Genomic DNA, 117,973 nt, shown 5'->3' on the forward strand with positions numbered 1-117,973 from the left:
GGTAGAGTTTTGGAACAACACACTGTAAACATCTCCGCCACTGCTTACTCCACCCGAATTTATCACGCCTCTCCTAAACTATTCCCTTTTTAGTGATTTTGTGTAGACGATAGGATCGTCTAGGTCATTGCTAAAATCTTAGGCACATAGTTAACTTTCGAACTTGAACGGAAAGTCCAATTTTCTCGGGATATAGAGAGATTTAAATTGTTGAAAGTATTTTATGAGGGTTTTCCCTAACGGATATTTGCATTTATTTTCTAATTTCTTCAAAAATGACAAATATGATTTTCAAAGTTTTTAGGTATAGCACCGCGTTTAACTACCATGATATTTTAGTACTAGATTTTCGTAACTTTTTCCAATGGTAGCCATACAAACTAAGTCTTTGGGAGGATTAATTTTTGGGAGATTGGGCTCTGGAGAATATAACATTCTTTAGAAATTTACCCAAGAAAAATGTGACTATTGACCTCCCCCCGGAAATTCAAAATCATCCCCAAACAGAGCAAATTTATCCCTTCCGGACGAGGCAAATCTTTTAGACTTTCCACTTCCCCTGGACGTACGAATGTACGAACATCTTCTGGCAGAGCCTATCGATGGTTAACCCTTCGTCTATGGGGCTACCTGGTTACCCACTCAACCAAATAGGGGTAATAAAGATTTTGATATTGTTAGATTTAATTTTAATTGTTATATAAATTTGTAAACAAGATGATAAGATTATGTTTTGTAAACTCGAATGATGATTTATAATTTGTAAAAAAGAGATAATTATTTTTGTAAGAAGCACTCACATAGAAAATACCATTTAAAGTAAGGCTTGTATATACGATTAAATCTGTCCCTTGGTTGTATCAATATAGCTTATCGGAGTTTTTGATTTTTCTAAAACAGCGATGCATTGTGGGATTGTTTCGGGGGGTATTACAATAGAATTCCTTCGAGGAATTCCTACGAGATTTCTATTGCAATACCCCCAAAACAATACCACAATGCATCGCTTTTTTAGAAAAATCAGAAACTCCGATAAGATCAATTGTTCAATGCCACTGCAATATATACAATACCTTTCGAGAGAACCATCAATTGGACACACTTTAAGAAAAAAAAAATCGAATCTTTTGGAGGAATAATTTGAGTGTGAGTTGAAATATATTTTCTACAAAAAGTATCTAATCTACCAAAGAATGAAAAAAGAAAAATATAAATTTAAATTAAAATTGAAACAAAATTCATACACCAAAATAAAGCAACCAAGAAAAGTTATAACAAATTCCAAAAATCTTTTACAAAACCCTTTTTGATTATTCGATTTTGCGCATCAATCAAAATGGACCCTGTAAAAAAATTTTAGGCATTAAAAAATAAATCCTATTTTGTGATTTATCAAAAATATACAAATAAATTAATTCGACAAAAAAATTAAGCTCTAGAATGACATTTAAATGCAAGAAGAAGGAGAGCTTAGAAGATTTATGGTATATGTAAAAACCAACTTCAAGTGGACAGCTACCCTTAAAGGGGCATAAAAGTAGTAAAATGTAAACATTGCGCAAACCACGTGTCATTAAAGAGAACAATTAAAAACACATGTTCAAAACAAACTTGTTAAACAATTCAAAATTAGCCATATTTGGTTTGATTTTTTATTTTAACATGTGACATTTGTTTTGATTTTGTATCCCGCTGCATACGGTTTGTTTACAAATTGCGTCGGTACTTTTAAATGTCCCTTTAAAGGAGGGAAAATTATTAATTTAGTGGTTTTAGGACCCTTTCAGAGATGTGAAAAAAGTTACCCTCATCGCACATTATCAGTACCCACCAAGGATGTGCCTAAAAACACCTCGCGAGGCTGAAGAAATCCATTATAAATATTGCTCAGAATTAGGTCATTAAAATTGTGAAACTTATCAATTTTAAACTTCAATTTTTAGTCACAGAATACCGACGTTTTGCATAAAATTTACATTTCGCACCTTTAGAAACGAACTCTTTCCGATCTCATGCCGGTTATCTCAGAAAAAATAGCGGAAAGATTCCGGAAAAGTGACAAAAATCCTAATGCGGAAATGAGAATCTTATACAAGCGACGGTATCGGAGAAAGGAATCCTAAGTACCTGAAAATCGGAATAAACAAATAAATAATAGGATGCATAAAATATGATTCAGTGAAAAAATAGATCTACATAATTTAAGATTTAATTTATTAAAGTTCAAGAAAAATATAAAACTGTCTCTCTATAGTGAACTGAAGAGCTTTAATTTATAAAGTCTGTTCAGATTGCCTATAATGTGGACATTGCTCTTAATATTTATTGTGTCCGGAAATAGAGCGACAAAAATTTACAGGGTGTCCAAAAAAAACATCAAAACTGTCTTTGAGTCAACATATTTTGTGTGCTTTGTATTGAGGCGTAGCATCAACAAGAAAAAAAGAGAGAAATGCAAAATGTATACTTTTGTATCCATCTTGATGTTATACCTTTCTCCAGACACCCTGTAGTTTAAAGAAAAATCCTCAAAACTTGTTACCTCAATCGAGTTTAGAATATTCAATTCAAAAGCAATCAAAATGAGTTTTTTTAAAAAGGTCATAAAAATCAATATAAATTATGAGGATCTCTATTTATGAAGCTTCTGCGCGGCTTTTTTTCGGACACACTGTAGTGCAGTTTTCTGGCTTAGTATATGATAATGCCAGTGTGTTTTGCAATCAAGTAGATCTGGTGGTGGGTAACAGAAATTATTGAAGCCTCAAGGTCAAATTCTTCGGTTTTCAATCAGATTAACGCCTAGCATCTCCGCAGATCTGATAGATTTTACGATCTCCTATACACTCTCACATTCCAATCTTCTCACCATTCCATGTGTGTTTCATTGCTACCCAGCGGGTACACAACGGCTTTTGGACGTCTAATGTACGCTTCTAGGACGTCCAAAGGTCTTCCATTAAATGTCCAAAAGACGTTGCGTGCACATAGGGTATCCAATCTAGGCCACGTGCATCCATGATATAGGTTTTGTTATAAGGGATGGGTTGAATCAAAGTCGACAAACACTTCCGCTTAGCTTAGCTTAGTTTTGCTAGGCAAAATCTTTAAGGGTTGGCGCTTTTAATATTCAACCTTTGTCACCGAAATTGAATTTAAAAATGCAAGTTTACGGTCTTGTGTACCATCTTTTTTTCAATGAAATTTTAACGAGGTCAATGATTCCCATTTCATAAAACTTGCTTGACAAAAAATTGCTAAGCAGATGCAGTTTTGAAGGCCGATTTTCATCCTTATAACAAACTAATAAATCTGAGAGATGCTTGCAGCTTATATCTGCAAACAAATAACCTCTGAGAGATGCTTGCAGTCTTTATCTAATCATATTTCATCTGCAAACGAATAACCTTTCTTAACCTGTTCAACCATAAACATCGTGCGAGATGTGTTCTTTGCCACCAGTCAGATTCTCATGTGTAACGTAGTTTTGGTTCCCAGACATTTGAAGATTGTCGTGTGTGATGTGCTATTTACTTCCGTTCATTTCTAGATCATAACGCCGGTCAAATTTCAACATAACGAAATCACGGGCTAGTTCATCGTTACTTCTCTGTGAGAGGATTCGTAGTATGGTCCAACCGAGATCGTTTAGAAAGAGAGAACGTCCTAGCACGCACGTCGAAAATGATCCGGTACTGTTTATATCGCGTAACGGAAGTACAGCAACGCCGATTAATTGATTACGACGTCCGAAACAAAAATCTTTGGCGGAAATTTGAAGCTCGTAACACGATAAATCTTCTTCGTTCCCAAGTTGACTAGAAATAAAGAAAAAATAGATTTGATTTTAATTTTTTGTTTTTGTAAGGTTTTTTTTCATAAAACTTTTATAAAGATATGTGAGATTTCAGATTTAAAACAGCAGGCCTTAGATATTTTATAAAGATATAAGAATAACGCTCACACTAGAAATTATTCTTATAAAAAGCATATATTTTTATAAACTAAATTCACTCTTATTTTTATAAGAACAATTTAAGAACAAAGTTGATTCTTAAAAGTGGTAAACTTCAAGTGAAATATAAGTGGGAAAGGAAAAGTGCCAAAAAAACAAAACAAACAGCCTAGCCTCAGCAAAAATTTACTGGTTCTTATAAAAAAGAGTATATTTTGTAAGACATGAGAAAAATTTAAAGTCTATTTCAAATTAGCTGGCAGTGTTTTTTCAAACCTCAATAACTTTTAAGTAGCGATTTTGATTTCGTTGAAAAGACAAACAGAAGTGGAATATTGTCATAAAGAATAAACTCAAAAAAGATCGGAAAATAAGGATTGAAAATGAAGAAGAAAAGTATGTAAAACATTGAAAATTTAGAATGACCTCAATAAAGTTTTTGGACAGGCAAGAGAAGAAATAACATTAGTACATGACTGAATTGATCAAAATGATTCTCTAATTACGTCATTCAAAAAGTCCTTCACTGAAAGATAATACTTCAAGTGACCACAAACCAACTCCCTTACCATTGCACACGTAAATGTTTAATTGGGCTCTTCCAGAAAAAAAAGTGTTCATATGGGGTGGAAGATATATTGTCTAGGGATATAAAAAAAATCCTGAAAAACTGCCATGTCCATTGGGTGAATTTGCAATGTCCAGGGGTAAATTTTAGTGTCCAGGAGGCCGATTCGATGCTTGTACAGGGATAAAACGCGTGTCTAGGGGGTGAAAAGTCAAAATGTCCAGGGGTAGATCATTGAAAATATAATATATCCTCCACCCCCCATGAATGTTTTTTTTCTGGAAGAGCCCATTGAAGGGCTTGGTGTTACTACACAGAAAAGGAAAATCTATTAAAGCTTTTTCTCTCTAATTCGATCTTATCAAGGAACCAAGAATAATAGAAAGATTCGGATTACAGAAAGTATTTTTACACGGATTTTCAGCTGAGGGACTTAAGGTTTAGTTCAAATTACAGATTGATTCGAATAATAGAAGGTCGAATTAGAGAGCATCAACTTTATGAATAAATGGGTAATCTTTTAACAATCCAAAGCCAAAATATGTTTACCGACATTAACGATTTCCCTCAAAAATTAAACATTTTTTAAGTCAAGGTAAAGATATAGGTCTTTATCCGTGAAAAGCAATAGTAAACTGAAAGATTATGGGATATCCTTTAGTTCATGGGACAGTTCTTTGTCATAAGTAGCACATAAACCGGAAATAAAACAAAGATTCCATTTTAAGCGAAAAATTAAGAGTCAAAATAACCAAAAATCTTTTGGTAAGTAAAATTTGTCAGCCGAAATTTATCTTCGGGTCAAAAATAACCGTCGTTAAAAATCGTCGGCTATAAAAATTTGTCGGTAAAAAAAGACGAAACATCGCTTTGGTGATGACATATTTTACCGACGGATTCTTTCCGAAAATTAATTTTAACCAACGAATTTAACAAATGATAAGGGTAAAAACAACTACGCATGAAATAGCACCAAACATGTAAACTATTTCTATAAATAAATATCACCGTAACGTCAGGCATCCTCTCAAATGATGCAAGACGAATTACTAAATGTTTTTATTTCGGCGGATTAACATTTTTAGGCCCACCTTCATGATGAAAATACCAAACCAGATACATATCAATCTTATGAATCATTGCTTTAAAGTGTACCCAAAAAATGGTTGAAATTTTTTAGCTATGATGTACTTTTAGTAATGTTTTTAACTATTTTCTTTCCTAAATATAACTTGCTCGGTCGCGTGGTTTCTATACAAACGCTGGATTGGAAGTAGCAGTTACCACCAGAATTTAAAAAATATAAAACTGGAAAACAAAGAAAGTGTTAGATTCAATCTGTAATCCGAAGTACAGTGCAAACTTTAAGGCTTCAAATTTTCTTGCTTGGGAAAATTTTGAAGATTTGCCTCTAGCCTTCGGCTTGAATCTCATTAGTTGACTCTTTCTCCAGAATAATTACACGGGCTAAAAACAAAGGGAAACAGCAACGCTAGAGAAATTACCATAATTTGTAATAAGCTGTGCTTTACTTCTGATGAATATTTTAAAATATTTCTTTTTAAAATAAATATTTCACACATTATATACATTATTCACTTAGTATAGGATGTAAGAAAAAAATTCCCTAAATTTCATTTTAAAATATTTACAATATATACATGTGGTTTATTGTTGCCGCTAAAAATTTGCGTGGAAATCACAAGATGCTACGTTACTGGCCAGCAAGGGGATTCGTGCTCATTATACTACCGGCTGTTTTGTAGAGTTATGCGAAGTTTCTGAATATGAGATTCAGTTATCGGCCAAAACTTAGTCGGCCCTAAGTGATTAAATTTTAGCTTGGTGACTAAAATTAGGGCCGACTAAAAATTTGGGCCGACTAAAATTTGCGCCGACTAAAAATTTAGAAATGGCCAAAACTTAGTTATTAGTCGGCCCTTAGTGACTAAATTTTGACGAGGTCGACTAAAGTTAAGGCCGACTAAGTTTTGGCCGATAAGGTAACGCACCTATTATAGTGAAAAGTTAAAGTATTGAGAGACCAGCTCTATTATCAACATAAAATCTGGATGTTGGTTAAAAATAACACCGATGGTAAAGTTACTGTCTTTTCAATGTAGATAAGTTGTTGCCAACAGTTTTTCTGGACAAAGGTTTTTCTACTTTCTTTGGTAGAGGACCAATCAAAAGCAGAGGAAGTTTCAATGCAGTGAATAGATAGACTTTCAATTTTACCCACAAGACACTTTTCCTTATGACATATGTCAACCGTTTATCCTGCAATGCATAAAGAGTACGGTTGCATGAGTTCGACGCACGTTTCAAGTATATTAAGCTATTGGCGAGTTCTTTGATAGAGGACTATAGGAACATTAACTCTCACTAGAATTGGATCTTAAATCTTCACCTTTCCTTCATAACTCTGATGCACAAAACGAAGTGGTTTTCACGCCGAATCTATCCACCGTCGTTTCCGTATGGTCGTTGTAATACCACGGAATCCCGTTGTCCACGATCTGATGCCCGTCACATCCCGTCACCGTCATCCGACGCGCGAATTTCATTTGCCGTTTAATAAATGACGGCGTCTTCGAACGTAATTTACATGGTTCGTTTGCGTTAATTACGTCATCTTCGTCGTTGTCGGAGAATTCGTCAGACGACGGTCGACTGCGATCTATGATTTGTGAAAGACGTTTGACGACGTGATCGGAGAGTGTTTTACGGAGTTTGTTCACCATCGTTGCGTTTCTTCTTTTCTTCCTTTCCTCGTGTTTTGATGTTGCACTTGCTTCTGTAACTGTCTAAAAGAAAAATGAGAGAGAAATTTAGTTTCAATTTTTGTTAAGTCAATCTCCACCCAGTGAAGCTTTGTTTCGAATGGTCTTAAACATTCCAAATATGAAAAACAATTGAGATGTTCAATTGGTCTAAGAATATCAGCAGAGAGGGATATATTCTACTATATAAGGAACAAAAGAGAAAAGTTAAATCAAGTCATAAGTCAAGGAGCTCTTCAGAGTACCTACCTACGCAAGTCACAGAGTGGCTTAACATGAAATTATAGAGGAAAACTGAGTGATTTAGAGCACTTATTCACGGTTAGAAAGAGATATTCGATGTATCTCACATTTTTAAAAAAGGCAGGCCATATTTTAGAAAGGCAGGGCAGCGTCCGTTGGTGGCCAAAAAGGGCACTTTTTCTTGTGTTTTTCTGCTAAAAAGGAGATTTTAGGAGGGGCAGCGTCCGATGACCGGATGCTAAAAGGGCATGAAAAATGGCCTGAAAGGGGTAAGTTTTCACAAAGTCAATGTAGATAGTACTGGAAAACTTGAAAATGTAGAAGCAGCAAATTAGTAGAACAGAAAAATGAAGCGACTGCTTATTATGTATACTTATGTATACTGCTTATTACATAAGCAGTCGCTAGATAGTACTGGATAGAGTATACAAAATATTCCACAATCTACAATCTAAAGGACATTTCCTCGGCAAGTAGAAGGACCTTGGAGTAGAAGGGGGGAACTACGTAAAATAGTTTACTTACCAGTATATTAACTATATCTGTATCTTCTCTTGTATTGCTTTTAAAATTCGTTCAAATTTGTTCCCTCCTCTCAGCTACGTTTCTTGATTGGTCTTGTTCCAAGTGTCTTGCTGAAACTGTTTGATCAATTGCCAGAAAAAAGTTGCTCCAACATCTCTTATAAGCCACTTCTCAATGAATAGCTTAACTCCAATGTTTGTTTTGTGTGGTCAAAACGTCACCGATAAGTTAATCTCACTGAAGTGGCTCAAAACGCGTTTTCTGATTGGTTCAAAACGGAATAATATGATGTAATGGTGTTCTAATGAGCCAATCAGGAGGCTTCTCTCAAACAGGGTCAAAAGAATACGCGTCAAACACTTTTAATTGTACCCATACATAATATTATTAGATTTTTTTAAATCTAAAGAGGATTTTAATCCAAAATCAACAAATCACAAATTCCGAACACTAAACGTTGAACGGACGAAAATAAAAAATTTCTTTCCCTTTTTTCTTTCTACCCCTTGGCTTTTTATTTTTTCCGTGCCTGTTTTACATGAAAACATGTGATAATTTTTTACTTTGTTATTTGTTATTTTATATATGTAGCTGTTCACCCTCAGCAAAACACAAACTAATGAAAAACGAATCAAGCCTGGGTTCTAACCAGCTCCGTTAGTTTTTGAAATCATTTACATGTTTCTAACGGCCTGTCAGATTCAATTAGATTCATTCAAAAATATTTTTGCTTATGCAAACCTTTACAACCCTTCTGTCCGTTTTTTGTTCGTTTTTTTTTGCTCTTACGTATACAAACCATAAAAGATAACAGCAGATCGAAACGTAGAAATTGACGTGAAACATCGCAAAAATTCATTGCATAAAAAAACCTGGGGCGTGTTTTTCTTACTTTGTTTTGATCAATATAAACTGACTTTTTCTGTTAGACATTCATAATTTTTAGTCTTCCTCAAATAGCAATAACAAATTCTTTAACTAAAGGTTTCTTCACGTAGAGCGAACGCTATAACGGTTTGAAGCATTGAGCTGAAATTCTTGAAGGAGCTAAAGAGGAAACTTTTCGATGGGAAATGTAGTCATTAAAACGCGTGTGTGACCTGCCAAGGTTTCACACTACCGAGTTTATGTATCGGAGGATATCGAGGGCGACGGTAAGTGAAATCGACACAAAACAAAGTCGAGAATTGATGTACGGCTCTATATTGCCTTTGCTCACCTAAACAGGCGACGGTATCTTGGTGTTTTTACCGTCATCCAGCAAAGTGGACGGCGATTTCGGCCCCATGTCAGCTTTGCTTTATACCGTCACCCTCGATTTATCTCGAATACATAAACTCGCTACTATCGTCGGATGGAAAATAAAAATTAACGCCGGGTTTCGAAAAAATGTTCCACGTTGAAACAAAACAAAGAAAGCGCTAGATTCAATCTGTCATTCCCAAAAGCAGCGCAAATCTTAAAGCTTCACTTTTTCTTTGAGAAAGGTTGCAGATTCGTCTCTAGCACCATCGGGGCTTTAAATTCGCCCAAAAAAGAAATCACACCAAAATTAACCCTAGATTGTAATCGCCATAGCAACAGTATAGACAGAAAAACAACTGCGCGCGAGAAATACCATTAGCGATTAAAGGCATCTTAAGATTGTGGTATTTAGTCTTGTATGTTGCAATGAATTGCATACATTCATTCCTTAATGCGATTATTCAGGAGGCACTTTATTTCAGGATGGGAAAAGAAAAATGACAAGAGCTCATTACAGAGGCAGAGATGTGTTACGTCACCCGCTTTTAGGACTGAGTACCACCAGCTGTGAAAGCTACCAGCGCAACAACCAACTCATCCTTTGATGGTATTTATAGATGGAAGTTCAATCCGTTTTTGCATCGGAATTAGCTTTAGCTTTAAGTTTATGCATTTTCACTTTTGAGGACGGCGGAGTGACTGAATTGATTCGGAAAAACCCGCAGTTCGGACCCGCAAAATTGAGGACGGTATAAGTGCTGATTGACCGTGATCCTCGGTCAATCATAGCTCTAGTTCTAGACAAATCAGAAGTTAACCGTCTTCGTCGTAGAAAAACTCAAATATAAGTCACTTTTTTCCACGTCGGCCGTTAGAAATTTCCCCGTATTGAAGTGACTCGACTCTCTTGAGAATATTCAGTAAAGTTATGGCTCGAAACACTACATTTACATTAGTTCATCACGAAATTAGAACCGGAAAAACATATTTTCCGAAGGACAGAATTACCCCAGTCGATTACATTAGTTCATCACGAAATTAGAACCGGAAAAACATATTTTCCGAAGGGCAGAATTACCCCAGTCGACATTAAACGTTGTTTCCACGCTTATCTAACATTCACAACGTCCATAAAACGTTAGATTAACGTTGAAACAACGTTGTGTACCAGCTGGGAACACTGCACGACAAGGTATAAGGAACTATTTTAACTGGCCGGAAGCAAAGAGTTTCACATCATGAAAAGTGACATTTCCTGCGTTCAAAAACATGTCAAATTCAACATAAAGATATGAAAAGTTTTTGAAGGAAATATTTGAATGGGTTTGAGGACATAACGGTATGATAAAAATTGTCCTGTTTTCAGATCGTGAAGATATATTCCCTTGTGCAAAAGCACGCAATTTCTATGGTTTATTCAAAAAAACATTGTTAAGATCCCCACAAGAGATCACTTCAAAGGACAATAAATAAGAAAATCAATTCGAGAGACAAAGATGTGGCAATTTTTATTTGGTTGAATTTGAAGAAAGATGATTATAAAGAACAGAGTAAAAAGTCACGGTAAAGCTCTCGCTCCTTAGTAAAATACTTTGATCATCCTAAAGTTTCTTGAAGAAATATATGTTTTGTATCTCATCTTAGGAAATTGGACAAGAGGAAATCTACCATATTTCACAATATAGAAAAAACTTTATAATTGTGAAAATATTAGTCCCTTTTTAATGTTTCATTTTTATTTTATCTATAATCCCCCAATTTATATCTGAGACACTTCACATGATCCCCCTTTCCCCCACTCAACACTTTAATAGTGGGGTCCGGGGGACGGATTTTCATCTTGCAAAAATGTTTAGAATTCTTCTGTCTCGAGATATTTGTCGGGGCATTGTAGTGCTTCCTTTCCTTGAGGTCAGATCTATGATTTTCATCAGTGATGAATGTTAATAAGTGTTCCAATTTAAAAGAACACGTGCTCAAAACACTTTGTCATTTTGAAGAGAGTGCGAAGAGGCACATGGCGCGTAAAGAGTTAAAATTAATGAAAGTTACATATAGTATTCCATATATAAATATCGAAATTCAAGTAGGGGTAAAAGATTGTTCCAGTGGGGATGGTTTTGGAGTGCAGTTTTTAAACATTGATTTTCGGATGGGGATGAAATCAAAGTCAATTTCTCAGTGGGGCTGAAATTCCCGGGGACGAAGTTTTTGCCAAATTTTCAAGTGGGGCTGGGGTCCCAGCGGGTCTGTGACACAGGGTGTTTCAATGAATGGTGCCATACAAAAAAAATTGAAGAAATTCCTAATAAAGCTATCGAGATTGAATACCAGTAACTTTCAGATGACTATCTCTTGCCAACTGGCTCGCAAAGTTGTTTTTACGTACATTTAACGTTTGATGAAGGTTAGGCATGTCAGGTGGACGCTGTTATGGTGTTCTGTGCCAGCTTGGTATTCTTTTTGGAGGTAGCGAAGAGCTTGTCTTGATGTTTTTAAGCACCCACGTCAGATTTAAAGTATTAACGAATTTTTCACCTGTTTTTTTTCATTTCCATAGGGGTTCTGGCAAAACATTTAGAAACACAAAATTTACTCCACTTAACAAATCCTAACTCCATAGAAAGAATACAAAATAAAATTTTATAAGTTCGATGCGACCTAAATAAGTCTTAATACCGTTGAAGTATAGACAGTGATTAAACCTCTGGAACTCCTTTATAAAGGCGATAATTTTAATGTACAAAACAAACAGGTCTTGGATTAGGGAGATAATCTCACCAAAAAATGCAAGCATGAAGATTTGCGATAAACCAGAAATCTATAAGTATGGGATTTCTGTGGACATATCATTGAAATTAATCATCGTTTGATCATGAAATTGTGAATTGAAGAGATGTTAGTGTTTTTTGTTTGGTAACCATAGAGTTTGCTCCACTGATCTTTATAAATCCTAGACCAAGTTTTATCTGCCATCTTTGATCCTAATGATCCTAATGGTAGCACTACTCAATGTTGGTAAATCTATAATTCAATGAAACTTTCCGTGCGACACACAAATACCATGCTACATAGCAATGACACTCTACTTTCTAGAACGGAGAAGTGACTGAAATGATTAGGAACGACCCGCAGTTTTGAATCAAAAAACAAGAATTGTAAAATTGATAAATTACAGTCGTCACATATAATCAAAATAGAAAAAAACACAAAAAACAAATAGACTGGCAAATAAGAATCCAAAGGGAAGATCTTCTCTACAAATGAAAGGAGTTTTGTCAACCGAGCAACTTGTGTCAGTTAATCAGCCTTTTGTTATCTCAGGCTCACACTTACAATTCGGTTTATCACATAAGGGAGAAATTGAAGATTAAAACATTTTACGGCGACCTTTTTTGAGTCGTTGCCAGCATTTCAGTGAATTCGTCAAATCCAAATAAGGTTGCCAAAAAAACTTTTTGAGTAAATTTGTTTTTCAGATTTACTTTCTCTCTCAAAGTTAAGAGGATTTGATAGAGAAGGTGGACCTTCTGGTTTCAAAAGAATTTCAAAGGAATTTTTCCTTAATTTTTACTAACTGTAGTACATAATGCCAAAAAGTGAGCAACTCTTCGGTCCTCAGTTCTTACAAACAAAAAGGTTCCTCATTTACAGTATACACTCTTTTTTCATGAGAACCAGTAGATTTTGAATGAGGTTCGGCTGTTCTTACTAGTTATGTTTTTTACACTTTGAGCCTCAAGTTGTTCTTAAATCCTGTTCTTGGTGAAATTGAGATATTAGGCTTTTTACCCAATTTTACTACTTTGACCTAAATTACTTGAAAGTAATAATTTCAGGCGCATTATTCTTAAATTGTTCTTATCTCATTGTTCTTATAAAAAAAGAGTGTATGTATACTTTACAGTTTCCAAGAATTTCAGGATGTATTTTTGTTTAATTTTTTGAAAATTTGATGAAGAAGAGATTCTTAAAATATTTGAAGTAAAAGCTTCAAAAAAATTGTCTTACGAATTTTGGGTCCTCTTTCTGACTTCAACTAGTAGATAAGAGAAGTACATCTCTATGAATTTCCCATAATCACTATCTGACGGTTGCAAGCACCATATAATAGAACTCTTTGTATTTTTAGTAATGCTTTACATGATTTTTAGCACTGATAATTGTTTTTTAAATCAAATTTCTTGGTTAAATTGAGCGAAAGATGTCTCAAATCAATCTTGGTATTTCAATTTATAATCAAGTTTTTGGGTCCCGTTAGGAAAACATGTTTTGATATTACTTTGTCAACAACATATCTAAATATAAAATCGGCCACTTGAGTAGAAAGTAAACCATTTTTCAAGGGGATTGGCTGACATCCAAAACAACTTGAATCTCACTTTAGAAGTGTTTGAAATCACTCTTTTGCTGAGTTCGTTTTATAAGAAAATCCAAAATTTTTGAAGCCTTCGGATGCTCTTAACTTTTTTCAGATTCAAGCCGAAAAATGTTCCTAACATGTTCTTATTTTCACCATTTTGTGGGTATTTTGTGCGTTTTCATCCAAGAAATCGGATGTTTTAGACGTTTTAGAGTCCCCAAAACATTAAAATGTTCTTAACTTGCTCTTAACATTTTGGCCATCGAAGCCTTATGTTCTTGGTTTGTTCTTATAAAAAAAGGAGTAGCACAAACAGAAAGGAGACAGATTTTTCGTATTTCCAAAAAGCACTTCAAAAACTTTTAACCTTTCCTTTGAAACTTTTAATCTATGAAGTTGTTCAGTGGAAAATGCCATTTTGTAGAGGGCCTCAGAGGGTGGATTTTCAATTTCTTTCTTAAAAAAACCCTCAAATATAAAAAAATGAAGGCATGATTAAAAAGTTAGTCCGTGCTCGAAATACTCATAACTATCGCCATACGTCCTAGTCTGAAGATCCATGCTATGATTTCTTCATTTATATAATGATGGCGAAATGAATAGCATGGTTTGGGTTGAGAGTTTGAATCTCTGTCTTAGCTTCAAACGACGGTTAAAACAGAGCCAATCAAATTCTTTTATTCTTTCACTGGTCACACTTTATTAAAAAATGTTGTTTTAATTTTAGTAAGCGAGGACAGTACTAAATTCGAATTTCCCACTTTAAATTTTTTGAGACAGAAATCTGCCTCACAGCCCAAACCCGTACTTTGTACATTAGTTCAAAGAAATACAGGACGGACCTCCTGTCTACATACGTCGAGTAAAAAAACTGGATTGAGATTCGGAGATTGATGAAGGGAAATGGAAAATGGAAAAATACTTACAAATGCATAGTTTCGTTATATTTTGGATTGAGGTTATTATTTTTGGATTTGGTGGAATGTTTTCTTCTCTTGTCACTGAGGTGTGGTCCAAGGATGTCTACCTCCACGAACGGTCTGAACATGCCTGAAATCAAAGATAAAGGGTGGTTACATTCTTATAAGAACAATTTAAGAACAAAGTTGAGCCTCGAATTGTTGAATTTTAAAGCAATTAAAAGAAGCCAAGGGACTGAAATTTTAGACTGGAGTTGCTCACATTCCGTGTAGTACAGTATTATATACGATGATATTAATTTATCCCTAATATTATTTTTGCTTATTTCTATTATTTTGTGAAGCATGCTAGACTATAAAATTTGTATAAAAAGCTTAAATTAGGCGAGACCAATTTAATTTGTTGTTCTACGGGCGCGACCGACCCAGTTTTTGCTGCAAACGAAAAAATAATAATATTGAATTTCCTGTGCCACACATTTCCAATAATAAGTATTCATTGAAAAAATTCACACTTAAAAAAAAAAAAGAATCCTGAAATCTATGCACGAAAGATTTTATTACAAACTCCATCAAATATGAATGATGAACTTTTGATTAAGATTATTTGAAAATATTACTTTGAAGTCTTCCTTCTTATTTTCATTTAACCGACCGACCACTCATATTTTGCTAACGATCTGCCCGTAGAAGAGGGCGCAATAACCTGAATTTAAAGAACAATCACGTTCATTTTTACATTCAAAAGTGAAAATGAAAGTAGAATTATTACTCTCATACTAAATTATTATTAACGGGAAACAAAAAAGGAATGATTCAGAGCATATAAAATATAAAAATATAACAAGAAGAAAGATGCTAGAAGAAAGATGCTAGAAGCTTAATCTACTCTAATCGAATTTATCTTCACGAGATTTAAAATCAGAAAAATGTTTTGGATTCCACGGGTCAGCGCTTTTTAGGTTTTGCGCGGATTTATTTTCACGAAAGTGCATGAGATTAGCCGTAAATGACGCTCAAAATGTAAATTTCGGCCATAAATAGAACAGTCAGAGCAATTTTTTACACAAACTACGATTTTTGAAAATTTAGCGTGGATTTATTTCCGCCTCAAACCAATTTTGGTAGACACGAATTTTATAAATCAAGGTAGATTCTTCCTTTGGAAAAGAGGTGATAAAAAATCTTACAAAACAGTTTGAAGTTTGAAGTTTGAATAAATGTTTTAAAAACAAATATCAACCCACTACATGCGAAAATGTCCAAAATACCATATTTGATGTTATATGAATGTTCTCTGAAGGTGGAGTGTTTTGTAAGATTTTTTATCACCTCTTTTCTAAAGGAAGAATCTACCTTATGGTTGATGGTGGGGACCTTCAGAGAACATTCATATAACATCAAATATGGTATTTTTTCGCATGTAGTGGGTTGATATTTGTTTTTTAAACATTTATTCAAACTTCAAATATCTGCCAACAATTTAGGATTCTAGGAAGAGTTTACATATGCTTGAATCCTGGGTAAACTTCTGTGTAGTAATTTTCAACACGCACCAAGTTGCAATGGGAAAATGATCAAGCGATGTAGTTGAAGTGTTTTAAGCTTTTTTCACATGCACGTAAAAAAAGTGACGAAATTGTTCCCCATCGAAAAAATAATTCCACAACATCAACCAACTTAGCTTTTACCTCGATTTTTTAAACCTCCTACAGTACTTTGGTACTTTTCCAGACATATTTTCTTTATAGGAAGTTAGCCTGACTTCTTTTTGTAAAGAGTGGATTTAACTATTGATAAAACATGTTGTACATTGCTACAGATTCAAAATGATTTGAGTAGAACTAGCTACTCAGAAGCAGCCACCGACCTAAAATTTGCAAATTGTTCTGATTTGCCAGCTGGAAGGATTTCCCCAAAATTAAGAACAGTTCCTCGTTTTCCAGGGAAAAATTTTTTACTTTAGATCTGTTATATTTTTCCAGCTAGGAGGTAAAAAAACTTTCGGAACAGGTACGAAATTACCAGGCGACTGATTTTATGCGAATTAAAACTGTTCTTATCTACCAGGGGTGACAAAATCTAATAAGAATATAGATCGCTATTGAAGGACTTTTAAGAACAGAAACTTGATTTCCAGCTAACAGTTTGAATATCTGTGCAAACAGATCAACAATTTCCAGATGTTTTGTAGAACAGATGGAGAATTTTCAGCTGCCACTCCAGGCAACCACATTCAGAAGGAAAAGAACATATCTCAAAGACTTTTTGACTTTTTTGAAATTCCCTCAGAACAGGAAATTCTTAGACACCTTATTCTTTGGATATCAAACTATTTGTTTCATAAAAACAGATTATACTTTTCAAGCTGGTCCCAATCTTCAGTAGAACAGATTATACTTTTCCAACTGGTCCCAATCTTCAGTAAAACAGATCACTTTTTTCCATCAGACCTTTTTTCTTTAGTTCGCTAAGAACATACCGCCGTATCCAGCTGGAACGTGCCTTTAGAACAGATATTTTGAAGTCCCCTTCGGTGGAGGCTTTCGGATACTCAATAGACTAGACTCTGACAGAGCTTTGCTTTTTGATAATGTTTTTTTGATGACACTGAGTACAGTTTTTAGGTTGAAGGGAGACCTTCGAACAAAAATATACCTCTACGACAGAACACTAAATTCTAGATCAAAATTTATGGAAATTTTTATTGTTAATGTTTGGTGCAAATAATTTTCATTTTTACCAAGAATATGTCATTCACCGATTTAAAATCTGTCAAAAGAAAATTAACTAATATTTCCGAGCGTGCAGAGAAAAATGAAAAACATCACCGAGAAAAAGGAAGTAAGTTCAAATTATTTGTTTAAATTATTTGTTAAAATTATTTGTTTTATGTCAAGAGGTGCACAGGCGAAAACTACGCGAAATTCACGAAACCCCCTGATTCAATCTGCGTTAAACCAAGCTTTCAACCCCCTTGACAAGAGATTTTCAAAAAGACTGAGCACTAAGATCATTATCCCTTCAAAATCTTTGACCATAAAAGGATAAATTTACTTTCCATTAAACAAATTAGTGGAATTACGTACACTCTTGTTTGGAGCAATGAGGCAAACGAAACTCGATAAGTCAAGTAATTCATGAACCTACAACATGTATAAGAAGACCACTAAAATTTCAACAAAACACCAAACACTGGTTCAAAGCTGGCGAAGGACAGTAAAATGGCACTAACAGGAAGTCAAATCTTCATATTCATCTGCATACAATGGTTTGCGTATACATCAGCCACTGGCAATGAAACAGTAGATGTCTTGGTTGACCGATCAATCTCCAATCTCCAGAAAATCAAACTAAAGATGAAGTTACTTTCTCTGGTCAAAAAGATGTATGGCGATTGCTTGCCATGTAGATCGATCCCTAATAGCAAAAGCTGTGATTGCACAGCCATCAAACCAATGAAAGATTGTCTGGAGTTTTTGCAGAACGGCTACACCAAGAATGGAATCTACAAAGTAACACAGAAAGAAAACGTCTACTGCGATCAAACCACTCAAAATGGTGGCTGGACGATATTCTTAAGGAGACAAGATGGATCCACAGACTTCAAACAGAACTGGCTGGACTACAAATATGGTTTTGGTAAACTGACCAGTGAATTTTGGCTTGGAAATGAAATAGTCCATGATTTGACCAAACCATCAGTGGCTCCAAAGAAGTCAGAGCTGTTGATCAACATGCGAATGAAAGGACAAACCAAATTAGTTTTCGCCAAATATGATAATTTTGAAATTGGAGACGAGGTGAGCAAATACACATTGAAGATCAGCGGTGTATCAGGCAATGCATCTCATTTAACTGGACCCAATTCTTTTCTTGATTACCATAACAACATGAAGTTTTCAACGTATGATCAGGATAATGACAACTATGGATATAGTTGTTCGAATCGACACGGGAGAGTTGGTTGGTGGTTCAATAGCTGTTATTACACGCTTTTGACTGGTAATTACAAATTCACAAAGGGCTTTCATCCCGGTGAAATCTATTGGTATTATCCCAATGAAGTCGAACCCGAGTTTGTCCAAATGATGATGCGCCGTAAGCTCTAATCATTAAAAAGTAAGTTCATTTTATAGATTACGATATGATTTCAAAATCTTTTTAATAAAAACTTCAACCGCAGGCGTCAACGTTCGGATTTTTGACATCGCGACACGTACTCTTAGGTTCCAAATAAAAGGGGGGGGGGGTGGGTTCGAATAAACAGGGGGGTTCGAAAATTTTCTAGATTTTAATAAACGGGGGGGGGACCTAATTGCCGGGGGGGTTGGAAATTGTACTTCTGAAACCCAAAAGTAAGGTAAAAATAGGCTAAAATCAGGCTATTTAGAGCAAAATATAAAGGAGCCTTCTCTTTGACAGCTGAAAATATTCTTAGAGATTAATAAACGGGGGGTCCTAATAAGGTCCGGGGGGGTTGGAAAATTTTCGAAAAATTAACAAGCGGGGGGGGGGGCCCGTTTATTTGGAACCTAAGAGTAACAAAATTCTTCTTATGATTTTTTTCCTCTGATGGTTCATTTTCAAGCGACTTCAAAAATTTACCGTGGACGTTGGAAAATTGTGGCCATTTGTTATCAGGTTATTTAAAAATTTGTTTTGCTAAAAAAGTTTTATGGGCTATTTTTTGATTGGGTCAATTGTAAAATTCTCTCAATGGGATCCTCTATCCCTAAATCCACTTAATTTTGATACCATCATCGGACGTCCAGAAAATCTTACAGTTTCAATACATACATAACATGTAAAATTACTCTTTTTTCAGAGCAACCTCAAAACCGTGGACACGAAAAAATGAAAACATTAATTCAAACGATGAGAACCAATACAATCATATTTAGTCTAATTTTCTAAGAAATTGTATGTTTCAAATTCTGAAAAAACTTGAATGTTCTTAAAATATTCTTAAATTTATAGCTTAGATATCGTATGTTCTTATTATATAATCATATTGTTATTTTTTTTCGTTCTTTCAGTTAAATTTATCTTGTATAGACGTCTGAAGATTTTGAAACCTTCGGACCGTGGGCTTTAAGTCTAAAAAATGTTCGTAATATGCTCCTATTTTTAGTCTAATCTTCTAAAACAAATTGGATGTTTTAGAGTATGAAAAAACTTAAATTAAGGTGGACAAATCTTTTAGCCGTTTTAGCAAAACTATGGGGATGAATGGGTTTTTGAGTTATCTTGAGTAACGCTTGAAGGATAATGTTGACCAAACACATCAAGATTTTATTTTTTGAATCAGTTAGCCTCTAACAACCATTTTCACAAAATTTCAATTTTTATTTTAGTGTGGGATGGATTTTTGATTTATCTCGAGCTTGAACTAAAAACAAATGTGAAATTTATCTTAAAAATATAGATAATACAATACCACACGTATTCTACTCAAAATAATTATCATGGTGTCAGCCCCCCCCCCAGAAATCTGAAGGGCACTTAGGCCAGGTTAGTAGAGGGGGGCTAATGCCTTGCAATTCTTTGGGGTTACCTATTCATTAAGGGTACCTAGCTGTCTTGATGGAGGCTCTGGGGGCTGGTTATATTTTACAAATTGAATATTTCAAAATATTTCAAATTATTGATTTTTTTTTACCCCAGCACCTAGTTTCCCATCCAATTTCTCTTTCGTTTCCCATCACGCCATCTTTTGCTATATTTTTCTAATGTGGTTGTTTTGATTTACAGCCGCCATCTTTATAGCATAACAACAAAGCTTATTAGCAGGCGTTCATGCGTGAGCGCTTTCCACGCTATCATAGAGTAGCTAAAACGTCAGGACATAAATTTTTTGGCTGAATGGGGGTACCTAACTCAAAGCAATTTCTCAAGGGGACCTAAATTGCTAGGGGCACCATGCTCAATAGGGGCACCTGAAAAGTGGGCTGAAACCATGATTATAGTGTGTCCATCCGACACTGAGATAAAAATTGAATTTTTTTCAAAATGGTTGCTGGAGGCTAACTGATTCAAAAATTAAATCTGTTTTTACCAAAATTTTGAACTGTTTGGTCAGCATTATCCTTCTGTCTTTTACACTTTAAAAAATGATTATGGTTTTGATTGAGAAAGTCTCGGAGAAAGTAGTCTAGTTTCGAAATTTTATCTGCTATCTGAAATAAATTTCAACTCAACCTAGAGGACGTGGAATAATCCATATTTGCTATCTTTTAGCTACCTTCAAAAGTCTGTCTAAATGACTATGATATCTAAAAAAAATTAACTGAAGTCTGCCCTCAAGGTCGGGTTGATTTTCGATGATATATGGATGTTTGATTATAATATTTCTAGAATCTATCATTCTTTTATAGATTAGTGGTTGTCATTATAAAATATAACTATCGGCATCATTGATGCTACCGGTTTTCAAGTGAGTTATCAAAATATTATATTCAAGTTTCTTGTTAAATGTATCTCTTTACAAAAATGTCTAACTAAATTTTGAACATTGCCATTTATGTTGACGATAAGTTGGCCCAAAGCTAATACCACGATATTTTCTCGGATATTTCTCTCTTAGACCCGTTATTTCAGCAATGGATATTAGATAATGGTATTCGAAAGTGTGGTTACAGAATTCGAGGAGAAGTGTCAAAAAAGTCTTTCCATAAAATAGTTGGAATATTTATTAAGCCAGAAGATTTATTAATAGAAAAAAGTTTTACAGTTTTCTTCATCTCATCTATGGTAAAAGTATTAGTTGGAATGTTTAGTTCTTCAAAGACTTGATGAAGTGACCTGTTGGTACATTTCCGAGCAAGTCTGTAAAATGTTTTAGCCAGTTTGCCCTCCTTTTCTCTGCAGAACCTCCCTTTAGTTGAATGGAAGGGTAGTGCCTTTATGTCTAGATATATCATTAATGACTTTTCAATAGTTGTTTTGGAGAACGCTACGGTCTTTTGAATAACTAATTACTCCAACACAAACATTTTTAACGATAACGTCATCATATTGTTTTCTCATTTACAACACAGCAGTTACCTAGGAGGGACAAGCTGGAGTTTTTACAAGCTCTTATTTGATTTGGTTGGTCGTTAAGATCTAATAAAAGAATCTTATAACTTTTTCTAAAGAACGCGTCATCTCTATCACTTTAAATGACCAATTAGTGAAGTATCTTGTAAAAACTCCAGCTCATCCCACCTAGGAACAAGATAATTATCTAGTTTGTATTGGCTGAGGGAGAGTGCGGAATCTATTACGTGATTTTTTGGCGGGCTAGAGCCAAATCTCAAGGCTAACTCTGTCCCGTAAAATTTGACCTGTACGTCGTATTTTGGGGAGTGGATCTATCGCATGAAATTCTCCAATCTCACGTAATAGATATCGATTAGGATATAAGCGTGATCCACGGGAAATTTACCTTACGGAGATTGGGCTGAATCGTTTAGGATAAAAAATCACCCGAAAAAAATGTAAACAGAAAAGAGACTTTGGTAATTTTTTTTTGATTTCTGACGAGTTTGAGCTGAGAAAACTAACAGAAGAAATTTTTTGAATCTCATCTGTGGGAACTATGATGCATACAAACAAAGTGAAAGGATTCATTGCACAAAAGAAGGTCATAAAACAATCTTTGCTGACTTTTTTTATCAAACCAAAACAAACAGAAGTTTCTTTCTGGTTCTTTTATTTTTCTTCTCTTTTTTATCTTGCTTTTTATGTGCTCTTAAAGTCCAAATATATCCAAAGTAACCATTACAATGAACAGCATGTAACCATATTTCTTTTTCATGTTTTTCAGTGTATCTTTGGTGCCACCATCAAGTGCGAAGAAGCCAAAGTTATAATATCACCCACCCAAAGCAACAAACACGAAAAAGACTACTCTGCCAAGCTCAAATAAATTTACCCTTCCACCCGAAGCATAACAGAAGAAATCTTTATTTATTTTTCCAATTTCAGCTGCTACAACTAAGCAACGAGATTCAATTTCTGCTCTTCATCATCAACTACTCTTTTCTTTTTTTTCATAAGAACAGTTTTATAAGAACGATGAGGCTCAAAAATGCCAAAAAATAAGAACAATTTAAGAACAGTGGAGAGGCTGAAAGTATTGTAAAAAGTAGTAGTTATAGCAAAAAGAATCACTGGTTTCTAAAATCCTCTAAATAGTAAAGTAAATAGCCAAAACTTGTTTTTTACCTTAAAAAAAATTAGAACAAAAATAAGAACAATTCAAGGCTCGAAGTGCCAAAAAAATAAGAACAGCCGAGCCTCAGCAAAAATTTACTGGTTCTTATAAAGTGTATATATTGTACGTACAAATCTATCAGCCTGCTACTGTAAGAACCTGATGTCACACAACCGCTGAACTTCAAACCGTTCCCAAAAATTATATAAAGCTCTATCTTCTGGACAACTGCTACTGCTTTAAGTTCTCAATCCTTTACTGAAAAATTTTCATTGACTGGTCATCCTTCAACTTCTTCGACATTATAAAATCAAAATGTTAAAAACATTCAAAGAGGTCCCACCAGACCCTTGAGAATTTTACAGTTTTACTACCTTTGTCTTTTTTATCTTTAAACGATCTTTTAATAATTATCCATCACATGTTTTAATCACTTTTTAATGAATCAGAATTTTTTTCTTGTACATAAATTTCTTTTCAACACTGTTTTTAGTCACATCTGATGATTGTACGTAAGTGCATGAAACTTAGTTATGTTTTTAACATTTTGATTTTTGGAAAATACATATTTATGAAGCACTACAACTGTATTGTGCACTCTTTGGATGTTTGCTACGCATTATTCATTGATACATTATAACGTTATAACGTTCCAGAAAGTTCGGTTTGATTCCAAAGAGACATCTCCCTTCCTAAAAAGGTGATATCGGTACCTTGGAATGCAAAGAAGCAGAAGAAGGACACCTGCCAGATATGAAACTCGAGACCGGGTTTGCACACTTTTTTATAAGAGTGTTTTTATTGGTAATGGTGAAGCATTCATACAGAAATTCAGCTAAATGACATACTGTACACTATGCCCATACAGATTATTTTTTTGTTTATAAATAAAGCAGTAATTTTTGATTGGTACCTATGTAAACTAGGAATGAAATTATATATTTTTATTGCAATGTTTAAGTCATGATATTATATTAATTCATTGAAATGATAAGTCATAGACATATTTTTTGTTAAAATGTTGAATAATAAATATGTAATAGTAAAAGTAATAGATACTCTGACTATGTTTGTCTTGATTCAGCTTGATCAGGCTTGATTTGATTTTTGTGAAAAACATTTGTCTTGGGAAAAAACTAAGTAGATTAAAATTGAAAGTAAGGGGAATTTATAGATCAAAGAGGTCCCCCAGCGGACCCTCAATTCACGCAATCACGCAAATTTTTTTCGAAATTCACGCATTCACGCAAATTTTCCTCGAGTTTCACGCAATAACCCGATTTTTCAGAAATCGGAAAATTTTTTCGGAAAAATCGGGGAAACATTGGAAAATCGGGAAAACTGCACATAATCGGTGGAAAAAAGGGAAAATTCACGTATTCACGCACAAAATAGCCCAGATTCACGCATTCACGCAATACAAACGTACATTTTCACGTTCACACAAGTTTTTTCATTTCACGCATTCACGCATTTTTTTTTCAATTTTCACGCATTCACGCAACCGAAAATGCCCATTCACGCAATCACGCAAACCGCTGGGGGGGGGGGCGGCGTAGAACAACAAATTTAATTGGTCTCGCCTTATAGCACAAAATATTGATGCTACTTACTTGAAGCTTGCCATTGTAAATTTCTTGCTTCCACGACTAAAAATTAAAAATATAGAGAAAACCATTTTATTATGCATTCATTTAACTCAAAGTTAACTGACACTGTTAAAAGCTAGCAGGCATCATTATCCAAAAAGATGACAGTGTTTCCCTCTTAGACCTCTTAATGAACGGTACACGTTTTTTATAAGAACAAATTATATAAGAGCATAAGGCTTGAAGCCGAAAAAATAAGAACAAGTTAAGAGCATTTTAAGGCTTTGCAGACTCTAAGACACCCGATGTCTTAGAAAAATGGAAAACACTATCAAAATGGTGAAAATAAGAACAAGTTAAGAACATTTTTAGGCTTAAAACTCAAAAAGTTAAGAACATCCGAAAGGCTTCAAAAATGTTTGATGTTCTTATAAAAAAACGTGTACTGTTAAAAGCTAGCAGGCATCGTTATTTAAATAGATGGCAGCGTTCAACTCTTAATATATTCTTAATGAACGGATAAAAGACCTATTTTTTTTAACCGCAAAAGAGATTGCGTAACACTGAATGTAATATGATTACACCGAGATAATATCAAATCATATTATTACATGACATTCATTCTCATCATGACATGAATTATGGTTTTCAGATAGACACAAGCTTCCGTGGCGCAATTGGTTAGCGCGTTCGGCTGTTAACCGAAAGGTTGGTGGTTCAAGCCCACCCGGGAGCGGTTAATTTAGATTTTTTTTTTCCTTTAAACATCTAAAATATACACAGTTTAACCTTGGTTCAAAGCTTGTCATATTGCAAGATTTAGTAGGCCCGATTTGAAACAAATTCCATCAAAATCGTGCAAATTTGGAAAAAAGCACCAAATTTGGACCAAACATGCCTAATACCCTATGGATTGATATTAGAAGGGCGGCCCAGAAAAATTTTAAGGGTAGCCCTTATTTTTTATATTTTCATCAATCCATAGGGTATTAGGCATGTCTAGTCCAAAGTTGCACGATAATTACACCAATCAGGCCTAATTACTACATTTTTATCTTGCTTTGACCGTAGGATGCTTAAAGCGCAAGCTTAATACAGATGATCACTTCAATGCAAAGTCTTCTTTGAATATTTTTCGATCGTCGTTCTTTGTCTCATTTACCACACCCCTGTGTTACAGAACCACTGGAAAATTTGACAAAAATTTCGTCCCCGGTGGGAAAAATACCCTAGAAATCCAGCCCCACTGAGAAACTGACTTTGATTTCATCCCCATTATTCGAAATTCACTGTTTTGAAATTGCACTCCAAAACCATCCCCACTGGATTTTTTAACCTTGGAACGATAGAACTTTTATCCCCATTGAGATTCAATCGAAATTTTTATCCCCGTTGTAGGAAAAAGTTTCAACGGGGCTGTGAGACAGGGGTGTCTTACCTTTAACGGTAACTTTGTGTTCGCCAGAAGCAGCGTAGGTAAACAAGTCAATTTGAATATCAACTTCTCCAACATTGTCGTCACCAACTCCAGTGAAAGAACCTGGTGAAAGAGAATGTTTTGAGAGTGTTAAAAAAAGATTTGGGGAGTGAATCTTAATCATTTTTACAAAAACACCCATTACTTTTGACTTTGACAAAAGAAGTCGGTTCGGCATTTGTCGCTGTGCTAATAATACCAAGAAACTTTCTTGATAATACATAGAACTTTAAATATCATCACAAAACATAACAAATTTATTCGAGTTAAGGAAATTTTAGGTTATGGAGTAAGGTTTGAAAGGGACGAGAAAACTTGTTCGAATCAAGGAGATATTCGAGTTATATGGATTCGAATCAAAGAAACTCTACTGTGTTTACAACTCATCTTCTATGATCAAACTAATATAAAGCTGTATTATCTGTTTCTATTGATTACTCTTATATAGGTATTCGCTTACAAAAAGCTTCAAAAAACCTTAAAATGTTCACTTACTTTGTTGAGTCTGTGTTTTGACGAAAAGTTTGATGAGAGAGTCTGTAGTTTGTGAATACAACGATAGAGCGTCTACCAGTGATTTCAAGTCAGGACTTTTATCCAAGAACGATTTCTTTAAGCCGTCACCGTTCGCATGGAAAAAGTTCTGAAAGTGAAAAGAAAACAAAAATGCACGTTTCTTTTTTAAGAAACTAGTTTTATCAAGCAGCCTCAATGTTTCTAAAGAAATCGGCCTTTTGAGCCTTAAATGTTTCTTACATGTTTCTAAACTTTTTGACATAGTCAGCCTCATGGAAGGCTGGATTGGAAGGTTCTTAAAAAAAAACGAATAAAAAATGTTATTTTCTCATTCTCAGCCTCAGGATGTTTCTTAGATGTTTCTTCGTTTTTAGGCATTCTGAGCCTCACGTTTCTTAAAAGTGTGTTTCTTAAAAAAGAAAAAACGTGTACAGTAACATAGAAAAGCAAGATGGATAGTTTTCTGGAATTGTTCGATTTGCATATATTATTCCTAAAATTGAAAACATAAAAAGGTAGAACGGGCGCGTCCGTCTCCAAACATTATCCTTGTTTGAACATTTTCTTTGCGCAAAGTAAGGTAGCATCATATAGACTACCTTATCGGCCCTTTTTACGCCAAAAAAAACAAAAATAACGCCAATAAGGGCCGGCGTAAAAAGGTACATAGACACCATTTTCGACCGGAAAAATATTTCCACAAGACGGCAATAAAACGTAGGTTCTTTAATCCAAACTTTCTACCTTGACCAGTTTGAATACGACGAAAATTTAGAAGAAAATGTGCATTTATCCGATAAAAACCCTAAATGACAACAAACACCAATCGATATTAGACATGTAACAACGTTTTACCTTGACTGTATCGAGAACAATTTCTAGTACTCCACACTGTCTTGGATTCAAGTTGTGTGTATCGCTTGGACTGCCGAAATCCTGAAAGATGAGTACAATTTGAAATAAGAGTTGAGTTGATGACGAAGAAATACACCGTAAGGGAATTTTTACTGGAAAGAACTAATTCTTGAAATATTAAATTTTGCAACAAACTTATTTTGAAGAGGCAAAAAATTATAGGATTTTGGCGAGAATTAATTTTGGCAAATGACAAGGTAAATTGGTCCTTCTTTTGCCAAAAAATGAGAGTTTTAGACAAAAACTAAGGGAAACTCAAGAACATCAAAAACCTTAATTTTGGAGAATTTATGGAGAGGTAGAATATATCTAGAGAATATCCTAACGTGGCAGCGCATACATTGTACAGTACTCGAGAATTACTAGAATAAATAAGATAATAATTTTACAGAAGCACTCACAACGGGCAGAGGGGGAAGGACAACAACTTTTTCCAAACTGTTCAAAACCATCTTCCATAGTTCCTATAAACAGAGAAAATTACATGAAGTTATTTAGTTTATTTATACTTTCAATCAGAATATGGCATGTCTTTTTGGGTCTTTTGGACGATCCATTTTCTAGTTTTCGATTTCTTTGCCGGTGTCGTCATTTTCCGACAAGAGAGATCTCGACCTATTTGCCAGAGGTTTTTCTAAAAGACTTTATTGAAAGTTCGATTTTAAACTAGATTTCATTAAATAGCACAGTTGAATAATTAAAATATATTTCAAAGAATGTTTTGATATTTTTCAGAAAATAAAGCTAAAATGTGATTGTAAACTCTGTGATCGCTCATGTCGGCCTCATGTCGGCATATGCCGACATCTGGCAAATAGATCGAAGCTTCATTTTCTCCGTGGCAAATAGGTCACACCCTTAAAAATACGAACGACAGTTAAAGGGTTGATGAATTCTGATGGATTGTCTCGATAAAGATAATAATAATAAAATATATCCAATAATCATTCGTGTATTAGATTACACTTCGATAGACACAGGTGTAAACTAAAGCTTAGGAAACACCTTCATTTTCAGGAGCGATGGCGGAGTGGTCAGAGGCGTCAGCATCTGAAACCAGGGGTTCCCAGTTCGAGTCCTCACTCCTTCCAATGTCCCTTTCAGCTTATAGATAGCCTAGCAGACTGGCGGTAGACCCCGTGAAAATAATCGAAAGGCTGTCTGAAAGTCCTAGATTAACTGGGGTATCCACGTAAAACATCGACTCTATCGACTCCACTTAAAGCGCCAATAATCTCTTAAAAGCACTGGAAAACGATCATGAAAAAGCATTACCTTCAACAGTCTTTTCAAGACTGGTTTCTCACAATATTTCGCATAAGTTGGAAAACTGAAAAGCAAAAATAATAATAAAAAAGTTGAGCTAGGATAAATTACAACCACTCCTTCAGACAACTCGTACCTCCTCTCAAATGATGTATCTTCAGAAGTGTAAGCAAAGAGTCTCCGATTTCTCGAGAAAGCGAGCACTGTTAGGGTACTAGTCATTGAGTTTAAAGTCGGAAGGGCTAGAGTAGATTCTCTAACCTTTCACAGGCAAGAAAAAATGAAGCTACTTATTTCCCATCCAGAACGCGCCTAGAACGCGCCGCAATCAAGACGAAGAATTGTATTTAGCGGTTCCTTTGTTTTTGAGGACGTTATTTTTTTGAAATATTATAGCGATAGATTTTACTTTCAATCCGGCTTTTGTGTAAAAACCACGCGCGGGCGTTCTGGATGGGAATAATAAATAAGTGGTTTCATTTCCCATCCTGGAGTCTTGAGTCTAGCTTCGGGCTCGGAAGTCAATGGTACTAGTATAATCAAAGATCTGTCCAAATGCAACAAATTAGAAAAGATTCTTCAAATTGGCAGAATTTTGTATTTTTTGTACCTCGCCGAGACGGGAAATCCATCTGAAACGGAAGAACTTTTTACACTGATTTACTTCAAGATATGCACCTCCACAACGACTTCAGGAAACTATGTAACTTTTATGGGGTATTCTACCATATGCACCACTTGCAGTATCTATCAGTTGTATTAAAGTGACGTAACGTCCATATTGCAGAGGATCATATCTTGAACAGTGATAAGAAGTAAAAGGGACTGAGTACTAACTTGTCTTCCATGAACATGAAAAGAGAATCCATGACGTCACTAGCCTCTTTTTCCATCTGCTGTCGTTCTTGCATAGACACTGCGTTGGCTCCTTTCACTCTGAGGAAGAGGAAAAAACTCCATAATGAGAGAAGGTACTGTGCAACTTTGAAAGCAAGGAAAACACGAAAAAAAATCATAGTAGAATTGATTATTGTCTGATTTGTTTTTGTTTTGATGGTACAGTTTGAGTCTTTATAATTGGAATCTTCACAGGGAACACAAATTTGTTCAGGAAATTTGAGAGTTATGGAGAGTAAGGCTTTATAAGGCATTGTTACCTGAAGGGATGAGAAAATTTGATCGAGTTAAGGGGACATTCGAGTTTTAGAGGTTCGAGTTAAAGAGACTTTAATGTAGCATCAAATAGGTTAAGAGGCGAGATCAATGGATTAACATTTTTTAAAACCACCACGAGTTTTTTTTGGTAATTTATCCTCGAATGTGCTGAAGCAAAAAAACTTATATGAACAGAGGAGGGGTGAATGGGCTATTCCATTGTTATCTCCATACAGAGGGGTGAGCGAACATTTCAAGGGGGGGGGGTAATCCGAGAAGTATTTCCAGGGGGTCTAATTTTTACAGGGGGTTAAAAGTTATTCTAAATTCTTAATTCGTCCACCCTAACTTTAATAACCCCCCCTATTTTCCAGGGGGGGGGGGGTTATTTACACATTTCTAAGAATCTTTTCTTGACTTGAAAAGGTTCGTCCGTCCCTTGTATGGAAATTCAATGGAACATCCCAACAACTTACTTGTACAGTTGAACGTTCAAAAGCTTACAACATTCTTTGATCTTGTCAGATACGCTATAAAGAAAGAAAAGAAGTGAATTTTTTAACAAATTGCAAACACAGACACTTCGAAAACGACCTTTTCCACTAAATGAAAATCTCTCTCGATTGTGGTATACAGCAATTACGGCAAAAAATACTACCACCATTGTAGACTGGAGTCGTTTATAATGCGTGTAATACTAATATACCAATACTAATAATAATAATACGGGATTTAGTTTGTATAAACGACTGGAAGAATCCGGTGTTCCAGCCTTATAGATACAGGGGCTAGCTACGCAGAAACTTGCGTAGCGAGAAAACAATTTATCAAGCAACAACAAACTCTCAAAACGAAATCAACTCAAATGAAAAACTTTCAATACACAAATCCACACACATGTTTTTCTCAAGAATTATTTTGAGCGGGAAAAAAATTATATTTGCAAATATAGACACTTTTCTTTTGTTTGGAGTTAGTGCACAAAGGTTTCTAGACGACTAAAATTGTTCTCTTTATTACTTTTTGCTTTATTTCTACTATGTATGAATTAGTCGTCTAGCTTGCTAGACTACCACAATTGAGGGAATTCCTTGGCCGTAATGGAAATGGCAATAGCGAGTTTATGTATTCGAGATAAATCGAGGGGGACGGTATAAAGCAAAGTTGACATGTCTCCAAAATCACAGTCCACTTTGCTCGAAGACGGTAAAAACATCAAAATACCGTCGTCTGTAGGTGAGCAAAGGCGATATAGAGCCGTACATCAACTATCGACTTTGTTTTTGTATCATTTCACTTACCGTCGCCCTCGATATCCTCCGATACATAAACTCGGTATTCTTATACAAACCGACAGTAACGTGGGAATGGAAGAAAGTTTTTTTTTGTTTGTTTAAAAAATGCTGTGTAAGCAAATGGCTAATGGTTTACTTTCCTTAACTAGCCATAATACAGTCAGTGAAATCCCTCAATTGCGGTATAAAATTACTACATCATTTGAGGGAATTCCTTGACTTTAATAGTTTGATTATTAGGAATAAACTCACCTTGTGGCGTGGAAGACACTCAAATCATCCAAGCATTGTGATAAATTCTGTTGAAGGTTTTTAAACGTCTCCAATGTACTTTCATCCATCTGAAAAAAATAGACATAGTAAAAAAATAAACATAAAACACTATGTACCATTATTCAAGATAGAACGCATCGAAAACTCTTTTTTTATTTAAGAACAATCTTATAAGATAAAAAAGCCAGAAAATAATTAAAGAACAACCCTCAGCCTGGAATGACTGTATTTTCGGCAAATTAAAGGTCAATATGGTAAAATAGGGTATCAAGTCAGAAATAACCCAAATTTCCCCTGTAAAGATTAAAGTCTGCGAAAAAGGAGCGCAGTAATTTACTTTTGGCCATAACTTTCCAACCAGCTGTCGTATGATAAAAAGTTTGATATCGTTGGAAAGATATTTAAATGCGCCTATATTTTTCAATAATCTTTTTCTTCAAAGTTCTCACAGGAAAGGCTCGAGTCTTTTTGGCGATCTCGCCTTCCTGAAGAAAAGCCGAATCTTTCTCAATACAGTATAAGGTAGAACACAAAATATTCGAGACAAAAAACAAGCCATAATGAATGATTCAATAAAATTTCTTTCTTTTGGAAAAATTTTCAATACTGTACTTAAATCTAAAGATACTAAAATTTTCGTAAAAAGTGTACCCACTATTAAGAAGTGGTATTTAAAAAAAAATCAAAGACAAATGAAAATGCTAGTTTTAGTACTAAAATGTAGTAAGATTTCTCAGGCCTTCCTTTTTATACAACCATTTTGGTATTTTAGTACCAAATGACACCAAAAAATCCCCTGTCTCAAAGCCCCAAGGGAGCCTCTTTCCAGAGTGGGAATGAAGATTTCTATCGAAATGCCAATGGGGATAGAAGTTCTTTTGTTCTTAGGTTCTCAAATCCACTGGGAATGGTTTTGGAGTGCAATTCTTTTCTTTTTTAAATTTTAAATGGGGATGAAATAAAAGTCAATTTTCGAGTGAAGCTGGGGTTCCAGTAGGTCTTTGACAAAGGGGTGTCCAAAAGGATTTTTGAGTTTTTCTTGTGAACAAACACATCACTAAAAAGCCCGGCACAGAAAGTCACGATAACGTCAATCCACTATTAAAGAAGTGTAATTTAAAAAAAATCTAAGAAAAATGAAAATGCTAGTTTTAGTAATAAAATGTAGTAAGAACTCTCATGCCTTCCTTTTTAAACAACCATTTTGGTATTTTAGTACCAAATGACACCAAAAACACCCCTGTCTCACAGCCCCGAGCGAGCCTCTTTCCAGAGTGGGAATGAAGATTTCTATTGAAATGCCAATGGGGATAGAAGTTTTTTTGTCCTCAGGTTCTCAAATCTAGTGGGTATGGTTTTGGAGTACAATTGTTTTCTTTTTTAAATTTTAAATGGGGATGAAATGAAAGTCAATTTTCCAGTGAAACTGGGGTTCCAGTGGGTCTTTGACAAAGGGTGTCCAAAAGGATTTTCGTGTTTTTCTTGTCTACAAGCACGTCACTAAATAGCTTCATGACAGCTGACACAGAATGTCATGATAACGTCCATCTAACATCCCTAACGTTCATTAAACGTTAAATGTACGTTAAAACAACGTTGTGTGCCAGCTGGGTACTGACCCCATCTGATTCATAATATTCATGACGTAATGTTTTCTAAGGGAATACCCTGGTTTAGCCAGTAGTGGCACTTTTAAACTAGACAAAAGTTGTATAAAATTTGCCACTACTGGCAGAAAGCGGGGTCTTTCCGTAGAAAATATTACGTCATGATTATCATGAATTAAATCCTGTTCGCAAAAATGACCTTACAAATGATAAAAGAATCAAAGCCTAATCTTTCTGATTAAAATGTTTTGTGGCGTCGAGTATTCTTCGTTACAATCTTTGGTATATTTGATTCATTTCAAAATTCCAAAAACAATTGCAGATCGTTTATCACCAAAATAAAAATCTTTTGAAACATTATCAACACGCCAATATTCACAAGAAGGGCCCTGATCCATTCGTACAAACTTTAAACGTTTCCTAAAATCCTTTGTATGAAGAAGAAAGAAAGTTGCAGTTGCCCATACAATTTTCAAATCTTCAACAAGAAAATCCCCCAATTCTTCTTTGTAATTGTTTTTTTTTCTGTTCACGAAACACAGATATTTATAGTCCTTATTGATTTCCTTTCTCATGAACAAATATTTATCCTTCTTGAACACTTTTTTATTTCCCATCATTGCGGAAATCGCTTTGTACCAGTCACCATAAGAAGGGTACAAAAGTGAAGATTTATTTCCTTCATGAAAATATTCTGCTACCCAAACCAAACAGATCGATCGTCGTCATATTTTCCTCAACTTTATCCGTAGCTTGGTTTTGGTTTGGAATGCCTTTTCAAATTTTCATTTTTGTCGCTTAAATGTTGGACAGTTGCTTCTTTCTCCGTTCTTTTCCCATTTCGTTCATTTTTCCCTCCATTTTGTTACTTGCTCCGTTTGTACCTTTTCAACTCAACTTATTTTGCAGCTCGTCGTTCTGTTTTTGGAGTTGTTGATCAGCTTGAACTTGACTTAATCGAGATTCACGAGAATTCTTTAATTTGAACATCTCAAATTGATGAGATAAAGTTTGATTTTCTTTTTCTAACTGCATGATTTTCAACGTTTTCTCGTTCTCAGATTCCAGTTGTTGAATCTTAAATTCCATTTTGAGTTTCTCAATCTCTTTTTGATGTTCATTTTTGAGTTTTGTAATTTCGCTGATCAGCAACTCTGTGCACATTCCTCCCACTAGCACTGTGAGCCATATTCCTTTCGTCAGAATACGCAGAATCCATTCTTCAATTTATAATTTAACTATTCAATTAATCTAAGAAGAAATCACAAAATATGAAGAATATCTTAGCTTTCCGCTGTGATTTTTCACTTTTTCACTTTTTCACTTTGAAATATAGTAGCACAGTTATTTATATAAATCGAGGCGAATTATTCCAGAGAGTCTGGCGTCTATGGAGTTTCCCAACAAAAATTCATTTAATTCGAGGGATTATCCAGGCGCTTAAAAATTTCAAAGTAATAACAACTGATCATAAATTTAGTTATGAACATTTGCAGAGCAGAGAGTGGAAAGGCCAAAAATACAGTAACAAAGAGGTGCGATCATGCTTTGGGGCGACGGAAGAAATTTTGTTTTTCATCCCCTAATATGCCTTAAAGTGCCTTAAGAACAACCCTCAGCCTTGAATGGCTGAATTTTGCATAAATTAAAGGTCAAAACGGTAAAATAGGGTATCAAGTAAGAAATAACCGAAAATTCGCCCTATATATATCTGTGTCAAAAAGGTGTGCAGTAATTTTTTTTTTGACAATAACTTTTCAATCAGCTGTCGTATAATATAACAAATATAAATATAATAAAGATTTGGTATCGTTGGAAAGATATTTAAGCGCTTTATTTTCCACTAAATTTTTTCTTCGAAATTCTCACTGGAAAGGCCCGAGTCTTTTTGGCGATCTTTGTCAGATCTTTCTCAATACAGTATAAAAGGTAGGTCACAAAATGTTTGAGAAAAGAAACAAGTCATAATGAATGATTTAAAATAATTTCTTTCTTTTGGAAAATTTTTTCCATACTGTACTTAAATCTAAAGATACTAAAATTTTCGTATAAAGTGCATCCACTATTCATCTAACGTTAGGGGTTCATTAAACGTTAAATGTACGTTAAAGCAAAGTTGTGTGTCAGCTGGTTACTGACCCCATCTGATTCATGATATTCATGACGTAATGTTTTCTACGGAAATACCCCGGTTTTAGCCAGTAGTGGCACTTTTAAACTAGAAAAAAGTTGTATAAAAGTTGCCACTACTGGCAAAAACCGGGGTCTTTCCGTAGAAAACATTACGTCATGAATATCATGAATTAAATCCTTCTCTCAAAAATTAACTCAGAAATGATAAAACAATCAAAGCCTATCTTTGGTATATTTGATTTACTTTAAAATCCCAAAAACAATTGCGGATTGTTTATCACCGAAATAAAAATCTTTTGAAACATTATCAAAACGCCAATATTTAAAAGAAGCGTGCTGAAACTTTCGTCCAAACTTTAAATGCTTCCCAAAATCCTTTGTATGGAGAAGAAAGAAAGTTGCATTTTCCCATGCAGTTTTCAAATCTTCAACCAGAAAATCAATCAAATCTTCTTCGTAACTGTTGTCTTTTCTGTTCACGAAATCCAGATATTTATGGTACTCATTGAATTCATTTCTCATGAACAAATATTTATCCGTCTTGAACAATTGCTTATTTCCCATCATCGCGGAAATCGCTTTGTACCAGTCACCATAAGAAGGGTACAAAAGTGAAGATTTACTTCCTTCGTGAAAATATTCTGCTCCCCAAACCAAACTATCGATCGTCGTCATATTTTCTCCAACTTTATCCGCAGCTTGGTTTTGGTTTGGAATGACCCTTTTCAAATTTTCAATTTCTCTGTTCAAATGTTGGACAGTTGCTTCTTTCTCTGTCATTTCTTTCTCCAGCTCGTTCAACTTTATCTCCGTTTTTAACGTTTTAATTTTGTGTTCATTTTCCAAATCTTTCATTTTCATTTTGCATTCATTTTCTTTTGCATCAGTTTCCATTTCTTGTTCTTTCTTATAAAGAACCATTTCGTGCTCTTTGGCTACTAATTGTTTCTCCTTTTCAACTAACTTATTTTGCAGTTCGTCTTTCTGTTTTTGGAGTTGTTGATCAGCTTGAATTTGACTTGATTGAGATTCACGAGAATTCTTTAACTTGAACATCTCAAATTGATGAGACAAAGTTTGAATTTCTTTTTCTAGCTGCATGATTTTCAACGTTTTCTCATTTTCAGATTCCAGTTGTTGAATCTTAAATTCCATTTTGAGTTTCTCAATCTCTTTTTGATGTTCATCTTTAAGTTTGGTAATTTGCTGATCGTCAGCAACTTTGTGCACATTCCTCCCACTAGCACTGTGAGCCATATTCTTTTCGTCGGAATAAACAAAATCCATTCTTCAATTTATAATTTAACTATTCAATTAATCTAAAAAAAAAATCACAAAATATGAAGAAGATCTTAGCTTTTCGCTGTGATTTTTCACTTTTTCACTTTAAAATGTATAGCTTAGTTATTTATATAATTCAAGGCAAATTTTTCCAGAGAGTCTGGCGTCTATGGAGTTTCCCAACGAAAATTCGTTTGATTCGAGGGATTATCCAGGCGCTTAATAATTTCAAAGTAATAACAACTGATTATAAATTTAGTTATGAATATTCGCAGAGCAGAGAGTGGAAAAGCCAAAAGTATAGTGACAAAGAGGTGCGATCAATGTTTAGGGTGACAAAAAACTTTCATTTTGACCCCCTTAATTTGCCTTAAAGTGCCCTTAAGAACAACCCTCAGCCTGGAATCGCTGAATTTTCGGCAAATTAAAGGTCAACACTGTAAATTAGGGTATTAAGTCAGAAATTTCTCAAATTCCCTCCTTAAAAATTGAAGTCTGTGTCAAAAAGGTCTGCAGAAATTTATTATTCACCATAACTTTCCAACCAGTTTTCGTATAAAAGTTTTGTATCCTTGGAAAGATATTTAAATGAGCTTACATTTCGCACTAATTTTTTTCTTCAAAATTCATACAGGAAAGGCCAAAGTCTTTTTGACGATCTCGCATTCCTGAAGAAAAGTCAGATCTTTCTAAATACAGTATAAAAACTAGGACACGAAATATTTGAAACAAGAAACAAGCCATAATGAATGATTCAAAAAAATTTCTTTCCTTTGGAAAAATCTTTCCATACTGTACTCAAATCTAAGGATATTAAAAATTTCGTATAAAGTGCACCCACTATTAAGAAGTGCTATTTAAAAAAAATTAAAGAAAAATAAAATTGCTAGTTTCAGTACTAAAATGTAGTAAGATTTCTCAGGCCCTCCTTTTTAAACAACCATTTTGGTATTTTAGTACCAAATGACACCAAAAACACCCCTGTCCCACAGCCCCGAGGGAGCCTCTTTCCAGAGTGGGAATGAAGATTTCTATTGACTTGCCAATGGGGATAGAAGTTTTATTGTTCTCAGGTTCTCAAATCCAGTGGGTATGGTTTTGGAGTACAATTGTTTTCTTTTTGGTCAGCCCCGGTGACCCTTCAAATCCCTTTCACGATTTTTTTCCCGGAGGTCGTCGTCAAGACTTTCAAGTTTGAATCCGATTTCGGATTATTTTCGGAAAACAAGTTATCGGGAAAACTTTGGCGCGAAAAATATTTTTTCTTGGAAGAGAAAAGAAACTCATAACTTCATTAAAAGATTTGCGCATCATAATAATAAAAGAACACTATAATTAAAAAGAAGAAAGTGAAAAACGATTTTTTTGTTTATTCAATAAATTGAAAGAAGCTATTGTATTGTAAATAAATAGAGGGTGTAAAAGAAAGTTTTTTATGATTGGTTTTGAGGGTTTCTTGTCTGGAGAGTTTTTGTATGAAAGAAAGGAACGTCAAAGTGTGGCGTAACATAAACTTAGAATCGTCATAACTTTTGATTGCGTTATCGAAACTGGACGGAATTTCCTAAGCAGCTTCCTCAATAGAAAATTCCCCTATTCATTCACATTATACTAGGTTCAACACGCCATTTAAATCAATCTGAATCAATTGACTATGAGATTACTAGACAGCTAACCGTGCCCCGGGGGAGGCACTTAGGCAAAATTGGGTACCCCCGTGCCACTTATCAGGGTTTCTTTTTTAGGCTCTGAAGATATCTGACAGGTTCCCAAATTTACTAATTTTCAAGATGTGTATCTGATAGGGTCGATTTGTTATTATTTTGGACAATTTTTAGGATGGAAAACACAAAATCTTTCAAATTTTCGACTACTTTTATTTTCAGGGCGAAAATGGGAAAAATTTTGAATTTTTCGTTTTGACAAGTGCCCCCCCCCCAAGGGCGGCCTTGACTGGAGAAAAAAAAATCAACATAAAAATGCCAAAAGTGAACAAAACTGACGAAAGCCGCAGTGAACATATTATAAAGCGGTCACCTCGGATACTTTCTCAGAGAATAAAGAGCAGGTTTAAGAAATTCTAACGAAAAGATTTATGTGAAATTCCAAGGATGAAATAATCCGATCACATCTCTGTCTGCTTTGGACAAATTCAACTTTGTGTTAAACTTTTTTTTTGTCTGAAGTTCAACCAAAATGAGCTTTTTAACCTCTTTGGCTTTAACTTCGAATTAGGTTTCTTGATTGTACTTCCTTCTAATCGTTTTAAGCGAGACCCGGAAAACCCGAGTTATTTTTCCCGAGTTATTTTTCCGAGTTACGGAAAACCCGAGTTATGACGTCATTTTCAGAAAATTATGACGTCACATTCAAATTTATAACTCGGTTTTTTTTCCTTCCATTAAATATTCGAGTTATTTCATGAATTTTAACTCGGTTTTTTTTCCTTCCGTTAAATTTTCGAGTTATTTCAAGATTTTTAACTCGGTTTTTTTTTCTTCTTTTAAGATTTCGAGTTGTTTTTCCTCCTTTAAATTTTCGAGTTGATTTTCCTTTCTTTAAATTTTCGAGTTATTTCCTTAGAGATTTTAAACTTTAGAATTAAACTTTAAACTTTAAACTTTAAACTTTAGAATTAAAAACTTGTCCCCAGTACCTTAGCTGTAACAAAATACTTTTAAGAGGCTTTGGGGTCTGTTATCTAAGTTCCAATCGAATCTAATTAACCTTTGAAAGAACGGTTTCCTGTTTTCGATTTTAATATACGTAAAAAATGAAAAAGATTGGAAAGAGAAAAAAAAAACTTTTGAAACGTGTCAGTGCAAAAGAACGTTTAGACAAAATTTCATTATTTTTTTCACTTGCGTTTTTATTCATCCAATTAACCAACTAAATTAAAAACGTAAAAATCACGAAAACAGACACCCCCAGAGATATTATTGTTTGGAATTGGATTTTTCACCCCCTTGTTGTTTTATGTTGTTAAAGAAACTTTGAAATAAAAAGTGAGGAATTGAAAGTGGTCCACCATACAATAGAAATGCATCAATTCGCTAAAGTGCTAAAATTTCTCCGAATTATTTAAAATTTGAAAATAACTCGAAGATTTAAAGGAAGAAAAATAACTCGACATTTTAAAAGAAGGAAAAAAAAACGAGTTAAAAATTTTGAAATAACTCGAAAAATTAATGGAAGAAAAAAAAACCGAGTTAAAATCTGGAAATAACTCGAAAATTTAAAGGAAGAAAAAAAAACCGAGTTAAATTTCTTGAAATAACTCGAAAATTTAACGGAAGGAAAAACAACCGAGTTAAAATTCATGAAATAACTCGAAAATTTAATGGAAGGAAGAAAAACCGAGTTATAAATTTGAGTGTGACGTCATAATTTTCTGAAAATGACGTCATAACTCGGGTTTTCCGTAACTCGGAAAAATAACTCGGGAAAAATAACTCGGGTTTTCCGGGCCTCGTTTTAAGCTTATTGGGCTGACCTTCCAGCGCAGCTGGTTTATTTAAATTTTAAATGGGGATGAAATGAAAGTCAATTTTCCAGTGAAACTGGGGTTCCAGTGGGTCTTTGACAAAGGGTGTCCAAAAGGATTTTCGTGTTTTTCTTGTCTACAAGCACGTCACTAAATAGCTTCATGACAGCTGACACAGAACGTCATGATAACGTCCATCTAACATCCCTAACGTTCATTAAACGTTAAATGTACGTTAAAACAACGTTGTGTGCCAGCTGGGTACTGACCCCATCTGATTCATAATATTCATGACGTAATGTTTTCTACGGGAATACCCTGGTTTAAGCCAGTAGTGGCACTTTTAAACTAGACAAAAGTTGTATAAAATTTGCCACTACACGCTTTTTTTTTTATAAGAATACACTTTATAAGAATGTCCATGATGAAAATGGCCAAAAAATTAAGAATATGCTAAGAATATCACCATCATGGAATTTTGCTATTCAAGCAAAGAATGTCATTTTTAGAGCATTCTAAATTATAGATTGCCAATTACCCCCAAGTAATAAGAATGCTGTAAGAATATTTTAGGATGATTTTCCCAAAAAAGTTAAGAATATCCATGATGAAATGGATTTACACCATTCTTATAAAAAAAAAGCGTGTAATGGCAGAAACCAGGGTCTTTTCGTAGAAGATATTACGTCATGAATATCATGAATTAAATTCTTCTCTCAAAAATGAACTTACAAATGATAAAACAATCAAAGCCTACAATCTTTCTGATTAAAATGTTTTGTGGCAATGAGTTTTCTTCGTTACAATCTTTGGTATATTTGATTCATTTCAAAATTCCAAAAACAATTGCGGATCGTTTATCACCGATATGAAAATCTTTTGAAACATTAACAACACGACAATATTCAATACAAGCGTTCTGACTCTTTTGTCCAAACTTTAAATGCTTCCCAAAATCCTTTGTATGGAGAAGAAAGAAAGTTGCAGTTTCCCATGCAATTTTCAAATCTTCAACCAGAAAATCATCGGATTCTTCTTTGTATACGTAACTGTTGTCTTTTCTGTTCACGAAATCCAGATATTCATAGTCCTTATTGAATTCCTTTCTCATGAACAAATATTTATCCTTCTTGAACACTTCTTTATTCCCCATCATCGCGGAAATCACTTTGTACCAGTCACCATAAGAAGGGTACAAAAGTGAAGATTTATTTCCTTCGTGAAAATATTCTGCTCCCCAAACCAAACGTTCGATCGTCGTCATATTTTCCTCAACTTTATCCGCAGCTTGGTTTTGCTTTTGAATGACCCTTTTCAAATTTTCAATTTCTCTGTTTAAATGTTGGACAGTTGCTTCTTTCTCTATCCTTTCTTTCTCCATCTCGCTCAATTTTGTCTCCGTTTGTAACATTTTGATTTTGTGTTCATTTTCCAAATCTTTCATTTTCATTTTCCATTCATTTTTCAAATCTTTCATTTTCATTTTCCATTCATTTTCTTTTGCATCAGTTTCCTTTTCTTGTTCTTTCTTGTACAGAACCATTTCGTGCTCTTTGGCTAGTAATTGTTTCTCCTTTTCAACTAACTCATTTTGGAGTTGTTGATCGGCTTGAACTTGACTTGATTGAGATTCACGAGAATTCTTTAATTTGAACATCTCAAATTGATGAGATAAAGTTTGATTTTCTTTTTCTAGCTGCATGATTTTCAACGTTTTCTCATTTTCAGATTCCAGTTGTTGAATCTTAAATTCCATTTTGAGTTTCTCAATCTCTTTTTGATGTTCTTTTTTCAGTTTCACAATCTCTCCACTATCCATTTCCACCCTTGGGTTTCTACCGACAGCACTGTGTGAAATTTCTTTTATCTTCAGGATTCATTTTCTCTTAAACAGCATCAACAAACATACAGAGACTCAGACATAAACAAGGACGAATAAAAACTCAATGCTTCAAAAACGCAAGTAGTTGAGTTTATTTAAATCATCTCATATCGCCCGAACTGTTTTTAAATAACATCAAATTATCCTCCCCTCTCTGTCTTTCTATTGATTTAGTTTCATATGACATTCTTGCTCAAACAAAAAAAATTTTAGATGCCATGGCAACTTCAGTTGGATATAAAAACTTGCGGCTCATATTTCTTAATCTCGAAGATTAATTACAATCGATCATTCATTCTTTGCATACCACGCTCTGGCGAATAAGCTCATTTATATTCATCCCAAATCTGGATGAAAAAGATCTAAGCGGTGCCTGGGCAGATTTTCTTACGGAGCCATGTCCTTAAGAGTGAATACGTTCCATGAGTGGAGTTATAAGAATCTGCTCGGAGAATGAGATTATATTGTTATAATACACGCTTTTTTTATAAGAATATACATGATTACGTCACGTTCCCAATCACGCGCCATGTGAATTTTTCCAAGAAATTCTACTTTTTATATATGAATCAATTGATTGAAAACGGTCAAACATTGAGCCAGATATCAACATTTTTTAGTAAAATCCCCAAAAGAGGCAGTGCGTACATCGATCAAAAACATGGAACCCAATTACACGTTTTTTTATAAGAATATCTATAATTTTTTTGAAACCTTTGGATGTTCTTAATTTTTTTAGGTTTAAAGCCTTAAAAAAATTCTTAACACGTTCTTATTTTCACCATTTTGTGAGTATTCTTATCCATATTTTCTTAGAAATCGGGTGTTTTAAAGTCTGCAAAGCTTTAAAACGTTCTTAACTACTTTTTCTTAATATTTTGGCCATGTTCTTATAAAAAACATGTGTCTCAGAGACTTTCAAAAATACTTTTTCCTGTTAATTCAGGGCTAAAGGCGTACATTTTTTGCATTTTCGCAATCATTTTTCTCAATCTCGGCCAAGCTAAATCTTTAATCGGAGTTTTTTGAAAAGTGGTACCCTAATGGCGGCACTACTCAATAGCGGTGTAAATGCATCGAGAGCGCTAGGTCCACTTTTCCTAGAATACTTTTGATGATGCAGCGCCGTTTAGACGTTAATTTTTAACACTGCAATGGCTTCTCTGTGGGTACCAATTCGAAAAAAAATGTCGATCAAAGATGGCGGATATAGCTTTGTCCAGGGATATATAAAGGTCAGTGCTTATCATGAATCCTCCGATTTTGACGCTGATCTTGAATAAGTTGAATGAACATAAAACCTTACCTTCTCAGGCCCGATATTTTCGTAAATCTTTTGCAGTTGAACTCGAACTTGTTGAATATTGTTCATCAGAATACAAGCCTGAAAAAAAGATGAAAAAATTCAACAAACCTTAATATTGAAATAATATTTCAGGCTTTTACCCTATAGCCATTTACGTACACGTTTTTTACGTGAACATCTAAAATGTGTTAAGCCTTCGGATGTTCTCGAGTCATAACTTTTGGATCTTTAGGCCTAAAAATGTTCTTAAAATGCTCTCATTCTCACCATTTGGTGAGTATTTTTGTGCGATTTCCAAAGAAATTGGGTGTTTTAGAGTCCGCGAAGCCTTAAAATGTTCTTAACTTGTTCTTAATATTTTGGCCATCGAAGCCTTATTATGTTATATCTTATTATCTTATTTGTTCTTATAAAAAACGTGTATTACACGAGACAAGAGCAAGTGAAGAATCGACAAGTAAAGGTGAAAATAAAACAACCTTAGCGATGTTGTTATTAGCAGTAAGATTCGTAAGAAAGAAAGTTACGAGTGGTCAAAAACTCATGACTCGCGCAACTTTATAAATATTCAAGTTTCGTAAATTATTCTTTAATGAAAAAATTCAAGGTGAAAGAAACTAAATTTATAAAAAACAAGTTAAAAAAAGAACAAATAGTCTATGGCAAATAAGAAATTCTCGTGAATCTTTTGTTTACTACATTACTTTAGCAGAGCCTTACCTGAAACTGCGAAAGTTTGTTCCAGTGATAAACTCTGCTTTTAAAGTAGAAGATTTTTGACCTTCCACATAAGTCAAGCCCCTGACGTAAGTAAATCTTTCATTAGGGCATCCATTTAACAGTCGCAAAGCGTAATGGGTAATCAGGACCACTGCGCGCTAATGTGACGACTTACTTACTATTGGTCCAAAGTTTTGAAAAATTTTGAAGATTTTTGCGTCTAGTCATGGTCTAGCCAACCGGAAGTCGTTACTAGATAGCAATCAGTCCTGATTACCCATGATACATTTCGACTGTGAAATTGCTTATTGAGATCAACAGTTAGAAAATAACATGAATCAGTTCTTAGTTCTACTTACCACGAGACCACATTGAGAGATTTTGTCGAAGATCTGCATGATTAGTTCACAATAACGTAACAAAACTTTCACCAATGTCTGTAAATGAAAAGAGAAAAAAAGTGCTGAAGTAATGTAATATAGTCTAGCTCATTGATTTCAAAGCCCCGAAGGGGCTAGATCCGAAACTCCTGGATGAGAAATGAAGCCACTTACTTCCCATCCTGAACACGTGACCCGCGTGTTTTCAAACTAAATTTCTAAATTCCTAAATTATCTCTAGCCCCTTCGGGGCTTCAAACTCAATGGTCTAGCTATGGTATCAATTGTAGTAGAGCGAAGTCTCTAAATTTCACATATATGCACGAGGAATAAAAAATGCATTCGAGTTGATCGAGTTATGGAGACTTAACTCAACTCAACTAGTTCAAGTATGGAAAAATTGGTCGTCTATATACATTTGACTCTTACAATTAACAATTGAAACTTTTAGCATGCTAGTATACTCTAACAGATTCGTGCTTCTAACTACCAGCGGTTTTGCAGAAGTTTGCGATTCAAATTTTTCATATACTGTACACCTGCAACCTGAACAATTTCCACGTTTGAAAAAAAATCCAAAGATAAAACCTTATTTCTTATCTTGGCGTAAACAAAATAGAGTTTGTATCAAGTCTGCACTACCAGACAACCGGGGGGGGGGGGGGGGGGGGGGGGGGGGGGGGGGGGGGGGGGGGGGGGGGGGGGGGGGGGGGGGGGGGGGGGGGGGTGGGGGGGGGGGGGGGGGGGGGGGGGGGGGGGTGCATTGCATCTTTTTTCTTTTCTTTAAATTTTCAACTCTCTTAGAGCAAAAATATCATAACTTTCGGGAAAAAATTTTCAATTTTCCTGGATTTACTGAAATTTCCACCCTTACACTTATCAAAAGTCGACCTTTACAGTGCATTTTTGCACTCGGTATCAATTTGCCTGACTGCCCCCTCCCCTTCTCCGGAGCTACTCTGTACCAGAGAGTATCGCGTTTATCGTCTTGTAGTACACTCTGTGGCATGGTTTGTTTGATAAAGATATTCCCGAACGGGGACCTCTGCGATGAAGTATGATTTATAAATAGCGACACTTCTCCCAACGTCTCACCTCTCTCGCAAACACTCCATCGCATCGGTGGGTTTGAAAAATCTCAAATCAGAAAAGACAATGCCAACAGACCACCTCTACGGTAATGAATTTTGAAATTAGCAGTAGATATCGGGTCTGTGTACAGACTATCCGAGACCAGGCATAATGGTGGAATGTAAATCAGAAACACGATGGAAATAGTTTTCTTCTTACCTGTGAGAAACGATCGAGGAATTTTCTTTCAATGGCTTGATCGGGTACTTCTAACTTCTTGATGATGTTTAAACTCTAAAGGAGAAGGTGAAATACGTTTTTAACGAAAAGTTGCGATAGAATTAGACGATTTTGCATTCATTTCAAAGTTGTTCAGTCTCTTAGTGCAGCTCTTACGGTGGAACCTTCAGGCTAAGCGACCCACAGAATGTTTTTCAGGCTTTCAAAAGTGCATTGTAAAGGTAGGCGGAAGAAAAAGGTGAACTGCGGGGGTAAAGGAAGTTGCAAAAAACGAAATTTTTGGAAATCTAAGAAGAATAAGAATATTGTAAAATTGCACTTGTAGGGGTGAATTTTTCTTTTTGTTTTCGTCAGATTTTCACTTAATTGTACAATTAGGATACAATTTCTGCCACTCCTAATGAATTTCACCTAAATTTTTGTCTATTGCAAGGGTATTAAATATATGTATATGAAATATTAAAAGTCTGCGAGATTATTATTCGTAGGCTTCGTTAGGTGTTAACTCTCGCTAATTCGAACCCGAACGAGAAGTACAACCTATTTAAATTACAGAGAGATTCGAATAATAGAAGATCGAATCAGGGAGAGTCCACTGTAGAAGTATTGGAGAAATATCTCACCTCAGTCAAGGAGCAGAAAATATCGACGACAGACGAAGAGAAACGAGATTCGTCTGAGCTCTTCTCAAACTAAAAAAGGACAAGAGCAAGATCATTGTCAACCTCGTTCCCTGTGTATTATCAGCTTTTTGATGCTAGAAAAGCCTGAAATACACGGGGACGAGGTTGGATCATTGTATGAAATTCTTGGTTACATTTTTAATCTGGGAGGGGGGTTCAACCGCATTTATTTGGTTCGAGAAAAAAAAAAGGATTCGAAGACTTTTATGAGAGCGGGCTAAGAATAAGGCGTGGCAAGAGTTTTTGAGACCATATAACGGACGTTATAGGCAAAACTACTAACCCACGAAAAAAGATAACAAATCGACAATTTTTCATGAACACTAAGATCTACTTTTAGAAAACAAGTTCCACTTATCAAAAAGTTAAAAACATACAACCAAAAACATACCCCTTCTTTCTTGTCTTTGTCAATGGCGTTGTACATGAATTCCATGGATTGTTCATCATTCATTTCTAACCATAACATGATGAACGGCTCAAACCAACTATAAAAAAATAACAAGTGTAATCCAGTGTTGCAACTATAGTTGATTCTCTCTAATTCGATCAAGAATTTTCTTCGAATTAGAGAAAGATTCGAATTACAGAAGGTATTGTATACTAATTTCCAGCTACGGGAAACAATATTTTTGTTCGAATTATCGATCGATTCGAAAAAAGTTCGAATTAGAGTTAGTTGACTATAGCTCTTGTGAGTAAATATTTGAATTAGTGGGTGACCAAAAAATTTCTTAATTTGACCAAAAAACTTCTTAATGAGAATACACAAATCTCAACTAGCCGTCTACAGGCTAACTGGTGAGCTTCTAATATGGGGAAAAATGCCAAAAAATCATTTACAGAAACAAAACAAAAAAATTCCTGGAGAAACAGCTCCTGACTTTATTATCGTATTGGCAACTGATAAGGGAGCGTCTCCAAATGTTGTTTCAATTTTTTCGTTTCAAATTGTTTCATGAAACGATTTAAAACGAAGTTCAAACGAAGTTCAAACGAAGCTCAAACGAAATGCATAATTAGTTCTAATTTAGAGATAATTATCTAATATTATCTCTGAGTTTTTTTCTATTTCGTTACATTTCGTTTAGAGAAACTTCTCACTTAAAAATTTGTGAAACGGATAGGATAGGGAGTTCTCGTTTAATTTCACATATGCAGGCTTTTTTAGGAATATATCTTAATGACTGAACTTTATTTTCAACAGAATGTTTTGGTTGAAGATCAATCCAAATTGAAGTCTGCTTTCGTATTTTATCATGTAGACTTTTTCAGAAATATGTTTTTCTTACTGTTCGGGGCTAACAGGGATATAATTAGTGCAACAATTTTAACAGGTCTTAAAGGTGTTACCGACTCAATTTGTAATTAATTACCAACTCAGTTGTAATTAATTACGGTATTCCCATATGAATTATATTGAAGTAATTTGCAAAGTGTTTCGGGTTGTTATGTCGGAAAGTACCTTCGCAGCCTTATACCATAATTTTTATTTTTTATCAGAACCAGGTTTAAAAGAATTCTTAAATCGAGGGCAAAAAATATTAGAAAACTTGTCAAGCTTGAAAGCAAGAAACTTCAGAAACTGAATCCCTTTAAACATCGAAAAAATATTACGCATTTTGAGGAAGTAAGAACTATCTATTGTTGTAGTAACAAAATGAGACTATTGCTAAAAATTCTAAAAAGTTTTGGATGACATGAAATCCAGAAAAAAAATTTATTTCGTTTCACCATTCGTTTCAAAATAGTATCTTTTTTCAGTTCAATTATCTTCTTTTCTTAAGTAATTAAAGTTAATCAGACATCATTATCTGAATATATTCGAAACGAAGTCGAAACGAAGTCGAAACGAAAGCTAAACGAAACATAAACGAAACTTTCGTTTCATTTTCGTTTAAAAACGAAACAATATTTGGAGACGCTCCCTAAGTAAGTTAGGCCCTATTTTCTCAGCTGTTTATCCAAAGAAAAGGGTGCAACGCCCTTTCGGATATATATATATTCTTGACCCATTTCTTTACTTGCAAATCACCAAGCATATTGAGGCACCTTTAGTATGACCTGGTTGAGGGTCGGGCCCACAACCTTGCATGCCGTAGCTGGGTACTCTATCTTGATGTTACGGTCACTGTCATGTGACTATACATGGTGTATAAATCAACTCGAAAACTTACTAGATGTATTCAGGGATTTTATTTTTGTATTCTGGAACGTCTTCAACATGCTGACTGAACAGGCCTTTCACCTGAATGAAAAATTAACAGTTCACTTAAATAAACACTTATATTATGACACATTGAATAACTATTGGTAAAGCCGTGAGATATTTTTATACTAAAAATAATCAGATTTAGGTCGTTTAGCAATAGTAGAACAAGGGGATATAGTACTCGAGAAATGTCCTTTAAAATACCAAGAAAACCGCATAATCCAAGAAGTTCGAAAAAGTTTGCATAACTACAGAAAAAAACAAGAGAATTCCATAAAAAACCTAAAAACCTCTTATACCAAATTATTCCACTCACATTTCGAGTTTGTAAATTTTTAAAATACACTATCATAGCTTCCCGGTAGAAATTTTGTTGTTCTCAGCTCAGAAAGTCCAATGGGATGGTAGTCTGAATCGCAGACCTCTATAAATGTACTTCCTATAAGAAACTTTTTTCGCTAGAGGATGAGCAGAAGCCTAATGGAATGGTTTTGGAGTGGATTTTCTCATTGAATTTCCAATAAATAGAATAGAACCAAACCTTGATTATTCAGACTCACCTTGAAGTAGAGATTCATATAATCCGTTCGCTTCCACGTGTTCGTTTTTTCTTCTTCAGATGAAAACAATTTTTCGTGCTCCGAAAGAAACTCTTGTAACGCCTCACCAAACATCGTCCACATCCTAAACGCGCTCAATTCACCAACATTTAAGTCTGATGGGAACCTTTAAAGAAAGATGATTTGAATATACAAATTCTCGTTTTATTAAGCATGAAAAAAGCAAAACAGATCTGCTGATAAAGTCCATGAAGGACACAAAGGAAAAGCTCTTTAGATAATGTCAATTTCGGCAAACGATAGCATCAATATGGTATGATATCAGGGGTGGTCACACCAAATTTCACGGAAACTGATAAAGCTAGGAATCAAAGCAACCTGTGAGGGTTTTTTCAATACAATCAAAGCAAAAAAGATCTGGAAAGAAAACTTGCTCATCATTACTCTCAGTTATGCCTAAAGACAACTTTTGTTATTCACTACGTACAGTTGATGCTCTTGTTCTACTACTCGATACGCTCAATTATTTAACAATATTGAAAGTCACCGTCAACTGTCAACAAGAAACTCTCATAGACGAGTCTCTATTAATGGTCTGAAATATACAACTGACGCTCTCTAATTCGATGTTCTACTATTCGATACGCTCAATTATTTGATAAATTCGAAAGTCACCGTCCAACAAGAAACTCTCATAGACGAGTCTCTATTAATCGATACTCTCTATTAATATGGTCTGAAATATACAACTGACGCTCTCTAATTCGATGTTCTACTATTCGATACGCTCAATTATTTGATAATATTGAAAATAACCGTCAACAAGAAACTCTCATAAAGGATGCTGTACTATTTGATACCCTCCCTTATTCGATGAAAATCAAATTCCCCTTGAAATTATCAAATTAGAGAGCGTCAGCTATACATAAATTACCCTTCAACACCCCTTGATTGATTAGTTTGGGCACAAGAACATAAATTAACATAATTAAAATGCTAAGCAAATTTAACCTAAGGCTTGGGATGCAATTAAAGCAAAAAGGTCCGGAAAGAAAATTTATTTTTCACTTTTCTCAGGTGCAAGAAACAACTTTCATCATCTTTTAAATTGTCCCGCCGTTTATTAGTTAAGGTACGTCATCACGGGGTATAAATGGGCTTTCCAGAAAAAAAAATTCATCCCCACTGTTGAGGATATTGATTTTTCGAAGTACCGAACCCCCTGGATATCCTACTTTAATAGTAAAGACCCCCTGGATATCCACTCTTAAAAATATGCTTAACCCCACTGAATATCCTCTCTTCTAAAGATGCTTACCCCTGGATATCGTATTTTTTACTTGAAAAGACACTTTACCCCCTGGATATCCGCTCCCTTGAAGATATTTAGCCACCTGGATATCCACTTTTGAACAGAAGTCGATATCCGATATCCTAAACAAGGGGGGGATGGCACGGACTATTTTTTGAAAAGCCCAATCAAAGAAGATGATCTTACTGGTTCAAATGGTGAGTGTAGACATCTCCGTCTTCTTCGATCACGCATACAACCAACTCCATCAATTTCACCCAAAAATCTAAATCTTGAGATACAGAAGAAGTCCCTGTGGCGTCATCATTCTTCTCTTGGTCATTGCCAAGCACAGTGCAGTTGTTGTACAAAAAGTTGAAGTTGGCTTCGATGCAATTCTAAAAAAGATAAAGATCGAATATCTTTACTTAACCCTTTCCGTGCCGATACCTTATTTTAGCACCTCGATCTTTTTGCCGAGGCTTTCAAAAAGATGAAAATTCTATTGCCGAGAAAATTTATAATCAAAAATAGATTTCCACAGGTTTCCTATTTTTTTTCCGAAAAATATTGGCACTACGGGGCCGTGGGATCAGCATTTTGCGCCAAAATGGTTGGAATTGGTTGGAATTCGGCATATTTGTTCCTTGGGTCAATAGATAAGACTCTTGTATGGAAAATTTTTAATTTTGGGGTTATGAGAAATTTAATGCATGTCGGGTATATCCGTCATGGGCAAATATAAATAAAATGTGCGTGTTGGATACATCAGACATGCGGCAAAGGAATTGAATTTTCGCATGTCGTATATATCCGACAAATGACACGGAAAGGTTAAATGTTTATCTGTAATCTGGATTTATACTCCAGTCAATTCGCTTTAAAATTGCTCATTCTTTTTTGCCACACTGTAGTCTAAAAGCAACCTGACATGATTTCTATATGATCCAACAAAAAGAATTTCACAGACCAACTTATGCTTTTTTTTTAAACATCGAAAAAAATATTGAATTTGTAAAGCTGGAGGATGAACTGAATAAGTTTTTCCCAGATCATTTCTGGACAAATTGAAAAAGTGTAAATCCATCCCAGAACTTAGATGACTTAAAAATAACAATGGAAATGGCACGGAAGTCGCTCATCGATAAAGATGAAAGGGTCTAATACTTCAAAACGTCGAAAACTTCTTCAGGTCTTGTCCTCCGACCCTATATTTTAAGAAATTGATCTTTATAATTACAGTAGACTCTTGCATATTCGAACTTCCAATATTCGAATCCTGCTATAGTTTTAATCTTTCTATAGTTCGAATCTATTCCCAGTCTCCATCAAGGAGAAACCCTCTTAATATACTTTCTATAGTTCGAATCTCTCTGCAATTTGAAAAAATTTTGAGTTCGAACTAGCGGGAGTCAAGTGTACCGATATTTTTCTGTAGACCTTCCTGTAGAACAATAAATTAAATTTGTCTCGCCAAAATCGACAATAATAAAAAAACAAAATTCAAAATCCCCAATAGATGAAGGATCCATATTCTTAGATGAGTTCGAGACAAAAAAGAATTACCTTGACACATTCTGTGACAACGTGAGCGGCGCGTGGCGGAGCACTGAATTCTTGAACCTGCCAGAGAAAACAATAAATAGATATATATTCAAAGCCAGGAATCCAATAACACAGGGGACGGAACAAATTAGCCTTCTTAAAAGTCTCAAAAGAGTTTGTCTAAATAAAATGATATCGTGAGTCTTGTTTAGACCTAGGCTGCTGACATCCACTAACGGATTCGTGCTCTTGGGGTTATACTACCATACTACCTAGGGTTTTGTAGAGGTCTTCGATTCAGACTAGTTTAGACCAAGATCTAAAATGACGGCTAATAGCTTTAAACCTGAGCTTTAGATCTTTTCACTTACCTTCATTCTAAAGAATGTAATACTGGTTAAAAGGTCAACAGTCGATTTGAGATCTGCCAGACGAACTTCATCCGACGCTGGAAACAGAGACTGAAAAAAAAGTTAAAGGTTTCGTTTTTAAATAAGAGGTCACTCTTCGTTTGCATATTCATCAATTTTAATTCACAAGTTTTTCCACATTGGATTGACACGGATGTGGAGCAAGATTAGTCAAAAAAGTTGAAAAGAAAAACATTTTTTTGCTTATATCAGCATAATATAACAATAGGCAGACACTGTCCTGATATGAAATATGTGTCTGATATGAAACGGGGACATTTATGTTAAATTAAACCTCCTTTAAGGTTTGCATCACTTTTGTTGTCATTTTAACAGAGCTGAACGATAAAGCAAATTGTTCCTTTTTTGGTGGGGGTAGGGAGAGTAGGGCTAGTTTCCCTAAAAGTCTAGTTCACTAACTTCCTATTATTTTAAGACCCCAAAAAACGGTAGGTTTTATTAAAGAAAAAGAGAAAGTTTCCTATGTTAACGTCCATTACAGAAGGGATTTAAAATGCCGCTTTTAGAAAGTTTCTAATCGCACCGGTATCTTCAGACGCTGAAAAAACCGGCCAAACGTTCTGAGAATAATTTGATATTGTCTTACTCTGTATGAACACAAATCGATTCTCAGTTGGTTATGAAGTTGGTTCAAAATCTTTTCGAACCGTGCTTTCTAAAAGAGAATCATAAAAATCATAAGTCAAAAATTAAGTAAGTGTGATCTGGTTACCCATTAAGGGGTTGTCATGTACACTAGCTCCAGCACCGCAACACGCAGGGAAAGGCCAATTTGGAGGGTGTTCGATGGTTTCACATTGATTGTAGACTTGGGAGTTACTATGTCAGAGATTCCAGTGTTGAAGGGGTCGGGCGTATGGCACAACAAGCTAGACACTAAGAGTATCGAATCTATCACAACAAGTCCGCAAAATAAGTAGTGAGTAGATAAGTTTGCAACCACAGTCGGAGGCGATCCGAATGCTCCTCTTTAAATGGCTATACACCCAGAGATAAATTTTAACCACACCCAGAATCCAACATATTCAATGGTCTAAAGACATAATTTATTTCTATAATTTATAGTAAGTAAGTAAGTCTGCGACCGCAATCGGAGGCGATCCAAAGGCTCCTCTTTCGATAGCTATCTACCCGAAGGTAGGGGAGGGCGCCACTCTTTCTCTCTGGAATGCTCCATTTACCCTTCATCCTTCTCTTAAAATGCTAAGCATTAAGCGGCGAGACACATCAAGTAACATTTTGGAGTGTTTAGTCTCGGCCAGGGAACACGAAAATATAAGGTCAGTATGAATGAATTTCTCTAATAAAATAAGCCTAGATCTGAGAAAACTGCTGATATAGGACGTAGACATAATTTTCTTTTCAGGCATAAAGATTCTTTGATCAAAACGCAATTGCATTTCAAAAATTGTAGTAATTCGGAGCGTAGATGTATGTTATATACATCAGGTTCATCTATGAGGGAAAAGCGACCGTAGCATGAAGGTAGAGCATCCAGCTACGGTGCTCGAGGTTGTGGGTTCAATCCCCAGCCGGGTCATACCAAAGATTCCCAATATAGTACTTGATGCCTCTCTGCTTGATGCTCAGCAACTAAAGAGACGGATCAAGGGTAAGTGGATAAATCCAGGGAAAGGAGTTGCACCCTCACCTACCTTCAGGTAGACAGCTATACGAAAAGGGAGCCTTCGGGTCGCCTTCGACTGCGTTCGCAAAATTACTTATTTACTTACTTATGAGGGAAAAACGAAACTTACGCCGAAGTTTGATGCAGAGAATCTTGTTTTAGCTGAAGAAGCACTGGTAGCTGTTGTATGAGCGTAAAAAGCATTGATGTTGGCTAACAAAGTACTCATAACAGCCGGTACGTGTGCTTCGTTGTAATGTGCTGCCAAACAAGAGAAGTGTCTATAAGAAAATAGAGAATTAAAATTTACGTTGAAAATGGAGAGCTTTTGACCAAGAAATGTGAAAGATAGGTCAGAGCGTGGGAGAGCGAAACAAAGGCGGTTTCAACGGCTATTCAAGAAAAAACGTCAAAAAAAAACTTTCCGATCGGGCAAGAAAGATTCCGTTTTCAAAAGAATGATAAAAAGAGTTTTCGAATTCCTACCTTTGAGAAATAAAATTTACGTTGCAAATGGAGCTTTTTACCAAGAAATGTGAAAGGAAGGTTAGAGCGTAATCGTAAAGAAAATTTGAAAAGCGGAAAAAGGCGACTTTATTAACGAACATTTATAGGAAAGGCAAGTAGGGCAAGAAAGATTCCGTTTTCAAGAGAATTATAAAAAGAAGAGAATTTCTCCATTTGAGACTTACGTCATAGCTTGGTAGATAGTCTCTACTCCATAACGAATCGCAAACTCGTTGACAATTTCAAGAGCTGGTTCATTGAAATATACTTTCCAAGCATCGTCCTGGAAAATAAGAAAACCCTAAGAAAACCAATCAAATATCAGACCCTGGGGTCCACTTCTGGTTGAAATTTGCTTTTTGATAATCTGAGTCCAGTGAAGAAGACTTGACGAGGTTGATGTTTGAAAGAAAAACACCCTTCACAAGTTTTATATTCTGTGTCCAAAAACGTACGATAGATAGAATGGTTTTTAAAAATTTTAGGTGAATATTACATTACGCGAGTTTATGTAATTTTGAACTTTTGAGGACGGTAAAGTGACTGAAGTGATTTGGAAAAAACCGCACCTCTGGCCCACAAAATCAAGGACGGTAAAAGTGCTTATTTACCGTCGTCCTCAGTTGGTCATGATCTAGTCAAATTAGAACCTTACCGTCTCCGTCGCAGAAAAATACACATAATAAACTCGGTAATATTATCTGGCGCTACCAATAAACATTAAGCCAATGATATACAGGGACAAAGGGACACAGGGACAAAGTTTTTTTTTGATTTTTTGAACTTACCCCGTATGTTTTTGGTATGACGACTTGATTCTCATTTTTCTCATACAAATGGTTGAAAAGAATCTAAAAATAAAAGAAAAATCAATTTTGATTAATTCCAAGGATCAAGAATTGTTTGAGATTTGAAAACACCCCCCCCCCCCAAACATAAAAATCAACCAAAAAGTTCAAAGTTTCACCAATAGAATGTGAAGGAATATGTAGTCTTCGTGACCTGGCTACCTTTGACCTTTTTGATTTTTAACAAAAGTACATACTTCATGTAGACAAGTATATTGTGTATGATAAGGGACCAATTTTTCTTCGCCCTCAATTTCGATACTGATATGCAGCCTTATTGCACCAGAAACTGCTGATTTGTCTGTTCGCTTCCCTGAAAGATATAAAATGACGATGAGGTAATGGAAGTCGGAAAATAAACTGATTCTCCTGTGACTTCTGTATATTATTTATCGTTTCGAGTTTAGCATATTTCTTAACAAGAGTAGCACGACGCTCTTTAAATTTCAGGGTTGTAGGTGGTAGAATATGGGGCTTATTGGAGGACATGATCTTTTACAAAATTTGAAATATTTATTTCCGAACAAGTCTGGGTTCGGGCAAAGAACCACTATAATTTTTTCACTTTGAGGCTTTTCATATGTTAAAATGGTGAAGGCTTTATCGACCGCCGGAGGCGGTTTCTTTCATAGTGGTACGCTAATCTCTTTTTGCCTTGGCTCATTACTTTGTCTGACATTTACTTTCGGTTTTTTAACTAGATTACCCAGGTTTTTCTCTTTTTTTTTCCTGAATGTCTTTTATTCGGAGTTGAATAATCGAGACATGAAAAATGTCTATATTGTAATCTGTTTTCAATGAATAATCTAAAATGTACTGGAGATGACATGAAGGCGTCAATAATGTGCACGCGCTCTTTCGCGAGCGTGATGCGTGATGGAAGGCGGTCGTTTCAGTGTGGTCTAGATCCACACTGTGACCTAGTGTTATAGCACCAGAAAGGATAGAACATCTAATCTTAATGTAGAAATTACATGAAATTCTAATGGGCACCACCCATTGGGTATTTAGAGGGTAGCACTTTAAATAGTGGGAAATGACAGGGGGTTTGCGAAATGGTACCATTATGGAATCATGTGCGTGTTACCATAGTAACAGGGAAGAATAGCCTTGTTATCGGCGCAGAGCTTACTTTTATCAAGAATATTAACCTATAACCCAAGACAACATGTAGAACAGAAAAAACTACGCTCATCGCGTTTGCTCCTTGGGTAAATCTTGTCTTAAACTATGGCATATTCTAAGTTTAATTTCGATCTAATAACCTTACCTAAATTATACCATACGTCCATTTCTCCACTGAGTGTTCGAACTTCAATGATTGTTTGACCTAAGAACTCATCAGGTTCACGCGTTACACGCTGGCGGACACGCGCTTTCAAATCATAATCTTCGTCCCACACGCGGACTTTAATACGATCGGATGAGTTATGACATTGGCTGATTGGAAGAAATTAAAAGAAAACTCAAGTTGTATAGTCAAGTCTTAAATGTTTTCTCCCCTGAGAGAACAGTGTGTAATTGGCCACTCTATTACTCGACTTGAATGATATCTCTTGGAATTTGGAGTTACCTTATCGGGGAAAACTTTGTCGGGGAAAAGTGACGAAATTTCGGCCAAGTGACAAAAATTTTCTCCGGCCTTAATGCGTTTACCAACTACCAGCAAGTGACGAATATCTTTTGAAAGTTTTCCCCGACGAAAATTTTCCCCGACGAAGTTTTCCCCGATAAGGTATGAAAATTCAATACTGGTAAACCATCCTCATATAACTAAAGGTGGATGGATTCTCAAGACTTTATTGTTGTGTAGTGACAGGGATACTTTGAAGAATGATATATTTTTGGGAGGGGGAATAAATGCTTGAATTGAAACACATCGGTAGAGTTTGACTAAGGCGAATTTGAGCGCCTGAGAACGCCGTGCGGCCCCGCAATCGTCCTTACGGGAACTTCTTGCACCGTACCAAAATAAAGGAGACTAAACCCGAAATTAGACGTGGATAGCCAAATAGTCTAGGTCATTTAGACAGCCTTTAGATTATTTTTACGGGGTCCATGGGCAGCCGGCTCCACTATCTAAGAAAACTTCTTACAAATTGAAAATCTCATTCCAGACAGGGTTTAAGTTCTTTTGTATGGTTTTGGTTCGCTTCTTGACTTTACCGACTTGCACTGTCACGTACGGATCACTCGTCCCTGCGAACAAACAAAAAAGAGGTTAAAAATCAAGCCTAAGTTTACATGGAACTTGATTGGTTCGCGGCCAAACGTTTTACACGCGGTCCCAAAATCTCTAGAACAATTTTTCTCGTTTTGTTGTGATGTTGACATTTAGGGTTCTTAGATGGACATTGTTTCTTTAAAGGGAAATCAAGAAGAATCTTAAATTCTAACATGGAAAAAAAGTCAGTTTTTTTTAAATAACTTTCAAACTACATTTTCAAATTTAATGTATGATAGCTCAAAATTCAAATTAGAGCATCCTCTATACGATTAAAAAAAACGAACAAAAAATTTAAATCCCGAAGCTCACAATATCTCGACAAACCTCTATAATTTTTATTGGTGAACCCGGTACAATAAACACATAAATAGAGGGTAAGATAATTCTTAATAATCATAATAATCTTATAATGAGATGAAAAAATGAAGAATTTGATGAAGGTCATTTCAACTTACCAGCTTTGTCTTTAGCAATCAGATTCTGTGCACTAAGTACTAAACAAGAAAAAGAAGAGAAAGGTGATTTCATTTTGGAAAAGATATTTGAGACAAAAGGGGTTTCCCTACGAAATTTTAAACACCACAAATGATTTTTAAGCGCGTTAAACTACAGTTGGAAACTAGCTCTGATTTTTATTATGAGACTTAGGACTTAAGACCTTAGGATCTCAGGCTTATAAGCTCAAAATTGATCCAATAGCACTTGGAATATAGCCTAGAGTCCCTGAAGTACTAAAATAGCAATACTCGCCCGAATTCTGAATTCTGAAAAACGTTAAAATACACTAAAATCCCAATATATTTCGACCAAGATTGTAGAAAGCTTTAGAGAGGTGCTGAACTAAAAAATACATCAAGCTATATCCGACATCTTTAATCGAAGTTTATATGAAAGTCGACCCTCAAATAAGAAATTACAGTGCTAAAACTTTGTCCAACGTTCAACGATGCTACACTGCAAGTACTCAAGGAATAATAGTACCCCCCGTACTAGGGTTGCGAGCTGACGGGGGGGGGGGAGTGCATCCGACTTTCGACCCTTACCGGGACTAAAAAGGAGAAGGAAATTTTTGTTAATTTTGCGACCGTTATTGGGACAAATTTGACCGATTTTGACCAAATTTCGATCTTTCCGGCGGTAAAAAGTGGCGCACTCCTCTAAACCAATCAGATTCGAGTAATTTTGCATGATTGACGTGCAAATGGTTGAAACTGCGATGTTTGCGTTAGGGTGCTAGAAAATGTACCTGTAATCGCGATTTTGGCGAACCACTTTGAGGAGCCGTCCAAAATATTTTGCTTGACGGCGTCTACATATTGCGCGTCTTTCGACTCCCCAATCTGAAACATGTCCCTGTCAATGATGAACAGAAGTAAAGGTATAAAATGTATGCAGTATAAAATTTATTCAAGAAAGTAAGTTTTTATGTTCTCAGAACCGTCGCCTGGGGGTAATTGATCACTTGTGCTGCAAATTAAAGATGAGAACGTTTAGTTTTTGAGCATTCTTAGCATTTATCAAGATGGATAAATAGAATCGATATTTTAAGTGGATATCCCAGCAATCTAGGACTTACAAACAGTTTTCAATTGTTATCGCAGGGTCCACGGCCAGCCTGTTAAGCTATCTATGAACTGAACGGAACAACGGAAAAGGCGGGATTCGAACCGAACCAAATGTTTAGTTACCTTAGGCAAAAGACTAGAATGCCACAAATTGAGGCCCTCATATCTTTACACAAGGTAACTTTACAAACAAAAACCATTGAGTATGGAGAAAATGCTTAAATCTTGATGAATAAAAATGAATTTGTAAATTATGACTACCTTATCATTTCAAAAATTTCGTATTTTTCGATACATCGCTGTTCCATCTTCTCCCTGATGTGTGATAATTTAGCTTTGGCGATGTGGTCTGCACCCTGCTTCGATGATTTCTCAACAGCACCTGCAGTAGAGAGAACAAAAAAGTTATATTACCATAGTGTCTTCCTCCCCTTTTTAAAGGGGGGATTCTGATTTTGCCCAATTTTTTAAGGTATAGGGGGAAATGAAAAATTTGAAATTTGATGGGGGGAATAATTCATTTTCAAGCAGTTTTAAGGCTATTATTTTCAAGCTTTCCAAAACTTAAAACTTGATTTAAAGCATTTTTATGTTAACCATATGGGGGAACCGCAAAATCGTCAAGTAACTGGTGGAAAGCAAAAAAAGAGGTGGGAACCAAAAAGTTTTATATTATGGTGGGGGTAAAAAGAGGGGGGATCGAGAAAAGTAATAACCCGGGAGGACACTATGATTGCGCCTATAGACCACAGTTAACAAATGCTAGCTGTATATCACAAATAAACAGCAACCACAACGGTGAAAACATCATCAACTCAATTCATCATTTAAGCATAGTGCTTTCTTACCCTTGGTAAACATTAGCTAATTCAACTCGATAAAAAGAGGAGATCATGTGTATAGACTGCTTGTAGACCACGAAAAAAATGTTATCCCAGAATTGATGTCAAGAACATTAACTTCCAAGCCCGAAGGGCTAGACTCGAGACACCTGGATGGGAAATGAAACCACTTATTTCCCATCCAGAACGCCCGCACGTGGTTTTATACACAAACGCCGGATTGAAACTAAAATCTATCGCTAGATTTCAAAAAATTTAGTCCTTAAAAACAAAGGAACCGCTAGATACAATCCGTCCTCATGATTACGGCGCGTTCTAGGTGCGTTTTGGATGGGAAATAAGTGGCTTCACTTTTTCTTGCCTAAGAAAGGTTAGAGATTCTACTCTAGCCCTTCGGGCTTTAAACTCAATACAACACTTGAAAAAGCGAATTGTTAAAAGTTTTTTTGAGATATGACTGCGCGAGAGACCAATTTAGTTTGTTTCAATATAAAACATCGTAAATAAATAAGGAAGAAAATGATCTTGCCTAAAACTTTTGCAATTTTCTCTTTCAATTTATTCATAATTGAAACCAGAGCTGGTCAAAAAAACAAACAAAGTAGACGGAGGTTGGTTATCAAATGAAAAACCAACTTCCACATCCAAAAAAATTTTCTTTTAAACCAGCAAAAAGAGAAATAACAACTTTGGCGATCAACCACTAATTTGAAGAATTCGATTTCAAAAAATAGAAAAGGATCAAATGGGGAGTTGCCTTGCTATCAAGCAATTTCTAAATAGGGTAAAATTTGGACTCCCACAGAGTGCTTTTAGTATTCTTCCTTTAGGAAAAATAGGGTAAGTGCAAATATTCTATTCGTTGAGAATACTTTAGCAGAGGAGTGTGATTCTATTAGTATTTTTAGCAGTAATAGACTGCGATTAAAATCAGTTTGTTTAATGGATGTTCTAAAAACGTTGTGAAGTGAAAGCTTTGGAAGTACCAAGATATTTTTGTAGGTTATGTGTGGGCTGGTGATTGAAATCCTGTGTTACTTTTTTGAAGACAGTTTTCCAAGTAAATGTATCGTCGTGAAATGTGTCTACATTAGCAATCTGCGTGAAAAGTAGCACAAGCTTGATGTATTATTAAGTCAAGAATGGAGTAAAACCTAAAGATATAAGACCATTTCGGACGGGCAGGTACCCAGCTGGCACACAACATTATTTCAACGTTCATCTAACGTTATATGGACGTTGTGAACGTTAGATAAACGTCGAAAAAACGTTGTGTGTAAACTGGGTATAATCAAAGTAATAACTTTGAAAACTGTTAATGATTTTCAAGTGCTCGGGATCCAAATGTTCAAAAATGTTCCTATTGGGCCAAGAATATAGGCTGGCAGCCACTAAACCCCTCCAAAATCGAAATATCCAATGAAATTAAGTGGAATTTTACTAAAATCGCGATTCTCGCCCGAGTTTTATATTCTAAAAACGTTAAACTGACCAAAATTTGTCAATATATCTTTAAGTTGATTGTTGGTGTTTTTAAAACATTATTATTTAGAATCCAGGATGCCAGAGTACTTCAAGCGACCGTAATGCAGTGGTAGAGCATCCAGCTACGGTTCGCAAGATTGTGAGTTCAACCCCCAGCCGGGCCATACCAAAGATTCCCAAAATGGTACTTGATGCCTCTCTGCTTGATGCAACAGCAATTAAGGGAAGGATCAAGGGTAAACGGAGCAATCCAGAGAAAAAGAGTGGCGCCCTCCCTTACCTTCGGGTAGATAGCTATCGAAAAAGGAGCCTTCAGGTCACCTCCGACTGCGGTTGCAGACTTACTACTTACTAAAGGTTCTTTTGGATTGAGAGAGTGTACTTTGGATGTGAGTTGAACTAAAGAGGGCCCTATGCTCATTAAAGGTTTTGTTTTCAAATAAGAGTGATCGTTTACTTACTCATCAATTTTAAAGCACAAGCTTTTTCGCATTGGATTGATACGGATGTGGAGCAAGATTATTCAGAAAGAGGGAAAAGTAAACATTATTTTGCTTATATAACAATAGGTAGACACTGTCCTGATTTGAAATATGTGTCTGATATGAAACGGGAACACTTATGTAAAAACAAAACCTTTAAAGAAGGGAGCCTATGGTTCAAAAAGGAATCTTACGTTGTAAACAATCTGCATTGAGAAGGTCTTTACATTTTTCGTGACATTTTACACCGCATTCTAAATAAAAGAAATAATTTTTATTCTAATGGAATAAGAGTACAAAACAATACAAAAAGAATTGTTGTAAAAAGCCAGATATTGGAAATAGCCTAAAATATGAAATCTCAAGTTAAGTATGATAGTGGAATATACGTTTTATTTTGTAAGAGCATTCAAAAAATTTGAAGCCTTCGGATGTTTTTTGACTTTTAAACCTCAAAATGTTTTTAGACTGTTTTTATTTTCACCGTTTTGCGAATATTTTTGTGCAATTTTCAAAGAAATTGGGTGACTATAAAGTCTTAGAATGTACCTAATATTTCAGGAAAATTGTCAATTGTCAATGTCCTGCGGTTTTGACCATAAGGGCGATGACAACCTTACCTTGGCATTTCAGTCCTTGACTCCACAAACCCCAAAGAATGTTACTGCACTCGTAACAATACACTGGGTGTTGAGCTGAAAATTTCTCGAAACTGTGTGGTGTTGTACCTAAATGTTAAAAAGTTTATAGTGAGCTGTTATCCCAACTGCCACACGACGTTGTTTCAACGTTCATCTAACGTTATATAGACGTTATGAACATTAGATAAACGTCGAAAAAACGTTGTGTGCCAGCTGAGATACTAATAGTTGGAAATATTTAAGGTATTAACGTCTGATGAACTTTTTACAGCATTACTTGTTTCGCGAAAAAGAGGATTCTTATTTTAGAGCTACCGTGAGACGATACAACGGTAACGCTTACATCTAATCTAATAAAACATGCCAACGAAAACTGTTCATTCAAAAATTACTTGTGTCTCATCTCACGGTAACAAGAATAGGGGGTAGCTCTCCTTTCAAGAACGCCAGGAACCCACTTCCACACTACACCCAAATATTAATCAAGATATTCACTGAAATGGAAAACATTACCGAGCGAAATTTCAGATCAAAGTGAAAACATATTTACGTACTTGAGATTGGATAAATAAGAGCAGCAAGCGTTTTCTTGTAAACGTGAACTTTCTGGAAAAAAAGAAGAGAGGGGAAATTTTTATAGTGAAATAACAGGTTGTTTTCAGGAAGAAGTGATATGATTAACTCCAAGACAGGGTATTTGTTTTTAGGCTCTAACAATCTCAGGTTAACCATATCTAGCCCGAAGGGGGAGGGCAAAACATTCTCCCTCGATAAACTTATTTTCCTGGAGGTTCAGGAACTTTAGATATAGCCTAACTCTTAGTTAGCTACACTTTCCAGTAAAATTTTCTTTCCTGTTTTTCAAAATTTGACGATGTCAGCATTTTTTCAAATGGACCCAAGCTTTTAAAGCAAAATTTTCTGACAAATCGTAAACTTAAAGTTCTTTGGAAGGACTAAGGATACGGCGTTCGAATTTTGGAAATGAATTAACATATGTAATAGATGAATCACAATTCCAAACAATTTGAAATTACATAATCAAGCTTTTAAAAAAATCTTAAAGGACGAGGTTGTTTATTTACGTACAAGGTCGTCATCGTTGACGGAGTTTCGAGCGAAGTTTGTTTTCTGTCGTTGTTGAATGTTCGTGATCGCTTGCTGAAAAGGAAGGATAAGATATGAAAAGAGGTACGAAAGGTATTTCATTCCTCAAGTTCATCATTTCACCGAAAAGGACATGCATAAATTATACAGATGACGTTATCCCAAGTCAAAAAGTCTCAAACAACTTCTTTCAAATAAAAAGTAAGCGTTTCTTTGTCTGATCACTGGAATTATTCAGGACTAACCATTACATTCACTACTATTGATACAGAAGCACCCAAAACCGGTGTTTGCCAATAGTTTTATTATTTAAATTCAAAATTAGTGGAAACACCCGGTTTTTTTGGGTGCTTCCGTATAAAATATTACGTCATGAGCATCACGAATTATGTCACGTGTGCTTAACTATAAGAATACAAAGATGAAAGTTGGCTTACACCGAAAATTGAATTCCGTCGAATTTTCGTCTCCGTCGAAGTGTCAATGTTAAAAAACTGATCCCTGAATAAGAAAAGAAATTAAATTTTGGTGCTGAAGACCGCAAGATGTTTACATTACATAGCGAGTTTATGTATTTACTCTTAGGTTCCAAATAAACGGTGGGGGGAGGGGGGACTCGAATAAACGGGGGGAGTTGGAAAATTTTCAAAATTTTAATAAACGGAGGTTCCTAGTCCTAATTGCCGGGGGAGTTGGAAATTGTAATTACGAAAACGGTGGGTCCTAATAAGGTCCGGGGGGCTGGAAAAATTTCGAAAAATTATCAAGCGGGGGGGGGGCTGTTTATTTGGAACATAAGAGTACCTTTCTGCAGACACTGGCGTGATTTGGAACTTTGATCCACAAAATCGAAGAAAGTAAAAGTGCTGATTTACCGTCGTCTTCAGCATCTAGGGTATCAAAAACTAAACATCTCAATCGCAGGAAACATACTAGTTATTGTTATTTAAAGAGTGAAGATGTTGATAAGTTATGCTTGAGTGACTCTGAGATTTTAGTTTCAAAATTATCGCTGTAGCCCCTGTAGCCATGTCCCAGTTTCTTTGATCTAAAACAGATCGATCTACAGTCTGTGAATAATGGCCAATAAAAAAACGTAATATTTCCGAGAAAACCTTGTTTAGCATTAGGTAATTAGTTATGAGGGAGTTTATCTAAAGAATCCTGCATTACTAGAAATAGACAAAAAGAACGACAAATTTCATAAAGAACGACATATTTTGCCGTCCACAACCCCGACCGAAAGTGACTGTATCACTACACCAGCAATTCAGTCCTCTTCGTTTATCACGGGAATTAACTGCACGTGGTTTAAAAGAACGACAAATGATGCATGCGTGTTACAATGCAGGATTCTTTAGAGGAATAGACTGTATTTACGGGATTTTTGTAATCAGTACGGCACTAAATTCCTCATTGACCGTAATCACTGTTTACGTAGGTCTATATATTCTCAAAATTTGCATGTAGCAACATTGGTCCATTGTAAAGATATGTGTGAAATTTGAACAGCATACCTCTATTTGTTCATGAGATATTAACGAATTCCGTAGATTAGTAATTTGCGGGAACAAAATTCCGTAAAATAAAAGGGGCGGAATTTTATTCCATAAATTACTATAGGCCGTAATTTAAATTGTTTAATGCATTCTACTCGATAACGCAAAATTTATTTCTAAATATTTACATCTATAAGAATGTCGTATCATTGAAATAGGATCATCGTATTCTCTAGAAATAGAGCATTTTCGATCAGGAAAATATCGTCACAACCCACAACAAATACAGTAGTGACCGTAGTGCAGTGGTAGAGCACTCGGCTACGGTTCGCAAGGTAGTGGGTTCAACCCCCAGCCGGGTCATACCAAAGATTCTCAAATTGGTACTTGGTGCCTCTCTGCTTGATGCTCAGCAATCAAGAGAAGGATCAAGGGTAAGTGGAGAAATCCAGGGAGAAAGAGTGGCGCCCTCTCCTGCCTTCGGGTAGATAGCTATCGAAAGAGAAACCTTCGGGTCGCCTTTGACTGTGGTCGCACACTTACTACTTACTTACTTACAAAAAAATGTTAATTAAATCACCTTGAAGATATGACTCTAGTTCTTTCTCTTGGTGCCATGACAAAATTTGTCGAACCCTCTACTTCCATGTTTCAAACATTAGGGACCTTTAGCATCTAGGACGGCAGATTTGAAAGAGTACGGCAGGATTGAAAAAAAAGAAGGCCCATAGGGATTGATATCTGGATCACATCTAGATTCTATTCTTTTCATATAAATTTCCTCATGAGAATAGTGAGTTTTAATAGGGTAATAAATAGATGTTTTCAAATCTCAAGATGACTTCAAAATTCTTTTTTTACGTCGTTTTTAGAACAAAGACGGTAAAGGAAGAGTACAATAGTTTTAAATGATATTAATCCCTCGAGAGTTATAACGTCATTTTTTACAAAAAACTTGACTGCATTTCAAATTTGTCCATGTGATATTAAATCTAGATAAAATCGGATAAAATTTGCCATTTGATTTTAAGATTTACTTCACGTCCTCATTCAAGTCGCCGTCCTAGATGCTAAAGGTCCCTATCATATACGAGTTAAACGCAGATCAGTTTAAGAAAAAAAAATCGACCTTTCCTTTATTTCACTTTCGACTTCCTTGTATACCACGATGCAAAAACAAAATATTTCTCATTACTATCTAGTCAGTTCGATGAATACGCAGAAGATATAGTTTCCTATCATCCAAAAAAAACATAGTAAATGAAAAGATTGCTTAGTTGAAGTTTCATTTTTGCATTTAAAAAAAAGCTTTTTTCAAAAACTGGATGGTGTGATCAAGTGTCCCATTCACAGATATCTTATAATATAAAAAAAAGTAGATAAAGCTACTCCGTCCCTATTTGAATCAAAATCATCCGCCATCTTTGATAAGTAGACCTTAGTTCGGTGCCGGCAATTTGATCGATCATCCCTATCTTTCACCTCGTCGCTTCAGGCCACTCAGTTTTTGTTTGCTTGGTTGAACAAATTTCCGGTACCTGTGACCTACTTTTAGTAAAGATGGCGCATTATTTTGCTTCACCTGCCGTTGCTTGGGAAATACAGAGTAGCTCTATCTAGTGTTTTATATAAAATATCTATGGGCCCATTAGTATATGGATAGTATATTGAACTTTTGGTAATCATTTTTTTTTACATTAAATTTCTCTCTCAAGAAAAGATCCCAAAATACGAAAATCTAAGTAAGCTCACACCTGTCAACCCTTGCATCATCAAGAGTTATATAAAAAGAGATTGAGTGCGAGTTAACTTGTTCGAATAAAAGAACTCAGAAATGCAAGTATAAAACATAATTGATGCACAGAGATATATTTCTTAGGGCGTAATTTGACACTGATTAACTTGGGCCCAATCCTCTCGCAGTGTTTCTCATGATATCGGCAGATTACTGTTGTTACTGATGACGTAATATTGGCCTCAAAGCAGTAATTAACGCAGAATGAAGAAAACAGGAGTTTTGCTTTGTTTTTGGTAAGCTGGCGAATGGAAAATTAACACCGGTGAATTGTATGGGAATAAATAAGACCCCTGCGGAAAGACATGGAACCAAAACAAGCTTGAGTAAATTTACAAAACTCTCACTAAGCTTACATCATTGCGGATTCAATATCCCGAGAAACAGACGTCGAATTCGCCGACGTCGGTTCAAAAGTCGTCGATTCTTCATTCCGATCATTTTGTCGTTCGTCGGAAATCCAATTGTTGATTCGATGTACATAATGACCCTGTTTGCGCCTGCGCAGTGGCGTTTTTGGTATTTCTTCGTCTGCGACGTCATAATTGTTGTTTTCAATTTTCAAAGAGTCTTGGTTAAGATGTTCTTCGTTTGAAGTAGGCGGAGAATCGAGGGCGTTGGGCGCTTCATGTGAGGGCGAAACATGAAAGCCGGAGAACAATTGTTTGAGCATGATAAAAGGGTTTTTGTTTCCAGATTTCTTATTTCAAATAGAATAAAACATCATATGGACAGACAAAATTCGACGCCATACATTCGAATTTCTAATTTATGCCCTTCACATTGACCCAAAAATTCGTTTTCGGCTTATTCATTTAATGCACATTATACGTTTTTTTCATAATTTTTTGATTATTTTCTGAACAAAAGTGTATGGGAAATAAAATCGTCATTCATTTATTGACCAGAGTATTCAGAGCTGTTTAGAGAGAGCATATGAAATGGCCTGTGCTAGACTTGAGTTATTTATAATCAGTAATATGGGTGTTATATGATATTGTTACGGGATAATATCGAGCTAGACCAGACCTGTGCAAGACTCTCATAGAGAGCACGAAAACTACCCTACTAAAAGTTATTTAAAAAAATCAACGGCAGACTTCTGGTTTCCTTTATCAAATTTTAAACCACAAAATAATGAGGGGGTTTATCTAAAGAATCCTGCATTACTAAAAATAGACAAAAAGAACGACAAATTTCATAAAAAACGACATATTTCACCGTCCACAACCCCGACCGAAAGTGACTGTACCACCCCTATCATCCCTTATCACGGGAATTAACTACATGTGGTTTAAAAGAACGACAAATTACGCATGCGTGTTACAACGCAGGATTCTTTAGAGGAACAGACTGAATGACTTCGCCATCGCTAGTCAGCAAACAGATTCGTCGGAGAAACCAATCAATTAATCAATTGATTAAAATCGAAGGTACAATTAGATCCGGGAGGTGGATACAAAATCGAGTTCATGTATTTGAGCTTTTGAGGACGGTAGAGTGATTGAAGCGATTTGGCATAATCCGCGATTCCGATCCGCGGACGGTAAAAGTGCTGATTTACCGTCGTCATTAGTGCTAATTTACCGTCCAGTAGAGTGATTGAAGCGATTTGGAATAACCCGCGATTCCGACCCGCGGACGGTAAAAGAGCTGATTTACCGTCGTCCTCAGCTGGTTAGGACCTAGTCAAATTAGAACCTTACCATCTCCGTCGCCGAAATACATAAACTCGGTACAGTGTATACGTTTTTTTATAAGAACAAACTATATGAGAACATAAGGGTTCGATGGTCAAAGTGTTAAGAACAAGTTAAAAACATTTTAAGGCTTTGCGGACTCTAGAACACCGAATTTCATATGAATATGACAAAAATACTCAAGAAATGGCAAAAATAAGAATATGTTATTATTACTTATTACTTAAAACTTAAAAAGTTAAGAACATCCCAAGGCTTCAAAAACTTTGGATGTTCTTATATATAGAAAAGAAACGTGTATCGGAAGAGCAGAAGCCTCTCATCAAATATATTACAAGAAAAAACGTTCAAAATGATTACTATCTACGTAAGCTGACAAAAATTTTAAAACAACCTTATTAAAATGTGTTGATATTTCTCAGCATGAAAAAGGTTGAATAAAAGGTTTTTTTTGAAAATTTCAACCAAAATATCAACCAAAAGACTTTTCCGCGGAATATATCGATCTAGATGTCGTTTCCCTTATAAAAGTTTTCCAGTAAATCAAGAAAATTTGGGCTATTTTCTTGAGCCAAACTATATACACTTCTATGAAAAAGGAAAATCAATAGAACAGTAAAATCACCACCTCCGATTTCAAAATCTTTGAAGATAAGGATTAGATGGAAAGAAGCCTTCAAGACACTTCGAACGGGACTCTGTACCAGAGTGTATCTTTTATAGAAAAACCTTCAAATAAAGAAACCAAGAAAGATTCAAGTTCAATATTTTTTATTGCAACTCTCTCCCCCTATAAACATCTGGAGACTTTTGGAGAAGTAAAGTTTAGTTTAGGTATAAACTTATTTCTATTTATATGATTTTTGTTGTTTCGCCAAAAAAATCATAAAAAAGAAATAAGTTTATACCTAAACTAAGTAAAGTTGACGCTCTCGAATTCTATGTTCTACTATCGATACACTCCATTACTCGATAAAGATTGAAAGTTAAATTAAACAAGGAACTCGCATGAACGTTGCTCCTACTATTCGATACGCTCCCTTATTCGATGAAAATCAAATTACTCGAAAATCGAATTAGAGAGCATTAATTGTGAAAGTGCGTATCCCTGATCGATATAGGTAAGAATTGGTTATCGCGTTTAAAAGCTTTTATACTTACCGCTCTGACCCTTTAGTCAGCGAACGAAGTCTCTCTATCCCTCTCTTGATAGTATTCATCTGTGTTCCACTGTAACCCAGTCCCAAGAGCGATCGAGAAAAAATCAACGTTAGTGATAACCCAAAGAGATCAACCTCATGAAAATGACGGTCTCATTTCAAAGCAGAACAGACTGAAGACGTTTAATTCTCTCTCCTTAACGCACTCCAGATTTTTAGACTTGAAGAGGTATGTATTAAAAGTTAGGAAGTTGCACTTAATTAGCCATTTAATGGGTAGTTAACGGTTAAAGTATGTTAAACACACTTTCGTGTTGCCTTAGAAACAAGACGGAAGGAATCATTTGATGCCGATTTTAACATAACGGAAATAGAAAAGTATAGAAAATGCATTGCTATTCTTTGCTGTAGTCTAGTTCTGTATTTTATCACTTTATTACGCAAAAAAAAGTGACGTCAAATACTTTTTTCACCAAAATAATGAGCGACAATATTTTATTTCTTCATTCTGTTTTCTAATTTATTGAAAAGTAGTCGAGAAAAGTTTTCTCTGCTTTTTCTTATAAATAAACAACAAGATGAGTGATTCTATTTCTTCAAAGAACTTTCAACAACAACATCAATCTGTTGAGGATGGTGAAATTGTTGTTTTACCAACACTAGATGCTTTGTTGGATGCAAAAAATCAACAAATTGAAATGTTGAAACAAAAAATGGAATCCGAAAAAAAATTGTACAATTATAGAATTAACATTGAGAATAAATTGAATGTTAAACAAAATGAAGTCAATGATTGGGTGAATCGAAATTCTCAATACGAAATGGAATACGAGCAAGCCGTTGAACAACATGACCGGAGCTGGGTTTTCCGTATGGAATCCCAGACCGACACTTTGGTCAGCGAGAAAGAAAAAACTCGTCAATTCCTTAAACAAGTCAACTACAAAGAGAAAGCCATTCAATCCATTAAAAACAACAATGCTTCAGAAATTCAACAGTTAGATGAAGAACTAGCTGGCAAAGACGTTGATATCACTTCCTTGAAAATCGAGAAGTTACGACAACAAAAAGATCAGTCAGAAAAAATCAAAGAACTAGAAGAATTACGTATTGTTCAACAAGAAAAACGTCGTGCCAAAAGACACCGCAGAGCCGCAAATAAGGCTGCCAAAATGGCCCAAGAAACAGCCGAAGTAGAGAAAGTCTCATCTTAGAAGAAAACATCCTTTTAGAATTTATTTTTGTAAATAGTTAATTACCGTATACTTAGATTTTATATATATTTTTTAAAATAAACCCCTTTAAAACCCCAAAAATCTTCTCTTCACATTTATATTCCGACAGTTGACAGATCAATGGATAAAAAAAAAATAAAGTTTAATGTACCAGAGTATAAATCATACGGTGAACTACAGTGAAGTCTCCGTAACTCGAAACCACACGGGGAACTAATAAATTTGTTCAAGTTGTGGAATTTTTGAGTTAGCGAAACTGGTTTATAACTGAAAAGACTGGAAAAATTTTGAGTTAAGGAGACATTCGAGTTGTAGAGGTTCGTTAGAGTTATGGAGATTCCACTGTATTTCCTAAATAAATACTAGTTTAAGGGTCAATTTAGTAAAAATACATCAGTTCTGCTCAAGAAATAAGACTTTAAGCGCAAGATGCCAGAAAAATAAGAACCACCGAACCTCATCAAATACTGGTTCTGATAGAAAAAAGAGTGTCTGTATGATAGAAACTTCCTTCCGAATGTAAAACTCAACTTAAGATTAAATGGCTAAGTTGTACAGACAACAGGGCTGTCAGGCACGACGGAAGCTTTTTATATCTGGTACGGTGAATGAGGAAATTTAAGCGATTTTATAGCGATTTGACCGACGAAAAGGAAAACTTCGGGTATTTTTGTGAAAATCTGGTACGGCGGCCGCCCGTACCTGCCGTACCCGTTGCGTCGTGCCTGGCTGTTAGCACAGTACACTTTTTTCTTTTATAAGAACAATTTTATAAAAACAACGAGTCTCAAAATTGTCAAAAAAATAAGAACAATTTAAGAACAATGCTGAGCCTGAATTACTCAATTTCAAGCTATTTCGTGGTCAAAGTATTAAAAATTGGATATAAATCATAAAATACAACCAATAAATAAGAACAGGATAATTTGAGGACAATTTGAGGATCAAAGTGCCAAAATGATAAGAGCAGCCGAGCCTCATCATAAATTTACTGGTTCTTATAAAAAAGAAGTGTATTTTCTTGTTTTCGATAAACCCAATATAAAGTCATAGTTTAGATTTACAAAGTGCAGACCAGCAAAGTCTGTTGGTCGGAGGTGATCAAATATGAGACAAACCAAGGTTCGTATTATCATAAGCCACTTGAAAACATTATTCACGATTCCATTACTTGATGAAGTATGCAACAACAAAAACAAGTTTATCGCAGCTCGAGTACAAAAAAAAAGAAGATTTCATCTCAAATTAGTGAACAAGTGTGTGAAAAAACTTTTCAAAGTGTTTTTCATTAGATGTTAATATGTCTGGTGATAGAAGAAAGATTATGAAGATTCGATCTTCTTTTTTTTTTGAGCTTAGAAAATTTTTGGTTTTTACAAGGTCATGGTATTTGTAACACTTGGTTAGCAATCTGTGATAGAAGCGAACTAGAGAGAAATTTGAACTTTAAAGGATAAAGAAATAGAGTACTGTAGTTGATGAACAAATCAGTCGCGATCGACCGAGATCGATGGAAGCAAAGAGCAAATATACCGGTATGGAATTACGGGGAATTTTTGAGAAAAACTTTCTTTCTACCAAAGATTTAAGGAGAGTGTCAGTCTTTATTTCAAATTTCACAATATTCACCCTTGATACACGTTTTTTTATAAGAACATTCAAAATTTCTGAAGCCTTCTGATGTTCTTAACTTTTTGAATTTGAAGCCTAAAAATGTTCTTATTTTCACCATTTTTCGAGCATTTTTGTCCACTTTCCTAAGAAATCGGGTGTTTTAGAGTTTGCAAAGCCTTAAAATGTTTTTAACCATGTTCTTAACATTTTGGCCATCGAAGCCTTATGCTCTTATATAGTTTGTTCTTATAAAAAAAACGTGTAGTTTCTGTATATAACTACTAACCATCAAACATAGAAGCTAAAATCTTAAAAAGTCCTCGATAAGACTTAAAGGAGAATGGAGTCTACAGCACTTCCCAGGAAAAACACGTTTCTTTTTTATAAGAACATCCAAAATTTTTGAATAAATAACTCTGGTGTGACAAAAAAGACAAACTACCTTATCGGCAATTTTTACGCCGGTCCCTTTTACCTTTTAAGACAGCCTTATTACGCCAAAGCTCAATTTCTTTCATTTTTAGACCGGCCCTAATTTTATTCCGATTGCCAGCGATGAAAAGTAGCGCTAATGGAGGGCCGACGTAAAAAGGGCCGATAAGGTATAAAGTTTTAAAAAATCAGGTTTCGAATTGAGTCCTACATTCCTCGTAAAAACTCTACAAAACTTTACAGCTAAAACTTTTGACATCTACTTTGTGCCTTCCTCACATTTTCAAAACCTAACGAGGTGTTTATATATTCAATTGAAAACAGATAAAACCCTCTGTAATGGAGGGAGTGAAACCAACTGAGAGTGGCCGTTTATGGCGAGAGAGAACACTCATGCGCGGAGAGGTTTTTGAAAAACTTTTTTGAAAGAGTGTTGATGAGGTTAACTAATAGATGAGAAGAAGAAAATGATTTATAAATTTGACTTTTCATCGCGAATTTTTTGTTTGAGGAAAGAGTTATCAAGACACAGCCTTGTTTCACATTTGTTTGCAAAATGAAATCCTCAGCTGAAAAACAAAGTAAATCCTTTAAAATGAGCCATGGCGAGGGACTTGCAAAGTAGACATGTGCGTCATAGTTAAGTCAAAGGTTCGAGGTAGCTCTGTACATAAAAAAGAAATCGTGAAGCACCTCAAAATAAGGTTTAAAGGAGGTTTCAAAGTACTTGTGTATCGAAAAATAAAGTTTTTAGCACCAAAGGACTCACAAATCCATTCGGTCTGTTTTCAAAGGAATGGCGTTTCTGAAAAATAAATTTTTTGACGTCGTGTTTGGACAAACATTCGTCATTCAAGGCGATTTTCACTTGGACATAAGTTGGTGTAAAGTTATCGATTATTATATCAACGGTAAATTCATAGAAAAATGGAGGAATAGAAACGAACCAATTTCATTGCAAATTTCTAAGACAGTACCGTGCATAATTAGAATTCGCAAAGTTATGCAAAATGGATTAATTTTCACTTACGTGTACGTGTACGTGGACATGCTTCTCCCTTTTTCTTTGAAAAAAAAAATCCGTAATTTAAATATCCAGGATTAAGTTTGACTAAAATAATTTAATTTGAATATAAGATTCTTTTATATGAACGTCCAAAAATTTTGAAGCCACCCGATGTTCTTAGCTTTTTGAATTTTAAACCAAAAAATGTTCTTGACCTGTTCTTATTTTCCGTATTTTGTAAGTAATTCTGTGCATTTTCTTAAGAAATCGGTTGTTTTAGAGCTCCCAAAGCCTTAAACTATTTCTAAATTGTTCTTAATACCTTAACCCTTTGAGTGCCAGGGTCCTTTTTTCTAAGTTTTTTTTAAAAAATCGCTAGTTCAAACTTTAAGGGCTTATATCTCCTGATCTAGAAGGAATTAGAAGCTCGTATATAGCTCGTTGGATAGCTTAGAGTCTCTTCTTTCTTTTGGGCGCCTTCGGCGCCGCCCGATTTAGGAAGGGCGTGGTGGGCGGCGGCCAAGGGGGGGGGGTAGGTGCGCGGACCTGACTGAACTGATGAAAAGGTGCCCAGTGGTAAAATTTCAAATCAATTCACTAGAAGACAGAATAAAGTAAAACAGGGCCAAATTTGGAGGTTCTTGGATCACTCGTTGACCAAAAATAGTCAAAAAACGGTCAGAATCTCAAAAAAGTGAATTTTTGTCAATTTTTTGCATTTTTTTGACTTTTTTGCTTAAAATTTCGCTGGAAAGACTCACTTTTGAATTTTTTTTTGCTTGACCATAAAGGACAATCTAATTCCTACGAGTTCGACCAAAAATAACGATTTCTAACTCAAACTGGGCATTACAGGAGGGCTTCGCCCTCCTATATAGCCCATGTCGTATATATACGACATCGGCACTTAAAGGGTTAAGTGGATTAATTTTCGCGTGGATTAAATTTTGCGAAAACGCGAAAATTAGTCCACTTAAGCATTTATTTTCTTATATATAGATTTTTCTTGCAAACAACGAAATGGCAAACCAACAAACTGAAACACCGGTAAAGCTTTCACTTTCAAGAGTTACATGGGGGCCTGTTTTTTAATAAATCACAATTTTTGAAATCACGTTTTCTTGATTTTGGCGAGTTTTAGCGGCAACCGGATCTCAGTTCAGCCTTCCTAAAATCGAATTTACAATCATGGACAAAAAGTTTGTAGACTTCTGCAATATTTGCAAAATACTTCAATATCGATCAAAACAAGTTCCCTATGAGGTTCTGGGTGCTTTCCAAACCCATCCAAAAGTCACCCACTGCAGTCTAACCACAAGGGCTTCATTAACTGGCTTACACCAGTATCAAAACGCTGATTTTTTGCTTGTGGTTCCCTCAAAAGCAATGCAACGAATTCAAAAGTGTTTTTCTTAACTTCCCTCCCCTTTCAGACACATTGAAGAGTCATTTTGCTCTATTTCTCATCATTTTTCACTGAAATTTCATTTGTTTACAACCTTTTGTCCATGATTGTACCAAAGAAAACGCTAAAGTTTATAGCATTTTACCTAATTTTGAATCTTTATGGCAAAAAAAAACTATGGCAAAGCTCAAATAGATGGGCTTGGAGGTCTTTTTGCTATAGATCTTCAAAGTAGCGATCGTATGTCCGACAAAACATTAATTAAAAAACAGGCCCATGGGTATTACAATAATCAGAGGGAAATCTTAGACAGTAAAATAGGATCAATCGCCACAATACACCCCTGTCTCACAGCCCCGGTGGAACTTGTTTCCTCATTGGGGATAAAAATTCCTATTGAAATCCTAATGGGGATAGAAATTCTTTTGTTCCAAGGTTAAAAAACACAGTGGGGATGGTTTTGGAGTGCGATTTTTAAACATAGAATTCCGAGTGGGATGAATGAAATCAAAGTCAATTTGCTAGTGGGGCTGAAATTCAAGGGTATTTTCCCACCGGGGACGAAATTTTTGCTTAATTTTCCAGTGGGACTGGGGTGCCAGCGGGTCTGTGACACAAGACATAACTTTTTAAAGAGTTCAAAAAATGCTGATTAATGAAGAAACCAGCAACCAGACGGAATTGCAACAGTGATAAATCTTAAAAAACAGAAACCTACAGGATAAATTATTAGTATATGCCGGAAAGATATTTTTCCGAGTTGAGGAAACACTTGTTCAACGTAAAAGAAAGACTCCTTCAAAGAAACATTACTCAAAGTTCATAAACTGCACAATCTAATAGACTGTCACTGGAGTCAAGTAAACGATATCGCGATTTTTCAAAAGTCTGAGTCCACCTAAAAGTTTGATAAGGTAGCCATTTAAATGGCATTTTTAAATACGCCAATTAAAAACACGACAGTTTGAAATTAAAAGGAAGAAAAAGATCTTCTAATAGATGAATGATAATCTCAGATCTAATGATAAAATTAGTTGAGGTTTCACTTTAGATTTGAAATTCATTTTACATTGACTGGTCACTGTGCCAAAGGAAATACAATGGAGGCTCGTTAACTCGAACCTTTATAACTCAAATGCTATCTTAACTCGAATAAGTTGTATGGTCCTTTCCAGTTAAGAAAGCTTTATAAACCTTACTCCATATCTCGATATTTCCTTAACTCGAAAAAAATGGAGTTATAGTAACTCAACTGTATGAAGTTTGAAGCATTGTCTAAAGTTGGAGTTGTACAGAATAGTCTATTTTCTTGATGTTTTTTATCTAAAAATCCAAGGAAATGTTTATTTTTGGGTTATGCTTCTTCTTAAACAGAATAGAACTCAAACAAAATTACTAGTTTTCCAGCGGTTATGGTGGCTGCTCAGAGGACAAACTCTTAATTACTGTGTACATGTTTTTTAAGAGCAAACTGTACAAGGACATAAGGCTTCGATGAAAAAAATGTTAAGAAAAAGTTAAGAACATTTTAAGGCTTTGAGGACTCGAAAACACCAGATTTCTTAGGGAAATGGGCAAAAATGGTGAAATTAAGAACATGTTAAGAACATTTTTAGTCTTAACACTGAAAAAGTTAAGAAGATCTGAAGGCTTCAAAAATTTTGGATGTTCTTATACAATAACGTGTATTCTAACTGATTACGATGCGTGAAGGGGAAAATTTTGTATCAAACTTTAAACCTAGTATTAGTATTGTAAACCTATGAAGCACTTTTCTCGTACGAGAAAAAATCTTTGAAGGGATAATCAGATGGTTTGTAATATTTGACAATGTGGGATCCCTCTATTGTCCTGAGCAAAATCTCAAAATATTTTTGCCTAACTATTTTCCAGAGTCGAGCATATTTAAGTTACAAGTTTTTGGCTTTTAGGATGCAAACAATAGAATTTCAACGTAAGAACCGTGTAAGAACCCATTTTCGAAAAATTCAAATATTGATATCTCGAATTTGGAAAATTGTTACACAAAAATACTTTAAAAGTTTTACTAATGACCACAGAAGGTTTCTTTAATCTAAATATCTCAAACCATCAAATTATCTCTTTAAGCGAAATGCGCATTATAATGTAGAATTTTCGAAAGTAAATAAATCCCTTTCTTGGAAAATTATTTCCTTCGATACCGTCAAACAAATTAGAGAACGATGTTTCGCTGAAATAAAAAATCAATAAAACCAAAAGCCTCTGTAAATATGAAACCCATTATCACTCACAACCTCTCAAACAAACTTCCAAACCTAGAAACGAGTAATAAAATGTCCGGCGTGGAGATTTAAGACAAATTCATCAGAGCATTTTGATCAATTTATTACTCTCGCAAACATGTTAATGATATTACTGCAAGGTCACGTCAAGGAGTGAAATCAAAAGACACAAAGATGGAGGGTTGGATTAATACAAAATAAGCTCCCTCCTATTGCCTAGCACTCTCCCACTGAGGTGAAAATAAGCGTTCCAAAATTGCTAAATTAGCTCAAACAAAACGCATTGAAAATATCCTTAGATAGATTGCAAGATTGATATAGAAACCAATAATTAAACTTTACAAATCATTTTATACCAGAAGATTTTCCGACTAGCAAATAAACCAATAACCCAATTTCCAACAAAGTTCCGAAAACGGATTAAACAGCTGTTAATCGGACTAATTACCAGGATTGTCATTTTGATTGTATCACTGGTACTGGCAAACAAAACTTAAAGGTTATGTTTTTACATACGTAAGTGTTTCCGTTTCATATCAGACACATATTTCATATCAGGACACAGTGTCTTGCTATTTTTATATTATGCAAAAAAATGTTTTTTTCCTCTTTCTGACCAATCTTGCTTCACATCCGTGTCAATTCAATGTGAAAAAGCTTGTAAATTAAAATTGATGAGTAAGCAAACGTTATCACTTTTATTTAAAAACAAAACCTTTAATATATGCATTTGTATTTTCCATGAGAAGAAGAAATTTGATTCAATTTTAAGAGCTTGGTTTGCTTAAGTCTTACTTAATTATTTATTCATTTTACATGCCCTCTCTTTAGTTTATTTACACAAGCAAATATTGTTGTGACGTGTTTTGAGGGCAAGATCTCTAGGTTGGACTGAAAATCATCTAGATATAACTTTAGCGGGGATTTTATGTAATCTTGAAAACAGATGAAAAGGGAATCTTCTCATTAGAACCGTCTTTGCGTCCCTACTTGCTTGCAAGACACTTAATTATCTGAAGAGTTGCAAACAAAAACACCATAGAAAAGACAACAGACGAGGTTGACAGTGGTAGTTCCCTGTCGTAAAAAAGCTTACCACGCTCATTGGTTTATCATTGGAAGCAACACAACATCAACTAACAACATCGACAAACAACAACTTATACAAGCAACTAGATTTTTAAGAATTATACAAAAACAACACCATATACATAGGCGGCCTCAGATCCTTTTCATCGTCCAATATATGAATTCTGAAGAGATATAGCGACGTCTTGACGCTGTGGAAAGAGGTCGCAATCCACCACTGTTCTTAACAGACTTTAGTTAGTTAAGGCCGGTCTCTACTTTCGCGCAACATGAGCCAAAACTTTTTGACGTTTTTGTAAGTTTTTTTTCGGGTTGGTCAATCAAACAGACAAACAAACCCCCAACCTTGCGCACTGTAGCAGGATGCTCTACCTTCATGCTACGGTCGCTTATCTATCAAAATGCCGGCATCGTGTACTTATAAAGATAATGCATAACTTCCTCGGTAAGAAAGGCTCTATCTAGTCTTTTATATAAGATATCTGTGATAATGATTGCTTGATAGCTAATCATCAATAAGCAAGACCAATATAAAAAACAAAGCCTTACGATCTTCGATGGTGACTGTTCCTTGGTGATTGCCGGAAACCGGGTCTTCTTTTGAATGGAGATAAGGCTGCATCTTCACCACCACTATCTTCACCCTGGGATACACTGGAAATCTTTCGCTCTTCCGGTGAGCTTGAATGCTGCAAGTCTAAGCTATCCGAATGTTGCATGAATAACTGTGAGAGAAGAGACAGCGAGAAATATATTATGCTATGCGTTTATCCATATCTGAGGTCTTCTTTTGTGCTAACAGTGTATCCACTATATACGCTTAGCTTCCAAATAAACGCCCCCCCCCCCACTTGTTAATTTTTCGAAAATTTTCCAAGCCCCCAGACCTTATTAGGACCTTATTAGTTGGCAAAAAGAAGTCCCCTTGTTTTGCTCTAAAAAGCCTGATTTACCTTATTTTTGGGTTTTCAGAAGTACAATTTCCACCCCCCCCCGTTTATTTGGAACCTAAGAGTACGTCAATGAACAACAGTGAAGCCTCCATAAAAAATAGAACCTTCATAAACCCCTTATGATAAGCGACTTTTCTATATGATTCGAACAGAGTTGCCCGTGCATATTCAAGATATAGAGCAACAACTCAATAATTCATTTCAAGGTCAGTTCAAAACTTTTCTTCAACATATAAGACACAGAAAAGACAAAGATCAACGATATTTCTTCCGAAATGGAGAAAACACTTACAGCATCCCCATCAGACTTTGGTCGAATTTTCTTTTTCGGTTTATCGGGATCTCCCTGGAGAATACTTTTCACTCGTTCACGCGCCGATTCCTCTTCTGTCTGATCTGAGACTGAAGAATAAATGCCACTCTGGCGCGCCTTCTTGATATCATCCAATGCTTTGCGCCAGTTCCTCCGCGCGACAATGCTTGATACGGCCGCGCGACGTCTTGGTATTTGACGATCAGCCTCAGTGTCACTGTTGTGGATGGTATTCTATGAAACAAGAAAAAATATTTTGATTTATGGGTAGCCAATATTCAGTTTTATATTTGATTCTCTCTAATTCGATTTTAAGGAGAATAGGATTTTCATTGAATAAGGGAGCTTATTGAATAAGGGAGCGTCGTTTAGGAGAGTTTCTTGTTGACGGTGACTTTAAATTTCATCGAATATTGGAGCCTATCGAATAGTAAAACGCCGACTAAAGGAGCGTCAGGCTGTATTTCTTTTTTGTACCTTTTGGTGTGCAAATTTTTGTTTTTGGCTCTAAGGTGCTCATTTTTGTGGCATTTGTATAAAAATTATCGGCTTTATTTCTTCGTCGCTGGCGAAATAAGGTCGATATACTAATGAGAATATTTCTTAGAAGTGCTTAAGATTATGCAGGCCTTCTTTTTTTCCAAATGTGGAATGAAATTGAAATCAAGACAAATTATGATCATATGCAATACCACTACAATTTGAAAAAACATGGGGAAGGTAACTTTTTTTCAAGTTTTTTCAAGTTAATGTATTCGAGTGAAAGTTCAATTTAAAAAGTCTTAACTGTGATTCAAAACTACCTCTTGACTTTCATCTGGATCAGTGAGCGGACGGTCAGAGTTTTGCGACCCAGTGCTTTTCTCCATTTCGTTGATGATATTGTTTCGATCTTCTGAGGCGATAGAGCGACGGCTTGACGTCGTTGAAGGACGTCGCGATCCCTCAACGTTCTCATCGTCAAATACTGGACAAGGAAAAGAAAATTATCGATTACTTATTGTACTTTTGTCTTTTCTAATTTATAGAATAAAAGTGTCAATTATAAAGTTTGCTACTTTTTCGGTCGAACTAACAATGAAATACACTCGAATGATTATCAGTGTTATCTGGCACCCAGATGTAGAAATTTTCATCCGACACGCCTAAAGCTCTGAAGGTCGGGAAAATTTTCCACATCTGGAAGGTTTAGATTACGGGACTTTGCAAGACCACGTCAAGGATTTTGCAGCGGAAGGCCTGGTAACCCAGCCCTCGTTTTCGGGGATTGGGGGGGGGTCGAACCGCTATATATTTTCAGGTTTAAGCGCAAGGGTAGTTAAACCCGGCTTAGGATGCGGCATATCAAAGGCCGACTGTTATTTCTCTCCGATGGGAAATTGATCCGCTCATTTAGAGCTTTATCCTTTAGCCGCCAATCCGCCATCGGAATATCAGATAAGTATCACTGCTATATGAAGCATTTTGATAATTATCCGTAGCAACACTTTTAACCCTGAAATTCCTCGTGGCTTATTCAAATCTGCTTTCTAGAAGAAAGGTCTTTGAATCAAGGTGTTATTTAGCCTGTACCAGACTCTTCTTCGCTGACTGAAAAGATAAGTTCGACCTAAGGCAAGTTTTTTTTCAAAATATAAAAAACGCCCGTGGCGGAGGGTTGGTACAGGCTAAGTGTTATCCGAACGCAATTAGTATGGTATTCTAAAACAACCAATGGGTACTACACTCTATATACTTTACATATTATATTCAATTTTCCACCCAACGTCTTGATGTGTTGTATTTATACACGATTTACCATTTGCAATTCAGATCATCCTTTGCATTTCATATCATCCTTTTACAAGTATTCTCAGACGTTGGGTAGAATAGAAGCTGAGCTTCCGTAATTATTATTCTACAGATAGAGAATTAGAGAGTTAAGATAGAGTTACCAAAACAGTTTTAATAAGTGTTCTACTTGTGGTGATGTCATGTTTGGAAATGCGCAGAGCAATTTCATTCAGCGAGTAAATTCAGTTGAATTATTCATGAGAGTCAAAACACTATGAATAAGTTTTGTCAATGAAAAGCAATTCATGAATAAATTAAAGCTGAAGGAAATTCTTCAATGATCAAGAAAAGAAAAAAGTTTAGCTTTTGGTAGGCTGCTAGCCTTCTGATTTTTTCTGTTGTAAGGAATGTGAATCAGCCCGAAAAATCGCGCCCGCTTTGAAATTTTCTGCCGAGGTGAAAATAAAAAAATGTAGTGTTTCCGGAAACCAGCCTGTTGAAAAAGAAAAGTTTTCTGACCCGGCCGCAGACTATGGGTTCATCTATATCAGTCAGGTACTATTGCAAACTAGGAGAAATGCGTGTATTTCGCTTAAATAGGATGATTTATCCTAAATAAGATAAAATCGATAGCTTAGTTAGGAGAAATAGCAGAAAAAGTTGATTTTCTGAACAAATTCAGAGATCCGCGTCAAGCTTTGCATAAATTTAAGAAATTTGGAGCCAGTATAGTATGCTTGTGAAGTCTGATCCATCAGTCAGCGTGCGTTCAGAAGTTATTCAACTTTTGACAAACTTCAGATTTTATGCATCAAACTCTCTTAGTAAAAACTTTGCTCGTAACGATGTTTTGAAGAAATAGAAACTTAGATATAAATAAACTTATCCTATTGTAGTAGACACATTTGCGCAATTTACGTTTGTGTGATTTGTGTCAAGGAGAATGAACACTTTCTCGTCCTTCGACACTTTTCATTCACGCTCATATTTTTCATACGGCAAAGCGTGTAACAAAAGCATTATTTCTCCTAATTTGTATATTTTATCCAAAATAGGATAAATGTTTTATATTTTTTCACTCCGCGCTGATAAGAAGCTAACATTTGGCCTAACATGATCTTCTTTATGAGTATAATTGATTCAGAGAGTTAAAAAGACGCGGATCTCTGAAGTTGTTCAGAAAATCAACTTTTTCTTCTATTTCTCCTAACTAAGCTATCGATTTTATCTTATTTAGGATAATTCATCCTATTTAAGCGAAATACCCGCATTTCTCCTAATTTGCAATAGTACTCGACTGTATATGGTTCATCTAGAAAATCAAGTTGACCGTTCCAGCTATCAAACGTCTTTTGGTTAGATATTCCCGCTTGTAAATCAAGTTTTATTCGTTAGTAGTTGATATATTAGTATTCAGGGCTTACTTCATATTGTTTGTACATAAAAGTTATCTTTAAAGTTCTATTCAGTGATCAAAAATAGCAAAAAAAAAATTTTTCTAACCGGCCGCATGAGAGCTTTATTCCTTCACCGACATTCCGGAAACACTACATTTTTTTATTTATGCCCATCAAGCTATTTATTTTTGTGTATATTGTTGACGTCATCGAAATTTCCACGAGAAAGGGTATTATTATTGTACACAAGGCCATAAATTTTTTTTCAATTTGGGAGGGAAAAGTTTACGCAATAAAAAACTTTTTACCTTACTTTTAAAAAATTGATTACCATTTTTCGAAAATTCAAGTTCGAGCGAGAATGTCAACTTCGGGCCTTCAACTTGATTTCATCGAATATTTCGATCTGGGAGGGATTTATTGGTTTCTAGGCTATATTTCAAGCCCTACCATTTTTGAACTTTTGGATCCTCAGATCCTACGGTCTTAAGTCTAGCGTTAAAACTCGGAGTTAAAACTCTACCCTTCCAAATTGTTTGTGGTAATAAAATTTCGTGGGGGATTTCTCTTTTGTGCCAAGTATTTTGGAACTGATTGTAGACCCCTTTCTCGATTCGCATGTAAATTACAAGCAAACGATATAATGAAAAGATTTTTTAACAAATCCATAATCTTTAATCGTTTCAATTTGAAGTGACAAATGGGTGGAAAATACCCGTCCATCCAAGCCCGCGCAACACGTAGCATTTGCCATCCTGCGACCCACCCGCATGAAATGAAAAAAAACCATTCTTATAAAAAAAAACGTGTTCTGCTTGGGACAAAATAATTTAGGAAAGTAATATGCCCCAAAAACGCCTACTCTTTTCGGTTTCGAAGCAGAAAAACCAATCAAAATTAACCAATGAGATCACTTGAGATTAAGCAAAGTTATGAATTATACAATTCAAGAATGGCTTTCTTCTTGTACAATCATGGTCATAATACATATTTGAGAAAATAGGGAAATTCCTAAGAAATCTTTTATAACCACAAACGATTTGGAAGCGCTCTAAATTAGGTTGGAAGGGTAGAGTTTTAACGCTAGACTTGAAACTTAGGAGCTTAGGATCTTAGGATGCAAAAAATCAAGAATGGTCCAATAGGGCTCAGAATATAGCCTGGAAGTCTATAAACACCTCCCCCGAATTGAAATACTCGAATAAATTTATCAATAAGCCCAAAAGCGACTTTCTTGTCCGAACTCCAAATTTTGAAAAACGAGGAAATAAGCTAAAATTCTGAATAGATTTTGACCATGATTGTAGAACGCCATGAATATAAAGAGGAATAATTGAGCCTACCTTCAGGTTTTTCATTAAATGTTTGTTCTTGTTCAACAGAAGAGATGAATTCCTCGTTGATGGAATCTTCAGTAAAAACAGAATTGTTCAAATCACTTGGCGATGGAATGTCCAGCTGAACTTCATTCTCATCTTTTGGCTGTTGGGAAAAAATATTAAAGAACACAAGTGAGAAGGTGTATCGTATAAACCTTTTCATGAATTACGTCACAAACATCACTTGCCTCGTTTTGAAGTTATTTCCATGGTGATTAACTCCCAGTGGATTTTATCAAAACTACTTTATATTCATAACGTAATAGTCATAGTTGTAACTAGACCGGTTCCCATCATTTTGAATTCGCCTCATTTTCTTTATCGTTCGAAGAATGTCGAACAATCACATAATAAATTTCTTTCACGATCAGTACGGGTTCAGTATATTTCCCAATACGGCAACAGTTACCCGATCGAGTAATGTTACCCCCGCCCCCTCAAAACTGTTCCCATTTTGGAAATATTCCTGCATTGTCTGTCAAACAATGTTGTCTTAATTTTCTCAATATGAAGTCCTGTTTCGTATTTTACACTGACCAAAAACGACATTTCCTAGATCATAGTCAACTAGTTAGGAACTAAAGAAAAAATTATTTGGTTATCCCTATGTTTCAATGAGCAAAAACGCCTCGTTCTCGCACTTGAGAATGCAGACCATTGTAGGGCGTGTCAAAAAAACGCCCTTATTTTACAATAGTTGGCGCACATTTTTCTATTCAGTTGAGCTGCTTGAATTTTTTTGTGAGTATTTTATATTTTATTTCCAGACATTTCTCCAAGTTGGGCAGAGTTACCTCAAATGAATTTAAAGTTATTGATATTCTCGAAAGATCACTACTTTTAGTGTTGTTCACAGAAGCAATTAATTGACGTCAAAGAAGACGTAGATCTGGTGAAGGGTTGGACGTATAACGCATTTCAAACTTTGAATACTGTTATGGAGATTAAATTGATTGATCCTCCTGAATATTTTCAACGTAAAGTTATAATATAATAATATTTTAAATTTTATTCAAATAAAATGAAAACGCCTCTGTGCTTGAACTTTACGTGGTAAGGAGATCATTTTTACAACAAAGCCATCAAGTGGCCGATTTTCAAGGGGAATTGGATTTTAATCGAATAAGGGAGCGTATCGAATTAGTAGAACATTGAATTTGAAAGCATCAACTGTACATCAAAAACCTATCGCGTGACTATTCTCAAACTTGGTTGAATCGAAGAAAGACTAAAACCCACAACTTGAAAACAACAGATGAAAGAGGAAAGCCCATCTTCAAAAAAGACGAAATGGAACCCTAAGGATAATCATAAGTGATGCAGAGAGTGCAGAAATGCAAGGCGATGAAGAGCGGTGCACTTCTCCATTTTCCTTTTATGGAAGTTTAGTTCTTCACTCGCCATTTAAACTACTTTTCCGACAACCGAAAAAGAAACCACCATTTTTTATAAATAGGAATTCCCAATTCATTTCACATATTAAAAAAACACACAGTATAAATAATTCATCCTTTTTCGCGGACATCGGCTTCTCTTTCACACCTCGTGTGTCGAATACGCATGTGAAAATGATTTAAATCACGATTGCGTAAACTTCTTTTGTGTTACCACATCAGTGGAAAATTTTTCAAAAATTGAAAACGGAAAATTTCGAAATAGAAAATTTAATTGCAACCGAATCGTAATAAAATGCTAATGAATTATCAATGAAAAGATCACGTGACAAAGATAAACAAAAATTGAAATTAAAATGTAAACATTTTTGAAAATTTAAAATAGTAACAGATTGGTTCGATAGAATCAAGACGTCTTTGGAGAGTCTAGACGAGTAAAAATCATTATTTTCGCTTGTGGTTCAGTTGAAAACAATATGTATCAATTTCTCGTATACTGCTTCATATTTTGCTTGGAGTTGGTGCATTCTTTAACCAACGAAGGAGTATTCAGGCTTAAAAATGAGAATATGAAGTTCATTGGAGCTTCACCATTGGCATCAAAAGAAACTCGATCACTGGTCGAATGTCAGTTATTTTGTCAACAACACAAAACCGAATGCTTTTCCATCAACTTTGAAATAATCAGTGAGGAGAAATCAAAATGCGAGATATTCAAAGGACGTAAAAATTATGGTTTCCATCCAGATCAATTTGAAGCAGCGACCAATACACCATACTATATCATCCATAATTACGAGTTTTTACCGACCAGTTGTAAGGAATGGTATGAGATCGGTTTCGAAAAATCTGGAGTCTACAAATTCCACCTGATAGGGAACAAATCACCTATAACGTCATTCTATTGTGATATGGACTCTATAGAAGGACCATGGCTAGTCATACAACAACGCGGTGTTAATAGCATGACTTTTGATAAAACTGTCGACAAATATGAAAACGGTTTCGGAAGTCTTGAAGGAGACATGTGGATTGGATTGGAGAAGATACACTTGCTAACCAAAAACAAACCAGTTGATTTGCTCATCTTCGCTGAGGCAGACGACGCCCAATTCGCGTATGGCATATACAGCAATTTCGCCATCGCTTCTAAATTGGATAGATACCAATTAAACGCATCATTATCACATACAGAAGGTACCTCTGGTTTTGAGCAGCTGGCTGGCACTTTTTTCTCACATGCCGCCCATGACAAAGATTTTGTTGTCGATAAAAATTGCGCCGCTAACCGCCAGTGTGGATGGTGGTTCGGCGACACATGCTCACCAGACGTCTCATTGAATGATGATTTTCTCATCAACACAAAATGGAACACTTTTTTACCCCTGGACCCTATGATGGGTGTGCCACCAAAAATCGTTAAAACGAAAATGGCAATCAAAGTGTAAACTAACATTCGCTACTTCTTCATCATATAGTAAACAAAAACTGACGAAGCAAATATGACAATCAATGTATTGTTGACGCTCTCTAGTTCCATTTTCAAGTGGAAATGGGAACTTCGTCGAATAAGGGAGCGTATCGAACAGTAGAGCATCATTTATGAGTTTCGTGTTGACGTTGACTTTCGATATTATCAAATAATTGAGCGTATCGAATAGTAGAACATCGAATTAGAGAGCGTCAGTTGTATATTTCAGACCATATTAATAGAGAGTGTCGATTAATAGAGCCTAGTCTATGAGAGTTTCTTGTTGACAGTTGACGGTGACTTTCAAAATTATCGAATAATGGATCGTATCGAATAAAAGAACGTCGAATCAGAGAGTCGAATGTATGTCAAATGTGTTGGGTCTCTTTATTGTAAATGTGCAAGTGAATTTAGCAAAAGATGAAAGTCAAAACAATAAGTCTGTGACTTGCTGCCAGTTGCAGAGAGCTAAATTAAAAATCAAAACTGGATGATTTGGTAGCTCTTGTACGCTATCGTGATCAGAAACATTTAATAAGCTAGAAAAAATTTGTATCGATATGTAAAAAGGAAATTTTTCATTTAAATTTGTGTGATAGAATAAAGAAAAATCTTTGATTAAAAAATGAAATTTGTTTATTGAATCTTTTGAGCGTTAGGATGCGCGAGTAATACGAAACGAATACGAAAACTAGATACAGTATCCCTGAACCGATATTATTATTACAAGATCGCAAAGAAAAAAGGAAAGATGCGGGATAACGGTTTTTTCAAAATTTATTGTAAAGTTATTTGACATGAATTTATAGTACTTCAGGTAACATGAGTAACACAAACATGAGTTAGGGGAACATCTCTGCATTAGTCGTGTAGCATGCTAGCGACCGTAGTGAAGTGGTAGAGGATCCGGCTACGGTGCACCAGGTCGTGGGCTCAACCCTCAGTCGGGTCATACCAAAGACTTCGTATTTGGTACAAAAATACTACTTGATGCCTCTCTGCTTAATACTTGTCAATTAAGAGAACGGTCAAGGGTAAGTGGAGAAATCTAAGGAGAAAGAATGGCGCCCTCCCCTACCTTCGTGTAGATAGCTATCGAAAGAGAAGCCTCCGGGTCGCCTCCAACTGAGGACACAAATTTACTTACTTAGCATGCTAGACTAGGGAAAGATTGGATTTCGTCGTCGATCTGAGGTGTTATTCTTTCAGAACATCCATTTGTTGCAGAATTTACTACGTCCGTAACACAAAAAAGGTTCCGGGCATTTGCTGGCTTCCTGAGATCCCCAAAGATTCGTAACTTAACTCAAATTCGTTTATATTATAAGGAGGATAATTCAGTTTTTTGAATTTGTTCACGTAATTGGCAAGTTATAAGCCCGGGGTCCACTTAAAGCTTTTTGATAGACTGGATGGCGCGATTATTAAGTAGCCCGGTAGTATAAGGTAATATGCTTTTGCCATGTAAAAAAAGAGAACGAAGCAATGTTATTTATTCTCAGCGTCATAAAAAATCATTAAAAAGCAAAGTTATAAGCTTTTGATTACGATTCGTTTGTGAAAAAGTGTAAGGAGGAGGCCTACCTTGGCGAGACTGAAGCCTTCAGACTGTATTTTCTTGTGTTGATGTGAAAGCGTTTCTACTTCGTCAATTAAGACTTTATTCAACGCCGACAGTTTGGCGGACAGTTCTTTCTCCTCCGCAGCTGATAAGTCTAAAAAGAAAAATAATTTAAGAAAACTGATCTTTAACTATTAGACGATATCGGCTTCACATGAAAACTCAGATTTGACCTCCGAAATTTGCCCACAATGCTTTTACGTGGAAAAAAAGTTCACGGCAAATTTTTTTCCGCGCAAAGTATCTAGGTGAGTTCTCAGAGGTCAAATCTGAGTTTTCATGTGAATCTGATATCGTCTATTGACTGGATTGGGCTTCCCGTACAAAAGGAAGCTTGCCCAGTTTTCGAGCTGACTAGTCCACTATCTTGTTTTCAATTCTGGTCGTCAACAGCGTGATTCGAATGTTTTGAAATTTTAATTTTTTCAAAAATATAACGTTAAGTAGAATATAACATGGCCGACTAGTAGACTTACAAATAGGACATATTTCAACAGGAAATCTATGAAAATTTCGTTGAATATCAAAATTATGAAAAATGTAGTCAATATTTTTTTTTACCTCCTGGCAGTTCGAATCTTGCATCACAAAAGAGCTCGCTGTCTGTTTCTCTTAAGCCTTGCAATACGGGGTGCCATGTGCCAGGTCCTGCCTGAAAAAAAAGAGAGTGCATAAATACAGCGTTTGTATAAAAAAGGTTCTCTGAAAGTCTCTGTGGTTGAGTGATGTTCCATTTTTTTGCATGCGAACTGCTTCAACTGAAGTGGCGTTCCTTTATCCATATCGTTCATTTTTCAACTCGCATGTTTTCGGATGATTTATAGTACCATAAAGTTGGTACTAGCGAGACACTAATAATCGCTCCTCTAACCGTAACCAGAGCGACATACGGCAATTCTTTTAAAATGCAAAGATCACCCGTGAGCGTTCGAAGCATGACATTACATGAAAACAAAGGTTTCTACCGTGGTCTTCTTTTAAAGGTTTCATTTTTACATAAGTGTTTTCTTTTCATATCAGACAAATATTTCATGTTTCCAATTTCGCGCGAAATGGGCGACAGTTTTTTTCTTAACTATTTTTGCCTGAAGAAAAGATTACGTCATAAAAAAGTTTCGTGCGAACAAAAAAAAAGGTTGAAGGAAGTTCTACTTTTTTCATCCGTTACATCAATTTCGACCAATGGAATTATTTCATTTTTCAACCGACCAATGACCTTACAAAAAGCGCCAAAAAATGGACACCAGCCTTAACAAAGATGAGACATCCTTACTTTGCAAGCATAAATGATATCAGCGAAAGGGATTTGAACGCATCCGAGATCGGTATCGTAGAAGAATCCACTCTGCATCAGCTTCATAATGACTGAGCCTCTCATATCAAGAATTTTACTGAAAGAAAAAAGGTATTTGTTTGTGAATATGGAAAGAACAGAAATTTTTCGACTAGAGACTTGTTTAGTTCTAGTTTAGACTGGCGACTTTTTCTCCCTGTCTATTCTAATTGAATGAGAAGACAAAAAGTTGATAGTTAAGATCTTTCTGTTGTTGGAAAAGTTTAAAAATGTTATTGCATTGCCGTAAAAAGAGGGCAATGCGTTGACTTTAGACAGCTAAATTCCTTTAATTCACGAAAAGAATAGGCAGGGCAAAAAGTGGGCCGTCTAATAAGCCAGAGCTAATTAAAGTCAAAAATCTTTACAATGAATAAAAATCATCCGAACTTTTTATTTTTGACACTTAACACGGCTAGAATGTAACCTAGTTTATATTTAAGTTTCAAGTATTTGAAACTTAAATACAACAAAGTATTCTATTTGAAGACGGCTTGAGTTTTCGGAGCGTTTAGTTCCTACCTTGTGAAAGAAAAGAGAGTTTAGAATGAATCGATATTAATTTTTACGTGGATAGCCCAGTAATCTAGGACTTTTTACTCGATTATTGTCACGTGGTCCACGGCAAGCCGGCTCGGCTATCTAAGAAGTGGACTGAACATTGGAAGAAGCTAGTATTCAAACAGCCCTCACGCTTTGACTACTCGACTAACACTCCATAATATGTTTAGACTTATGACAATATCAATGGATGAGTCACTTATCCTCCTGCTATCGTTCTTCATCTTATTGAGGTTATCTGATATTCCGATGGATTGGCGGCCACCTGCTAAAGGCCAATTTCCCATCGGAGAGAAATGATAGTCGGACTTTGATGTGCCACACCCCCAGTCGGGTTCAACAGCCCTTACCCGTAAACCTGAAAATATTTCGGTTGGACCCGCCAATCCCCGAAAATGAGGGCTGGTTCAATTTGTTGAACATTTTCCCAACCTTCAGAGCTTTATAGCGTGTCGGATGAAAATTTCATCATCTGGATGCCAGATAATTGTTGAGGTAAGAAAAGTGAACAATTCATATTAAAATCTTTTTTTACTTCAAACAAATTTATCAGTCTCCCACTTGTCGTGGAAACCCAGAATTACACTCAAGACCCCTCCCTTGGAAGGGAAACGTTTATGCAAGGAAATTATACATTATGCCGACTGGCAATGAAAGCCTCCGTCTGCTCGAAAAAGCAATTGTTTAGGTAGAAATTCTTCTGCCTGTCTTTAGCCAACGAACGAAACTTTTAGACAAGCTGCGAATTGCCAATCGTTTCGCGTTTTCGCGCGCATATCTCAACCTTTTAACCAAATTTAAGCTCTTATAAAGCTTACAGAGTGTTACTGTTGAGTCTCCATAAATCGAGCACGCACGTTAAGGAAATTTCGAGATATAGAGATATTAGAGATATAGAGTAAGGTTTTTAAGGCAATGTTAACCAAATGGAATAGAAAACTTGTTCGAGTTATAGAGGTTCGAGTTATAGATATTCAGCTGTACAATCAATCACATGAGAGAGAGGGGAGGAATTGATCATTAGCGAGGTTAAGCACGGCTTTATTTTGACCGTACAGTGCAACAGCGTAGGCCTGTACATAACTTGCCAAAGCAAACCATGCAAGTGAAATCTTATGTACAGGCCCACGAGATCGCATTGAACGGTGTAAATAAACACTTGCTTAACCTCGCTATTGAACGATTCTTTATTTATTACTTACAATCTGTACTCTGAGTGCCAAACCGGATCCTTTCCATAGACCACTGGCGTTCTGTGCTGTTCTCCTTGGCACTGTATTGAAATGTACGTTTTTGATGATTCTAAATATTAAGAAATTAGGTTGGAAAGAAGTCATTCGCATGTAAATCTATACAAAACGTCGCGGTTTTCTTTCTGCACAGTAACGTCTACTTTTGTGACATTGTGACCTTTTTGAATGTTTCGAGCACAGGTTTTCTGGCTCTAAACATCCGACTTTTTGACGTCAAAACAATTAAGGCTTCTTCCCAGCTGGCACACGACGTTGTTTCAACGTTCATCTAATGTTCACAACGTCCATATAACGTTAGATGAACGTTGTAACAACGTTGTGTGCCAGATGGGTTCACACTTACCAAGAAACTGGATAGAAATTCTGGTTTTGGCGAGGTACTCGCTATTTATATGTACAATGTACTCTTAACACTGTATTAGCTTTTTAATTTTGGTATATATGTAACAGGGATTCAAAAATAGAGAATGAAATAATTATGTAAACAAGGAAACTAAGTCTAAGATTTAGAAATTTACAAAAACTTACCGGCATTTTGAAATCTGGTGTTTGCCTTTTTCACTGAAAATGAAAAGAAGTATAAAAAATAAATAAAGTTAAAAGCCTCGATACTTTAATATCCACAAAACATACTGGATAGGGACATACCTTTTAAACAAAGCATTCTGATTAAAACATTATTTTTAAGTCCAATGTATTTGTAGTTTTTTTAATGAAAATCACCATCAATGCCAAACAAATAAAAAAAAATTCTACAAAGAAGATGTACTGCTTTCATCAACGCAATGTTATGGGAAATGAAGATATACCGATAGAAGTTAAAATTTGAAGATCCTCAATAAGTCATATCTCATTATAACCCTAATTAATATATACACATTTTTTCATAAGAACAAACTATAATAACATGAAACTTCAATGGGAAAAAATATTAAGAACAAGTTAAGAACATTTAAGGCTGTAATGACCATGACTCTAAACACCCAATTTCTTACTCTTAGAAAAGACGCAAAAATACTTACAAAACGGTAAAATTAACACCATTTTAAGGATCATTTTCAGGTTTAAAACTCAAAAGGTTAGGAACATCCGAAGTCTTCAAATATTTGAATGTTCTTATAAACAAAAAACGCGCATTAAGTAAACGCCCTCGAACAGTTAAAAAAAATGAAGTACCTATCAACACCAAGTTATTTTCCATTTTGGACACTTTGTGATGATGTTGTTGATGAAGCCCCCACTTCCTTGATCGCTTCCTTTGCTTCGTAAACCTTCATTAGATTGCAGTTCCTTATGCCAAGTGCATTATGGGAGATTTTTGAATCCCTGTTGTTGTGTTTTTCAAATTTGTTTTCTTCTGTAATTATATAATACAAATTTATAAAGTCTGATCGAAAAATATTGTGAGTCCACACATTTTGATACATTGCTCTCGCAGGAGTAAAAAATAATTAAAAGTAATATCTCGTTAACCTCAGTAATTCATCTATAATATAAAAGTAGGTTAAAATATATATGGCTTACTTTAAAGGTTTTGTTTTTAAAAAAGAGTGATATTGTTTGCTTACTCATCAATTTTAATTTACAAAGTTCTTCACATGGAATTGACACGGATGTGGAGCAGTTTGGTCAGAAAGAGGAAAAGTAAAACATTTTTTTGTTCATATCAGCACAATAAAACAATAGGGAGACACTGTGTCCTGATATGAAATATGTGTCTGATATGAAACGGAAACACTTATGTAAAAACAAAACCTTTAAGAAATTGAACGATTTTAAAAACAGCAAAAAATCTTATTTTGATTGCTACATCTCCTTGACTTTTAAAGATTCTCCACACACTGGGTATAGATGATATGCACCACTGGAGAGTCTTCTGAGAACTTTTAGAATTTTCCACCCATAATGCCTCACTTTTAAACAATAGAAAAAGTGACGTATTGGGTGGAACAAAAACAGAAAAGTTGCATAATTTCGTGAAGTCATTGCAGTGGTGCATATCATGAATAGATAAAACACGCATGCAACTTCCATAAAATACCCAAATAAAGTTTTCCATAAACTCTGGCAGTGAAAAGATAAGCTAACTTAAGTCAAGCCCAGTCTTATAGAAAAGAATTTAAGGTTAAAGGTTTTGCTTTTGCATAAGTGTTTCCGTTTCATATCAGGCACATATTTCATATCATGACAGTGTCTTGCTATTGTTATATTATGCTTATATAAGCAAAAAATTGTTTTTCTTTTCCTCTTTCTGACCAATCTTGCTTCACATCCGTGTCGACCCAAAGTGAAAAAAGCTTGAAAGTTAAAATTGATGAGTAAGCAAACGATATCACTCTTAAAAACAAAACCTTTAAGTCGAACCCAGTCCTATAGAAAATAATTTTAAGGACAATGTCAACAAAATATTAGTAAATTCAAGAAACAAATCACATTTTGTAGTTCGATATAATTCCATCTGATGAAGCTCAAACAGTGCAATAAGAATGGTTAAACACATCTTCAATTCCGAGTTCTTCTTCTAAATATTTACTTATTATGGAAAACTAATCAAATAAACATATTTCTATAGTGCTGGAAAATTTACTTAATTAAAATGTGCTGTCTTACATTGGTCCCAAACTTGCAAGCTTTTTTATAAGAATACACATTATAAGAATATCCATAGTAAAATTTGACAAAAAGTTAAGAATATCACCTTGTTAAATTTCAACTGAACCTATGAATGCCATTGTAGATGTAAATTGTAAAATCCCCAGAAATCCCCAGAAATACTCCAAATTTTCTCTTTTTCTTGTGAGGTATGTCATACATAGTTAAATTTAGGTTGAATTTGGATCCTAACAAGAAAACCGAAAGATTTGCCCTAAAAATTAAAAATATCCATGCTGAAATGTAAAAATACTATTCTTATAAATAAAAACGTGATTTCAGGATAATTTTGTTAAGAGACGCGTGTTCTTTTTTATTATACTATATACAATCGCATAATGAATAATCAGGCTCAAAAGCGCAACAGTTGAGGTAATCTAACAATAATTTAAGAACAAACCTATTAGACTGGAATAACTGAACTATGGAAATAAAGTGTCAAGGTTATTAAAAAAGGGTATAATCTTCTTTTTTGTTTTCTTCGTTCATAGCAGCTCTGAATACGTTTTTCATTTAACTTTGTACATACTTTCTTTGGACCAGAGCACCACCTAGTTCAGTTGAGACCAAGAGGAAACTCATTACCATTACAAAGGTAATTTGAAAACATTGAAAGCAGCCCAGAATAAAAATATATTTATCCTCCAAAACCAGTATAAAAAGCTGTACTATTACAATTTATCTTTTAGCAACTAGATCGATAATCATAAAATCCATTTGTAGAACATGATAAATTTGAGTGAGATTTATCATTTAAAATGTCTGTTAACTGAGAGATTAACAGTGGTCATTTTTAATGACTGTATTTTGTAAAATATGAAAAATAAAACGCTCATCCATACAAGATGGTTTTGAAAATTAGCAAAACATGGAATTTGTTTCTTACAGTAATAATGCAACAGACGTGTAAAGTATTAGAAAGAAAGAGGAAAAAGCAAGTTTCTTTATCACAATAAGATAGATTATAATTAAAATGAAATGTGTAAACAGCAAGTTTTTCTATAGATAAATACCTCCATTCTAAAAAATACATGGTGTTTAGAATTGATGCCTTGTGTTGTATAAAAAAGACATGTAAATAGGCTTTCGATCTTAACTTTATCAAATGAAAGGAAGTTTAAATATAAGCAATGATTCTTGTAATACACGCTTTTTTTATAAGAATACACTTTATAAGAATGTCCATGATGAAAATGCCAAAAAGATTAAGAATAATGCTAAGAATATCACCATCATGGAATTTTGCTACTCAAGCTAACAATGCCATTTTTAGAGCATTTTCAATTATAAATATTGTCAATTACCCCCAAGTAAGGCTCACCCCTTTAACAAAATCTAATTTTATGCTTGAGACGTATATACTAAATGTTAAATCTAGTCTGAATTAGGATCCTAACCTAAGAATGCTGTAAGAATACTTTAGAATGATTTTCCCAAAAACGTTAAGAATATCCATGATGAAATGGATTTACACCATTCTTATAAAAAAGCGTGTATTCAAGGTTTTAGGTGGGCATTGATGCAGTAGCTCAATCCAAAAAGATATATCCACTGTTTTGGATTGAAATAGTTTTCCTACTGTGATAACCAGTTTGGGAGCATGATTTTGAGTTTTGTTTTGAGTAATTTATAATAAACTTAAAAATGTAGCTGTGTTTTGAAACTACATGGATTACACAAGATTACAAAATCCTATTCTGAAAATAACGTGAGGCTTTTTATAGGTGTTTATAGGGATTCTGAAAAACAAATTTATAACACCAATTCCAATTTATAACTTTTTTTAGCTGATTTTAAACTTAAAATCTAAGTCATTTGTGAGAACAAGGTTTGAATTTATACTACAGCTTTTTTCTCTGCTGAAAAAAAATCAAATAAACGAATCCTCACTGCAAAATGTTGTACTACCATTTTCATCCCCACTGAATTTTCTAACTTGAAAACTATATGAAATTCAAAATTCCAGAAATTTAAGTCCATTGGAATATCAATTCCCATCGTGTTTCAGTCTGTTATTTTTATCCCCGTTGGCTGAGAACATCTTACCAGGTCTGTGAGAAAGGGGTGTAATAAAATATAACACTAATAAAAATCTTGAAAGGATCAACACTATACAGTTTCAGCTTTTTATCTGTGAGTCAAAACACGTTTTTTTTATAAGAACAAACTATATAAGAACATAAGGCTTCGATGGCCAAAAGGTTAAAACAAGTTAAGAACATTTTAAGGTTTTGTGGACTCTAGAGCACCGAATTTCATAGGAAAACGGACAAAAATACTCAAAAGATGGCGAAAATAAGAATGTTTTTAAGAACATTTTTAAGTTTAAAACTCAAAAAGTTAAGTTCCTAAAAATAAAAACGTGTATATCAGTATTTTGATCAAAAGAAAACACAGGCAGTTATCAAACCAATAGATACTTCATCTTTCTTGGAAACAGGCCACAAACATTTGATTAACAAAATCAAAACAAAACAAAAACTATGAACACAAGAAATAAGTTGATCATATTGTAATTGGATAAGGAAGAAATAGACGACAATATTCCGTATTACAGCACACTTCTTGATCTCTATTAAAATGTGATTGCTGATTATTTTTAATTGCAGGTCGTAATAATTTCATTCAATTAGCATTCTATTCAAATCGATAAAAAATCCACCTTACTTAGCTGAGAAAATTTAATCTGAATCTCATTTTAGTAGAAACAAAGTTCTCAATCTCTGAAAAAAATAGAAACTCTAAAAGGTCTTAAACTCTGAGAGGTCTGTAAATTAGAGCACAATAATGATTTTAAACAATCCAAGCTAGCACTCAACGTCAAAACAACGTCCATTTGACATTCATAACGTCCAAATAACGTTAGATGTACGTTAAAACAATGTTGTGTGCTTGCTGGGGTGCTGGGATTAAACGGATGACCACAAGCACTTTAAATTTCTAAATTAACATGTTATAATAGTTATGAAAAAAATATATATCCAAACCAAAATCTGCTGCGTGATATTATCATTATAATTCAATATCAAATTCTACAAAGTCGTTATTTTTATTAATGTTTTTAAGATGGTCCTTTCATCAAAATGTCTTAGAGCAATATAAGAAATATGTAGAATATGACACCCCTAAATCTTCTTCTTCGTAAAAGGAAAAATTAAAAAATATTTTCAATAAATAAAAAAAAATCGCACTTTATTCTCTGATGAAGAAGTTTTTTTTAACATACTTGAAAGAAATGAAAAAAACCTACAAAAAACAAAAATCAGAAGATTTAGACAAGTTAATGTGACCTTTTCTTTAAATAAACGTTTCTATGTTTACTTTATTTTCAAAAGTAGACAAATATTTTATATAAAAAATACTGATTTTTTATTAGTAGTACTTTTTAAAATGGTAAGACAGGCCAGGAAAATAAATACACCCAAAAAAAGAAAGTTAAAAAATAAATTGAAAATCTCCAAGAAAACATATTAACAAGGAATGATAATATTAAACATATTAACAAGGAATGATAATATTTTAATATGACTTTTATGTGAATTGTTAAAGATAATACTAAGTACTTTTTAATATTATTATAAAGTATGATAGGAAAAAGGGGGATCCTAGATCTAAGATTTTTTTTTTCAAGATCACTTCATAAATTATTCATCCCTTTTTATAAAACTTTTTTTTAAACATGAAAGGTTATAAAGGTTGACTAGATTGTCACTAGATTGTTTGCAAGATGAATTTCAAAAACAGAACTTGTTTTTGTGAAAATTCAAGCAATTCTTGAAAAATTGACGCGTTATCAAGTTCAAAATCCTCTAAAAATTAATATTAATCAAAACCTAATAAAAATCTAGTTTAAGTGAGTCCCCCTTCCCTAATTGAACTGCATTGATTTCAAATCTGGGCTCAATTTCATATCCGCATTAGGGAAAAATTACAGACTGTTATTTTTTCAAAACCAAACAAAAATGAGGGAATGAATTTTGGACCAAAACACAAGATGAAATTGGACGAAAGATTTGAGATCTTATTTACCTTATTAACTCCTTTTATAGTACATCCTCTTCTCACAGACGGATTGGAACCCTTCCCACTGGAAAAATTGTCCGAAAAATCGTCCCCGGTGGAAAATTATCCTCCAATTTTTGTCCCCACTGAAAATAATCAATAAGCAATCTTAATTGCAAAACATTATGCCATTTTCCCCATTCCCACTGAATTTTCTGACTTGAAACCAAAAGAATTGAAATCCCCAGCATATAAAAATATTGGAATACCAATCCCCATCCATTTTCACTCTGCTATTTTTATCACCACCGGCTGAAAAGATCCTACCGGGTCTATGAGAAGGGGGTTTCATAGTATTTAAATTGCACAATATTATGAATCTAAAAGTAAAATCAGTGCACTATCTTTCAGTTTACTAAAGATTATTTGTGGGCGGTTAACCTACAAAACACTCTAGTGGATTAAGCTTTCGCTTTCTGCTTGAAATATAGAAATTATATTGGTTGAAAAGTGAATCAGTGATTTTCTATACCTCTACCAGCAGAGATTGAATTCAATTGAGCCTAATAAAACAAAAGGTGAATATTTGCACATTTTCAACTTGTATCCCTCTGGTGTTTACTGATGTATGTCGTTTGGTGACGTCCAAGATTTGAACAGCAATGCAATATGGTTTTCAAATTCAGGAAAAAATGATATTTGAAGTTTTTTGAATCTCATAAACTTTCCCATTCGAAAAACAGACAACAGACAATAACAGGATATTTTCTGGCGCTATCAGTAATTTAAAGTTGAGATTTGTAGGGCATCAATGATGACCTAAATACCATAGAAATTTCTTACATGTTTCTAACTAAATGTCCCCTAAATTGAAAAAATACCCTTTTACACAGATAAAATACCGTTTTACAGATTACTAATAAAGTATTTAACACAGGAGAATAGCATAAAGAGATAGGAGGTTATGTGAGAGAGAAATTGCTTTTATGGGGTAATTTATGTTTAAGGAAACCAAAGAAGAAAGTAATTTGTATTCGAGGTGGGAGTAATTCTTGTTAAATCCAAATAATTTTTTGATTTTTAATGTATATATCATAATAGAGTGGTGATGTTGGTGCCATGAACAAAAACAAATTTGGAAATGCATGGGTGTTCCCAAAAGGTAGGGTACCACAATTGGGGCCCAATAGGGCTACTCAAACACTCAGCACTTTCTTCTGCACTGCTCTATATATTCCCATGCAAGACAATCTTTGTTCGACAATATTATTTACAATCCTGGCCATAATATTTGAGACAAAAGGGAAATTCCCACGAAATCTTATAACCACAAGTATTTTGGAAGCGCTCTAAATTAGGTTAGACCAATAGAGTTTTAACTCTGAGTTTTAACATTAGACTTAAGACTGAGGATCCAAAAGTCCCAGAATGGTCCAACAGGGCTCAGAATATAGCCTGGAAGTCAATTAACCCCACCCAAATCGAAATACTCGAATAAATTTATCAATTAGCCCAAAAACGACTTTCTCGCCCGAATTCTAAATTTTGAAAAACGAGGAAATAAGCTAAATTCTCAATATATTTTGGCCCGGATTGTAGTTGCGTCTTCTAAATAGTTTAACGTTTTATTTTTAAATATTTGATTTATATAGAGTTTAAATACTAATCATGTTAGCTATTTTATAACTTTATTTTAAATGTGTTTGAAATTTTTTAAGCTCACTCTGAAAAAAACGTACATCTATGTCATAAATGAACGTAAAAAGGTTTGAACAATTATTTTTGACCAAACTCTAAATATTTTAATAAAAAAATGAAATTTGCCGGCGGGTTTCCGCAAATTACCGCGACCCCGGCGGGGGCGGCGGTAAATTATTCTGATGAAAAGTGACATTTGCCGGCGGGTTTCCACAAATTACCGCGAAACCCGGCGGCGGCGGCGGCGGTAAATTATTCTAATGAAAAATGTTGATTACCGGCGGGTTGCCGCAAAACACCGCGAAACCCGGCGGCGGCGGCGGTAAACATCCCACTGACAGACTGAGAGGTGCTAGGTTCTGGCCTTTACACCTGCACCCTGGACTAAGCTATACCTATCATCTGTCCGCTAATTAATGGATTTTGCCAATAATTGGTCGAAAATTTAGGGTCTGCAAAATAATAGAATGTTACTGTAAAGCGACAGTGAGGTTTTAAACCGGATGTCTGCTATTAGGCAAAGAATTTGCTTGCCAAATAGTAGGAAACGGATTAAAAGCCAAAGCCTCAAATCTTGAAAGCTGACATGAAATCTGATAATGGACAAGGAACTTTCTTGCTGAATAGTGAAAAATGACTCTAAAGCCTAAAGTGTTGAATGCAATTGAATTGTGATCAAATATTACCCAGGATTTGTCGTTTGATTGCTTCAATTACGTTTGATTGTATTTAATCATTTGCACACAATCTTATCAAACATTATTGTAATCGAACTAATTGAACTAACATGCTGTAATTGAATCTCAATCGAACGTAATTCGAACGCAATCAAATATTACCCAGCAATTGGTTGTTCGATTGAGATTCAATTGCATTCGATTGAGATTCAATTGCGTTCGATTGAGATTCAATTGCGTTCGATTGAGATTCAATTGCGTTCGATTGAGATTCAATTGCCTTTGACAATCGAATCGCAATTATTCGATTTTAATTATACATTCGATTGGTTTGATCACGATTTTTGTTCAAACTTGTTCGATTGACACTGTCTGGCTATCCATCCAGCAGACCGTAAACTAATAATTCATACAATCACAGTCTAGTTTTTTATAACCTGTTTACTACCAGTCTGGGAAATCCTCTCAATTGCATGCTTATGTCCCGAGGCCGTAAGCGCGCAATTGCACGGTTATCAAAATGGCAGAATTTTTAAGCGTGTAATTACACGCTTATCGAAATTGTTCTGAAACGGGCGGTAAGCGTTAAGCAAGATTGACGGGTGACGGCTTTTGCGGTAAGCGTGCAAATGCACGCTTTAAAATTTCCTATATTTTTGACACGCAATTCCTTCCGAAAACTCTGTCAGTATAGACTTAAACTCGTATATCAAGATTACGGGATTTCAAGTACGGGCCGAATTTACTTTCGTTTTGAGTGGTTTCATTTTCGATTTCAAGCCAACATCTTAGCAACAGGGTGCTCGCCCATAGTTACAGGGGTTTGTGCAAAAAACTAAACATAGAAAATTTTCCAAATCCCCCATTTCGATTAATGCAATGAAAAATAAAACTTTTCTATGTTTCACTTTTTTGCACCTATTCTTCAAAATGAAAATATTTAAGATTTTAAGTTCTTCTTTTATTCAATGATTTTTTACGGCACTTTGTTGACAATCTAACTGTCGCATCAAACTCCCGCTTTCTTCAGTAAATTGAAGAATTTGAAATGCGGCAACCTCATTGGTGGAAATTTGATAAACAGCTGCGAAGGAGCGCTGGGAAGCAATCAGTAGAAGAGACCACTTTCGTTTTTGTTTCAGATTTCTATAAAAACTTCTCTCAGGGATTACTTGTCAATGTACATGTACACATGTGTCAACTTGTCAGCATTGTATTGTTGTAAAGGAAAAGATAAAAGAGGTAAGACTAGCCTAGTTTCTAATCCTGATATAGGAGTTTAAGTTTAGACTGTCTGTTGAATTTCAAAAGCCTAGGGCAGTTTTACTCAAAATTTATCGTAGAAGAAGATTCCGTAAAAATGGATTGCCCGTTAAAACCATGCCTTCGCCCGAATTAGAGAATTCTGAACCCCTTGAAATCCCTAAGCAATTTCAACCGGGGCGGGAGCGGGCGTAAATTATAACCATGCAATTGCGCGCTTACGTCCTCGGAACATAAGCGTGGCAATTGAGAGGATTTCCCAGACTGTACTACGGTCTGGTATGGTCCAACTAACTCGTCTTGCAGGGAAATTTGTCCCTGCAAATGCAAGTGCACCTAATTGCTCAATGCGCCCCCTGATCACTGACACTCAGTGAATGGTGGATGGTAGGATGGATGGCTTCGGCCGGCTAGATGCACACGGCCACGATGCCACACAATGCCATCACAGGCTTGTTCAAAAGTACACTTGTTTGACAGCTCAGTTTTTTGACATTTTGGTAAAATTGTTCGAGAAGCTGAACTGTCAAACAAGTATAAACAATCACAGAAAGAAATTGTATAATGGAGAAACAACAAATATGATAAGATGTGTATGTGATGGATTATCAACTCCATCAATTATGCATGAAAATAGCTGCTGATGATATATTAATATACAAGATACCAAAAAGCCCCACAACCACAAGTCTGCCATACCAATCATTTGGACCACCTGACTAACCTTATTGTTCACATTAAGTCAGTAAATCCAAGTAAAATTGGAGGATGACAGATCTTGATGAGCATGAAAACAGATGAAACAGAGGATTGCAGGAAAAATAGAAGCACTTTTATTTTTCCAAATCAAAACAAACTGCGCCATTTTGTTTCTTGAAGCATCCGCGATGAAGAGCATGCTTGTTTTGCTGATGTTAAATGACGTCATATCTTGCTCCGCAAACACGTTCAATATTTTAACCCTATTTGCCCCCGCAGGAGCGTAGCGACGAGGAGGCTCTCATAGTTTCACGCATAGATATTGGACTGGAATCTCAAAATTTTGTTGTTGTCGCGTAAGCATATCCGCAGTTAGTCTCTTCCGTAAATGTTCGGTTTTTTTCCGGGACGGTAGTATACATATTTTCATATTACGTTATGTGGTATTATCATTATTACATATTACAATTTTAGTTTTGATTTAGCTTTGAAAAGCTGAAGCGAGTGTTATAAATGCAAATCAAAACAGTGTATGTTATAACACGAATTACAATATTACTTGTGCAAATCAAAACAAACAAAATGGCAGACTGGTTATGGTGATGCTGAGCTGATTCATTGACTAGAATAAGTGTTTTGTATGTCAAATTTTGTTTCTTGTCTTTGAAACTGAATACTAACTACTGTAATTTAGTCAGAAGTTCACTTTCAGCAATGATTTCAATTCTTTTTCCAGAATCTTTAAAGAAATTTGCTTAAGTTTTCAAATGTACATTTGATATTTTTGTTCAAACTCTAATTTTTTTTTTTTTTGTCATTTTATTGATAACTACCTTTATTGTTTATAGGGCTTCTTGAGCTTTAAATACCATCATATGGTCGTAACTTGAGAAAGTCCTTCTTAACTTAGTAAAACAACCGGCAAAGTACAAAAAAGATGAATGTACGCATATGTAAAGTTGAATCCAAACGTGGTTGACTTTTTCTTTTGGTCTTCAAAATAATTTACCTCACTTAGAGTGTTTTTACGTCTTTTCAGTGTGGTAAATCTTTTTCAAAAACCTGAAAAAAGTTTGTTTACTCGTTAAACTTTACATGCGCACGTTAAACTTTTTCATGCAGTTGTGATAGCCTAAATAACTTAGGTACGCTCCAGTGCAGTGGTTTGGTGAGAAATAGCTCCAAATTCTGGCTTTCTAAGTTAGGAGTAGCCTGGGAATCCAAGCGTTAAACTTTTTTCACAGTCTAGTTTATGATATTTTTGCTGCTGGTTTAACGCTTGGCGCAGGTAACTCGCCTGCAGGGAGATTTTTCCCTGCAATGCAGGTTCGGCCTGATAGCCAGCTTTCCTTGAGCTTTCGGCGTATTACTTATTAGTACTTTCGCGCGCATTTTGATAATTTCGATGCGCGCACATAATTTATGGAAAAAGCTGACTCTGCAGAAAAAGGAAAACAAATGAAAATGAAAACATAGATTCATTTAGAAACAAAATGGCTGTTGTTGGCTGGATGTCTAAATACATGTGGCTGATGTTTTGATGTGGTTTTTAGTAGTTTTGAAAGTCCTTAGAACTCGTGAAAGAGTTTTTATGGTAAGTTGATTATGTGTGTTTACATGGGTTTCCAAAGTTCAGAAAGTCTGTCAACAAGGGTTCACACACAGACTGTTTATAACATTCTGTATCAGACTAATCTACCTGCACCAAGCTCTATAATTTTAGAACTTTGTGAGGTGAGGTATTTTTTGTTTTTTCTAAAATTACGAGCTTGGATTCCCAGGCTAAGTTAGGAGAGACCTTCCCGAAGGCATTTAACGGTGGTTAGACTAGGTACACAGACAGTCATACATAAACACCATAAAATAAAGGGAAAGTATATCGCTAGCTATAAACTCAAAAAGTCTAGCTTCCTGAAGGCACGCCTCTTCATTGTCTGCGCTGCGATCAGCTTGGAGAAAAGATTGCATCATGAGAAAGGACTATGCACTTGAAAAGAAATTTAGGAACCACAATTGCATTCCTTTACTTTTCTTTTGACCAACAACATAGAAGATTTTGCTTGAGAAGTGCAATCACAGCGTATGCTAGTGGAGCCCGGGCCTTAACTAGGATAAGTGAGTTTCTATTTCACCCAACTTAAGATGGCGCAGAACTTTTTGATAAATTTTATACGCAGTATCCTCTTGACTATTGTTATTAGGCAAAGTAGCAACAGAGAAATGTTGAAATATAGCAGCCAATGAAAAAAAAACAAGCTATTTCTGATTGGTTACCTTGTGGATTTATTCACTGCGTATGTCCATATATTTTGCCTACAATCTAAGATGTCTGCGACATTATTAGAAAAGGTCTATTTAGTGAATAATAATCATGACATATATCGTTATAAGAAAGAAACTAGGAGAAAAAACAAACAAACAGGATATGTGAAAATCAGTAAGATAATGATACCATAACTTTTTAAATATATATATTTTTGAGAGGCTTTTCCAGCTTTTCCTTAAATTTTATTAAGTTATCAAGCTGCATGAATTCTTCAAGTATGTATTTTTTATAATGGAATATAATTTCAAAAAATAACGTCAAAAAATTTCGAAGCCTTCGGATGTTCTTAGTTTTTTGGATTTGAAGCCTAAAAATGTTCTTAAAATGTTCTTATTTTCAGCATTTTTTGAGCATTTTGATGTATTTTCTTAAGAAATTGCATGTTTTTAAGTCTCCAAAGCCTTAGAATGTTCTTAGAATGTTCTTAAATTTTTGGGCCTCGAAGCCTTATGTTCTTATATAGTTTGTTCTTATAAAAAAAAACGTGTAAAGCTTTATAAGTGCATCTTTATGTGGGGGCATTTAGTGAAAGCTATGACTAGTTATACTTAGTACTAGTAGGCTTTTTAGAGGGTGGTTCAAAACAACAGGGGGCTTAACTTTTGATCTAGTGGGTCTTTTTAGATGAAATTTGGTACACAAGATCCTTGTCACATAGGGTAACTTTTGACAAAAAATTTTTTTTGATGACGTCACTCATCATGCCCCCCAAAGTATGAGCAAAAACCGAAAATTTCCTTTGTTCTTATAAATAAATAGCTATTGTATTCTAACAAAGGCTTTAGAAAAAAGTTACCTGAGTTCTGAGTCTTAAATGCTTATTTTATCTTAAATATTCAATAAATTACAGATAGGACGGGAATGGGGTGTGGTGTAACGTTGATAGGGTTCTTTAGTTTACTCCAAAATATAGAAGAATTTTGTCGTGATGTATGAAATTAAACCGATGATAATCTTTTGTTTTCGAGCCGTTTTTCTAAAATACCGAAATATATCCTACAGTATCCTAGAATGGCAGTAGTTATTCGAGGGTACGAGATTCAAATTGATAATATGACGACATACACATAACATATATAGTTTGAATCGCAGACCTCTACAAAACCCCAGGGAAGTAATGGGAGTACGCATAACATAACATAACAGGGTAGATAAGTTACACCCCATATTAGAAACTACATTATGGTACCCTTCATGACGCAGTATTCAGCCATTTCTTTGATTATTTACAGACCTACTTTATTATTTTTAAAGTAAGTCCATAAATAATCCAGTTAAATTTAAGCAAACAAAACCATTACAGGACATTAAAACATTTTTTGCAAAATAATTAGGGCGCAGGGTGTGAAAAAGGAAAGAATTCAAAAAATGTTGTTCTTAGAAAGCTTTGTTTTATATTAACCCTTTTAAGTGCCACGGTCATTTTTTTCCAAGTTTTTTAAAAAATATCGCTAGTTCAAACTTTAATAAAGGCTTATATTTCCGATCTAGAAGGAGTTATAGAAGCTTGTTCATAGCTCGTTGGGGATAGCTTAGAGTCTCCTCTTTCTTTTAGGTGCCTTCGTTCGCTGCGCGGACCTGCCTGAATGATAGAAAAGTGCCCAGTGGTAAAACTTCAAATTAATTTGCTGGAGGACAGAATCAAGTAAAGCAGGGCCAAATTTGGAGGTTCTTGGATCACTCGTTGACCAAAAATTGTCAAAAAACGGTCAAAATCTTCAAAAAGTGGATTTTGCAAAAATTTTGCATTTTCTTGATTTTTTGGCTTAAAATTTCGCTGGAAAGACTCACTTTTGATTGTTTTATTGCTTAACCATTAAGCACAATCCAATTTCTACGAGTTTGACCAAAACTGACATTTTTAACTCAAACTGGGCATTACAGGAGGGCTTCGTCTCCTACATAGCCCATGTCTGATATATACGACATTGGCACTTAAAGGGTTAATCATTTCACATTTTATTTATTAAAGTGCACACGATCGAGCCCACATAATCAATGTCAAATTCAAAATATATTGAGAACTTTGGGCCATTTTAACGTTTTTCAGAATCTAAAGCTCGGACAAGAGTGGCAGTTTTAGTACTTTCAGTTTGTTACATTTGATATTTAGACTTTTCAACTTTATGAGCTTTTGATCCCGAGAACCCTAAATCTAATATTAAATGCCACCGTCAAAACTCTACACATTCAAGTGTAAATTAGGGTACTTAAATCATCTGCAGTTTTAAAATTTTATCTTGGATTTTGGATGTAACTGGATCTATTAGTTCTTTGTAGCTGATAGAATATTATAACGAGGCAAATAGAAATTCGAAACACTATGTCTATGTGTGATACCTTATATTTTATTCATATTTATAATATTCCTACAATAAAAATAAAAATGAAAATTTAGGAGACATCCACGTAAAATCCGATGACATGAAATAATTGTAAAGGGGTTAAGGCCTCCACTTTATTTTTCGAGAAAAGCTACCATGCTATTGGTCAAAAGAAAAATGAAGCAATCCCATTGGCACGATCTGACGCAACGGTTGAAAAAAGTTGAAATGTGTTTAACTTTTTTTTCAAGCGCGCGCTACATTTTTATGACGTAATTTTTTTTCCAAGCAAAATGGATCAAAGCCATGGCGTTCTAAATAGATTTAGAACGCCATGGTTGAAGCCAAAAAGAGCGATTGCAGCGGGCGCAGTGGAGACCGGCCTTTACTCCTTAATAAACAAATAAATACTTATACGAGGCTCGATTCACCCAAAATAGGTATTGTAAATAATAAGTTTGCTTTGTAGACCCCGTAAAAGTAAAGAGAAAAATATAGAGCTTATAGGTACCAGAATTTTTAATGCATTTATCGTTTTGAAAATTGATTTAATAACCTGAGAGCTTGGTCGTCTTTTGACTAAAAATCATTGCGTTTTAAAGTTAACGCTAGGCCTGTAACTTTAGTCACGTACGCAAGCTGGTTTTTTGGGGGCTGAGAAATCGAAAATCTTGAAAATGCTAACTTTAAAACGCTTTATGTTCAGTGATTAGTTTAAGCCAGCGAAACAAAATACTTTGACAGATTTTGCTCTGTATTTTTTTCCGGACACGCTTTAAAGTAAAATCAATTGAAAGTCTGTTCTATAAAATTAGCAGTCCGCACATTTTGAGAAAAACCGCTCAGGATTATCCTTTCAACGAGGTATTACTTTTAATTATATCTTTTTAATTCAAGAGCAATATATCAAAATGTGCGGACTGCCAATCTTTTTGGAACAGACTTTAATAAAAAGTGAAAATAAAAACAAATACAAATTAGTGTCTGAATAAAATACTATACTGTTTCTAAAACTTACTATTAAAGCTTGTGGATGGTCAACAAAAAGGAGAACTTCAAAAATATAACGAGGTAGTGAAAACAGAAGAAATCGCAGTCGAAAGGGGCTTAAAATTTCTTTCAAGATCGTAAAAAAATGGTCGAGAAGTGTTTTAAATGTCTCCTTACCAATACACCTTTTCGACCGTAGTCGCAAGTAAGCCGAGTGCCACTTTAATATTTAATCAACACCCTAAACTCGATCCAATCTTTTTTTACACTTTGTTCGAAAAAAAGACTGGGACGGTTTTAGGATGGTAAAACGGACAAAAAATGCCCGCACGTCAATTGGCGAAAAGTCGAAAAGGTCCGGTCGAAAAGGTGTATTATGTTGTCAATTAGTACGTAAAATACGACAATATTTAGATAAAAAATATAGGACAAATAAGAGTTACTGTAAATATGCTAAAATTAGAAAATATAGCATAAAAGTTTGCTAAAAGGTTCAAAAATGTATAAAATATTTACAAAAGACTTAGACTAGAAACTATCTTCTCCATCATAGCTCATTTAAAATAGACTGATAATCGAAACGGAAATTAGTGAAAGCGGGTGAAGAAAAGTCAAAATCTGCGTAAACTAATTTCTTCTTTCTCTTAGTATTACCAAGTTTCTTTCCCGAGATTGTTTGGGAAGAGACGTTCGTATTCCCTTTCAATGGTGAAGCTTGGTCTTTTGGTAGAAGGCTGGTCATTGCAAAAGGGCTGTAGAGGGAGTGTCCAAGTAAATCAACGCCACCCTTCGATGATTTTTCATCGTTTTCTGTACTGAACAAAGAAGTCGAGTTTGGCCGTCTTTTCGAATCTTTGGAATGATCTTTTTGTGAGCGTTTGAACGAATTGGTTGGAGGGGATTGTGGCACATTCCCCGTTAAGAGTTTCCGGATAACTTCCGGTTGTGGTTGAGAAGCTATGGTTAGAAAATGAAGCGTATAAATGAAACAAGCCGGAACGCTTATTGGACCTACCTGATGATTAAAGTTAGAGCAAGTAGGGAAGTGTATTTTAAGTCGAGTGCTGGAACACCAAGGGGATAATCAGTAATCGTTCGAGTTACGGAAATTCGAGGTAAAAAATCAGGCTTAACTATGGTTAAACTCTCTAAAAAGATTTGTTTACTGAACACACACTATTGTTCTTTAGTAAATTAAACCACTGGCGTCATGACGTGGGAAAGAATATGTTCCTATTTTTCATTTCATCATTGCAATGTCTTCCACGGACCCGACAGCTGATTGGTTGCAAGTGACGTATTGACTGATTTTACGTCACTTACAACCAATCAGCTGCTGGGACCGTGTACCGTGAAAAGCACAGGTCAAAATCATATATTGACGCTGTGCCGACGAATCGAGATTCTATTCAGCGCGCAATTAACGAAGACAAAAGTAACCATGACGACCATCCAAGATCTTGGATGAGGTTCAAAGTCGATACTTTTATTCCCGTCGTTGAAAACACAACTCACAAATGTCATCAATGCTTTTTAAAAAGAGTCAGTGATAGAGTATCATAACAAAAAGTCTGTCTATTATTTCGATTCAATTAAAATAGCATTTCCATAATTAATAGTTTAGTAACTACTGTTATACATTTGGGAATCATGTAAAAGATTTCTTTCGAAAGAAACTCATTTCAATTACACTTGGAGGTTTCTGGGGAATTCGTAAATAGTAAACTGCATACTGATACAGTCTGCTAGACATTAATAAGGTAATATTTGCTCTTCATCTTTGATTCTTTCTACAGTGATTAGATTGACACATGCGCGATAAAATTTCTATTATTGGTCTTCAGAGGTTAATGTATTCTTTGAAAACTTAACCTCTGATACTCAGGGTAGGGTCCGTGATGTAATGTCAGAAGACATTGCAATGGTGCATATCATAAATAAAGATCAATTGTGTCTGTCCAATAAAAACAATTTTTAGTAAGTTAAACCGTAGTGTTTGTTTTCTCATCGAAATCACCTTCTAACGTAGTTTGATTCAGTCGCTGGGATAAATCTGATGGTAAGTCGTGACTGAAAAAGTATTCCAAGGCAAACTTCAAAATCCGTAAATAAGTCATGGGAAAAATTATGTACCTTCTTACCGGTCCTTTTTACTCCGGCCCCTTTTACGCCGGCCCTTATTCGGCCACAGCCTAATTTTGGGCTTACGTAAATATTGCCAAAACTTGTAAAAATCGCTATTCAGGCTTCAAAACAGTAAGTATTAGCTAAAATTTACATTAAAATGTCTTCTTTCAGTATTAAACTGTTGAAAATTCCATTGAAAATCATTGATTTTTGTGAAGTTTTGGATATCATGCCTTTTAAATTGAGAAAAAATGGTCAAAAATTAACGCCGCTTTTAGGCAAAAATTCAATTGCAAAATTTTGGCCCTTCTTACGCCGACTTTTAACACCGGCCCTTATTACGCCACGAGCCCAAAAATAACGCCAAAAAAGGCCGGCGTAAAAAAGGCCGATAAGGTAAATCACGCAAGTGGGAAAAGTACATTTCAGACCCTGGGAACTTGAAAGATTTTCCCACCCGGGTGAATTTCTTGCACGTTCCAAGATGTGAAATACTTTTCCCATCCGGGTGATCTGCTAATTTTTTCCTGTGTAAAAAATCGTTAAAGCGCAGAAAACGCTACATTGCCGTATGCCGTACATCTGAGTCTTGTGAATACGGGCTTAGCTAACTAGGCTACTTCCGTTGCGAAGAATGATAAAAAATCCACTAACTTTGTACGCCGAGTATTGATTTTAACGCATTCTCATTAGCCACGTGGTTTCTCAACGGGTTAAGTGGATTCATCAAGATGTGCAATTGCTTATACTGTTCTTCCTGCTCCTTCTTTCGTTTCTTCTTCAAATGTTCACGGCGTTCTTCAGACTGTGGACTTGCGCTTGATAGAAAATTCGATTTCTGGGAAGTGCTGCCGGAGAAGTAATCTTCAAGTATGGAATGTTTTTGACTAGACATGGCCTCTTTTTTGTCCTGGATCCATTTTCGAAGTGGTCTAAGATGAATCGTAAAAAGATTTGAAAAGGAGTTAACAATTTGCTCTTTTTGGAATGAAATTTCGATTAAGGATCATTCTTCAGGGTGTTTGAAAAAATAGTAGCTAAAATTGCTCTTTGTTTCCTTTTTCAGTTTAGCAAAAACCGAACTCTAAAGTAACGATGGGGAAGAACGTTTCTTATGAGGGCAAAAAAAAAAAAATCAACAATCCCCACAAATTCAGCAATCATTCCAAAGTCGTAGCACAGTCAACACTGTCTGTTATATTTTGAGAAGCTGAGATCCGTTTCATTTTTCGATGGAAATAAAAAGTCAATATTTTAGCCGTAATTTTAGCACGCATTTTGTGTAGTTCTTCAAAAATGGTTGAAATTTAGCAAAATCAAAAACATGAACGAAAAAACCGACAAAAAGCAAGAAAAACAACCATTTGAAGAAGCTAAACAAAACCAAACATGCACTCCCACCTCCTGCTCAGATGATGATGACCAAAACCGTCTAAAATGCCGAAAATGCCACCGCATGGTACACTACGAGTGCACACAATTACCGCTTTATCAGCTGCAAATTTTTGCCAACACTTATAACGAACAATATCTATGTCAGAATTGCGTGCGGATAACACGATCTCTAATGAGTAAAATAGGCGAGAACTCGTATCATATGATGCAGAGGGAGATTGAGAAGAAGGACGACGTCATTAAAAAGCTCAAAAACCAGCTAGCCAAGAACCGCAGCCTTAAGAACGATATCGAAAACATCTTAACCAATAAGATGGCTGACTTTGAAATAAAAACCAAGCAGATTATAAAAGAAGAAATAAAGCAAACGACGAATTACATAGAGAAAACATCAGAAAAAACATACGCTGAAATAACTAAGAAACACAAGGATAATTTCAAATCAGCAGTGAGAGAACACCAACAAGAAAACAAGAATGAAGAAAGAGACATCGAATCAAGAAAACGAAATATTATTATACATGGAATGGTGGAATTAGAGGTAGACAACAAAGAGGAACAACAGGAACAAGACAAAATAGATATTGAAGGTATACTAGGTAACATTGGCGTTCAAGATATCAAACCGTCCCACCATCATCGCATTGGACAAAACCGAAAAGGGCTACATTGGCGTCCAATCAAGTTGATCTTAAAAAGTATAGAGGAAAAAGAACGGATAATGCAAAATCTGCATAAGCTGAAACGATTCAATGAAATTGGTGGCTTTAGCATCACAGACGACTTCACCATCAACGAAAGAAAAATTATTAAAGATATGTGCCAAAAGGCGACAAAAATGAATTCAAAAAATGACGATTTCGTTTGGCATGTAAGAGGAAGCCCTAGAACAAACCTTCGCCTAGTTCGAAAACCTAGGACAAAGACCAAAACAACGTCTTCTCTTCTGTCCATATCTTCTGACGACTGGACGACAGATGAAGAATTAGACAATTTATAAATCTAAAATTATTTCGTAGAGGTCGATAGACCTGTGAAATATAATTCTATGAATAAAAAAAAAAAAAAAAAGCTTTTGCGAATAGAAACTTTCGCGTGGTTGAAAAATCGCGAAAATTTCTGATATTATTTACTTTCGCAAAGTAAAAAATATTTTTTCGCAAGCATTAACCTTTCGCAGAAATAGAAATTTTCAAACAAAGTTGTAAAAAGATGGAAAAGGTTAGAATTATACTTTAAATATGATATTTTACAAGATGTTTCGCGAATTGCCCACAATTACCGTTCAAATTTCAGAATTGATAACTTGTACTTTCTCACCTAACAAAAGGATGTATCATAAAAAAGTTGTTAGGTGTGAATCCAATTTCTTTGGGTTTCATATCTCGTTTGTGGGCTGGTAGGTAACTCAAGTCAAACCAACGAATTTCCTAAAAAATTTCAATAACAAGATTTGCACCATTGTAATGTCTTCCACGGACCCAACAGCTGATTGGATGAAAGTGACGTATTGATTGATTTTACGTCACTTACAACCAATCAGCTGTTGGGTCCATGATGTAATGTCAGAAGACATTGCAATGGTGCATATCATGAATAACAAGCTTTGAAACCTTCCAATGCATAATAAATACCTTTTTTAACCGTTTTATTAAAAGAGAAGGAACTGATTGTTTTTTTGCTAAAATACTGAAAGAATGGGTGGAAGAAATTTGGTTAACTTTGGGAATTTTTGGGAGGGAGAAAAATGACCATTCTTTTCTCACTTCTTGAGAACCCTAGTAACCAAGCAACTACAAAAGCTTGAAAGTTGGCTCCCTAGTAACCAAGCAACTACTAAAGCTTGGAAGTTTGCTCATACTGCTATACCGCAGCGCAGTCGGCTTTAAAGGGACTGGAAATGGATATACATGGAGAAATGTTTCTCGGAGCACGACATTCGTAGGCTACCTTTGAAACAAGGGTTGATAGGTGTATTAGACAGGATATTTATATTCGGGGGGGATTAAATTTCGTGGATTTCGCAGATTTGGGTGTCATCCGGGAAATTAAGCCCCAATGGAAATTTAGAAAGTCCTTATCCGCAAAATATTTCTAAACAAAACACGAAAAATGTCAAATAAAAACTTTTTGAATATTTACTGGCATCAAAGTGGCGCTAAGAATGCGTATTTCAACAACCAACATTCATGATTTGACGGTAAAAGGCACAAAATCATGAAAATATTGTCACCCAATGAAGCCATCTTCGAAATTCAGTCCCCACAAAATATTAAAATTTCATGGATGAGCTGAACCGTGAAACTTAACCCCTGCAAAATTTAATCCCATTAAAGTATCAAAAAATATTGTTCAATGACAAAGTTGGTCTTAAAAACACTGACATTTTGTAAAAAAAGATAAATGAATGAATGGATGGATGAGGTGTCTTACTTTGATTTCACCTCGAGTGTTTGGTTTGAAATCAAACGTCTTGTCAACTCCTGGTACTATGTATAATCGAATCTGCAAACAGAAATCAAAACTAAATTTCAATTTCAAAGTCACATGGCCACTGGTTGGTATTTTACAGACCGGTCCGTATTTTACCTAAAATGCTCACTTTTGACATAACCCCTGGTATGATTTAGCTTAAATTTGGTTAAAAGCTTGTATTATCAATACCTAAAACTTGTCAAAATTTAAGTCAATAGTATTTTCCAATCACTCGATACAGTATCCTAGAGCTGATTTAGGTAGAGGGGATATTTTCAAATAATGGTGAGGTCATCAGGTGGAGATGGCGTCATCAATGAATCCAAATTTCGTTTTGAGGGGGCTCTTTACCCTCTCCCAAGATGCTTGAAGGGTTAAGATTCAAACCAATTTATGTCTTTGAATTGAATACACGTTTTTTCTTTATAAGAAAGTCCAAAATTTTAAAGCCTTGAGATGTTAACTTAACTTTTGAGATTAACCCTAAGAATGTTCTTAAAACATCGGCTTTATTCTCATCATTTTATGGTGTTTTTATAATTTCTTAAGAAATCCCATGTCTTAGAGTCGGCAAAACCTTCAAATATTCTTCACTTGTTCTTAATAATTGGACCAGCGAAGCTTTATGTTCTTATATAGTTTGTTCTCATTAAAAATCATAGTGTCCTCCAGGGTTTGTTCCCCCCACCAAATTCTTGATTTTTTTAAATCTCCCCCCTCTTTTTTTTCCCCCTATGACTTTTCAGTTTTTTAGTTTCCCCCCTCTTTTTTGCTTTCCCCCCAGAAAATTCTGAAAATATCATTCCCCCCCCATATACCCGTATAAATTTCTCAAATTTCAACCTGACACAGACGTAAAATTTTGCTGCAAAAGGAATACTAGACAAAATAGAACGAAAATTGGTTAATTTTCAATCATGATCTAATCACATGATATCATGTGGACTGACCTTGGTTGCTGAGATAAAATTGAAGTGATTTCATTTCACACTTCCCCCCACCAAATTTGCCAACTATCGATGTTTTCCCCCCTCTTTTTTTTCCCCCCTTTACTATTCAAATTTTCATTTCCCCCCCCTCACCCATTCAAAACTGGAAAATTGATTCCCCCCCCTTTATAAAGGGGGGGGGAGGACACTATGTAAAAAACGTGTTGTAAAAAAGATTCACGAAAAAAAGAAAGTTATATCTTCTCACCTGATGGTCATGAAAATTGTTCTCGATAAAATCACTTTCTTTTGCTAACTTTGAAATATCGAAACCAACTTCTTCCCAAACCTAAAAGGAAGGCATAAGTTTAGAAAAATCTCTGACAGAAAGACAGAAGAGCAACCAGCTATTCTTCCCTTTACAAATATGTTACCAAGCGGGTTGATCTGAGAAATAAAAGTTGCTTACGCTATATTTTGAAAACTTTGCAGTCAAAAGCTTTTCACGAAAGAGGGTTTTTTATCTTAAGGAAACAATCTTATGCTGTATTTTCTATTCGCTGACAATCGAAAAAGTGATGTCAAAATCTGTTGCTATTGAAATAGCATCATTTTTGGGTGAAGACAAGTGAATTCATATTGTTTTCATGTAAGATTCTGACGATATATTTTAGCAATGAATTTTAATTGGGGACATTTTAAAAGCAAAACTTGGTATTAGTCATTGACTTCTGGATGGGAAATGAAACCACTTATTTCCCATCCAGAACACCTGCACGTGGTTTTTACACAAACGCCGAATTGAAACTAAAATCTATCCCTATTTTGGATGGAAAATAAGTGGCTTCACTTTTTCTTGCCTGGGAAAGGTTAGAGATTCTACTCCACTCTAGACCTTCGGGCTTTAAAGTCAATGGTTGATATAAGTATAAAAACATGTTTTACAAATTGGTAGAGGAAAAAAGGATTTTCCATTTAAATAATTATGTGCCACAAAATAAACATTTCAAATAACTCTAAGAAGATACAGAACAAATTTAAAATTCCTTTAGATTGGGCAATAGGTCCTTATTTTTATAAAGTAAGAGTTCCAGTTTCCAAATGCGAATTCTACGACGTTTTCTGTTCAACCATTGCTAGTTATGTATGTGTTCTTGATGAACAGATTTCAAAAAACTGTACCTCTCTGATAGCACAAGTCAAGCCTTCTTCATCTTTGTTTACTTTTCCTTTGGGAAATCCCCAACTTGCTTTGTTGTGGAAACCTTGAACCAACAAAATCTGAAAAAGAAATTGCTTATTACTTAATTTATTTAACATCTAATTATTTAAATTTTACATTTTCACCTATTTTGAGGCCTATTGAGATAGCAGTGTAAATACAAATGTACTGTGTTAGATTGATTTTGAGAGCATATGAAAATTATTCTTTCAATACTGGCAACTTCATGTTTTGTAAAAAATCAGTGATTGGAATAAATTTTCAAAGAACTCGTTACTTTTCATGTCAATGTCCAACGCCAAAGTTCAAAAACAGACAAGCCACACTATTGTACTTTAAACTTTTTAAATTTAAATTTAGAAACGATTGTCGGGTATATTTAGCATTCTGCCTGGCAACTAACAACTCATTATTAAAAAGATGAAAACTTTTTTGCAATTATGGTGGCACGGAAAGGATTAAACTGTTTTAATATTTTGTTTCTAGATATTTAAAAAATTAAAGATTCTTAGGGATGGTCTCGAAATATATTTTGAGAAAAAAAAATTGAAAAATTGGTGTCCAAATCATGTTCAATAAAATAAAAAAACACCTCTTGGATAAATAAAATTGAAAATATGTTAGAATACCTGCTCTAAAGTATCATCAATGAGGATTGCACCAAACACAGGAACTCTGATTTTGTATTTTCTCCACTCTTCGTAAATAGCAGATACAGATTGCCCAGTCTTATTCAAAAATTCAAATCTTGAAAAAACTAATATTTTGTTAAGGAAAAAACATTGTCCAGGAATTTCAGGATCAAGACACATACCTCTTAACAGTTTCAAGCTTAAAGACTTGTATATCAGGGTTCGAATAATAGATTCACACTTCGCAAAATGCAAAGTGAATTTTAGATTTAGTGACCCAAAGGGATTCCTAACTCAAAAATGCGAAGTTAAAAAATTATTACTTATTGCTTTATCAACTTGCAACCTCGCAACTTTTTCTTCATTCGTTTACCTATTGCTTTATAAACTCGCAACTTTCTTCATTCATTTATCTATTGCTTTATAAACTCGCTACTCCGCAACTTTCTTCATTCGTTTATCTATTACTT

The 117,973-nt window shown here is 35.1% G+C and overlaps 4 protein-coding genes and 1 non-coding gene across 6 annotated transcripts; 2 read left to right on the top strand and 3 right to left on the bottom strand.

Annotated features, from left to right (window-relative positions):
- Window positions 1-3,127: 3,127 nt before the first annotated feature.
- LOC136824865 (protein unc-13 homolog B-like) lies at window positions 3,128-93,525 on the bottom strand. 2 transcript variants are annotated; one of them, XM_067080848.1, is made up of 46 exons: window positions 93,269-93,525; window positions 92,621-92,653; window positions 92,042-92,141; window positions 90,219-90,336; window positions 89,507-89,597; window positions 88,909-89,039; window positions 84,424-84,562; window positions 80,714-80,877; window positions 79,890-80,144; window positions 79,194-79,369; window positions 63,883-63,946; window positions 63,428-63,499; window positions 62,893-62,944; window positions 62,318-62,425; window positions 61,892-61,951; window positions 59,150-59,270; window positions 58,570-58,676; window positions 57,779-57,817; window positions 57,193-57,295; window positions 56,367-56,536; window positions 55,294-55,409; window positions 55,037-55,099; window positions 54,434-54,531; window positions 53,872-54,022; window positions 52,701-52,769; window positions 52,055-52,144; window positions 51,705-51,761; window positions 50,346-50,536; window positions 48,848-49,013; window positions 48,253-48,323; window positions 46,467-46,563; window positions 46,016-46,084; window positions 45,372-45,446; window positions 44,061-44,138; window positions 42,982-43,059; window positions 31,268-31,356; window positions 30,197-30,250; window positions 29,403-29,501; window positions 28,575-28,629; window positions 27,701-27,763; window positions 27,240-27,320; window positions 26,364-26,511; window positions 25,830-25,931; window positions 24,416-24,451; window positions 14,609-14,732; window positions 3,128-3,818 (listed from the first exon to the last, which is right to left on the bottom strand). In XM_067080848.1, exons 1-46 carry the CDS (start codon window positions 93,291-93,293, stop codon window positions 3,527-3,529), a joined length of 4,740 nt encoding a protein of 1,579 aa, XP_066936949.1. In that variant the 5' UTR covers window positions 93,294-93,525; the 3' UTR covers window positions 3,128-3,526. The 2 variants fall into 2 exon arrangements, with proteins under 2 accessions (XP_066936949.1, XP_066936950.1); XM_067080849.1 differs by lacking the exons at window positions 79,194-79,369; window positions 79,890-80,144; window positions 80,714-80,877; ... (5 more) ...; window positions 92,621-92,653; window positions 93,269-93,525 and adding an exon at window positions 67,096-67,459 and having other exon boundaries at window positions 3,378-3,818.
- On the top strand, window positions 17,783-19,887 carry LOC136824862 (fibrinogen-like protein A). Its single transcript, XM_067080844.1, has 2 exons — window positions 17,783-18,724; window positions 19,431-19,887. The coding sequence occupies exon 1, from the start codon at window positions 17,827-17,829 to the stop codon at window positions 18,712-18,714; it is 888 nt and encodes a 295-aa protein (XP_066936945.1). The 5' UTR covers window positions 17,783-17,826; the 3' UTR covers window positions 18,715-18,724; window positions 19,431-19,887.
- Trnan-guu (transfer RNA asparagine (anticodon GUU)) lies at window positions 25,054-25,127 on the top strand. The gene has a single exon. It is a non-coding gene; the product is annotated as a tRNA-Asn (tRNA).
- Window positions 35,228-36,367, bottom strand: LOC136824866 (structural maintenance of chromosomes protein 3 homolog). Its single transcript, XM_067080850.1, has one exon. It carries the CDS (start codon window positions 36,313-36,315, stop codon window positions 35,269-35,271), a length of 1,047 nt encoding a protein of 348 aa, XP_066936951.1. The 5' UTR covers window positions 36,316-36,367; the 3' UTR covers window positions 35,228-35,268.
- A 15,307-nt stretch (window positions 93,526-108,832) lies between the features above and the next one.
- Window positions 108,833-117,618, bottom strand: LOC136824867 (m7GpppN-mRNA hydrolase-like; the record flags this gene model as incomplete). Its single annotated transcript, XM_067080852.1, is given in 7 exon segments — window positions 108,833-109,680; window positions 111,505-111,782; window positions 113,566-113,675; window positions 114,679-114,750; window positions 115,918-115,998; window positions 116,832-116,930; window positions 117,501-117,618. Coding segments are annotated over 7 exon segments (1,168 nt in total), but the record flags the coding sequence as incomplete, so codon positions are not given.
- Window positions 117,619-117,973: the final 355 nt, after the last annotated feature.

Source organism: Clytia hemisphaerica, unplaced genomic scaffold (genome assembly GCF_902728285.1).
Source record: "Clytia hemisphaerica strain Z4C2 unplaced genomic scaffold, Clytia hemisphaerica genome assembly, whole genome shotgun sequence".
Classification (NCBI taxonomy): Eukaryota; Metazoa; Cnidaria; class Hydrozoa; order Leptothecata; family Clytiidae; genus Clytia; species Clytia hemisphaerica.

Bases quoted from the DNA above. Each gene is read 5' to 3' on its own strand.
- LOC136824866 (XM_067080850.1), bottom strand. From the start codon at position 36,315: ATGGATTTTGTTTATTCCGACGAAAAGAATATGGCTCACAGTGCTAGT.
- LOC136824865 (XM_067080848.1), bottom strand. From the start codon at position 93,293: ATGGAAAATAACTTGGTGTTGATAG. The intron at 92,142-92,620 runs GTAAGTTTTTGT...CTTAATATTTAG, and splicing joins CACCAGATTTCAAAATGCCG to AATCATCAAAAACGTACATT. The intron at 54,532-55,036 runs GTAAGTTCAAAA...CTTATTTTCCAG, and splicing joins TCATACCAAAAACATACGGG to GACGATGCTTGGAAAGTATA.
- LOC136824862 (XM_067080844.1), top strand. From the start codon at position 17,827: ATGGCACTAACAGGAAGTCAAATCTTCATATTCATCTGCATACAATGG.